The 144179-nt window shown below is 38.6% G+C and overlaps 6 protein-coding genes across 10 annotated transcripts in view; 4 read left to right on the forward strand and 2 right to left on the reverse strand.

Annotated features, from left to right (window-relative positions):
- The first annotated feature begins 12567 nt into the window (after positions 1-12567).
- Positions 12568-37751, forward strand: LOC127636742 (calsenilin). Of its 2 annotated transcripts, XM_052117437.1 has the most exons (9): positions 12568-12647; positions 20162-20342; positions 31209-31333; positions 36075-36144; positions 36599-36669; positions 36836-36943; positions 37032-37136; positions 37236-37298; positions 37704-37751. In XM_052117437.1, exons 1-9 carry the CDS (start codon positions 12642-12644, stop codon positions 37749-37751), a joined length of 777 nt encoding a protein of 258 aa, XP_051973397.1. In that variant the 5' UTR covers positions 12568-12641. The 2 variants fall into 2 exon arrangements, with proteins under 2 accessions (XP_051973397.1, XP_051973398.1); XM_052117438.1 differs by lacking the exons at positions 12568-12647; positions 20162-20342 and adding an exon at positions 30263-30272.
- A 3962-nt stretch (positions 37752-41713) lies between these two features.
- On the forward strand, positions 41714-51216 carry LOC127636740 (ras association domain-containing protein 2-like). 3 transcript variants are annotated; one of them, XM_052117435.1, is made up of 10 exons: positions 41714-41926; positions 42457-42597; positions 42684-42759; positions 42850-43001; positions 44856-44950; positions 45076-45224; positions 45319-45472; positions 45611-45732; positions 45818-45915; positions 50689-51216. In XM_052117435.1, exons 2-10 carry the CDS (start codon positions 42542-42544, stop codon positions 50750-50752), a joined length of 966 nt encoding a protein of 321 aa, XP_051973395.1. In that variant the 5' UTR covers positions 41714-41926; positions 42457-42541; the 3' UTR covers positions 50753-51216. The 3 variants fall into 3 exon arrangements, with proteins under 3 accessions (XP_051973395.1, XP_051973394.1, XP_051973396.1); XM_052117434.1 differs by having other exon boundaries at positions 42487-42597; XM_052117436.1 differs by having other exon boundaries at positions 42505-42597.
- A 1777-nt stretch (positions 51217-52993) lies between these two features.
- On the reverse strand, positions 52994-81370 carry LOC127636800 (serine/threonine-protein kinase 10-like). Of its 2 annotated transcripts, XM_052117541.1 has the most exons (17): positions 81082-81370; positions 75206-75370; positions 75070-75118; positions 74775-74924; positions 74603-74675; positions 70699-70893; positions 69708-69882; positions 67613-69490; positions 67091-67221; positions 61227-61350; positions 60430-60609; positions 59870-59999; positions 56952-57076; positions 56656-56841; positions 54275-54400; positions 53683-53796; positions 52994-53602 (listed from the first exon to the last, which is right to left on the reverse strand). In XM_052117541.1, the coding sequence occupies exons 1-17, from the start codon at positions 81229-81231 to the stop codon at positions 53477-53479; spliced, it is 4077 nt and encodes a 1358-aa protein (XP_051973501.1). In that variant the 5' UTR covers positions 81232-81370; the 3' UTR covers positions 52994-53476. The 2 variants fall into 2 exon arrangements, 1 of the variants encoding a protein (XP_051973501.1); XR_007969639.1 differs by lacking the exons at positions 52994-53602; positions 53683-53796; positions 54275-54400; positions 56656-56841 and adding an exon at positions 57595-57721 and having other exon boundaries at positions 56961-57076.
- An 11698-nt stretch (positions 81371-93068) lies between these two features.
- On the reverse strand, positions 93069-102098 carry LOC127637058 (LETM1 domain-containing protein LETM2, mitochondrial-like). The gene is made up of 11 exons (XM_052117914.1): positions 101806-102098; positions 100810-100879; positions 99109-99547; positions 98466-98609; positions 97940-98077; positions 97636-97839; positions 97302-97421; positions 96329-96448; positions 95678-95782; positions 95444-95509; positions 93069-95361 (listed from the first exon to the last, which is right to left on the reverse strand). The coding sequence occupies exons 2-11, from the start codon at positions 100854-100856 to the stop codon at positions 95308-95310; spliced, it is 1437 nt and encodes a 478-aa protein (XP_051973874.1). The 5' UTR covers positions 100857-100879; positions 101806-102098; the 3' UTR covers positions 93069-95307.
- Positions 102099-108492: 6394 nt separating this feature from the next.
- On the forward strand, positions 108493-135465 carry LOC127636659 (histone-lysine N-methyltransferase NSD3-like). Its single transcript, XM_052117317.1, is given in 24 exon segments — positions 108493-108801; positions 110139-111157; positions 111357-111516; positions 111601-111755; positions 111861-112380; positions 112383-112591; positions 114468-114588; positions 115405-115505; positions 116076-116121; positions 116287-116417; positions 116575-116700; positions 118627-118753; positions 119024-119221; positions 120748-120927; positions 123579-123728; positions 125696-125852; positions 126306-126508; positions 126750-126862; positions 127324-127593; positions 128076-128192; positions 128291-128432; positions 128853-128959; positions 131574-131778; positions 132092-135465. Coding segments are annotated over 23 exon segments (4818 nt in total). The 5' UTR covers positions 108493-108801; positions 110139-110185; the 3' UTR covers positions 132400-135465.
- Positions 135466-137311: 1846 nt separating this feature from the next.
- Positions 137312-144179, forward strand: part of LOC127636890 (phospholipid phosphatase 5-like) — an 8096-nt gene continuing 1228 nt past the window's right edge. The window contains exons 1-7 of the mRNA XM_052117679.1: positions 137312-137479; positions 137978-138090; positions 138347-138455; positions 138587-138677; positions 140102-140165; positions 140670-140794; positions 140884-141054. Of these exons, the coding sequence (XP_051973639.1) occupies positions 138020-138090; positions 138347-138455; positions 138587-138677; positions 140102-140165; positions 140670-140794; positions 140884-141054 (631 nt within the window). The 5' untranslated portion in view covers positions 137312-137479; positions 137978-138019. The remainder of the gene's footprint in view (positions 137480-137977; positions 138091-138346; positions 138456-138586; positions 138678-140101; positions 140166-140669; positions 140795-140883; positions 141055-144179) is intronic.

The following is a 144179-nucleotide window of genomic DNA, read 5'->3' on the forward strand; positions in this document are numbered from 1 at the left end:
CCTTGTGTTCAGATATGAAGATACCTGTTAAATAAGATTAACTGTTTTTATTAGATCAGCTAGTTTTCTTTTCCCACTAAGCACAACTATTATATACATACTGTAATAGGATGTATCCACTGCAATACATCACTGATATTTATAAGGTTTAGTAACATGCAGTAACTCGTGTAATGCTAATGACTAGTTCAATCCTTTAATGTGAAAGGTACACCATCATTTATTCACCCTCAGGTCCCTCAAAACCCATATGAATTTCTTTCTTATGTTTAACCAAAAAATTAGATGTTAGGCAGAATATTATCCTCAGTCACCATTCACTTTCATTGCAACTTTTTTCCATATAATAAAAGAGAATGAAGGCTGTCAGTCCTGAACATTCTGCCGAAAATCTTCTTTTGTGTTCCACAGAAGAAAAAAGTAATATGAGTTTGAAGTGAGTAAATACATTTTCAGTTTTGGGTGAACTGTTCTTTTAAAGCCAAGAATCTCTTTTTATTGCATTGTAAACTGCAACAGCACAGGATACACTTTTCATTGAACAGTCACACCCTCCTTGTACTGCCATCAAGTGCTTTATGATGGAACTGCAATCAAAAATATAAATAAATAAAAGCCTGTCTAGCATCCTAAATCATATATATATATGTACAGTTAAGAACCACAAAATAGTGTGCAGTTTCTTATTTTAGAATAATCTGTTTTGCATAAAAGATTATTAAGAATATTCTTCAAAAAAGGTTAATTTCGAAAAGCCTTGTGTGTGCAGACAGATTATGGGTTAATGACAGACATCGATTTAATTAGGGAGGTCATGGCAGTGTATTAAAGCCTTTAATGGTCCCTGTCCTCATATTCATCTGTCAAAGATCAAGGCTCTCTCATTCTCTGTTTAAATATCACAAAGGCCTCTGTTGGAATAAGACAGCATGCGTGCCTTCTTTCTCTCGAACACTGGAAATGTCAGAATGGGGTATTAGTGAAAGGGGGAAAGGTCAGCTACAGTAGTCTGCAGCTGGCATGATATTTGGAGACGAGTAGAAGCAGTTGCAGTCGTGACAGCAGACAGACTGGTTTGAAATAACTAATGAGGCTGTAGTAATTTTACATTCCCAAATTCTTATGATCAAAATGGTCTGAAGACCATTATCATAGAATATTTTCAAGGATTTTAATGCAGCAGTGATGATTCATTTAAAATATATAATGTTAAAGTTTGATGTACAGTGCCTTGTCAAATGTAAATCAAGTCAATCACACATCAGCGCTGCCTTGAGTAAGAAATTGCATGTAAAATATGTTTCCACAGCATGTAAATGGAAAACTGATAATTCACCCGTGTCAAACAGAAAACCATCGTGATAGAGTAATTATTTGTATATGTGGCAGCGGGGGCGTGGTCAAGCGCCCGTCTGGGGGAGAAAGTGGTAAGGGCACTTGCACCTGTGCCAAATTATGTCTAACACCTGTCTCTAATTTCTGTGAGCATGGGGAGAGCGGCATAAAAACGGCCACAGAACCTCCAGACGGGGCAGAAAAAGAGCAGACACGTCAGTCTAGTGTTGGCGTGTACAGAGGTCCTGCATGTTGATGAGTTGCTCGATCGGTTAGGTACTGCTCGATTTTATTCGACGTTGGATTTAGCAAAGAGTTATTGGCAGATCCCCTTGACACCAGTTTCCTGCGAAAAAACAGCCTTCTCCACGCCGTTCGAATTGCACCAATTTGTGACTCTTCCGTTCGGTTTGTTTGGGGCCCCAGCCACGTTTCAACGCCTCATGGATCGGATCCTCAGACCACATTATGCCTATTTAGATGACATAATCATCTACAGTAATGATTGGCAGCGGCACAAACAACATCTGAGGGTGGTCCTGAGGTCGTTGCAGCGGGTAGCAAACCCCAAGAAGTGCTCGATTGGGCGTGTGGAGGTATGGTATCTGGGGTTCCACTTAGGTCATGGCCAGGTTCGTCCCCAAATTAACAAGACCACGGCGATTGCGACTTGCCCAAGACCCAAGACCAAATAAGTGGGTGAGGCAGTTCCTGGGGCTGGCTGGCTATTATAGGAGGTTCGTGCCTAATTTTTCGGACGTCACCAGCCCACTGACTGACATCACTAAAAAGGGGGCTCCAGACCCGGTCCAATGGTCGGAGCAGTGCCAACAGGCGTTCACACAGGTTAAAGCTGCACTTTGTGGGGGGCTGCTTTTATGTGCACCTGACTTCTCTCTCCCTTTTGTATTGCAGACGGACGCTTCAGACATAGGGCTGGGGGCCGTGCTCTCGCAGGTGGTAGAGGGGGAGGAGCGCCTGGTGCTGTACATCAGCCGGAAGCTCTCCTTAAGGGAGACCAAGTAAAGCACGGTAGAGAAGGAGTGTCTAGCCATCAAGTGGGCGGTCCTCACGCTTCGATATTACCTGCTGGGGTGGGCCTTCACTCTCTGCTCAGATCACGCCCCACTCCAATGGCTCCACCGCATGAAGGATACTAACGCCCGGATCACCCGTTGGTATCTGGCCCTCCAACTTTTCTGTTGGGCAAAGATGTTGGGGCAGTGGTGGCTCAGTGGTTGAGGCTCAGGGTTACTGACCAGTAGGTCGGGGGTTCAAGCCCCAGCACCACAAAGATTCCACTGTTGGGCCCTTGAGCAAGACACTTAACTCCAGGTTGCTCCGGGGGGATTGTCCCTGTAATAAGTGCACTGTAAGTCGCTTTGGATAAAAACGTCTGCCAAATGCATAAATATAAAATAAATATAAATATAAAATATGTGAATTTGGCTGTCAAAGTTAAACAAACTTAAACTCCTCGTGAAATCCACAAGGGGAAATTATTCGCCACCGGAAGTCCAATTAATGATCGTGCGGATTCCCACTGAGGTGACCGTATTTCGCCTGCAGAAATTCACCATGCAAAGGTAAATGAACACCTTAGAAACCACCAAGTAATGCTCTAACAACAACCAACAACATCCTAGCATCATGGCCACCACTTTTGCAAGGACAAGCACCACTTTTATTTATTTTTTCATAAAATGTCACAACAGTCATTACAGGTGTTATTTTGTAGGGCCTTGTAGGGTACTATCTTTGTAACCAAATCAAGTGTCACTTTGGCCCATTGTTCCAGGCAGATATGCTCAAGCTTTTTCAGGTTAGCCAGACAACAATTGTGCATCTTTCAAATAGTGCCTCATATTCTCAGTTGGGAACAGATCTTTCATTTGGCCCTTGTTGGACTTTCAGCTTTTTGTTCATGGGCCTCTTAAATGTTAATTCAGCCTTGTGCTTGGGATCACTGGCCTGCTGAAATATTACTTTTCCCCAAGCTTATGTTGTTTCTGAAACTGAAACTTACAGTTGCCCTGCATTTTTATACCATTCATTCGCCATTCTAGTCTAACATTAGAAGCATCATTTAACAACCCACGGTGTGATGCTAGGCTATTTATAAAATCTCACTTTTTTTATAAATAGCCTATTTTTCAGCACTTTTTGGTTACAGTCAGAATAGGGGGGTAATGAAATACATGTAATGGTGTTGCGTATTTAAAATATAAAATCACTGTTTCCTGTTATCATTGGTAATCACAGCGGCAATCAAAACTATGAAGATTAGCATACTGAAGGAATTACTTTGAATTTTAGGCTACTGTAATTTGCTTAATTTACTATTTAGTCTTATTCAACAACCCTGAGGTAAGTTTTTCTCTGAATGAAAAAGTTCATACTAAAATGAAAATAATATTTACTCACCCCTCAAGTCTTTTGATTCCAGGTGATACCTTTGTGTCAGGAATGCATCTAAGTTGTTATTTACTTCATGCACGTTCAAAGATGTCCGTAAACAAATCATGTTTTTGAATCAGATATTTTACATGAATCGATTTAGCCTGTTCACAGAACCTGTCTTAATGATTCGTACATGAATCAATCTTATCTGGTTCTCGAGTTCAATCCAAAGTCATTTTTTCCTAGCTAGAATGAAATCAAGAGAGGAGATTGTGTGAGAGAGGATTTTGTTCAATTCGTTTGGTTTAATTTGCCTCTTTACTGTTTCCAACATCATATTTCTCCCCCAGTGGTATGTTAGAATAATGACATTTTTGCAAAATGATTTTTATGTGGCCTGTTGTCCATAACGCGGTAATTTCATGGTGGAATATACACTAGAGACGCTAAAGCAACAATTACTTTTACCATTAAAATCACGAGTAAAACAGCAAATTGAGTTCATAAACAATTTTCACTCAGTTCCTCACACAATACTATCTTATGGCATATAAACACTTTTACTATAGCACATGTCACATTTTAACATTTGCATTACTTAAACAATACATTTACAGGCTTGAGTGATCAATTTGCAGGGTAGCTCAACTGATAGAGTGTTGCATAAGCTATACAAAGGACTGTGGTACGAGTCCTGAAGAGCACGTGAGTCGACGCATGAACCAAAAGTGTCATTGAAGCACCACAAAATGGTTGCTCAGAAATTGTGTTTGTCGTGTGACTCTGCAATGTTCGTTGTATGGGAGAAAGCACTCACAAAATGTGATGTCACAGCAGCCAGCCCCTTGAGACATAGAGGAACATACAAAATTCAAAATAAGTTTTGAAGAACGTTAGTAATGTTTTGGTTTTGTAAATTGTTTTCTGAGGTTTGCAACCAAACTTTGCTGTTGAGCAGATGGATGAATTCAATATCATTATCATTGCTGGTTTTATAGTTATTATTAGAATTAATAGTTGGTTAACAACATCAATAATAATTCAGCAAACAGGGAGTAGAAATTCATAGATACAGTATGATTTAAATATGAAAGCAAGTGTAGGAATAATACACATTTAATTACAAAAGCATTTTGTTTTTATACTGTATATTTGTGTGAATGGCCATTTTTTACTTCATAACTGTCCTATCTGTAGATGTTTAGAATAAAGTTTAGGACAAAATCTTCATCCTCATAGTTTTGAATGAATACATCATATTCAGTTAGACAGTCACATACGGTCTAGCCACACAAATATTTCAACAAATCCAAACTCAAATCAGATCCGAAATTCCACCTCTGCAGATGGTCGGAACTCCGCACAGCCGCAGTGTGACACTTTGAAATGACTGACCTCTGTTCTGTCATCTTTTATTTGTCAGATACAGTGGAAAGGCAGCTTCAGTCCAATGAGATGAAAGAAAATTATCTGTAAAAATCTAGTACGTTTTTAAGTTTAAATAAAATTGTAAGGAGTTAAAAGTAAAAATAATTCTGTGGAAATGTAATTAAGTAAAAGTACAGGTATACCATTTAAACTGCACTTGAGTAAAGTACAAATCCCCCCAAATAAATACTTAAGTATAATACTTATCTACTAATCTACGATTATACTTGGGTGTTCAGTGAAGGTTATTTTGGTAGCAGCTTCAAAAACTAAGTTGAGTTAAATTTTACAATTATTTTTGGCTGATTTGATGCTGTTTCTTCCTGCTAATTGAATGAAGAGTTCCCATTAGGACGTCCTTGCAAAACACTGTGTTTTATTCATGCATTTGTTTTGTTTTAACTTGTTTTGGAATACATTTTAGTCTTCATAAGCTCTCCTTTATATCTGAAACATGATTAATGAACCATTTGTGGGATGTTTATCCAGGAAATGTAGTAGTTATTTAATGATTCAGAGTCACATTGTGAGACAAATGTGTACTTCTAGGGAAATTGTTTTCCATCTGTGTAAAAATAAAGTACTGAATATGTAGGCAACATTTAGCCTATGTCTATTAAAAATGTCTTTGGAAATAAAATATGCAAGAAATAAAATTATGATTTGTAAAGAGAAAGGATATGTGTGATTCTGCAAGTTATTGGCTATATAAATGTTTATCTTAGTTTAAAGCTGTCAAATGCTCAGACACCCCTTAAGACATTTATAAATTACTACTGCTTGCATCAGAGTAAATTGTCTCTATTTAAACCAATGGTAATTCATTATCTTAGTCTTAATCTTGTAAAAGACTTATCAAGCTAGTATTGTTTTGTCTGTTATCATCTGGGCTAAATCATTATGGGATGGGATTTTGTTACTGACAGCGGGTCAGCAGCCCTGACTGGACTGATAAGAGATGAGCACAGTGATTGTGGTTGTCATCTCAACACTGCTGTATATCTCTAGATGGCATTTATCAACCATTTGTTTAATCGACACCCCGTGGGTGTGATGTCCTCTCCCTGACCCAAGAACAAATGTCACTAGGCTTGCTTCCAGCCAAGACAGACAGAAGCCCAGTTTAACCAGTGAACTTGCCTGGTCTTCACATCAAAACCCAAGAGCACAAGCTAAGCAAAGACGGAGCAGCACCCACATCTGAAGATGTTAAATGATAATAATTTTTATGTTCTGATGCTAGTATTGCCTGTGTTCATTTTTGCTACTGAAATAGAAGCTTAATTACTTAATTTATAATCCTAATTACTACTTAATGAGCAACAATATGTCAACTGATTCTTACAACATTTAAAAATGAATCGCAGAGATAATTTTAGTGTGAGATTTCTTGTATCTCAAATTCACCTTCATCTTGTTTTTTAAAGGTAATTATAGTTTATGATAACATTTTATTTTTTAGCCAGTTGTATGTTGCTGCTGATCTTGCCAAATGCATTAAATTTTAAGCCAATAAAGTTGATGAATTTAGCTAAAGATGTTGCTCATAGCCTGTTTCTTGTTCACAGGGTAATTCTTACATTTTAGTTATGTATTATAGTGCATATACCCTGTTGCCAATTAATTGTTACTTTTTATATAATTTTTGTTTTATTGTTGGTATAATCATTCTCATTTTCAAATTAATAACATTCATGATTTATTGCTAAAGTCCAGCAGAGGGCACACTCACATAAAGTATTTGAAGTGTATGTAATATCCTGGGCATATACTGTATATACCAAATATCCCCACGAACTCGCCTATGAGAAAACGGCTTAATAAACTTACTAAACAATGTCTAAATGGAAATATAAAGATACAAATGCTTTCTTTTGGGGGTTTAGGGGACATAAAATATAATTTGCTCAGTAACCTATATATAAAAACAAGTTAATGACAAGTTCCCACCATGACAGAAAAATAAACATTACTTAAAGTCTTACTGTTGATCAAATAATTTTTTTATGTCCACAGGGAAACCTTTGCCAACAAAGGATTAATTCAGTTCCATATATTTTAATTAAAGGTTAACATAGTGGCTTTATCATTACTGCTCATGCATACTATGCTCTCTAACTGACACTGACGCAACGTCTTTCAACATTATCTACAGCCTAGTATAAACACAGTGAAACAAGAGTGTCTCTTGGTTATTAGAATCCTATTTTCAGAATAATTGACTTCAGTTGAGAATTGTTCATTGCTTTTATAATTAATCCTTAAAGGGAAAAATTCTCTCATCATTTACTCACCCTCATGCCATCCTAGATGTGTATGGCTTTTTTTCTGCTGCTGAACACAAACAAGGATTTTCAGAAGAATATTTAAGCTCTGTAGGTCCAAACATTGCAAGTGAATGGTACCAACATTTTGAAGCTCAAAAATTTTAATAAACACAGCATAAAGTAATCCATAAGCCCCCAGTTGTGAATACTACAGTATATCTTCAGAAGCGATATGATAGGTTTGGTTGAGAAACAGGTAAATATGTAAGTCAATAAATTCTTCTACCTGACCAGTAGGTGGCAATATACATGAAGAATGCAAATCACCAAAAACAAAAGAAGAAGATTGTGAAAATGGATATTGATATTAAAAAAGGACTTCAATATTGATCTGTTTCTCATTGGCTGTTTCTCAATGTGCGTTCTTTTGTGTTCTTTCTTACATTCTCGTGGACTCGTTCAACATCATCATCCACTGCCAAAGTTTAATTCTAATCCTCAAGAATCCAAGTACAGAGGATGCAGGAAATTACCCGAATGTGTCCTTGAAATCGAGGATATATAGGATGGTGAATTGTGGGCAAGAACTTGATACTACGGTGGCAGACGACAGACATTTATAGTTTTGTTTTGTTTTTCCCTCAAGAGTTGTGAGCTTGCAAATGTCTGACGGGTGTCGTTATACTCCGTCAACATTTGTTGCTTTTTGGGGCATAATTTTACTACAGTAAAAAACCTGGAGAAAATGAGTGTTATCAGATTTTATTCTTTTAACGTGTCACTAGTCCCGCACAACCTCACTGGTGTGATGATATAGAGTGGTGGTGGTGTAGTGGGTTAAAGCACATAACTGTTGATCAGAAGGCACCACCCCACAGCCACCACCATTGTGTCCTTGAGCAAGGCACTTAACTCCAGGTTGCTCCGGGGGGATTGTCCCTGTAATAATTGCACTGTAAGTCGCTTTGGATAAAAGCATCTGCCAAATGCATAAATGTAAATGTAAATTATATTAATGCTGTCACTGGTGTAATATACCAGTAGTTCTTCCACTGGATTCAAATGTGCTGTGACGGTAGACTGCGTAACAGGAAGTTTGCAGCACATCTCAAAGCTCGCAATAGATGTGTTCTGCATCCTCCTGTCCATCCGAGTTCGTTCTTCCAAGGTAGCTTGGCAAGACCGCTCTTGCATTCTTAGAATTGAGAAACACCCACTGACTATTGACTCTGTTCTTTAAGGCAGATTTCTGTTGATTTTTTTTAATGTATTTGTAAGGCTGTTTAAGATTATTTTCCATAATCAGCAAATAATGGTTCAACAAATATCATTTTGACTGATTGTGCAATAAGGTCTCAAATAAACCAAAAACCCTGTTCTTCAGAACCATTTATTTACTCCTGCTCATTTCCTTGTACAATTATAATAAACTTGTATTCTAATTCCTGACTGCTGTAAGTATTAAGTGGAGGGAAAAGCAAATTGTTAGGTCTGTTTTAAGTTTTCCAAGAGTCTTCAATGTGCATTATCAACTGGTAAATATTGTAAAGATCTAATTTTGTTGTGATAGTTCACTTTATTATATAATATGGAAAAAGTCATTTATGAATTTGCATCATTCCATTCTCCATTTTCTAAACACAATACGTTTAGGTATCAGCCATTGGTTCTCTTGAGTTGCTTTTGACAATTTCACCAGTGAGGAGAAAAAGTGCTTGAAAACATGGTGGATCTTTTATGCATGATACATGATGGTTCTCAAGCAAAGGACTATATATGCATCATCATATTACTTTGTCTTTCATAAAAATTCAAGATCTGAACAAAAACCGACTTCATCTCATCTGGTCATAAACCATCAAACTTGTTACAAACTACCAATAACATTAAAGGAGACACTCACAGTAACATGGTTTGTGATATATGATCTAAAAAATAAATATTGGTTTTCAGATTATTACTGATTTTTACATTAACTAAACTTAAAATCTGGAATCTTGTACACCAGAAAAGCAACAGACCAAAACAGAGGTTCTGAAATGCATTAAGATGTCAGCATTTACTGTAGATATCCTCACATTCTCCTATTTGGGCCCAAATTTGGGTGTTGATGCAGCATCCCATCCACATATCCCCTTACCTCCCTCTAAAGATAGTGAAAGACTAGAAGAAAGGCAGTCAGGTCCAATTAAGCAGTCCATCGATCACACGAAGTAGAAATCCATCTAATGCCTTGAAACATGATCACACATTGAACCAACATAAGATATATGAACCATTGCCAAAATAAGTTTTAAAGAGTGAACACTGAGAACTAATGTCCCTTAAAAGGTATGAAAGTCTGATTAATGGTGTGAATGGCTCAGATCTGTGGGGACTCAAGTCTTCAACCACATTACTTACCAATGTAAGGCTAACACACTGTACCAAATATTAAAACTGATAGTAATTTGTCTGGTCTGAGAAAGATATTCACCTCCAAGCAAGCCAACCACAAATAAACTAAAAACCTAACTTATCTTCTAATGCTTTCACAAAGAAGAGTGCAGCAAGACTTATGAGTGTTGCTCACCCTTCTCCTCCAGTCAAGTTAACGAGCAGGGTGGTGAACTCATCTGGAAATTATTAATTACATTTTTAAAGCACCAGGGAAATAGTATAGATAAAAGCTATTTTGCACAATCAGAAACCGAATTAGTTTAATGAGGAGCCTTGCACAGATTGGACCTTTCTTCTCCACTGAGTTAATTACACAATCAAATGAAGACTCCATCTACCACTTCTTTAAACTCTTTTAGCTTTTTTTACATGCATTGAAATGGCATAAAATTACTGAGCACCTGGTTGCCACAAATTGAATAGACTGTTGTTAAAATCAAATTTACCAAAATGTGCAGCAAGTGAAATGAAATCAATTCAAGCACTTGGTAAATTTTGTGCATTCTTAAAGGGATAATACTCCTGAAAATGAAAATTCTGAAATTTACTCATTCTCATCATGAATGTTGTTGATGTATGACTTTGTTTTTTCTATGGAACGAAATGAGATGCTAGGCAGAAAGTTATGTACGGATAGTCTCAGTCCATATTTACTTTTATTGCATCTTTTTCATCTTTTTCCTTACTCTGAATGTAAATAGTGACTGAGCTGTTACTGTACTTTCTCCCTAACATCTCCTATACATTCATATGGTTTTGGAACTCATTGAATGTGAGGAAATGATGAGAGAATTTTCCTTTTTGTGTGAACCATTCCTTTAATAGCAAACGTTATTCATAGCCCTCTGGACCTCATAATGGCTTTGCAAAAAACTGGACACTTTTATGATCAAACAAATTACACAAGATCAGTGAGGTTCTGTTTTTCTAAATGGACATGGCCAACTGAATTGTAAGGTAATTTAGATGACTTTGTGAGGTGAAAATTATGGATCTGAGCAAATCACTTGCATATATACACTCACTAAGCACTTTATTAGGAACACTATGTTCCTACTAAAGTACACGACTAGTTCTTCTGCTGTTGTAGCCCACCCGCCTTAAGGTTGTGCAACACGTTGTGCATTCTGAGATGCTATTCTGCTCACTACAATTACACAATTGTCTGCCATAGTTTCTGTCAGCTTATTTTTGGCAACATTTTGAGTAAACTCCATATCCAAACCAGCTCGTCTGGCACCAACAATAATGCCATGGCGAAATCACTGAGATCACATTTTTTCCCCATTCTGATGATTGATGTGAACATTAGCTTAAGCTCCTGACCCATATCTGCATGATTTTATGCATTGCACTGCTGCCACATGATTGGCTGATTAGATAATCGCATGAATAACTAGGCGTACAGGTGTTCAGTGAATGTATTTCTAATGTTCAAACAATGGACATTTCAATGTCAATATCGATATCTAGAGTGCAAAAGGACAGATGGTCATAATACTGATATAATACAAAAACACTTATTTTAGACTATATATACTATATTTAAGAAAAACAACAAGCGAGAACTACTACATCTGTTATTCAAGCTAATCAGGCAGGGATAGATGCCAATTATTCCAAAATGGTCAAATCAGCAGATTAATCAGCATGGCCGATATATATTTTGTCATTTGACCTAATAAACTTGACTTTCCTCTAAATCAACTAAATTACTCATCTATATTTAAATTAATAAAAATATTATTAAATACAAATTATAACACTTTACAATAATGTTCCATTTGTAATATTAGTTTACAACATTAGTGTTAACTAACAATGAACAATACTTTTACGCCATTTATTAATCTTGGTTAATGTTTATTTCAACATATTGTATAGTAATAAATATTTTAAAGGTGCACTCAGTAACTTTTGTCTTTGTGTCATCTTGGACTTACACTGAAACCTAGCAGCATGGATGCAGCATGATTTGAAATCATCAGTTTTCAGTTTCAGATGCCATTGTAGAAATGTAATATTCACAGTCAGCCATGATTACTTTAATCAGTAAGTGAAAGTGTCAAATAACAGGACGGTTACTGAGATTAAGCGAGTTGTATTCGGCTGGTCATGTGATTCTAACATGGCAGCCCCCATGTGTGGACACTCTCCATGTAGAATAAAACGTTACTGATGTGACTGGATTTTAATGTGAGTGGTCATGATTTCCTACACATATTGCTAAATTACAATTCATGCATTTAGGAGTGAAACCTTTCTATTGAGGATAAATTACTGAGTGCATCTTTAAGTCAAATGCTGAATGTGTTCATATTAGTTAATGCACTATGAATAAAAAATGAACAATTCTATTTTTGTAAACTAACATAAACAAAGATTAATAAATGCTTTAAAAAATATAGTGTTCAGTGTTAGTTCATGATACCTAATGCATTAACTTATGTTCAGTCAAATAAACATATGCGGTCGTTAGGTTTGGACATGTGTTATAACTGACACTTAATTACAGAATGACTGAAAATCACAATATGCAATGGGGCTGTTACACATGCATCTCTCTCTCTCTCTCTCTCTCTCTCTCTCTCTCTCTCTCTCTCTCTCTCTCTCTCTCTCTCTCTCTCTCTCTCTCTCTCTCTCTCACTGTAGATCGAGCAGGGATATTCTTCTGTATTCACATCTGTCTATAGGACCACCAAGAAAGACACGGGTGAACACCTCCAGTAAGGACACATTTAGTTATCGACAGAGACAAAACCAGCAGATATCATGCAGGTAAGTTGCTGTTTACCTGTAACTATTGTAAATAAAATTATTTGATATAAGGTAATAATCCATTATTTGGTCTCCAACCAAAATGTAGTCATTTTGTAACACAACGAAAGTAAACCTGACTCTGCCGCCAATATCTGTGCCTTTTACTTTTCAAGCCACCACAAAACTGGAATATCCATACGATGTGGAACAGTTCCTAAATTTGTTTGTAGGGTGTTTTAAAACTTGAAAAATGTTATTCTTCCTTTTCGATATTGTCAATGAATTGTTCTAAACTCCATTACATATAATCATTTCTTTCAGGGCATCTTTCCATTGTTTATCAGGGTCTACCAGTCAAATGTATGGTTTCAATTAACAACATTGTTATTAAATTAGTTGATGGTTGATTCCTATAACGTTTTTATTGTAGAGCCCAAGGTCAAACTCGTTTATATCATTGCCTGCTTTCTTACACAGTTTGAATCATATTGGGTTCCTTAGACTATTTGAAGGCTCATCGTTCACATCAAATAATGTGGGTTTGCTTTACATGAAGACACTGTATGTGTGTGTGATTGTATTGGGAAGAGCCCCAAGCCGTTTTCATCTAACAAGTCTGTTGGTTAGTGACTTCTTATAACCTTTAATCTAATTTTTATGTAACACTATGCCTTTCTTTAGACTACTTTAGAGCAGACTGTGTCAAGAATTTGATATCATGCCCTTCCTGTCCCTTGACTAACGTAACTTAAGAGCTTTTGGAGGAAACAGGGAAAAGAGCCCTATTACATTTCAATATCTCTTCCAAATTTCTACCAAATAACTTGTAATTATTGAAGTCCTGATAGGCAAGATGAGGATCTAAGTGCAGCTTTTAACTGAAATCAAATGCCAAAAACACAGGAAACCAGAACACAACAAACACTACAGCCTTACAAGAAAAATAATTGACAAATACACAGATGATTTATACAAAAGGACTAACAAGGTAAACAAGAATAATAAACAAGACAACCTAGGACTAAATACAAGGGAAGTAAGAAACAAGAACAATATTTTAAAACAAGTCATTCAACATCATAACTTTTCATATTCCTACCATGATGGTGTTATTTATGCCATACACAAATTCTCCCTCATCCACTCTTTCATAGACAAAAAAGAACTTAAACACACACAAAAGCAGGTGTACACTGATGACCTAGAACAACAACAATGGTGGCACAGCTTAATACTGTATTTGCAAAGGCACAGTGCGTTCAAATGTCTGTTGCCTGATACTGTCCTTTTTATCTGACACTTCGTGTCACTTTAAAAATTGCCTTTCACTGAATTATTTTTGCTCCTGGAACATCCAGTAACCAATAATTGGTGTGGAGTTCTCCTAATGTGCAAGAAGATGCAGAAACGTGAAACCAGAGGCACAGGTATATTTAAGGCTTGAAATCCCTTTGTACTTTGTTATTTTTTTTAAATCCAGCTGCAATACATGAAATGTATTGTGGAAATAAAATTCATTTTAAAAATGAGCCATATTTGTATTCCAATATTATGACCATTAACACATTTATTTAAAGCAAGTAGTTATTACTAGAAAATCACAATGTGTAGAAAGTATACTTTTTGATACAGTTTTAGACTATAGGGGGTCTTCAATTTAATGTTGGCCCTGCATGCTGGCAGAGGGAAGAAACTGTGATGAGATTCAAACAAAACATAACTGTGAATGGTATTTAATGAATCAGTGAAAATTTTGCCCAACCCTAAATAAGAACATTTCTTTCTATAACATTTTTTATTGGAATCTGAGAAGCACCCAAAGTACAGCACTGAGGCAAGATAATTGGACAGAGAGCATTTCAACCAAAACCTTGTAACAGTGTAGGGATTAATAGCATACATGCACACATTTTGTAAATGTAAGAATAAAGTTTCTTGAGGACTGATCATTTTTGACACTGTACAAACCAGAGAGTTTTTAAACTAACATTCATCTATGATGTTCCGCACATCCAGGTATAAATGGATTTCATTGGCTTTCCTCTGTATTCATGATAACCAAATGTTTGGAGACATTTGGTTATCAGCAGTCATAACTCTGTTTATAATATTTATATTTCCTTTAATATACTATTTGGTATTCTGCCCTTTTAATTTTGTTCTTGCAAGCCTACTTTAGCTAAAGAATTTGCTCAGCTACATGTGCTCAACAATCTGTTCAGATAGAGCTGGTCTAGAATTTGCTTAGCTGGTGTTGCTTTTGTGTATGATCAGTAGCTCTAAAACAGTTCAGAAAGTGCTGCTCAAGAGTCTGTTTAGAAAGCGCTGCTCTAGTATCTGCTCACATAGTGCTACTCTAGATTCTGCTCAGCAACAGCTACTCTATAATCAGTTCAGAATGTGCTGTTCAAGAATCAAACAGTGCTGCTAAAGAATCTAATCAGCTAGTGCTACTCTAGATTCTGCTTGGCAACAGCTGCTGATGAATCCATTCAGAATGTGGCACACAAGAATCTGTTCAGATAGTGCTGCTCTATTTTCTGCTCAGCAACAACTGCTCTAGAAATGGTTCAGAAAATGCTGCTCTAGTATCTGCTCACATAGTGCTGCTCTAGATTCTGCTCAGTAACAAATGCTCAATAATCTGTTCAGATAGTGCTGTTCAAGAATCTTTTCAAATAGTGCTGCTAAAGAATGTACTCAGCCAGTGCTGATCTAGATTATGCTCAACAATAGCTGATCTAGAAATGGTTCAGAAAGTGCTGCTCTGTGGTGTTCAAGAATCAGTTCAGATAGTGGTGCTCTATATTCTACTCAGCAACAGATGCTCTAGAAATGGTTCAGAATGGGCTGCTCTAGAATCTGTTCACTTTGTGTAACTTTAGTACAGGGGTCAGCAACCTATGGCATGCGTGCCAGTACTGGCACGCAGAGGGATAATCACTGGCACGAGAAATCTTTAAATATAAAAATCGTGTGATCAGTAATCAAATAAGTAAACTTTAAGCTGTTTCCATCTTCTAGTTTTACTACACCTCTGGTCATGGTGGTTTTTAGACCATCACGTCTAGCCAAAAAAGGCTTCACTTTTGCTATTAATCTCAGGTAATAAAAACGTGATTTAATCACAGAATAAATCTGCATATCTAATTTGTGATCACTGTCATTGAAAACCCCCAATTTCCACACTACTGGTTTTCAGAAAGGGGGTAAAATGCCCAGATCAAAAAAGTGGTTTACGTATGGTACTCCAATCCATACAACTTCAGTTTTATCTTTGTTTAAATAAAAATAAATCAACAACATCCATAGATTGATTTCATGCAAACAATTCAACGGTGACTCTATTTGCTTCTTATCATGCTTCTGCAAATGGAGAGACACCTGCATATCGTCTGCATAAAAATGAAAGGAGATTTCATGCTTACAAAAAATTGACCCTAGGGGCAGCATGTACAAAGAAAACAAGATTGGGCCAAGAATGGACCCCTGTGGAACCCCATTAAACAGTGAAACTGAGGAGGTTCTATTTGAAAGAAAAGACTTAAACCATGTAAGCGCTGTACCATGGATTCCCACCACCTTTTCAAGTCATGATAATAGAATCTCATTATCAACAGTATTGAATGCTGTGCTAAGGTCCAACAACACAAGTTCTGCTGAGGACCCTGATCAATAAGTCATTTAAATTGGTTAATAGTTAGATACAGTATCTGGATCCTAATTTGTTTTTGTTTAGTTTTTTCAAAAGATGCTGTATAATGGCATGCTTAAAAGTTTTAGGGCCAACCCCTGTTAAGAGGCTATTATTAATTATGGCCAAAATGCTGGGTTCAAGAATGTCAAAAGCTTGCTTTACTACCCTTGCTGGAAGAATATCCAAAGAACAGTCAGTTGGTAATGAAAAATAAATAAATGATTTAAATAGAACAATGCAAAATAAGACTCAAACCTTGGAAAATCACATACATGCATATACTGTATATATATACAGTTCTGTAAAAAATTAACCACTCCAAATGTTTCTTAAATAAGCTACATGCATGGCAGCCATTCCATTCCAGTGTCTGAATTTTTGCACCAGGAGTGGCATAAAGTCACAACCGCAATGTGAAAGACGCATGAAAGCTTTGATTGAAAATCAGGGTTATTCCACCAAATATTAATTTCTGAGTTCTAACCCTAAAATAAAACATTAGTATTGTGTGGTTTAAAAATGAATATTAACTTTGCATTATTCTAGGTCTGGAAACACTGCATCTTTTTTGTTATTTTGACCAGTTGTAATTTTCTGCAAATAAATGCTCTAAATGTCAATATTTTTATTTGGAATTTGGGAGAAATGTTGTCAGTAGATTATAGAATAAAACAAAAAAAAATTATTTTACTCAAATACATACCTATACATAGTAAAACTAGGAACAGCCATTCACCAGTCAAATAAAACTGCCACTCCATGTCAAAAAGGTTACAGACTCCTTCTCTAGTATCTTCTTAGCTAGTGCTGCTCTAGAGCCTTCTAGGCTACAGGTGCTCTATAATCTGCTCTGATGGTACTCTTAACGAATATGCTCAGCTAGTGCTACTCCAGAGCCTGCTAGGCTACAGGTGTTCTTTAATCTGTTCTGATGGTGCACTTAAAACATCTGCTCAGCTAGTACTGCTCTAGAGCCTGCTCTGCAACAGCTGCTCTAGATTCTGTCCAGATAGTGCTGCTGTAGATTCTGCTCAGCAAGGACTGCTCTAGAATATGCTTAGCTAATGCGGCTCTAGAGCCTGCTAGGCTACATATGCTCTATAATATGTTCTGATAGTGATCTTAAAGACTCTGCTCAGCTAGTGTTTCTTTAGATCTGCTAAGCTACTAGTGCTGCTCTAGATTGTGTTCAACTAGTGTCACTCTAGATCTTGTTCAGCTACTGTCTCTCTAGATTCTGCCACTCTAGATCCTGCTTCGCTAGTGCCACTCCAGATTGTGTCCATGTAGTGTCACTCTAGATTCTGCTCAGCAAGTGCTGCTCTATATTCTGCTCAGCTAGTGCCACTCTAGATCAGGCTCAGCTAGTGCCACTTTGGATCCTGTTTAGCTAGTGCCTCTCTAGATCCTGATAAAATAGTGCTGCTCTTGAATCTGCTTGTTAGTGTTGCTCCAGATCATGCTCAAACAGTGCCACTCTAGATCCTGCTCAGCTGGTGCTGCTCTAGCTTCTGCTCAGCTAGCGCTGCTCTGAATCTTACTTAGCTAGTGGCACTCTAGATCCGGATAAGATAGTTCTGCTCTGGAATCTGCTCAGCTAGTGCTGTTCTTGAGTCTGCTAATCTAGTCTTGCTCTCAGATTGTGCCACTCTAGAATCTGCTCAGATAAAGCTGCTAAGGGATATGCTCCGCCAGTGCTGCTCTAGAGTCTGCACAGCTAGTTGTGCTCTGGAACCTGCTCCTAGATCCTATTGTACCAAATTATGTACCAATCTATTTTCAAATCGCATTTGGCATAACAGGAGATGCCATAACCATCGTGTTTTAATATGCGTTTTATGTTTAAGTTCAGTTTAGAAGACGCTGCATTCTGTTCCATTTCGCTGAACTCTGTCTAGCTGTTTGAAACACTTGTCTATGCGTTGAGTCCACAGCCACATGCCTGTTGTGTGTGTGTGTGTCTCCCCAAGTGTTCTCTCCTGTGGGGAAAGCCATGATGCTCTATATTGCTGTTTCTGTGTTGATTCACGAAGCATTCCATTCAACTCGCAGTGTCAGAATTTCCACCTTTCAACTGGGGAAAGTGAAACGGAATGATACTTTAGGTTGGACTTCTAACTTCTAACTGCGGAAATCTTCAACTCCGATTCCGTCGAGATGCAGGTGTGCGTTACCTGTTGGCACCCAGGGCAGGGAGGTTTACAGTCAGTGATATTCTTATATTAAATGATAATAAAATGTGTTTAACAAATGTTTTGCATAGACAGGTGTTCAAAACACAGTTAATTTCACTGTTTTGATTATCGTAACGATAGCATTGCAGCATCGTATATCAGTTTAGTTGCTATGACGTCTCTGAAAATCAATGTACCCCTCAAAATCACAACGTAATCAATCTCAAAATTAAAAAGCTCCCTTTTTGACACATTTGTGTTTAGTTGTCAGGTAATTGTCACTGAATTTCAAATTAATTGAAAAGTCGCATCATAGATGATCACTATCGATCATCGTTTTCATGACCGATCATTGCAGCCATGCTGAGTACCCGAGTACTCGATCCCATCCCTATTACCAACCAAATCACAGTGAAACACACAAATAACAGCTGTCAGGAAAGATGCAATAGAGCCTTGCCCTTTGCGATTAATTTGCTCCTGATGTGGTTAGGTAATATTTCCCTTTGGCTGTCAGAGCAAATGTGTAGCCAAGCAAATAAATGTCATGCTCTTAATCATTTTACTCATACGACCTTACTCACAAACTCTTAAAAGGTTTGTTCACCTAAAAAGGAAAATTCTCTCATCATTTAGTCACCCTCGTGTTGTTCCAAACCATCTTCCATGGGAGAAAGAAATTCATAAGGGTTCAGAAAAACATGAGGGTGAATAAATGTTGACAGAATTTGTATGGAGCAAACTATCTCTTTAAGTGCTAAAACTGTTTGTGTTTGAAGGAGAGTTAAGGAATAGTGAAGTTGTTCATGTTCTGTATGGTTCTTGCTTTTTTTTTTTTTTTTAATGAGTTATCAGATTCTCTCTCATGGCAATCTTTGCCTTTGACACATGTTAGCCCTCAAAAACGATGTCCCCAGATGCTGGACTTTGATATTTTATTAATGCTGTTTTTAGGGAGTTTGAATTATTTAGTGATGTTCTGAATGTTCAGAGCAAAGCTAACTGGCCCCCCACGATGCCTTGCGCCGTTCAAGATGAATAATAGCTTATTTTAGGATGCACACACAAGCAAACGCTAATAGATACTGGATGTGTATTTAAATAAGGATTTCAGGACAAGTACATTTCCTTGAGGAAAGATCTTTTTAACTTTTTTATTCTCTCTTTTTCATGTACTGTATTCAGCTACTAAATCTTAGATACTTTTCTCACTCTGACTTTAACCTTTATCACACATTTTCTTCTCAGCATGCCTTTTATAATGTGTGTCTCACCTCACACAACTGTATGTGTTGCTTCTGGGTGAATAATACACAATACTAGATTTATACTACGCTTTTGGAAGAATAACTTGTTTTGTGTGGTCTGAACCTACAATGAATTAGGAGTAGGTATTTCGCCAGTTGCTGCTACTGCCTGTTTTTGCTTTAACTGTAATTTTAATGTAATGTTGCCATCTTACAATGCCTGTGGTAAAATAAAAATTGCACACAAGCACTACCAAGCAATCAACCTGACCATACAGCTGAATTTTGAAATCTGTCATAGTTTATAGTCTAAAAGATAGTCTTTCTATTGCTTTCCTCTATGCTTAACCTCTTTGAATTGCTTTTAAGATCTATGCTCCTGTAATGTGTTTTCTCATTGTCTCTCTGCTCCAGGCAGATGGACTGAAGGGTGTAGATGGAGGTCTGCTGGCTGATGCTAACGGGCAGGACGGGGACCCCAGTGGGCAGAAGGAGAGCGGTATAAAGTGGCAGAAGCCAAGCATCTCCCGCAAATCCCTCATGAAATGCTGTCTGGTCAAATGGATCATCGCTAGTGCGGCGCCCCAGGGCTCAAGTACGGATCTGAAAAACTATGAAAATGTTATGATCGCTGTATGCTATGGTCCAGATGGAGGAGTGAAGGGAGAAAATTAGAGAGGAGAGGAGATCATGATGTACAAACATTGGGCCTGCAGCATAATGTCATATATTCCTTTTCTTACTACATCACTTTCTCACTCCTTTTTTCTCTCGATCTTTGCTTTCATCATCCTTCACTGATCCTCCTCCTGGCTGCTCTTGGTTTTCTACTTTTCTCACTCATATGGTGTTGTTTTAGTTCATTATCTTTCTAAAGACTGAGATGTTTTAGTCATAGCTGTTGTAAGCCAGGTTTGTATCATCTTAACTATGTTACTTGTGCCAGATGCAGTCTGCCCAAGGACGCAAAAGGGGACAGTGTGTGTCTGTGCTGCAACATTCAGTGTAAATAATTGACAGAGAACCCTTGTGTATAAAGACAGTGAGTAATATAACGTGTTTCCGTCTACATCTGCAGGGCTGAGATCCAGTTCTCTTAAATCCCTCTATCCACTCAGCATTTTTCTCAGCCTTTAGTGTCATCTCATGTAGAATATGTTCCTTTATTCAGTCAACCCATTAGTCCGTAATATAACATGATTATTTACTCCTCAATTGTATTTGCTTGATCCAGTGTAATTACTGAAATCCGTTTTGTGTGCATTTTAAAAGAAAGAGGCAAAATAACATTTCTTACAAACTTGTATTCTAAAGATTTAAAGCTGTTTCCTTTTTAGAGGCTCCCTCTGTCACAAACAATAAAATAATCTGGGACTCAAAACTTTGACAAAACACACTGCATTATCAACACATATAAGTATTTTTTTATTTATTTGCGCCGTATCTGCCTAAGAATGGAGACTGGCAATTGCTTTAAACTTTTTAAATGCTATTATTACTTAAGCCTCTTAAGAAGAGTATTATAAGTAATAAATGCTTTTGTTGTGAGCCAAGCATTTGGGAAGGTTTCCTTCCAAAAGGGAATTTGGAGGATTATAACAAAGCTGTACATTTCTGATTTGCCTTAATCCGCAGAAACCAATATATTAAATTAGCACAATCATTTTCCATTTAAATGCTGTAACATTGATCGTACACTGCCAGAAAATGGACCCCCACCCCACAGGAACTGGATCAACATTCTACAACTACAAGCATACATTTTACATACTGTAGTTCTAATGGCACTGGTCGAGAGAAGTTACAGATTCCTTTAAGTAGATGTTGGTTGCAATGGGCGGATTTCAAATGTCAGAGTGTTTGGTGGATGCTCACTGCAGGATGCCCCAGAGAATCAACATCCAACATCCCTAACCCTGCAACACTTCCAACCTCTGACCAGCTGGCTCCTTATTGCACTGTGGCAGAAGAGGAATTTCCCTTGAAGGAGTACCTCATGAAGCCATATTCAAACCGCAGGCTATCTGTAGAGCAACGCATCTTCAATAACAGGCTGTCACGAGCTTGGAGGGTGGTGTAAAAAGCTTTTGGCATCCTAGCGAACTGTTTTTGAGTCTTTCTAACCACCATTAACATTCAAGACACTGCCCTACATTTCGGGAATCGACTGTCCCTGGTGACAAGACGCTGACCTACAGAAGTAAATTATCAGTCAGAGGTTTCTCATGCCAGACCCTGGCCCACTGAATACTTGAAGATGTAGTTGTCCACCTCATTCTGGAAATGTGGCAGTAAATGTGGGGGAAACTTTTTTGGTGGATTCTGCTAGGAGAGTACTGGACCTTGGCTCAGCCTCAAAGAAGCTGGGCTCTTCAGGGGTGCTGGTCCGTGTGTCACTGTTGGTGCCATCTGAGGGTGAATAGGAATCATTCTCAGCCGACGGTTCCTTAAAATAAAAATAAATTCTCAATGAGAGGGATTTTAATACCTAATATAAAATGTAATACCATAGATTCTTACACATGTTTGCCAAGCGTTCATAACAATAACAGGGCATTGTTAAAACAATATCCAGAAAATTGGGCTCCATTTGGTTGGGGTGTGGTCAGGCGTTAAATGCCTGGTGTGAATAAGCTTCTCTCACAGTGTAGACAAATTGATTTTTTTTTTTGGTTTTAGAATGATGCACTTCATGGCACAGTGTGGAACATAATGGGAGAGTGAAACCAAGTTAACGTATGGAAGGCTACATGTGAATAGTGGGGTAGAAATCCCCACCTGGACAATAAGTGGCCACTTCTTGCAAATTTGTATTTACATTTTTGTCATGTAGCAGATGTTTTTATCCAAAGCGAATTACAATAAGTAAATGAAAGAAGCTGGAAAGTCTCCTTCCTTTTTGTGTGGGGCTCTAAAAACTGCAGCAGTGTCAGGATCCATTGCTGCCTGCCAGTCTTCTGTACTTCAAAACTTCCTGAGGGTGCAAGTTTCTTGTAACGTATATACCAACTTGATCTCATGAGAAGTCATACATAATTTACGAGTTGGTTCTTTTTTAAGGTCTCGCACGATGTTGATCGCATAAACTCGTACGACTTCATCATGTGCAACTTCCCGGATGTCTAATGCGGAAGTAGGCACGAGTTACATGCATAAAGACATACTTATTAAAACTATGCCCTAACCCAAACCCCTTATCTAAACTTAACCAATCAGTAGAGTTTGTAAACATGTTAGGAAGCTGTTGTGTGTGATAGAAGCAAGTAATTGTCATGTATTGAAAACGATGTTCAGCGAAGTCATTGGCTGTAGTGAAAGTCGTAGGAATTCAAACGAGTGCAGTCGCACGATATCATACAAATTAGCCAAATTTAGAAAAGTTTAATAAGCCTGGCTTATTTTGGTAAACAGAAAAAAATTATTATATTTACAATAACACAAACAATTATGAACAGTTTCTGTTAAAGAGCTCAATGGCCAAAAATAAAATCTTCCATGATACAACAAGTTTGTTTTCGACCTCACGCCAAAGTTCTGCTTTCACCACTAGGTTGGCATAAAGTTTTTCTGTAATGTACAGAGCTGGCCTCTCCTGAATCATGTTGGTCAGTTGGTCTTCAGTTTCTTCATTCCAGACGACAATATCGTTCTGAAAATATTCATGTATTGTAATGCTCAGATGAGATGAAGATGAAAATTGAGGAGAGCCTTCTGTGCGTGTGCCCTCTAGACTTCGTCGTTTGCTTGATTTCGTCACCGTTTTTCTAGTTGTGAACAGGGAAGGGTTGCACCAGCTGTGCATAAGATCTCACATAAATTGAGACGTGAAGTTCACACTAAGGGCTTAGTACTAACGACTAGTTAGTTTGTAACTAAGTCAGTGCTTAATTTGGTTGCACCACCTGTTCTAAAGGCATGACTTAACTAGTAGGTTGTAAACTCTCTGTAAAGTGATGCATAGTCATATAATATGACATTTACTTGTATTGATCCAAAAAGCAACCTTCAAATTTGTACACAGAAGTGTTGATAAGCTGTACATTTCAGTTTGATTTGTTATGGTTGATGTACAAACCATGTTTGCTCACGTACATGTCAGCTGTAATAAATTATTTCCCCACTGAAATGTGATACGTTATAACAGTAGATTTGATAAATAGTATATTTGCTCTGTGTAAATAACAATATATAGGAATTGTATCTAAAATAAATAAGGGGTGATAAATACTAATACAACAGGTTGGAAAAATAGACATATATTTATTTATTCATATACCCTGAAAACAGCACCGTTAGAATGGTTTCATGCTGAAGAGCCACATAAAAGTATGTTTTTTCTCTCTCTCGTAAATGTAAATGAGTGTAAATGTCAACATCTTATGTATGTCAAAAGGATTTAATCCTGTCACGCATAACATGACCTCATTGATCTCTTAAAATATCAGTCTGCTTTTTTATTCCAACCGTTATTCCTGGTCAAAGGCTTCCGTAAATATTTAGTTTATACGTAGGGTTACATACTGCCTGAGTTTAATGGTGCAACGCTCAAACATTTAGTAGTGCGTTAATTGTGGCTTAATGCCCATTTCACAACAACTAGGCTAAGTTTTAACATACAAATGGCTGCTACAACCGGCCCCTGGCTTGCTAAGCTGAACAGCCAATCAGACTGATTTGTCTTACCGACGGGCTCCGCTGGCAATTCAACATGCTCAATCGGCCGAAAACTGCGGGGTCCCACTTGTGCATGAGCATGTGTTCCTGAGAATCAAACCCATAACCTTAGTAACAGTCAAGAAAACTTATTACAAACACTAAACTTTTTGCAAAAGATTTATTACACAGTAATATATAATGCATACATGCCATGATATAATGATGATATTGTTAGCTAATATACAGGAAGAAAACTATGTGTGTTTGAATGGACAAAGAAGAAACAATAGTTCAGGAGAGAAATAGAAATAGAGATATGCCAGAGGTGGCTAAATTCATCTAGAATGGATCAGAGCAAGAAACCCGGACAGAATCCCAAGCAGCCAAAGGTCAACTGAACTCTCCTGACTTCATTTGTTCCCATTGTACTTTGCACTGTGAGCCCACAGATGGCAGTGTGTCTTTAGATATGGGAAATGCTACACACTTTTTGAATACAAATATAGCTTGGGGTTTAAGTGCATTGAAATGCCACACAAACTGTTATAACATTTAGCAACTAGTGAAAAGTCAACTTCATATGTTCAGTTTAAAAATTTAAAAGTTTAAAAGCACAAGAAAATATATGCAGGTTAATTATTGCACACGTTTGCTCGCAGAATAAATTAATCACAGCTAACTGCGAATAGCAAATTGCTATGATTTTCTATGGTGGTAACCAAAAACTATGGATTTTACATGATGCTGCATCCACACTTCTTACATGTCATTATAATTCCAAGATGCTGCCTTTAACAGTGTGTGCACCTTTAACAACCTTATCTTGTATCTTCTTCTTTGACGCAAGTTTTTGATTAGACTTCCAAGAGAAAAGATAATTTAAGTTTATATACAAAACTGGATTAAAAATGCAAAATACCTGTTTATGTTTCCGAGGTGAAAACTGGAAAACACTCATTTAATTAACCATACAACATAATAAGGTCTTGTGACAACAAAGTACCTTAACATAAACATACTAGTTTTTGAAACATTTATCATTGCGTAATTGTTGTGTTTTCGAATGGCATACTACCATACTACACTTACTGTTCTACCATAGCTATATGCAGCAGAAATGGAAAAAAGTAAGAGCAGTATGGTAGTGTGCCATTCTGAACTCAGCTGTTCTATTTCACATACTAATATTTCAAAAATAGACTGTGCCGGCTGTGTAGTAAGTACTCTATTACTAACTATCCTGAACTAAAATGTTGAATTTAGATAAATGTATTTATTAAATAAATTAATACTCCCACATTGAGCAGTCAATGTATTTTATTTTTCTAAAAGATTTATATAATTTGGAGTATTCTGTTTATCCCTCAGCAGAGAAGCATGCGTAGGTGAGAGATTTCATGATATGGTGGCACTTCTTATTGAATGTGGGATATATGGTTTATTAATGTAGTATTAAAACTGCAGAAAAATGTTGTATTATCATATCATATATAGTATACCAGTTAGGATCAACATGAGGGTGAATAAATGTTGACAGAATTAAAACTTTCCCTTTAATTGTAAAATTAAGTTGATGAGATCTTTCAAGTAAAAAAAAAAAATGACTTCCATTTATTTCAAAAATTCTTTAGAGAATGTTATGCTATGCCAATCTGTACAATTATGTTCATGATTCACACTTTTACATATGACTTACTGAACCTGAGACTGTACCGGCCCGGGTACTTTAGTTTGTTATAATTACAGATACAAAATATCTCCCATATTTCCCCTTAAAGACAGTATAACAATTTAGACACATCTATAAATATACCCCATGGCTGATGTACTGTATTTTACTCAGACTATAATGCTGTTTCAGCAACAAGGCCATTAAATTAAGAGCTACGCTGAGTTTGAATCACTTATATAGAGGCAGTCCTATGGAGATGGAATTGTTTCATATTAACATACAAATGGAAAGAGATTCACAAATTGCTCCATGTCGGTGAATGACACCGTCCAGCTGGCCGAAGCCCACATGGCGGCCTACCCGGAAGCTGGCGAGCCGCTGTCCAGTCTCTCTCTCTCTCTCTCTCTCTCTCTCTCTCTCTCCCTCTTGCCACTCCCTCTTCTCCCTTTCGCCCTATACCCGCTCCCCGGAAATGGGGAGTGGTGCCACCCAAACCAGCACCCTGCCTTCGAGGGCCACAAAACACAAGGTGACGGTGAGGTGTGTGCATGGGTATATTCAAAAATATCTGATAGTGACTACCGTTATTCAATTTCGGGGAGTAAAATATAGAGTAGAGGGCACGGTTAATTCCCACCTCACCTATCCACTGATTCTGGGAGCCAATTGGCCAGGGTTTAATAGATTATTCAAAGCATTGTGTGTGGTTGGGTCCTGCAAACCAAAATCTTGGTGTGTGATGTGTGACACGATGGCTGGACCCTTCATTTTACAGACAGATGCATCAGAGAGGGGTTGGGGGCCGTAATCTCGCATGAGGTGGAGGGGGTGGAACGCTCTGTGCTGTACATTAGTCATAAGCTCTCTTTGAGAGAGACTAAGTACAGCACAATTGAAAACGAGTGTCTTGCCATCAATTGGATGGTCCTAACCCTCTGCTATTACCTGCTGGGGTGGGCAGGCAATAGCAGAGGATCAAGTGGCTCCACCGCTTGAAGGATGCCAACGCGTGGATCACTCGTTGGTACCTGGCACTTCAGCTATTCAAATTTAAGGTGGTCCAAAGCCGGGCTGCAGATGGTTGTGGCTGATTTCCCTCTCCAGGCGCGTTGGAGGGCTTGATGTTGCCCGGGCCTGAGTCGGGTGGTTGGGGTAGGTGGACCATAGTCATATTTCATTGGGGAGAGAGGAAGCGTTAAGGGTCATCACCTGGTGATTATTGATACGTAACACCTCATTACAGTGACGACGGTGATGGGCTTGAAAAGGCTGCCGGGAATGCTAGAGAGGCAGAGAGAGTCCGAGACACACACACCCCAAAGCTGGAAAGCTATTTATTAATGTCTACGTGATACTGTTTATTGTTAGTGTGAAGCTGTGTGTGTAAAACCATAAAGACTAGAGAAACGTTGTTGTGAAGTTGAAAAGCCAAAGACTATGTTTGTGAAACTGAAAAGCCTTTAAAGGTTGACCTACCTGGACTGCCACTGTGCTTTCCACTCCCTTCCTTATTGTTGGAACCTTTACAGTGTCATAAAAAGCAAATGTGAGATGGAAAACAGATTAGGTTTTTAAGGTTAAAGCAACAAAACCTACCTCCTTACCCTGAACCTTAAACCTAAAACCTAACCTTACAAGAGCACTAGTCAAGTCATTTTTATTTGTATAGCGCCTTTCACAACACACATTGTTTCAAAGCAGCTTTAATGTTTAAACTCAAATGTTTATCATCGATATAAAGGACATCTCTCTCTTCTTTTTTTTTTCAGATAAACATCAAGATTGTTTTAATGCCCAGCCCTATTGATAACATTGCCTTAATCTCTCACATCAGCCCAATAATCTTAGTGATAGATAGTTAAATTACAGGCTACTTTATAGACACACAGAATCTAGTAAGAAGAAATATAAAATTCACCTCTATATGTTACTTCAAATTAGAGACAGGATTAATGCTGATATCTGGCTTAAGCAAGTTAAACTCACATGACACGATCAAGCAATTGGCCTTTTTCACTGCGAAAAGCCCTTTTAGGTGCAGCCGATATGTTTAGCAGTAAACTGAGCTTTAGGCATCCTCGACATCCATTACAGTTGGTGCCAGATCTGCAGCTGCCATTCAAGTTTTTTACATGTGATATGATTTGACGGGAGTCACAAAACTCTCCCTAGCCAATCATGTTGATAGATAAAAATTAAATCAGGGAAGTAGCGAACACAGACAGTGGGAAAATAGCGCAGTAAAAGTAGTTACAGCACTTAAGTAAAAGTAAAAAAAATTGTAACTTCTTAAAAAAGTTAAATTCCTGGGAAAAACTACTTAATTACAGTACTGTGAGTATTTGTGATTCGTTACTTTACACCCCTGGTCTTTGGAGGCCAAAGCTGCAAGAGGTTTCTGTACAAGTGGTGCTGTTATGGATTTACATGGATGAGGACATTATATAACTCAAACATAATACTTTTTTTTTACTTTTTAAGACAGTTGATATGTTAATCAATGGTGCAGGCATTACTTATCTGTACGTACCAATGCGTTCAAATAGATTATTTGTTGCTAACTTAACCAAACCAAACAAGATAAGGAGAACATTGAGAAAGAAATAGTTCCCCTTCTGTCGCTCTCTCTCCACGTTGTGTCAGAGAAGCGACACTAGGGGTCTCTCTTGAGCGCCGATATTCACCTCTAGACTATGAAAAAAGGCCAATGAGAGTTGGCAACCAGTATTTGCATGTCCCGCCCCCGGACATACGGGTATTTACGGGATTTCAAATACGGGAGTTCATTCAGAAAATTTCTTCGGAGCCGATGGTCGTGTCTGCAACTGCTGCGTGTACACACCGAGTTCCTGTTATCCCTCTGCTGCATGCTGTTGGATTCTACGGCGCACAACAGCGGCTTTCTCCTGTTTGCACGGCTGTGCATTCCTGCCCCTGGGCGCATCGACAGTGCAGATTTAAAAACTCTCACGAGTTTTTTCCCTAAAAGAGTGATTTTATTTAAAAGAGTAATTTCCTCTAAAAGAGCAAAACACAGCGGCGTTGAACTTCCTTTTAAGGACGCGTCTTTATAAAGATGCCCTTCCGCCCCTGTGAAACCTCCCACTGCCCGCTCTGGTATGCCCGGACAGAGGCTCCCCTCGGGGCAGACGCGTTGGCATACAGCTGGCCTGCGGGGCTGCGCAAGTACGCATTCCCCCCAGTGAGCCTTCTTGCACAGGTGCTATGCAAGGTCAGGGAGGACGAGGAGCAAGTCATTCTGGTAGCCCCTTACTGGCCTACCCGGACTTGGTTTTCAGACCTCACGCTCCTCACGACATCCCCTCCCTGGCGAATTCCCCTGAGGAAGGACCTTCTTTCTCAGGGACGGGGCACGCTCTGGCACCCGCATCCAGACCTCTGGAACCTCCACGTCTGGCCCTTGGACGGGATGCGGAAGATCTAGCCGGCCTACCACCGACCATCATAGATACAATCAATCAAGACAGAGCCCACTCTACCAGGCATCTCTACGCTCTAAAGTGGTTTCTGTTCGCGGACTGGTGTTCTTCCCGAGCCAAAGACCCACAGAAGTGCGCAGTTAGGTCAGTGCTCGTGTTTCTTCAGGAGAGGCTGGAGAGGAGGCTGTCCCCCTCCACCCTCAAGGTGTATGTCGCCGCTATCGCGGCCCACCACGACACGGTAGACGGCAAGTCTCTTGGTAAGCACGACTTAATCGTCAGGTTCCTAAAAGGTGCCCAGAGGATAACTCCCTCCCGGCCTAACCTGTTCCCCTTCTGGGATCTCTCGGTTGTCCTTACGGGCCTCCAGAGACCCCCCCTTCGAGCCGCTTGACTCAGCTGGACTCAGGGCCCTCTCTCTCAAGACTGCCCTGCTGATCGCGCTCGCTTCCATCAAGAGGGTCAGGGACCTGCATGCGTTCTCTGTTAGCGACGCTTGCCTGGAGTTCGGTCCGACAGATACTTTTGTGATCCTAAGACCGCGACCGGGCTATGTGCCCAAGGTTCCTACCACGCCCTTCAGGGATCAGGTGGTGAACCTGCAAGCGCTGCCCCGGGAGGAGGCAGACCCAGCCCTTTCACTGCTGTGTCCAGTACGTGCTTTACGTATTTATCTGGACCGCACACAGAGCACCAGACGCTCTGCACAGCTCTTCGTCTGCTTTGGGGGACAGCAGAAAGGGAACGCTGTCTCCAAGCAGAGACTCGCCCACTGGGTTGTCGACGCCATTTCCCTGGCTTATCACACCCAGGCCGTGCCCCCCCCCCCCCTTGCGGGTCCGAGCTCACTCCACCAGGAGTGTTGCGTCCTCATGGGCACTGGCTAGGGGCACTGCCCTAGCAGACATTTGTAGAGCAGCGGGCTGGGCAACACCTAACACTTTTGCGAGATTCTACAATCTCCGAGTTGAGTCAGTATCGTCTCAACTCCGTTGCCCGGGCCTATGTAATTTCTTCAGCCACACTGTAAAAATGTTTTGTCATGCAACCTTAAATTTAAGCATTAGAAATGTGTTGTTGCATAAAAAATGCTGTTTAAGGGACAGTTCACCCAAAAATTTCTACAAAAGGAGATGTTAAGTGTAATGGCAGCCTCAGTCACCATTCACTTTGGTTTGGAACAACATGAGGGTGAGTAGATGATAACAAACTTTTTCTTTTTGGGTGAACTATACCTTTAAGTTAACAGCTGGATATTTCACATTTTTCAGAGAAATAAAATATAGTCATATTACGAGGTAATACATTCATCTAATGTCATGCAATCTTGGTGCAATCCAGCTAATGTATTTTTCTCCATTTCTCCATCCTTTTTATATCCTCTCTAAATTTCCTCCCTTCCCTTTGTATGTTATCTCATGCCACATAGATGGTGAGTGGATGTCTTATTGAGCCCTTCTACCATGTCTGTTTCCCAAGCAGCTCCTCTTCCTTTGTTTACAATGTCCTCTTTTATCTTCCTCATTTCAACTCCAGTTCTCCTGCACACCTTCCACCACTGCTTCATGTTTCTCTCCTTAGAACGTCCTCTTCTTCCCCAACTGATATCAGTTACTTACCACCTTCACACCCCCTCCTCTCCCCTCTCTTTTGGTTTCCACCCCTGTTTTCCCCTTCTTGCTCTTTCTAACAGACAGCATTGTTGGTGATTTGGAGTTGTCCATGGTGCGACATCAGCCAGAGGGTCTGGAGCAGCTTCAGGCTCAGACCAAGTTCACAAGGAAGGAGCTGCAGTCACTCTACAGAGGCTTCAAAAATGTGAGACTTCTGTCATTCAAGAGCCAAGAATTTTTATGAAGATTCTTAAAGGGATAGTTCACCCAAAAAATGGCAAATCTGTCATTATTTACATGTCGTTCAAAACCTGTATGACTTTCTTTCCTATGTGGAATGCTAAACATACCGTAATTTCCGGACTATAAGCCGCAACTTTTTTCCCACGCATTGAACCTCGCGGCTTATACAATGACGCGGCTAATATATGGATTTTTCCCGCTTTCAAATTTTATACAAAAAAAAATAAATAAATAAATATTCTGTGACGTGCTCAGTTTTTCGGCAGCATGAAGCTTTCATTAGACCAATGAAACTGCCGAACGGGTTAAGGTCAAAACAACTTTTTTTGTTTACTGTTTAGATTAAATCGAGCGCGCTCAAACTTCCCATCATTCTGATTACGGTAGTAATTTTGTCACCCTCACCATGGCAAAGACATGGAAAAACGCATATGATGCTGCTTTCAAGTTGAAGGCGATTGATCTGGCTGTTGAAAAGGAAATAGATCTGCTGCACGGGAGCTTGGTCTTAATGAGTCGATGATAAGACATTGGAAACAGCAGCTTGAGGAATTGACTCAGTGCAAAAAGACAAAATCTGAGGCTATTCAACTCCAACACCGAAGGAGATGACTTCAGTGGTTTCAGTGCACAGGACGAGGAAGATAGTGACCAATTACTTTCTTGGTAGGCTACTATTTACTGCAAATGTTTTATTGCAAGCCGTGTGTGGCAGCGGGGGCGTGGTCAAGCGCCCGTCCGGGAGAGAAAAGCTGTAAGGGCGCTTACACCTGCGCTAAATTATGTCTAACACCGGTGTCTAATTTCAAGTGCCCTGCTTCACGTGTCCTTGGGAAAACTGTCACACGGGCACCAGTGTGACAGTTTTCAGCAGGGCTCTTGACGTTCCAGGTAAGGCTTTTAATGGCCACAGCAATGTTTACAATCAATTTTATAAAGTTTCTCAATTCTTCTATGCGCCAACACTAGACTGACGTGTGTCACTCTCTCAGCTCTGTGGCTGCTGCTTTTTAAGCCGCTCTCCCCATGCTTACTGAAATTAGACACCGGTGTTAGACATAATTTAGCTAAGGTGTAAGCGCCTTACCGCTTTTCTCTCCGGACGGGCGCTTGACCACGCCCCGCTGCCACACCGTGTTTCGTTAAAGCCTATTTATTTTTGTTACAAGCCGTGTTTCGTTAAAGCCTGAGTAAAGTTCATTTGTTTCAATGTACCGGTAGGCACCTGCGGCTTATAGACAGGTGCGGCTTATTTATGTTTAAAATGATATTTTATTTAAAAATCAGTGGGTGCGGCTTATATTCAGGTGCGCTCAATAGTCCGGAAATTACGGTACATTTTTTAAAAGACTTCACAGGGTTTATTTCTGCCCTGCAAAAGCAAAAGACCTTAACTCACTAGAGTGTGAAACTGAGAAAAATGACTTTAAAGTTTCTGTTTTGTCCAGACAAAAGTATTATAGGTAGGACTCCCAAAATTTCACAACTAGTTGCTATACTGAAGAAATGTTTGTATGCAAAAAATCTTGAGCTCAAAATTGACCTTTGACCCTTGTTTGGCAGTTACTGTACTCTGCCTTTGTATCATGTGCCAAAAATCAGGAGTCATGCAAAGGCAAAAGGCCGTAACTGACATATAATCAATATTTACTTGCTGTTCACCATACTTACATCCATTATAAGAACACCTAACCAAGGTCTAGTCATCATGGTATTTGTTTTAAATTATATAGAAGACCTTTGGTTGTTTCTATTTAGTGCTATAATGATCAGGATAGTGCGGCAACACTAACACAGTTAAACAGTATAACAGATAAGTTACTTTGCAGTACAGTATGTACAGTATGAATAAATACAATAAATATTTTCACAATAAAGATAATTTAATTATAATTGAATACAAAGGTATATGTATTTAAATGCAAGATATAGAGTAATAATTAATTAAACATTGGACCAATACATTAGAGATTAGAGACTGCTCATTCCAAGTTTTTTACTGCGCCCAAATAAAATCTTACTGAAAGCTAATTTTTGAGATATCAACCTAAAATTTGGAACACAACTTGTCCATAGGTATATATGACAAAGCATTCTTGAAATACAACCATGTAAGTTTGGATAGTGATTTTCATGTCTATGCGAAAAAAGGGGAGGGGTGACAGTTAAAGGGTTAAGGTTAAGGCCACCAAACTGCTCAAGATCCTCAGTCAACGAACTCGACTTGGATTACTACTTTTTAATTCTGAGATAATATAGACAGAGTATACTGAAAAAAAGTTGGAATTACTTTTACTATTTAGGTTAGCCTACTTTGTACGGACGTTAGCGATAACCAGCTGTAAAATCTGACGTGAACACCTGCAAGAAGGAAATATGGCTCAAACACGTATGGATTGTTGTGGATACAGCAGATGACGTGCATTGCTATGGATTATATCTTCTATGGATTATATCGGATTGCATGGAAAGGTAGGATGCCTCTGTATTTAATATTTGGTTTTCAGCATCTGATGTGAGGTGAGTGTCAGCGTCAACGTTAGCGCTAATTTAAGTGACACAGATTAAATTTAGCAAGCTCCGGGCTGTCACTGACATTGACAGATCTGAACCATCGCCCTATCACATTGCTATCACAGAGTAATAATACAAACAATCAGTCGGCAGTCTACACTTTATTTCAAAGATGTGTCGTGTGTATGTTACGCGGTTTGGTGACAATAAAAGAGCGGTAATCTTTGACAGTATGACAAAGCCAGAGTACAGTAACATCACAGCGGCACCGTAACATCTCTCTTGATGCCAGGCAAAACAAAGTCAGAACACCTTAACTCAAATTCAGAGTGCCGGAACAATGGCTAAGAGCCGTAATAACTGTTACGGCGTTCTGCTGTGGTTTCTCGTATGGTTTTGGATGTTACGGTTGTCATAGCCCTTTAATTTCACGTTAAAACAATCAAATTGACTCACGATATTTATTCACATGATAAAGGAGGTCTTGAATACCCCAAAAATGACATTAACTCATTTTTGACCAAACATGATATTACGGTGTTTTGCCTTTGTAGGGCAGATTTGCTACGATGACCATAAAAAAACACCATAAAAGTAATTGATGAAGGAATCGATACTCGTTGGTCTGTTCACAATATGTTTGTCAGACCTGTTTTGAGTGCTTGATGCAGTTGCATTCACACACAGAATGGTTATTCATGAGGGGTTTTGTTCACTCACAGAGACAGAGATATGAGCTGCATGTCATCAGAAGTTCCAGCGGCTTTCTTTCACAGAGCCGCTCGACAATCATTGTGCTCTGCATGCGGTTAAAAAGCATTTGAAGCCGCTGTCGGTCTATTATGATCTGATGAATGAACTTGTGACTCATTTGGACTTGTTTATTTAATAATGCAGCATTATGGTGAATAGACATGCATGTGTTATGAACGTCGCCATCTTTAATATTTACTTCAGTTAATGTCACTATGGTTACAGCTGTTAGAATACAGTTGTGACTTTGGTTGTTCGTTCATATAGACAGTATTCAAGCCACTACTAAAAAAGATGAATGAACAGGATAATTTAAGACACACACGTGTAAGTAAATGCAGTTGTCAGCCTAAACATTGACTGTGTGAATGTAGCCATTGGTTCTCATTGCATCTCATGACAAAATGCGTGACATGACAAACGCAACGAAAACCAATGAGGTTTGATTCTATCAATGTTCCCACCATTATTGATTTTAGCACTTTATTTGATTCTATTGGTTTTATTTGAGAGTGAATATCAACTTTCGATTTTCAGTTCATGCTTAACGAATTTTGAAATGTCATTATCGTATAGCTTCAGAAGACTTGGAACATTGTAGGGATGAATCAGATCCGATACCGTGCTCATGCACTCGTAAAAATGCTCCAATACAAAAATCTTTCCTCAACTTTTCAATGCAGTACTCACCCCTGAAAGAGTTGAGAAAACCTTCCCCTTTTCTCATAATTTCTTCCTCCTATATTCTCTTCCTTTACCCAGGCTACCCATTCTCAGTTTGAACCTCTTATTTGTCTTGTTCTTCCTCTTCTTCTTTCTCATTGTTTGTTTAAACAGAATTTTCATATAGTACCCCTTTTATACATTAGATAGCAAAGTCATGACAGGTGTATGAAATATTTAGTAAATTGCATTTTCTTTGCTGTGTGCATCACATGGCGACCTACTTTTCCAGAGGTGAGAAGTTATCTTCAAAAACACAATTGAAACAGAAAGGGCTTTCCTGCTAAATGGAAAAAGTATATCAGTGATTTACCTTTGATTTATTATAATTATAATTATTATATTATTATTATTAATAATATATTTATAAATATCAACAAGTACCAAAAAGGAAATCTCGTGCTCATACTTTTTCTCAAAAAAGAAAATGGTATCGGGACATCACTAGAATAAAGTGCATCCAATCTGTCTTTTTGTGGCTTGACAGACCACTGTCACTATTCATTGTCATTATATGGTAGATAAAACCTGTGTAGACTTTTTAACAATCACCTTCCATGGAAGTCGTATGTATTTGGAGCGACATTAGGGTGAGTAAATGATGACAGAATTTGCATTTATGGTTGAATTATTAATATACGTTTGTCATGTTTTTTATTTGTTGTTCTTTTGAGTGAAAGTTTCTTCTTTTTATCTGTCATGTTTCGGAATAGGAGTGTCCTAGTGGATTGGTGGATGAGGAAACATTTAAAACTATATATTCCCAGTTCTTCCCCCAAGGAGGTAGTGTGATGTTGCATTTTCCACTTTCATTTGGTGATAATTGGTGTTTTATTATTATTATTATTAATTACATTTATAATAATTAAGTACATTATGGTAATAAAATGCTTCTAGCAAATGCTAATGGACAAATTGACTCAATATGAATATGTCATAAGGATGAATGTTTAAAAATATAAATAATATTTTTATAATATTATTTGTATGATGAATTTAATATAAGCACATTGTAATAATTTTTAAATATAGTATATTGATCACGATTGCATGCTTTTTTTCATTTTAAAATTACACTACCATTCAAAAAATTGGACACATGGCTAAATTTGTTTCTAATGTTCACATAAAAAAAAAATATATATATATTTTATTGTCCAAACTTTTTGTCTGGTATAAGTTATTGAATCTAAATATTTTTTAAAGGAATATAGAGTTAATGATTTATCTTCTCCAGATGCATCCAAGTATGCACACTTCCTTTTCAATGCATTTGACCTGGACCGAAACGGCTCTATACGCTTTGAAGTAAGGAACATTGTTAAATAGTAAGAGCTATTTTAAAAACTTGTATTTGTCTTTTGTACTTGTCCCCCATTAACTCAATTGTTCATATTCATATAAATCGTAAGATTAATTAACCAAACCATCACAACTTGGAAAATTAAGCATTTGAATACATGTGTTTTGACAGGACTTTGTAATTGGCCTCTCTGTTCTGCTTCGAGGTTCTGTGACAGAGAAACTGAGGTGGGCCTTTAACCTGTATGACATAAATAAAGATGGCTACATCACAAAAGAGGTATTAAGAATCAGAGCTAACCGAATGGACATAGCTTCATTAGTTTGAGCCATTATTAATGCAATTAAAATGGAGTCACTTTCTGCAGGAAATGTTGGAAATCATGAAGTCCATCTATGACATGATGGGCAGGTACACTTATCCTAGTGTTAAAGAGGATGATCCATTTGAACATGTGGAGAAATTCTTCCAGGTACTGATCTTTCAGCAATCCAATGTCAACCTTTATCATAAAGCCATGACCACCTGCTTGCAGAACCTGCAAAGTTCTGAAATCACATTTGTTTCACAGAAAATGGACCGAAACAGAGATGGTGTGGTCACCATTGATGAGTTCATAGAGACCTGTCAGAAGGTAGGCCAGGCATACATTTAAAGAGGTAAAATTATTAAAGATAAACATGAGATAAAAGAGTTAATTGTATGAAAGTATATTGTAACTTTCAAAACTTCCTCCCCAGTCCAAGAAGACTGTATATCGAAACCAAGCTACAAACAGCTCACTTTAAAAAAAAAAAATGTCTGATATGAGCTCTTTAAATCATGTTGCTTTCATACCCTTTCCAGAAATATTTAAGGTTCCAAACCATGCAAAGGCATAATGATCAGAGTTGGATGTCAGATATAATATGTCAACATTCAGTTGATTTATGTTGATATGGATGCTTGTACTGTCAGTGTGTGACAGCTAAAATTTCTTACTGAAACTGTCAGAAACAATCTGACTGACACATATTTTCTCCCTCTGCTGTTTCATTAGGACGAGAACATCATGAGCTCCATGCAGCTGTTCGAGAATGTCATTTAGATCCCAGCACAAAGTCCACAATTATGCCTGCTCATTTCCCACTCTGCTCTCCGCATTGTTCCACAGGGACTCGAACACATACATTTTGCACCTAGGCCTAGCACATCATCTGTAGCATGTGAATGAATAGTTGATTGATCGTACTGAATGTTATAACAACACGGAGTGTGAGGCGACTGTGAGCATGTTGTTACTAAATGTCTCTGCTTTCCATATACTGTAAGTTCAAAATGTTCATTTGTATATATGTATATAGCTGTGTTCTTAAACTGGATGACTGCTACCTTGATCAAATGGAGCTTTTGCATGTTTGCCTGCTATTTGACTGATCTGTGGTCCTTTTATACACAGAAATAAAGGCATCTGTGAATGTACAGAGCATACTAATGGAGGATATTTGAGCTTTTTTCTCGTTATTTCTTTGAAAATGTTATTATTGGTATTTTTTCACATTGTTAAAATAAAAATTATGCCAAATTCATTTACAAAACCTATGGGTTTTTACTTAAAAGGAATACTGTATGTTGAATATTAAAGAGAGAAAAAAACATTATCAAAGTTTTCCATTATTTGCTATAATAACTGTAACTTTAATTTAAAACAAGAGGTAAGACATTAGAGCCAATTGGAATAGCTTTATTAGATATGCAGCTTACAAGTATTTATACTACGGCACTATTGGACAGACGAAAATCCTTTTCAAGGCAAGTCAGTCCACTCGGTGATCATCTTGGGAATGTTCCCATTTACAAGTGGCATAAAAGTACTGCTCAAATCTACTTAAATGGTAAAGTTTGAATCTCAAAAATGGTTGGTCTAGATTATGATCAAAGAACATATTAAAAGTCAGCAGTAAAATCTGACAACAATGGTATTTAAGTTGTGCTTCTTTAGCTCAGCTCACACAAAAATAAAAAAAAAGGCTAATGTATCTAAAAGGTGATTGTGAATTTTACCTGTAATGAGGGACTTCCTTTTCGATTCCCTCCATATTGGGTGTTCCAATTTCTCCCATTAAACTTAATGCAAGTGCTCTATGTCGGGCAAAACAGTCTCTGTTACACAGTGGCGGGCCGGGCATTTAAAGTCTAGGTCTTCAGTCTGATTCATGTCATTAAGAAAACACAGTTTCACAATGAATAAGACCCCCTATGCCTTTGGGCAACATACATTATGTCGCAGCTAAGTAGTAATACCAATTGAAACGGACTGGAAACGGCACTTAATGCTCAAGCAAGCCTAATTTTAACTGCAGCATGTCAGATTTGTGAAATGAACGTCTCCTGAACAGACATTCAAAAATAATAATTTTTCAAATGAATCTACCAAGGAGGTCTATAATACCTGGAAAAATCGATCTAATAATTTTTGCGATTTAAACTTTGCTTGCAATAAATGTCTTATTGTCAGGGTACACGGTTATGCTGTGTTCCATTCAAGTTGGATGTGGGATATTCCTACTTGATATCTCGATATTGTTCATAAATGCATTCCATTCCCTGATATTCGGAACTGCAACGCTCATGTTACCTTAGCAGGGGTTTGACTCTCATTAGAGATGTCTCCTAGCAACCAAACTGATAAACAATGCTGCAGCGCTAGCATTTGTGCTTCAGGTGTATGATTATCAAAATAGATTTTAATGTTTAATACACCTGATTTAAACTTAATAAAGTTAATGTTTATCACTGTGTGACATCATGCACCTGCATCTCGGCGAAATCAGATTTGAACATTTCTGCACAAGACTACAAGTTGTAATTATGACTTCAAGATGCATTTCCTTTGCACTTTTCCTAGAAGGAAGATTTAATATCCAACTTTCTGAGTTGAATTGAATGCAGCTACTTTTCAAAACTAGATCCGACACTGAATGCTCAAATAGCCTAATTTACAGTACATTTTGAAAACTCCTGATGCTGCTATAACAATGCAAAAAGCACTTATCAATTTACTTGAAGTGAAAATTGGTCCTCCTTTCCTGTTTATTCAATTAAGAAATCACACAGTCATGCAGAACATCTCGTAATTCATCTCTTCTCAAAGGCAATACCAGCAGTGATGACAGCCAACTTGTCAGCAAGATCTTTCGCTTTTCGCTCTTGATTTACGTACATCATTTAAAGCGTGATTGCGTCACTCAAGGCCAGCTAGAAGGCCTCAGCTGGGACATATCCTAAAGATCACACCCACCAAGAACAAATCAATCAATCTGATTGGATCATATTAGGGCAGCAGGGAAGGCTTTACTGGCCCTGAGAAATTGCCACTGCTGTTACAGTTCCATACTTATACTTCCATACTCACAATTATTATGCTATGCAAAAAGGATTAAAGTGATAATTTCTATATTATTCATAATTTATTTTAATATCTGCAGAAGGAACCCTCACTCACACTGACACACTACAAACATACAAATGCACACACATACAGTAGACACTAGCGAGCAACACACAGTAGAAATTGCAAACTAGATAGCACATGTCCATCTCAGAGATGTCTGTTTTAGATCTTTTCATCTGGAAATCATCACAATCTAATTAACATCTGCTAAACTTATCAGATTGACAACAATTCTAAATCATAACCACCTGCTGAATGTCTTATTGACATCTGAGATATACTTATTGACATAAGTCAATAGACATATCGCAGATGATCAAAAATACATCTTCCAGATGTAAACACACACATAATAGATGTCTGGGTGATTTATGTGTGCTTTCAGGCCAGGGAATGCTTGAAATTGCACTTAGTTAAACTTGTAGCTGCCAGAATGTGGCAATGCAGTGCTCAAACATGCTGTTGTTACCATAAATGAAGCAAGTTGAGTTATAGCATACTAGCAAAACGTATTGAGCAGTAATAGGCACAGTAAAAATAACCATTTCCATCAATTTACTGTTCCCTCCAGGTAGGCTTACTGGAGCAAAAGTCCTATTAATTATTTTTATAAATACATTATGCTGAACAAATGGCTTTAGTCATAATTGACACTGTTTAGTGTTTACAACTCTGGTGACTGCTACATTTTCTTTCATGGTAAAATTACAGTGCCATGTCATTCACAAGCTGTTATAAATGTTCCTCTTTTTCTCCATCACCTCACTTCCTCAAACACAGACAATCAATTAAATTCAGTATTTTAAACACTGTGTCCTTAGAACTTGAATTGTTGTGCCTCTTCAAAATGAAAGCATTGTATTCTGAGAAACAGAATGGAAACACAAAGAAATGTGGAGAAATTATGACTGATATAACACCCATCACTCTAATGATATCCCAGCTTATAAATGTATGCTTAAAACATATTTCATATGTTACATGAACATGAAAATGTTCCTTGTTAGGTGGGAAGATTTAAAAGATATAAAGATATTTATAGTGGAGTGGTGGTGTAGTGGTCTATAGCACATCTTCTGGTAAACTGGTAATCAGAAGGTTGCTGGTTCAATCCCCACAGCCACCACCATTGTGTCCTTGAGCAAGACACTTAACTCCAGGTTGCTCCGGGGGTTTGTCCCTGTAATAAGTGCACTGTAAGTCGCTTTGGATAAAAACGTCTGCCAAATGCATAAAAGAATTTAAAAAAAAACATTTACGCATCATTTGTTTATTTATTTGGACAATACTCACTTGCACACTTTCTTATATAATTTAAGCAGATCAGCCCAGAGTAATCCAGGTGAAATTTCTCAACTGTGCATGTTATTGGTATTTATTCATAGGAGAGTATGTTAACCTCTGACCCCTTAGACATTCTATTGAAGCATACTTCCTGTCTGGACCAGTAAACTGCCTGAGCTTTGGGTGCCTGTTTTAGAAATGATCTTGGTTTGCAGGCTGAATTGTGGTTGGGGGCAGTACATGTGTACTGTATATCTGTTGCATGTGGGAGGAAGTCTAAATTCGAACGAGATAGCCCTGACTTCCTGTGTAAGTGTTTGCAATGAGGAAGAGTCTGACAGGGAGCGGCAAAGGATCCTTTCGCTTGTCAAATACACACGTTCAACCTCGACACAGCTGTTTCCATGATGACCAGCTGATCCAGCTTGAAGACTTCCACATTTCGTGGCTGGTACCATCCCATTTTCTAGATCCCACTTCTCTCATAGGGCAACTGGATTTTGACTTTGTTTCACTGACGGGCTCTCACGCGTTCAGCTTTTTCAGTAAGTCACCTGCCTCATCAGCATCTACTTGTCTTTTACTCATTGCACATGTTTTTTTCCAAAGCTCTCAGAATAGAAAGTTCAGATATCTCAGGACCGACACGAAAATAAATATATATTGTGGTTAATCTAATCAAATATTTATAGTTTAGATAATAGCTAATAAGTTAAAATGTTGATTTAAAACTTCCTACTTGCTGTTGTAAGAGAAGTTAGAAAGCTGTTGCTTGGTTGTGATGTAAAAGTCTTTCTCTGTCATTACTTTTACATAAGTCACAAAAAAGATCCAAGATGTCACAGTACATCAAGCTGAGATTAAATTATCCCATTTTAACATATTATTCCATTTAACAGCCTGTTTTTAATAGTTCATTGTGTGGTGTCACCATTTAGCCCATCCCTTCTTAAGTTTGTGTGTGTGTGTGTGTGTGTGTGTGTGTGTGTGTGTGTTTGTTTGTTTGTTGAGCTTGTATGTGTGACGGTTCTGCGATTATGATGTAAAAAGTCATGAGATTCTTCTCTTAACACAGACAAAGGTCTCTTCTCTCCTTTTGAAACAGCCTGCTTTAACTTATTAGGCTACAGGCCTTCTTAAAATTTCTCCACTGGCCCAACATGGACAATGTGGATTCAGACAAGATGCAGATCGGAGAAAACAAATTTGTAAGCAAGTAAGTCACTACGACAAGGTTTTTAGCTCTTTTTTTAATTAGCTGCACTTTTCTTAAACCTGAACTCATTTCTATTTTTGTCATAGGAGGACTATTGTCTCGCACCTTAAAACCTACAATATTTACTATGAAGGACAAGCTCTCCAGCTGAGACACAGAGAGGTTGGTTTGTTATGTAACCAAATTCTTGTGTTGTTGATCTACAACTGAGTCAAAGTATTATGTTTTATGACTTCTGTATTGTTTATACAGGAGGAGGGTGAGCTGATCATTGAGGGTTTGCTCAATGTATTTTGGGGCGTGCGGCGGCCAATCAGACTGCAAATGCAAGACGAGAAGGAGCCAGAGAGCCCACGCTCCTTACTAACGTCACTGAGTGCAGAAACGGACATCAGCACAGACATGTCAGAAATTACATCATACTAAACCACATTGTAGAAGCTGTTAAATACAAAACAGTCTTGCACATGGGGTCATTTTAAATTCAAAGCAGTTTATACAACCAGTGATTTTAGTTTATTAGTGCTGGGTGGAGCTTCAAGGGTTAAGTTAAGCTCAATCGACAGTATTTGTGGCACAATGTTAATTAACGTTAATGTTGATTTTCACTTGCAATGGAAGTAAACGGCGACCATTTTTTGGAGAGTTTAAAGGCAGAAATGTGAAGTAAATCATTTTAAAAGTACTTACCCACCATAAATTCTTCAGTTAAAATGTGTATATTATTTGAGCTGTAAATTTGATTAAATCAATGTTTTTACTGTCCTTTTAGGGTTATGGGGTTTATGTCGTTACATCGTCATGGCAACGAAGTTGTAAATGTGATATAATTTTACACAGAAAATGTTCATTGGTTCATGTTTTAGTAATCTTGTTATTAGTTAAGTCTTGTCATTGGTTGTCTTTGCCATGTGTTTCAATGTATTTATGCCCTCATGTTTGCTATAGTCAATGGAGGACCTGAATTTGAGGCAGGGAAACAGATGGCATAGACAACCAATGACTTAACTAATAACTTAATTAAAAACTTAACTAATAACTTAATTAAAAAATTAACTGATAACAGGATTACTAAAACATGAGCCAATGAATATACAAGACTGATAACAAGTTAACAAGACAATAAACCAATGAGAACAAGACACATGAACATGAGGAAAACAGGATATCACAAGACCGGGAAGTAAACTAATTTAAAAATAAAAGACTTGAAAACAAAACATGAACAAAAACGTATTTAAATGTGACACACGCATATTGTTTCTGTCTTGCGGCTATATTTTTTAAAGAATAAGTATTTTAGTGTTTACGGATTGGACCATTCACTTCCTTTGTAAATACACAGATTATTGCTTCTTTTGTTTTTTAAGAAAATGAGGGGCAAGTCGAAATTATTTTTGTGTTAATCAACATTGTGCTGCAAATAATTAATAAATAAAAATAAATTAATAACATTACACTTTTAAAAAGAGATAACCTATGAGAGATAACCCTGTTTGATAACCTAACAATTTTTTATTTGATAACGACTAAATTAACTGGTTTTGTTCCATTCAAAATTTCATATAATCTGAAAACATTTACCAGAAATATTAGGTTTCACCAACAAAAGTCATTTTTATAGGTTAGATCAAGTAGAAATAGATCCTTGAGGAAACAAATGCACTTTGCAATGGAAGTTTGGCAACATTTATGTACTGGCATAAATGTAAAAAAATATATATAATAAATTGTATTTAGTATAATTTCTTCAAAGTATAGCCATAATACTATGTGTTAAAATGTGACTAATATGATATAATTGTTTACTAACCTTGTTCAAAGTATATCCAATCTTTCAATTCATGACAATGTAAATCTGGTAAACCTGGTAGAAACTGTCATGAAGTAATTAGCAGAAAAGTAGTGATTACACAAAGCAAACGCACCAACAGGAATTGTTGGTAACATTGGTAACACTAAACCAGAAGTTTATCCACCTAGAAAAGTAGTTCAACCTCAAATAGGACTTTCCAGATAAAATAATAAACTTTTTGCTCAAGAGTTTAACAAAGATATAAGCGTATTTCCTGTTTTAAACCCACTGGAACGCTGGCCCCATAGACTTCCATTATAAGTGCATTTCTGTATGTGTGGGGGTTGTTGATTTTTCTTCCAAAATGAGAGTCAAGATGTCACAAATGCTGTCAAACAAGGCTGAATTTGTATTTAACCAATAACATTCCATTTATTTAAGTTGTTACTTTCTTGCATTCCAGAAATAGTGAAACAAACCAGGCCTCTATATCCATTGAGGTCACTGCAGCAGACAACCAATCAAATGACAGCTCGGGTGAAGAAAAAGAAGAGGAAGGTGAATGCATTCTTTACTTTTTCAAAAACCTTAAACTCACTGAGTGTGTTCACTGTCATTTACTCTCTATTGGGTATATTTGTATGACTGTGTCTGTCTTGTTTTGGTAATATCTCATCTGACAGGTAATGGAGATCAGGAGGTGTCACAGTCCGAGCGTCTCCTCAGGACCAGAAGTGATGTCGGTGGGAGAAGAATTGGTGGTCGGAGACTTGGAATCAGGAGAGTCAACAGACACAGATGCTCCTTTAATGGCCACTTCTACAACCACAAGGCAGGAGATGAATCCATGTAATTTCATGTTTTGTCGAGGTACATTTTTAAAATGTCTCTCACAAGTTGATCGACAAATTTCTTCTCTCAAATAGACGGCAGTTTTCACCCCAGCCTTTGGTTCTGTGACCAATGTTCGTGTCAACAGTTGTATGACAACAGCACAGGTGTTGCGGGTGTTATTCAACAAGTTCAAGATTGAGAACAACCCAGACCAATTTAACCTCTATCTTGTCCACACTAGTGGAGGTATGTCAGAACTGGAGCAACCATGTTGAATTCAATTTTCTTAGGTTTGCAATGGATGGTGTATGATCAGTTCACTAATACATTCTGAATTCTGCACTATATTTGCTCATGTGTTCCTTTGCCTATTCCTGCTTCCAGAGAGACATCAACTAAAACCGAATGACCATCCATTGGCAGTCAGAATTTTGCAAGGCCCTTGTGAACAGGTCAGCAAAATCTTCCTAATGGAAACGAACCAGGTGGAAGAGGTTACCTATGATGTAAGAGACTAAATCACACATAAAAGCAAGTACACAACAGTGTGATATTGTATATTTTGTTGAAATACTCAATCTTATCCGGAAGGTGGCACAATACATCAAGTTTGAGCTTCCTGTGCTACAAAGCTTCATCACAAAACTGCATGAGGAAGAGGAAAGAGAGATGCAGAAACTGAAGAAGAGGTACCTCCCAAAACGTATCGGTTACCTAACGTAACCTCGGTTCTCTCTAGATGAGGGAACGAGTATTGCGTAAGCTAGCTTACGCTACGGGAAAGATTAATCTTTTCTGAGATATTGAAGCCAAAATATTATCCTTAATTTTTGTATCCATTGTCAACGCAGTGCGGCAGCTGCAGACCTTGAGCGGGCTAGCTAGCGAGCTCATAGGTTGCTCTGCGGCAACTGCTGCAGCCTATAGACGAGCTTGGGCGAACTCGCATCCAATGAGAGGCGTCCGCGCGCTCACTGCAACAAAGCCCGCCAAAATGGGCGTGACTTGAGTGCATATAAGCGTAGTTCGTAGGCTGGAACCCTGGTTTTCATTGACTGAAGCGAAAAGTCGCTCGTGGCGCGAGCACGGCCGGCTACGCAATACTCGTTCCCTCATCTAGAGAGAACCGAGGTTACGTTAGGTAACCGATACGTTCTCTTCACGAGAGGTTCTCTCGTATTGCGTAAGCTAGCTTACGCTCACGGGAACCCATTGTCAACGCCGTCGCGGCCAAGCATCCACTGTATGAGCCCCAGGGAATTAAGGGGGGACCTGGGGGAGCCCTTATGAGTGGGGAAATAATATTTGGCCAGCAAGAATGCGGGTCATTGATTGTGTAATACATAAGCACATAGTGGGAAGGGAACGACAGAGCGGCGGTGCCGGTCTGTGTGGAATGTGTCCCATCAGTGCAGCTCACCAGGGGAGCTGTAGCGTATTAAACCGCTAGTAGTTTTGCCTGCAGAGCGGCCGGATCACAAGGAGTACCGATCACCTTGGGAACATAGCCGTGTCTAGGCTTTAAAATGACCTTGGAGTCACTTGGTCCAAATTCAAGACACGCAGCGCTGACAGACAGCGTGTGAAGGTCTCCCACACATTTGACTGATGACAGGGCAGTCAGAAAAACGGTTTTGAGGCCAGTCCTGGGCCAGCGCGTCCTCGCTTTTCGAGAAAAATATTGGGCAGTGAGAGTTCTCTTTGGACGCAAAGAGGTCTATCTCTGCTCTGCCGAATAGGTGCCATAACGTCTGGACTGTTTGAGCATGCAGGGACCATTCCCCTGGGGGAATATTGTCTCTTGACAGTCTGTCCGGGCCGTCGTTCAGGTGGCCTGGAACGTACGTCGCCCTCAGCGAGCGCAGGTGGCACTGGGACCAACTCAGTATGCGTTTCGTCAGATGGAATAGGTTCCTGGATCTGACACCGCCCTGACGGTTCAGGTAGGATACCACAGATCTGTTGTCCGAACGGACCAGGACGTGGTGACCCTGAATGACCGGGAGAAAGCGCACGAGCGCGTACTCGACCGCTATCATTTCCAGACAATTTATGTGAAGGAGCTTTTCCTGAACTGACCATAGGCCGAAAACCGGAGAGCCCTCGCAGACCGCGCCCCAACCCGTGTTGGACGCGTCTGTCGAGATGACTTTTCGGCGAGATACAGCTCCCATTGTCACTCCCCGCTGATACCATTCGGCCACTGTCCAGGGCTGCAGAGCTGAAATACAGGTCTGAGTCACCTTGATGGGCTGGCGGCCTGTGGCCCAAGCCCGGCGAGACGCGCGGGCGTTTAGCCAATGCTGAAGCGGGCGCATGTGCCCAAAAACCCTGAGATCTAATATGGGTCTGAGGCCGCCGTCTTTCTTGGGAACAAGAAAATAACGGCTGTAAAGCCCCGACTCGCTCAGAGTGGGTGGCACTTTCTCTATGGCCCTTTTGCACAGAAGGCTTGCTATTTCTGAACGAAGCATGCACGCTGCTTCCGTGTTCACAGTGGTTTCGAGCCACGCTCTGAAGCGAGGAGGGCGGCGATCGAACTGTAGCAAATAGCCCTGTTGTATTGTGCTTAACACCCACTTGGATATCCCTGGAATAGCTTCCCACGCTTTGAAGCGTAATGCTAGAGGGTGAATGGCCAATTCGCTCTGATTGCCGCACACAGAGCGCTGAACAAAATGTGTGAGCGCGTTTAGTGTGTTTATGCATGATTGCTCGCAGACAGCATGAACAGGCTGTTTTGTGAGCGACTTCCCGATTGGAATGAATGGGGAAAGAGTCACATCTGTTACGTGATGCGCAAGCATAGTCATGGGCACGGGACTTACACACAGAGGAATGTTTGCTGGCTGTGTAACAGATCGGGCAGAGAATGGGCACGCGCACATATTCGTGGGCGCATTTATTGACTCTAGCGCTCGAGCGGTTCGTAACCGCTTTATGTGAGCATGCTCTGGTGGGGACACGAGACATGCAGTGCTTGTGTGTAGAGGTGAACACTGGATTGTGGGCACATTTTCTACACATAGGGCTGGTCGTGTGACAGAGCGGCCAGAGAATGGGCGCGCGCACGCATTTGTGGGCGCCTTCATTGACTCTGACGCTCGAGCGGTTCGTAACCGCTTTATGAGAGCGTGCTCTGATAGGGGCACGGGATGTGTTATGCTTGTGTGTAGGGGTGAACACTGGGTTGTGGGCACATTTTCTACACATAAGACATGTTTGCTCTTTACAAGATTTATTTGGGTCGCCGTGAAAGCGGCGTTTGAGTGCAGAGCAAGCGGGCAGTGTCACCGGCTTGTTGGCTGCTAAATTCACCACTGCAGTAGCCTGAGAGAAGGGGACTGACAGGGGCGAAGCTTTGACGGTGGTCCGGCCGGCGCGGACTGAGCCGTCGTTTGTTCAACACAGTTAGGAAGACTCGGCTGCTCGGGTTTCAGCGTTACCTTAGATTGAGGCCCGCGGGGCGGCGGTCTGCGGCGGCTGTCTGAGCGCTGATCGAGGGCGGCCGCCCTGTCGACGCTGAGAAGTCTGAGTTTGTTGAACTGGGCGCTGTGAAGAGGCTCGTGCAGGAGGCTGATCACGTGAGCGGCCTGCAGAGGAGCTTAGCGACGCGGCAGGAAGAGGTTCATGGCTTGGGTGGCTTTCTGGACTTCTGAGAAGCGGTCAACAATGCCACTCACCGCGGAGCCGAAGAGACCGGTCGGAGAGAGCATTGCGTTGAGGAACGTGGAGCGCTCTGCTTCTCCCATGTCGGCTAGTGTTAGCCACAAGTGTCTCTCGGTCACAGTCAGCGAGGCCATGCACTTCCCTAGAGCTTGGGCTGCAGCTTTGGTAGCGTGAAGGGCGAGGTCTGTCGCGCTTCGTAGATCAGTAACAGCCTCTGGGTGCCTGCCTTTCTCATCCCACTCCCGAAGAAGGTCTGCTTGTAGGATCTGTAAAGCGGCCATTGAGTGCAGAGCAGATGCGGCTTGGCCGGCGGCGGAATAGGCGCGGCCAACATAGGCGGAAGTCGCTCTGCAGGCCTTAGACGGGAGCACAGGCTTGGAACGCCATCTCGCGGAGGGCGGACAAAGGTGTGCTGCTACCGAGTCCTCGACCGGGGGGATGGAGGAGTAGCCTCTCTCAGTGGCGCCGTCCACCGACGCGAGAGAGGTGGAGACGTGGGAACGGGACCTGGCTGAAAAGGAGCGTTCCACGACTTTGCAAGCTCCGTGTGTAATTCTGGCAGGAAGGGAGCGGCCCGGGCCGCGGGTGTAGAGCGGCGATGGCTTTGAAGAAAGCAGCCGTCGAGTCTGTTGGGTGCCTGCTCAGGGGGCGGTGACCACTCGAGCCCGAGGCGGTCGACGGCCTGTGTGAGGAGGCGTGTTAACTCCCCTTCGACTCCGGCGCGGGTCCTGCTGGATTCCTGGGCTGAGGAGGTGGCTTGGGAGCCTGACCACTCCTCGCTGTCCGAAGCCATGATGGAACAGCGGCCCTTATCCTCCGCCTCGTCATCCGAGATGGCAGCAGTGTGGCCGCTCGGCGGCAACTGCGCGTCCCGGGGGGGCGGGGAGGGTGAAAGCAATGCTCGAGGGACAGGCTCCGGCGAGGCAGTCGCTTCAACCACAGTTTCCGGCAGCCTTTGTGAGCGGCGCTTCTTCCTGTGCGGCTGAAGGTAAGGCGGCGCGGCGGTTTCTGCTTTGAGCGCTTCGAGTCGAGCCCGCAGGGTCGACATCGGTAGCTCCTCGCAGAAATCGCATCCGCCCTCAGTGAGGGCGAGCTCTGCGTGCCCCAGTCCCAGGCAGAGAGCGCAGATGATGTGGCGGTCTCCTGTGCTGAGAAGGGCGCGACATGACAAATGGAGCGAGGCATCTTGAAAAAGACGCTCGTACTCTTTTGTGAATAGTTCGTGAGAATTAGCTTGCTGAATAAAAGGATACGTCGTCGGATGGCGTAGCTCGCAGGATGGCTGAAGGTGGCTGAGACGGCCGGCTTCTTCTAGCGCTATCCACGCTTGCTTGATGCCCCTCGAACGGCGACGCGGCTTCCAGGTCAGCGGTGCGAAGAGCTTCGCTGAAGAGATGAAAATCAGGGTTCCAGCCTACGAACTACGCTTATATGCACTCAAGTCACGCCCATTTTGGCGGGCTTTGTTGCAGTGAGCGCGCGGACGCCTCTCATTGGATGCGAGTTCGCCCAAGCTCGTCTATAGGCTGCAGCAGTTGCCGCAGAGCAACCTATGAGCTCGCTAGCTAGCCCGCTCAAGGTCTGCAGCTGCCGCACTGGGTTGACAATGGATACAAAAATTAAGGATAATTTTTTGGCTTCAATATCTCAGAAAAGATGAATCTTTCCCGTAGCGTAAGCTAGCTTACGCAATACGAGAGAACCTCTCGTAAGAGAACAGATTTACTGGCTTGAATTTATGATTATGTGCTCTCATTTCTTTCCTGTATGCCTAATATTTCCTGTTATTTCAGGTTCATTGATTTGCGTCAGATCATCAAGAGATACATGCAGTATTTAGCTGATAAGAGTTCATGAAGCTGATACTGTCCAAGCATGTCACTCCAAATTTGAAGCACCAACAGCAACTAAATGGTGCTCGCGCTCTTATTTTGTATTGTAACATGTTTTCAGTTTCTTAGTACCTCAGTATTCAAAGATGCCAATGGCTTCTTCTAGATAAGCTTCACTGGATAAAATTTAGAAAACCACAACAAACTGGGTCAAACAAAGAGCCTCCATAAGTGTGATTTTTTTTTTTTTTTTTTTTTTTTTAAACCTGGTTAAATGTAGAGCCCAAATTATGTGAATAAATATTTTAAATGAAGAGAAATACTTTGTAAATCTAGAATGTATTTGTCTTATTTTATTGCAGACTATTTGTAATGTTTATTGGTAATAAAATGTATTATTTCTCAAATTTGTTAAAGTATTTAACAGGTGTCTGTGCAAAGACGTTTGCCTTTGATAATAAAAACATTCTGAAACTTTTTTTGCACATTGTTTATCATTATGTTTTAACAAAACAACAAGTCTCTTAGTTTTTCCATAAGTTAAAAAACCTGTAATCTCTCATACATTAAAAAACTTTATTAGTTTTGTTTTCTCTCCTCAGCACTGATCTGTTACCATGACAACAGATATATGTGAACATAATGGTCAACAATATTGGCATGAGGGGGAAAACAGGCTGAAACAGGCTGCAGATGATCTATGTGTTTTAAATTGTAATAGAAATAGCTTTAAGATTAACTGTGACCACAACAACAGACTAGTACCAGGCTGTAAATCTCCCTCTGCTGTGCCATTGTTCTCAAAGGGGTGGGGCTAGTTAGCATCCCCTGGTCATTTGATCCTGTTGGGTGAGTAACAGTTCCACAAGGTGGTTGTTTACCACATAGAGCAGCTTCTCACAGCGATGTTAAGAAGTTCATCAAGCCAGGTGTAGCAACAAACACAAGCATGTTGGTATTTGCAAATTAAAGTAAAAGATAAATATGTTTCTATCACAAAATGTTGTGATAAAACATTTAATCTAATGTAGTATATAAATAATATTGTTTATATAAGGATGCATTTGGGTTACATGAAATTGTATCCTAAAGACATTTATTTATTTTTACTGAATTTTAATGCTTTATTTATTTTTGAATTTTTACTATAATGGCTGGTGAATTATTTGAAATTTCATCATCAATATAGACATTCTGATTATCTAATGGAATACATAGATAATAGATCATTACAACACAAGTGCTTCTTATCACTCAGTTTGCTTTTCAGCAGCCATTGCATATGGTCTGGGTTCTCTGGGCAGACCTAGGTATGGCTACGGCTGTGGTGACTCCTCTGAAGACAGCCGATATTGCTACCCCAATGAACCTGGATAAAACAATCACTCAGACTGGTGGTATTATAGAAACACAGCCAGCTCAGACCATGTGGCCAGCATCTTAATAATGCTTGGAGAAGTGGCACACATTTTCATGTGAATCTAAATTACAAGATTTGGGGCATGATTCTGAGGTTTTTGAGGTCATTGAGAGGTCATTAAGACACTTTAATAATTCAATAGATTTTCATTTTCAAAATACAGCAGAGGATGCAATAATTTTGATAGGTGAACCAGGAAAATACACATGTGTTTGATGAAGAGGAAAACAAAGACTTTCTTAAAAGTAATTATTTTATCAGCAATATGCCTTTGTTGATAAAAACTTTGTTGTAGTTCCCCATCTGTCGCTCACTTCGACGTTGTGTCGAAGAAGCGACACTAAGGGTCTCTCTTGAGCGCCGAATATGCCTCTGATCTATGAAAAAAGGCCAATGGGAATTAGGCAGACAGTATTTGCATACCCCGCCCCAAAACATACGGGAATAAAAGCGGGGAAATACGTTGAGTTCACTCAGAAATTTTCTTCGAAGCCGATGGTCGTGTATGCAGTCAGCTGCGAGTTACACACCCGTTCCTGTTCCTCTGACGCTTGCCTGCTGTCGCACTTCAGTGGCTTTCTCCTTCTCTGCACGGCAGTGCAGTTTGCCCCTGGGCGCTTCGACAGCGCAGTTAAAAGAGTTATTTTCTCTAAAAGAGTTATTTTCTCTAAAAGAGCAAATACACAGCTGGCGTTGAACAGCCAAGACTGTGACACCGTTTGTGACACCATTTTTTTCCGGGAACATGATGAATGGTAGCCCGATTTGAAGAGGGCACAAGGGTTAAAAGTTTCAAACAAGTCCACTAGAGGAGTTTTAATTCTTATGAACAGATCCTTTGTCTCCAATAGTTGTTTATTTACAAATACATTTTCATTTAAGGCCATAAAGCACACTTACAAAGCACTTAATTTCTAAACAAGTTTTAACACATTTACAGAAATAAAATCCACATAAAAAAGCAGCTTGTCCTATGTAGGGTCATAGTGCTGGAGCCTATCCCAACACCGTGGACAGGTGACCATTCCAAATGGACCCCTTAGTCTTTATATTTTTATTTAAAAAATTATATATGGTTTAATATATGGGTAGTAGCAGCAGTGTCCTGATGTTTGACTGCAAATCTAATCTCATCTAAAACTATTTTAAGTTTCTAATTGTTGTATTATGCAGTGTAATATGAATTCGAAAAAAAGAATTGAATTAATTGTTGTTCAGTTACCTGCACTTTTCCTTAGACACGTATGAATTATAACCTAAAATCCTGATGTTTAAAAACATTACACATAAAAACATCAGGGATTATGTGCAAAATATTTCCATTCTTGGTCAAGAGAAGCTTAGGCTTGGGAAGAACTTTGAACGACGAGCTGCATGTCGGTTTTCAGGTTCACTGCCTCGTCTTCTTGGTCCTTCTTTTTCTCTGCGCCTGCGAGCCAGATCTTCCTCTAGCACCTGAACAATCATGAACAAAAGCGGTCATGAATTTGCCAAATAATGAAGCTTTAAAACTGGCTAACTCAACCCACCAATACCTCTTTCCTGCACGCTAGCTTATCTCTCCATTCATTGAGCTCCAGGGTGTGCTCATCTTCCAGAGCATTGATCTTTTTCTTCTCCATGTCCACAAGAACTTGAAGCTTCTCATTCTGTGTCCAAACACACATAGACACTAAGTATAACCAAAATGAATGAACAATACTATTGACAATTGTTTGTAATTATGTAAGCTCACATGAGATGAAGACTACTATCATATTAATGTCCTAGAAAAGGGTATTTTATTCTATATAAGGTAGGTCTCCCTTTATGATTTATCATTATCATATCATTCATGATCATCATACGACCAGCTAAATTCCTCTCACTTTATCTTGGTAACTTTTCAATTATCGAACACTTTTGTTTCCAGAATTAATTAATAATGAGGAACAAATATGCCTGACAGATTCCAATGGCAATGCTAAAATGAAAATGTTTTTATTTGCTTGATGTGGCATCTATGCAAATAGGTGTCTATATAAAGTCCAAGACTACTGTCATATCAGCCATTGAAACGTAAAAAATAACTTAGTGCACCTTTATAATTAAGAGGCATTTGCAAGGCATTGCACGCAAGTGTCATACCTGATGTTGCTGCAGTTCAAAAGCACTGGCATCACATTGTTCCTGCACTGCTTTCAGCTGGTTCTCATGACTCTCTTGCAGACCCTGCCTGTCCTGCTTCTGTCTGGCCTCCTCTTCTGACAAAAACTAAGAGAGCCAACCAAGAGACAACAAGTCTTGTCAACTGCAACTGTTTTTTTTACATTCAAAATGTACGCTTAGTTTTACTATAAATTACCATTGAGGCACAATCTATATCAGTGTAACTCAACTGGTGGGTCGCAAATCAAAAATGGGTTGCAGGGCTCTTCTGATAGGGTCGTGAACAACAGGGGGGAAACAATGCTAAGTGCAAACAATAAAATGCAGCTAACCATATAATCATGCACAGTTACAACATTTGAAACGGGAGGAGAAATGCTTCCCATATTTTGTGTTGTTGACATCAAAGGCTAGGCGTACAATCAAAATCTGACATTTTAGGGGCAGTTCATTTGACTTGGTAGCTAAATTAGCTATATGTCAACATGCGTGACATGACCTCACTCAAAAATCCTGAACAAAACTACACCCAGACTACTCTAAATATGTCTTCAATTGCAGCGAGGATATACGGTATATGGTTTGTGCTGACCACATTGGGCTCTATTTTCACAAGCATGCAAAGAAAAGAGCTATGCGCAAAGATGTCTATACGTCTTAATTAATTCTAAGCACAATTTCCTTGCCAGAGCAAAGCGCAGGTGCTTGCAAGTGGGAGTATTTACGCTATCTGTGGGTGTATTTGCGCTAAATGTGGGTGTATGAAAACGAAGTTGCGCAAACTTTAAATTGCTATTCTCCTGAAAAATAGTTGTAATAGAAAAATTGTGCCAAGACATTTCAATATTTCTGTTCTCATTTCAGTTCCTACATTTGCAGTTTGGAGATACCACCAGCAGATGGTAATAAAGTTCATGTCCAAATTCTGAAATTATGTTCATGACAACTGTTGTAGCCGTTTTTTTTTTTTAAACAAAACTTTTTAAGATTTGTGTTAAACTTTCTATAGATCATGGTTTATCTTTCAATTATTAGTATTATTATGTTTATATTTCCAATTTAATTTAATATCTAATTTGTATTTATATATTTCCACCTGTTGTTGTAGATAGATTTTTAAGTCACTGCAAAAAGGGGCAGTGGAAGATGTTTGAAAGGGTAAAATGTTTGGATTTGGAATTATTTAATTTTTTTATCACTTCATTATATTTTTATTATATCTTAATTTGGTTTGAAGTGAAATTTATATTTATAAATATTGTGGTTTAATGGTTTTGTGTTTCTATAAACAAATTTAAATAAAACAATTTCAAAATCGACCAGTAGAAGTGCACGGCGATGCAATCACTGTTAATACTAGCCATGAATTGTGTGTCAGTAGATGAAAATGATTAATAATACATATTAATACCAAAAAAATGTCTCCCCTTTTTCTCTCCAAATTGGAATGCCCAATTCCCAATGCACTCTAAGTCCTTGTGGTGGCGTAGTGACACGCCTCAATCTGGGAGGCAGAGGACGAATCTCAGTTACCTCCACGTCTGAGACAGTCAATTTGTGCATCTTACCACGTGGCTCGTTGAGCACATTACCACGGAGACATAGCGCGTGTAGAGGCTTCATGCTATTCTACACAGCATCCATGCATAACTCACCACGTGCCCCACCGAGAACGAGAACCACATTATAGCGACCACAAGGAGGTTACCCAATGTCACTCTACCCTCCCTAGCAACCGGGCCAATTCAGTTGCTTAGGAGACCTGGCTGGAGTCACTCAGCACATCCTGGATTCGAACTCACGACTCGAGGGGTGGTAGTCAGTATTTTTACTCGGTCAGCTACCCAGGCCCCATTAATTAATTATTAATAATGCAGCCATATACCCCTGAAGCTCAAGACTATCTAATAGGATGCAGACACTGCAATACCAGAGAAGAACCTCAGAATTTTCACTTGACCCTGCCCATAGCGCCTTGCAAGCACAATTTCGCCAAGCCCACTTGTGCCAAAACATAGCGCATGCTTGCAGGAAAATACCAAAACTTCATAGGCAGGCGCACTGACTTTGCGCTTCTGACTTATGGCATAGTGCTGCACTTAGCTCTAGCATTCTTAAAATAGGGCCCATTGTGTTTTGTACTGTACATTTTTGTCTTCCTAGATTAATATTATTTTAATTGGTATTTTTATTTAATATTATATTAATATTATTAAAATGTTTATATTAATTCATTTTGGTACTGTGTTGCACCACTACATAATGTCCAATGTAAAACAAAACCAGTTGAGAACCACTGATCTGTATTACAATTTCAATGACATGTTTTCTCATTCTGAGGCTTCTGATAAAATCTAGACCTGCGTGAGACGTTGACGCTGTTCAGGACCGCTCAATCCCAGCTTCCTGAGTTCCACCTTGAACTGGTTTAAACAGGCTTTGGCTTCAGCTTTCTGGGCCTTCTGAAAGGAAGCTCTCTCCTGTGCCTGCAATGACTTCTGTTCCTCTAGAAGAACCTGCTGGAACCGAGATGCTCTGTCCTTATCCTGCCATAAGAGAGAAAGCTTAATTGACTGGTCAGAATGAGGTTCTGAAACGCAGATACTAAACCACTGCATGCTTTTTGAGATAATATTGAAATAACGACATCATTAACCTTGTTATGTCTCTTCGTCAGTTGCTGTCTTTGCAGGGAGTACTGTTCCTTCACCTGCTGTTTGAAAAGGTGGTACTTCTCCTGTAGATGGCGCTGTTCTAACTCCCAAATCACTGCCTCACGAGCTTTAAGGAGAGAAAAATTGGGTATATTCAGAATAACACACTACCATACCACTCTTCTGGATTATACAGTATAAACTGTATACAGTATTCACTGTGCACTGTTTAATTACTATGACTGTGCACAATACTTGCAACATTTCTGTATGCACTGAATACATACAGTTGAAGTCAGAAGTTTACATTCACTTAGGTTGATGTCATTAAAACTACTTTTTTAACCACTCCACATAATTAATATTAGTAAACTATAGTTTTGGCAAGTCATTTAGGACATCTACTTTGTGAAGGACACAAATAATGTTTCCAACAATTTTTTATAGACAGATTGTTTAACTTTTAATTGACTATATCACAATTCCAGTGGGTCAGACATTTACATACACTAAGTTAACTGTGCCTTTAAGCAGCTTGGAAAATTCCAGAAAATTATGTCAATCATTTAGACAATTAGCCAATTATCTTCTGATAGGAGGTGTACTGAATTGGAGGTGTACCTGTGGATGTACTTTAAGGCCTACCTTCAAACACAGTGGCTCTTTGCTTAACATCATGGGGAAATAAACAGAAATCAGCCAATTTTGGATCTCCACAAGTCTGGTTCATCATTAGGAGCAATTTCCAAAAGCCTGAAGATACCACATTCATCTGTACAAACAATAGTATGCAAGTATAAACACAGTGGGAAGACGCAGCAATCCTACCGCTCAGGAAAGAGACGCATTCTATCTTTGAGAGATGAACATAATGTTGGTGCAAAAAGTGCAAATCAATCCCAGAACAACAGCAAAGGACCTTGTGAAGGTGCTGGAGGAACCAGGTAGAAAAGTATATATATCCACAGTAAAACGAATCCTATATCACATAACCTGAAAGGCTGCTCAGCAAGGAAGAAGCCAGTGCTCCAAAACTGCCATAAAAAAGCCAGACACAGTTTGCAAGTGCACATGGAGACAAAGATCTTACTTTTTGGAGTAATGTCCTCTGGTCTAATGAATCTAAAATTGAAATGTTTGGCCATAATGACCATAGTTATGTTTGGAGGAAAAAGGGTGAGGCTTGCAGCTGAAGAACACCATCCCATCCGAAGCATGTGGGTGGTAGCATCATGTTGTGGGGGTGCTTTGTTGCCAGGGACTGGTGCACTTCACAAAATAGATGACATCATGAGGAAGGAAAATTATGTGGACATATTGAAGCAACATCTCAAGACATCAGCCAGGACGTTTAAGCTCAGTTGCAAATGGGTCTTCCAAATGGACAAATACCCCAAGCATACCTCCAAAGTTGTGGCAAAATGTCTTAAGGACAAAGTCAAGGTATTGGAGTGGCCATCACAAAGCCCTGACCTCAATCCGATAGAAAATTTGCGTGCAGAACTGAAAAAGTGTGTGCGAGCAAGGAGGTCTACAAACCTAACTCAGTTACACCAGTTCTGTCTGGAGGAATGGGCCAAAATTCTTATTGTGAGAAGCTTGTGGAAAACTACCCAAAATGTTTGACCCAAGTTAAACAATTTAAATGCAATACTACCAAGTACTAACAAAGTGTATGTAAACTTCTGACCCACTGAGAATTTGATGAAATAAATAATTATCTATATTATTACTGTCATCTCACATTCTTAAAATAAAATAGTGATCCTAACTTACCTAAGACAAGAAAAGTTTTCTACAATTAAATGTCAGGAATTGTTAAAAACTGAGTTTAAATGTATTTGGCTAAGGTGTAATTACATTTCTGACTTCAACTGTACATTTTCCAAAATGTGCAGTATTCAAAAGAGCTCACAGTGTGAAAACTCACTTTTTAATGTGTTTATCGTATTGCCAAATGTTTTTTTTTTTCTTTGTTTGTTTTCTGCTTTTTATTTATGTTTTTATTTTTTTATCATCTGATATATTTTATTCTAGGCCTATTTAAAGATATTTTCATACAAAATATGAGTTGATGGCGATTTATTTTTATAGGTAACAATCTAATCAGATTGACATTTTTTATTTATTTATTAAAAGTATTTTACATTAAAGGATGATAAACAGTGAGGTTTGTATATGGTTATACAAAATATGCCCTCATCAAGTTAAAAAAATCAATACCAGGGAGCAAATATTGCCCCTTAAAGGGACTGTTCACTCAAAAATTACAATTCTGTCATCATTTACTCACCCCCATGTCATCCAAGATGTGTCTGACTTTCTTCTGCTGAACACAAACGAAGATTTTTAGAAAAATAAATCAGCTCTGTAGGTCCATACAAAGTGAATTGTGGCCAGAACAATCTAAAATTCCATAAAGGCAGCATAAAAGTAATCCATAAGACTTCAGTGGTTAAATCCATGTCTTCAGAAGTTGTATCTGGAGTTCACTGGAGTTGTATGTATTACTTTTAGGCTGTCTTTTATGAGCTTTTTTACCTTTAAATTTCTGGCCAACTTTACACTTGCTTTATTTTATGGACCTACAGAGCTGAGATATTCTTCTAAAAACCTTTATTTGTGTTCAGCAGAAGAAAGAAATTCATACATATCTGACATGAGGGTGAGTATATGATGAGAGAGTTTTCATTTTTGGGTGAACTATCCCTGTAATCAGAAAGTTACTGTTACTGTCACTATTATTCCCTTTCAAACAAAGCCAGTGAGTCATCCCTTAATTATAGGTCTTCCTGTAAACATTTCCCAAAAACAAGGTCTACTATTGCCAGCTGAATTTTAAAGCATTACCAAAAGCAATCATAAATGTTTGTGATTTCTCTTGTTTATTATAAATAAATTATATTAGTAGCACACTTACCTCGCTTGAGCTGTTGAGATTTTACTGTAATCTCCCATTCCATGGATGCCACCTTCCTCTTATGTTCCTGAACACCTTTCTGCAGAGCTTCATTCAGTTCCTGCTGCTGCTTCTGCAGGAACCGTTGTTCCTGTTAAAAGTGACTTTTTAATTAAAAATGAAATGGGGGGGGGGGTTCATATTGGTTTGGAAGGTCATGAAGGTGAGCATGAACTATCCCTTTTAGTGGCAAACATTTTTAAGGGCATTTTGTACCTTTTTGAGTTCAGATTTTTCAAATGAGAGATAACATGTTGACCATTTATGTCATATGCTTCAACTGAATTAATACATTGAAATGGTCACTACGTTGTCTAAACCTATAACTACATAGGCCTTAAATAATATGATAAAATATATCAAATACAATATTATGAAATTTATGATATGTTAAATAAAGCCAGAGGAATTTACAAATGGGCTTTTTTCTCCTACATTTTAAATATCATGTGCAGTTTTGTCATTTTTCACTGGCATTTGACCCTGGTTTGGGCCTGGTGGGTGAATGTAGTGACATGTACCTCTTTCGGGTCAGCTTTCAAGGCGCTACTCTTGCGGCTAAGCTCTTTTTCCTGCTGTGCCTTGAGTCTCCTTGCATCCTCTCTGAGTCGGCCTGTGTGCTCTGCCTCCATTTGACTGCTTTGCTGTTGGTACTGTTTTTCAAGTCTCTCAAGCTCACTGTCATAGTATTGCTTCTTGCTCTGCAAAAGGGCCAACAATAAGCTGATGTCATTGTTCCTTGCATGTCTGGTTTAGTAGTACTCTGTATTGTATAGTTAAAGTATTAAACTTTGACAGAAATTTCAATTTAATGAGAAATATGCCACATTATGGAAGTTAAATTCACTGAGCATGCTATTTCTTGTTGTCTTTAAAGCTGAAGTATGTCCTGTAACTTTTTCAGTGTTAAAATACTTTCTATTATCCCAGTTTAATATGCAGAGACAACTATAAGTAAGCCATTCATAGGTTAATTCTCTTGAAAACAGTAAACACTGTGTCTTTGCGGTGCTATAAAAATTCCTGTGTTTGTTTTGAGAGACCTGCTTTGACCCGCCCAAACAACGTTACTTAACAAATGGCGTAAGTTGGGAATGGAGCTATCTCTTTGTTTGATCAATGACAGATGGGAGGCATATTCGGAATGCTGTTTTGAAAACATAATTTTATTTTTACGATTCCATTCGATGCCGCTAGTGTTGTAAAAATGATATACTTCAGCTTTAAGTAAAACTAATGATATGCCATTTCTGGTCAACTGGTCTTAAATTGCTAAATGAGACCAAAGGGTTTTGGTGCATGTGACATGATGACTCACAGTCATCTCTTGTTCTATGTGGCGGAACATCTGTTCTCGCTGATGCTGGAGTTTCTGCTCAAGCTGCGCATGCTCTCTCTGCTCCTCTCTCTGCAAAAGCTTCAACGCGTGCAGCTCTTGCCGTCTGCAAATACCCAAGTAGACGTAAATTCACTCACATAAGAATGCACAGATCTATTTTATTTAACTCATGTCATTCTAAACCTGTATAACTTTCTTTATTCTTTGTAACACAAAAGGAAATGTTTGGTAGAACGAGTTCAGTCACCATTCACTTTCATAGCATGGGGGAAAAAGACATACCGTAGCATGTAGGGCTGGGTATTGATACAGATTTCCCATTTCAATTCCATTTTACAAGCTCTCGATTCGGTTTCGATTCCCATGCTTACATATTAAATAAATTCTCTCCCAGCTAATGTGTTAATTATACAGGGGACCTTCTAACTAGATTAAGAAAATATCCATTTTACTAATGAATCACTTTGGTCACATTTTAGCTTTTTAAAAATTAACAAATCAATGTATTTAATCAATAAACGTGATATTATAATTTAGAGTTGGGGTAGTCCAGTCTGAGTCACGATACCAATTTTTATGGACTTGGACTTGTCACAGTTTACTAAAACAATATATCAAAATAAAAATTCTGAAAATATTATTAATATTGGGCTATTAAGTCTTTTTAGGTGTAATGTATCCAGAAAATCAATTTTGTTGCATTGCACGTTGATTTGGTGAAACATTCATTCTATTCATCATCAAATCAACTGAAATGTGTCTGGTTATCATGGCAATGACGTCATGCACTTCTATAGTCTTGTCAGTCAGCGCAAATACCCAAAATAATGCAAAAAAATACGTTTTCAACAATGACCTGAAAGAAGCCGATCTACACTCACCTAAAGGATTATTAGGAACACCATATTAATACTGTGTTTGACCCCCTTTCGCCTTCAGAACTGCCTTAATTCTACGTGGCATTGATTCAACAAGGTGCTGAAAGCATTCTTTAGAAATGTTGGCCCATATTGATAGGATAGCATCTTGCAGTTGATGGAGATTTGTGGGATGCACATCCAGGGCACGAAGCTCCCGTTCCACCACATCCCAAAGATGCTCTATTGGGTTGAGATCTGGTGACTGTGGGGGCCATTTTAGTACAGTGAACTCATTGTCATGTTCAAGAAACCAATTTGAAATGATTCGAGCTTTGTGACATGGTGCATTATCCTGCTGGAAGTAGCATCAGAGGATGGGTACATGGTGGCCATAAAGGGATGGACATGGTCAGAAACAATGCTCAGGTAGGCCGTGGCATTTAAACGATGCCCAATTGGCACTAAGGGGCCTAAAGTGTGCCAAGAAAACATCCCCCACACCATTACACCACCACCACCAGCCTGCACAGTGGTAACAAGGCATGATGGATCCATGTTCTCATTCTGTTTACGCCAAATTCTGACTCTACCATCTGAATGTCTCAACAGAAATCGAGACTCATCAGACCAGGCAACATTTTTCCAGTCTTCAGTTGTCCAATTTTGGTGAGCTCTTGCAAATTGTATCCTCTTTTTCCTATTTGTAGTGGAGATGAGTGGTACCCGGTGGGGTCTTCTGCTGTTGTAGCCCATCCGCCTCAAGGATGTGCGTGTTGTGGCTTCACAAATGCTTTGCTGCATACCTCAGTTGTAACGAGTGGTTATTTCAGGCAAAGTTGCTCTTCTATCAGCTTGAATCAGTCGGCCCATTCTCCTCTGACCTCTAGCATCAACAAGGCATTTTCGCCCACAGGACTGCCGCATACTGGATGTTTTTCCCTTTTCACACCATTCTTTGTAAACCCTAGAAATGGTTGTGCGTGAAAATCCCAGTAACTGAGCAGATTGTGATATACTCAGACCGGCCCGTCTGGCACCAACAACCATGCCACGCTCAAAATTGCTTAAATCACCTTTCTTTCCCATTCTGACATTCAGTTTGGAGTTCAGGAGATTGTCTTGACCAGGACCACACCCCTAAATGCATTGAAGCAACTGCCATGTGATTGGTTGATTAGATAATTGCATTAATGAGAAATTGAACAGGTGTTCCTAATAATCCTTTAGGTGAGTGTATGTCTTTACACCACACGTGAAAACGTAAGTGGGGTGTTTTCTGAATGTTCATTTTCCCCACGAGCACAGAGATAAATCAGACAAGGGTCACATTCAGACAGATACACTGCACTTTTTACATAGTACAAACACTTCAAGGAATATTCCGGGTTCAGTACATGTTCAGCCAATCGACAACATTTGTGGCATAATGTTGATTACCACAAAAATGCATTTTGACTCGTCCCTCATTTTCTTAAAAAAAAAGCAAAAATCTGTTACGTGAGGCTTTTGCAATGGAAGTGAATAAGGACATTTTTTTACATTAAAATAATGTTTCAAAAGTTTAGCCACAAGACATAAGCAATATGCATGTTAACCATATTTAAGTGTGATAAAATCACTTACTAACCGCATCTGTAAAGTTATAGCCAATTTTACAACTTCTTTGCCATGACGATGTAATGTCAAAAAACCCTAAAACAACTGTAAAAATTACAATTTAATCAACTTTATAGCTCAAATAATACTTAAGTTTTAACAGAAGAATTAATGTAAGTGCTTTTATAAAATTATAAGTTTCACATTTCTTTGTTTAAACAAAACAAAGAAAGTGCCTCACTGTAACTCAGATTTTTGCTTTTTTTAAGGAGTCAAAATTAATGTATGTGACAATCAATATTATGGCACAAATGCTGTTGATTGAGCTTAACTTGTATTGAACCCAGAACATTTCTTTAAATGTTGAGATGTGGGGACTGTTTTTTGAATTTTAGGTTCCAATGTTGTGAAATTTGTGTTAAAATATGTACCTGACAGGACAAGTCTACTCATAATTACACGTGCAATATGAAATTATATGGATAAAATAGGCTACATGGAATCTGTCAATTAAAAAAGCTAAAATGTGGTTAAATAGTGAAAAACTAAATATAAAATAAAAAGTACATTTTCACAAACTATATTGCAGAAGTTTGCATACCCCTTTTATTTTAGGCCTATGTGTTTTCACACCCCTTTCAGAATGTATGCAGATATAAGAGATAAAAGGATGTATATTTTATGTAGTTCTGCCTTTCAAAATCTACATTAATAAGAATGTACTGTAATTTACATAAATCATCCTGTTCAATAGTTTGCATCCCCTTGGTTCTTGGTTCTTGTGTTGCCATCAATTATCCAAAAGTGTCAAAAGCTGGATGTCTATATAATTTTGTCACTGTTGGGAAGAACTCAAATGTGCAGAAGATGCTGGGAAACCAAAGAATGTACAGTATTTTTATTAAGAAAAGTGGACAGCTTCACAGCTCAGGACAAAGCAGGGACTTGTGAACAATTCTTACACAAACAGTAATTAATCATAGAGAAAGCAACACACCATATTAAAGGGTTTACTCTCATGCCAGGAGCTCTAAAGCTCACGTGGAGTCTGTCTCATGAACACGCACAGGAGATCAACAGTCAGTCAAGAGTTTCACTTAATGGGGGCCTGGGTAGCTCGTTGAGTATTGACGCTGACTACCACCCCTGGAGTTGCGAGTTCAAATCCAGGATGTGACTCCAGCCAGGTCTCCTAAGCAACCAAATTTGCCCAGTTGCTCATGGTCACAATTAGGATTTCTCGCTCTCAATGGGGCACGTGGTAAGTTGTGCGTGGATCGTGGAGGGTAGCATGAGCCTCCATATGCTGCGAGTCTCCACGGTGTCATGCACAACAAGCCACATGATAAGATGCACGGATTGACGTCTCAGAAGTGGAGGCAACTGAGACTTGTCCTCCGTCACCTGGATTGAGGTGAGTAACCGCGCCACCACGAGGACATACTAAGTAGTGGGAATTGGGCATTCCAAATTGGGAGAAAAGGGGTTAAATACGCTTCACTTTATAATACATCTTACACGTTTGTTTCTCACCAAACCTTATCGTATTCCTTCAGAACAAGTTATAGGTCACATACAATAATTTTTTAGAGTTCTGAATTATACTTTTGTGCCATTTTGAAGTTTAAAGAAGTGGTCACCATAATCTGCCATTGTGTGACATCACTGAGCACAATTCATTTTTTTCACAATTTCTCCCTTTGGGTTAAGAATAAGAAAGAAAATCATATGGAGTTCTAACAACACAGGGGTGAGTAAACAATGACTGAATTTTCATTTTTGGGTGAACTAATCCTTTTAGACCAAGGGAATGTAAACGTTTCAACCGGATCATTTGTTTAAATTCAGTTACCATTTTGTCTTGTGGAATATATGTGAGTATCTGTCGTCAAATAGCTTCTTCAAATCAGGGTTTTAGGTGAACAATCAGTGTGCAGAACTGCCCAGTTTTCTGTGAATTCACAAACATGTCCGTGTTAAATGGCCCTAATATTATCAGTGAGCTTTTCCAGTGTTTTTGGATGTAGCATTTGTAGTCAAGTCATGTGATTGCTAATTACTATTGTGTTGATTCATTATTTACCCAAACCAGTCGGCAGATAGAGACAAAAAATAAATCTCAGTATATATTATTTCTTTAGAAAGGGATCATTTTAGATAAAACTAAACTAAATTGAAATGACAAATTGAAAATAAAGTAGAAATAAAAAACAAACTCTGGTAGTAAAGACTAACACAGCTTTCACTTTCTTCTTTGTTTGAGGGGAGGGGAAAAGCTACAAATAATTGAAATGCCAACAGAACACAATAAGAAGTGTGTTGAAGGTTTTATCTTCATACATCTAAAGCATATGCTTTCATTCTGAAACCACTTTGAAGTCTGTTCAACAGGAAATAGAAAACTAATCATATCGAGGTGTTTTTGCTGCATTTATATTGACAAATAGTTTTTCTTAGTTGTGAAGTTTAAAATAAGCTTAAAACATTGATGCTGAGTTTACGGTTACAATTTTAATTCAGATTCATGAACAGATTAATTCGGACTCAACCTATGGACTGTTATGGACTTGGTCTTGAGTCCGACTCGGCCCCTTTTGGACTCGGACTTGATTGTTTAAAGACTCGGACTTGACTCAGACTCGACTAAGGTGGATTTGAACCCAGCACTATTAAATTGCCTATATTATATTTTGTTACATGTCTATTGTTAAATTGCATAATTTGTACTATTTAGAAGTATTTATTGTTGAACGTGTGCTAAAAAACGGCACTATTTCTTTAAGAAAACTGCCATTTCCATAAAGAGCATTTGTAAATGAGACATTATTCAGTGACAGATGGGTTGCATAGATATCTTTGTACACACATTACACAGAACAACTTTTACTCTCAACAAGCAGTGAAAGGATCACGTGGCTGAATACTTTACCACTATACTACACAATCACTGGTGAGTGAAATCTGAACATTTACCAGCCAGTTTCTAAATATATACATTTTTAGTTGCATAGCACAAATTTAGTTGCAAATGCCAGTGATTTCCTCTCATTGTAGAGGGGTGTGCATTGAATAAAAGATTGATCTTGGGATTAAAGTATCCATATCGAGAGTCTTCAAATGAATATTGCGCTGCATCAGAAAATCCATATTTTTACCCACGCCTAGTAGCATGATGACTGAGGCTAACATTGTGCCAAACGTCTCCTTTTGTGTTCCACATATGAATAAGTGTCTTACAAGTTTGGAGCAACATGAGGATGGGTAAATGATGACAGAAGTTTTTGGGTGATCTATCCTTTTAAAACTAAGCTGAAAATTACACACAGCAGATTTAATCATTTTAAATGACCAGTCTCTCCATTATAATTTATAAAGACCACTTGTTACCTGGTGGAGCGCATTTGTTGTTCCTTGCCATCTCTCTCACTAACCACTTTGGAGGTGGTAACACTGACCTCATGACCGTCCACCATAAATTTTCGAGTTTTCTTTACTGTCCTCCTGCTTGGGTTTAAGTCCTAAATTGACAAACAGAGAAAAACATAAATTACATGTTCAATTTTTGTTTGCTAATTGACCTTTTTAAATTTCCATGTTTGGAACATGCCCATTTGCTCCAACAGTAAAATAACCAATCCACTATTACGTTTCCACGTCTTTCCAAAAAAGAATGAGAATTTCTTTTTTATTATTGTTTTTTTATTTATTTTATTAATGCCATTTATTTTATTAATGCCATTTATTATAGCCTATATCATAAGAATAATGTTATAAATGTACATTCAATACGTAAAAAATATAAATATTTTTATAGAGTTTGCTAGATTTACACTGCTTAATGCAGAAATGGTTCATCACAGTCTGTGAAAAGTGTACATTTTGTGGCTAGTTTGTTTGTTTCAGACTCACCCCTTCAAAGCCAGTGGACAGAGGAGGGGAAGTTGGCTCTGTAGTTGGAGAAAGAGGTGGAATTGTGTCATCATTAGATTCCTTAGTTGTGGTTCTATTAGATCCAACATGTGGTGGTATTAAGTCTGAATCTTCTATGCCATTTGCAAGTGGCCTTTCATTGGTTTTATCTTGCCTTTTTTTGTCCTCCTCAAGTGCAAACATCACTTGCTTTTTCAGCTTTGGTCCAGTCACATCTATTGTTTCATCACCTTTGCTTTTCGATTGGTCTCCTTTGGAGTTCTGTAAGCTTATAATATCATTCCATTGGTTACATTCTTGTTTAGGTTCCTCTGAATCAGTAACAACTTCTTTCTCTTCAGAACAGTTTACTTTCTCATCTCCATCGGTTTCTCCTTCATTGACACTGATACTCATTTCCCCCTCAGTACTGGTCTCTTCTGTAGTTACTTTAGTTGATAGCTCTATTTCTCTCCCTGAATTGTGTAAAACAATGATCTTTGTTTCCTTAATTTGGATGAGTGTTTCCATCTCATCAGATTGTCTTGTGGTTTTACCATTTTCATTTTTCAATTCCACCTCAGTTGGTGGCATACTTTCCTTGGTGGCTAAATGTTCTTCTTGCTCTGTCCCGGTATCTGTTGTCGCATTCAGTTCTTCACCTTTTTCACTGCTTTCCTCTTTCTCGTTTGAAGCTTTGTTGATGGATTCATTGACATTCTCATCCCCTACCTCCATGGTAATGTGCTTTTCCATGGTGGCTTCTTCTGTACTTGTATCTTTAGCTCCATTAAGGTCTTTGCCTTCTTGACAACTTTCCAATTTTGTTTCGTCCTCTGTTCCTCCATTTGTCTCCATTTCTGCAGGCCCTTCTATTTCTACCTCATTTTTTTCATCAACAAGCATGACTGTTTCCTCAACAGTGTCATTTTCTGTTGGTTCATTTGTCTGGTTTCCTTTCTGAAGATCAGGAATTTCTTCAGGTATGTTACTAGATAGCATCTCAACAGCTAAAAATGTGTTAATATCAACTGTGAGAAGAGAATTGTATGTTTTCAAAGGACAGGCCAAATCAAGGTACTCATTTTTTGATATTTCCTTGTCGCTTTTGCACTTTTTGGTTAGTGGTGTTTCCAAACTTAAAGCTTTAATCAGTGTGGTCTGTGGATGCGTTGCTCTAGGAAGGTTAATTTTGGCGACAATAGCAGGTTTTTGGAGGGATTTCCAGAATGTTTGGTCATTGTGGCCTGAATCCTCATCAGCGTCAGAGTCCAGCTTGGTAAGATTTAGTGTTTTCTTTTCAGAGATATCGGTTTGCAGGTGTGTTTGTGAGCTTGAATGATTTAAGTTCTTGGTTTCTTTCTTGTCAGTCTCTACTTTAGCTTTCTTGTCTTTGGCATCAGCAGCCTCATTACTTTTTACTTCAAATAAGTCAGATGTTTGCTCCTTGGGTTTGTCAGTCCGTTCACTCTCATGGCTATCTTCTCCCTGTGAAACCGAAAGACAATTTGCCACAGTTTTTGCTGCAATGGAATCTTCAGAGTCTTTAGTTCCCCGAACGGCTGAATTGTCACCCCAGAATCCAGATTTGCAATGACGAGAGCTCCCTGTCAGAAACGAAAGCAGGTTTCCAGGGACAGAGAGACGTCTTGCCCTCTTTTGTGTTTTATCTGTGGCCTGGGAGGCCCTGCGAGTTACTTTAGCCTCACTGTATGGCTCAGAGTTGGTGGGAAATTGAGGAACAGCATTTACGGTCTTCTGAGGACTCTTAGGTTCATGTGGTTTTTGTTCTTCAAATGTTTGTACTGGTTGTGGCTGTGTTTGCTCAGACTCTGTTGCTAGCATCTCATTCACAGAACACTGGAAGTCTAAAAGAGACTACAGAAGAACAGATGAAGAAAAATATGCAGTAACCTTGCCAAAAAGACCAGCCTAGTCCAGGAGGCTGGTCCAGCAAAAAAGAGACATCCTCCCCTCCCCCCCAAATACCGCCCTCCCAATAGTGGGACTAGGCTTGAGCGCTGGTCAAATAAAATGCCTTGTATATTCTTGCTAAGAATCATGTTTAATTTGCCACAGGAGCAGATGTAATTACCTCAGCCTCTATGACCTCAGTCACCTCTGCTTTTGCCTCAGCAGTGAGCTCTTTAAGGGCTCGCCCATCTCGCCCAGAGTAAGAGAAAGGGTGGGCCAGGAGCTGTTGGGCTCCCCAACGAGCCTCTGGGGTCTTATGTAATGCCCTCCTCAGAAAGTCTTGGAAATGAGATGACCTGGTTGTAGATTTCAAGATAAGGTAAGCTGTGTCCTAAACTAGGGATGCACAGATTACAAAATTTGTGTGCAAATACCGATATCCGATTATTTAGAACATCTGCTGATACTGATACAAATTGTTTGTTGAATGTGCTTTTTTTATGCTATCTTGTTTTAAATTACTGATAATAACACAATTTTGTAAGACATTTTTAATAACTGTATTCTCTATGTCTCTATATGTTTTCCATGTTTCAGAGTAACTGGCCTCAGTTCAAATCAAAACACTTATACAAAACACATTATTAACTCACATTAATTTAATTATGTATAGCCTCACATTAAATTGGTGAGATTTCTTCATTATTTTAATGTTCTGAACTCTTAATGATGAAGCATGTCTCTTTTTAGCTGAAGCAGCCTCTGCTTAGCTTCAACAAACTCCTCATATTCCTTGTTGTGTCTAGCTTTAAGGTCATTCAATTATTATATAAAAGTTTGGTAAAAATGGTAGTTTTTACCGTGAAATTCTAGCAGTGCAAAGCTTACAATTTGCAACTCTGCTGTCGTTGTCAACCAATTCAAAGCAATTCCACACAAGAGATGATTTCTTTCACACCACGAGTTGTAGGCTAATTGTCCACTACATTTTTTCTACCCTCTTTTGACAGGAAATAATTGGCCCTTATAATCTGCTTTTCTTAAACAATCAACCAATGTCCAATAGTGCAGATAATTGCTTTTATTTGCCGATACAGATTTTTGCCAGATACATCTGTGTATCTCTATCATAAACCTCAGCCAATCTAGGGTTTGATGGAGTGAACACCCACCATTGGCGAGGATTGGAAAGTGTGGGTGGTGGAGACTTGGTGATCTTCAGCAGGACCCTCATGGGATTGAGAGAATGATGAGGGGGCTCCATCTCTGCAGCCTCAATCAAAGTGATGCCCAGTGACCAGATATCAGCTTTCGAGCTGTAGGGATTGTCCTTTGATGTTTCACACATGATCACCTCCGGTGCCATCCTTGAAAGACAAGAGATTTTAAATATTTTTGGGGGCAGTTTGGTCATTTTAAATGTAAGGATCACATTTGCATAACTTTTGTTTAGTTGTTATACTGTTTATTATTTTTTATTGTTTAAGATTTTAAAGAAACAATTCAGCCCAAAATTTAAATCATCATTTACTCACCCCAAGTGACTTTCTTTATTCCACATACTTAAACTTGGTGTGTCATGGTTGGTTATGTGGCATGCAAGAACCAATTGAGTCCTTGATGTGAAACCAGGTCTGATGCATTTTGATTTACCAAGTTTGAAAATACATATATTCAAGATATATAATATTTGGGAGTTTTAATTTTGAAATACATTTTGGTCTATTCAACAAAGCTGAATGTAAGTCTTCAGAAGACTTGGAATGTAGTGCACAAGATAGAGATGGATGACCTATTATGATCACTGATATATTGGGGCACGAGACCAGATAGTGCCTTGTAGACAAAAATCTGAATTTTGAAATCCTGAATATTACCGGAAGCCAGTGTAGAGATGCTAAAACAGGGGAAATGTGATACCTCTTTCTTGACCCTGTTAAAAGCCTAGCTGCTGAGTTTTGAATAAGCTGTAGGCAGGATAACGCAGTTTTGGGCAGACCAATGTACAATGAGTACAATAACCTTGATTAAATAAGTGAGTCGGTCACAATTTCCAAGTCTTTATGGGAAATTTGTATTTTATTTTAGTGATAGTTCTAAGGTGGAAAAAGCTACCCTTGACCACAGCACTGATCTGCTCATTAAAAAGTAATGATTAGTCTAAAATCACTCCAAGACTCAAGGACCTAACTGGGCAACCAGGCCAAATAAGTAGGACGTAGAGGAACTAAAAATCAGAACTTTGGTTTTGCTTTCATTTAATTGTAAGAAATTGATTTCCAGCCAATGTTTAATATCTTTGAGGCAATTTAGGGCATTCTCAGATTAACAATTCTAATCTACACTCACTGGGAAATAAATTTGTGAATCATCAGCATAACAGTGATAAGATATGCTGTAAATAGAGGGTCCTAAGATTGACCCTTGAGGGAAACCACACTGTAATTGAGCCGAAGTAGAAGAAAAATTACCTAAATTCACAGAGAACATCCTTTCTTTTAGATAGGAGGAAAACCACTGGAGGGTCATCCCCTGGATGCCAACCATACATTCTATATGATTTAGGAGAATATTATGGTCGATTGTGTCGAACTCGGCATTGAGATCTAATAAAACTAAGATGACGGTTGAACCTGAATCCATGGATCCATATCATTAGTAACCTTCAACAATGCAGATTCAGTGATTTCTGAGTTTCTGAAACTAGACTGAAATGTATCTAAAATGTTAAATGTATTTAGATAGGTGTAGAGCTGCAAATAAACAACTCTCTCCAAAATCTTGGAACTAAAAGGCAGTTTAGAGATTGGTCTGTAATTTTTTGTGTATTGCAAGATCCAAAACATGATTTTTTTAACAAAGGATGTAGAATTGCATGTTTAAACTACTTGGAACAACTCCACTTGCTAATTAGCTGTTAATTATAGCTGTCATATTGGAACTGATAGTCATAAAAAAAATGTAAGAAGGTGTGGAGAAAAAATATCCAGCTTGTAACTGGAACACTTTATTTTGGAGACTACATCTGCTAACTGTTCTGATATAACTGGTTTAAAGTGAGTCAGGGACCTGGACAGGGAAGGAATTAATGGTTGATCAATTTGTGAAAGTACAATCACACCTAGAATCTGCTCAATTTTGTAAAGATTAAGTAGTAAAGAAGTTTAAAATGTTTCACAGTTCCCTTGGGTGGCGTCCAGAAATGCATTTTTAGTTGGGTTTTAAACAGAATCAATTATTTTGAACAAAACTTTTGGTCGATTTGCATTATCAGTGATTAATGTAGAGAAAAACTTGGCTTCAGCTTCCTTTACAGTTCTCTGATAGTTTGTTAAACACTCCTTTAAAATATTGCAAGAGACCTGAAGCTTTCAGTCAACTTGCGCTCAGCTTTTCTGCACTCTTGTCTGAGAGCTTGGGTGACGTCATTTAACCAAGGCTGTAAAACACACTTAGTTCTCCTTGGCTTGAGCGGGGAGACATTATCAAGTGCAAAAGTACAAGATTTATTAAAAGCTTCGACCAATGATTCTGTGTCGAGTCCAGCTAAGACATCATCTGTGAAATGCGTTAGATACAATTCTGAAAAAAGATTGGCAGTAGATGAGTGAATGTAGGACAGTAGGCAGAGGACAAGTAGAGACAGACTCAAACATTATTGAATAATGGTCAGAAATGGGAATATCTATAAGAGCTCTAAGTTGGACACAGAAAGACCATACAATAACACCAGATCTAATGTATGACCCATATTGTGAGTAGGACCAGATCAATTCATATACCAGCGGTTTCAATGGAAAGCATGCATGAATATTAAAATCCCCAAAAATCAGGAGTCTATCACCCATGACAACAGTCCAGAGAGAAAGTCAGAAAATGATTGGATGAAGTCCTTATTAAATTTGGGAGGTCTGTACATGAGTAGCAGAAAAGGACCCAAGATGTCAATCTTTAACAATTGGACCTCAAAACTGGAATACACGTCCAAAGAGTTTTCAAAAACAGTGGCAATGCCACCTCCTCGTCCTGAAGTCTGTGGGGAATTTAAAAAGTCACAGCCTGGTGGTGTTAGATCCCCCAGGGCCATTTGTTTGCCACGATTCAGACAGGCCTCAGTGATGAATAAAAAGTCCAATGATCATGACACCAAAAAGTAATTCAGAATAAAAGACTTGTTCTAAATGTGAACGTGCATTAAAGAGGGTCATCTTAATAGTGGTGACATCTGTGTTTTGTGGTGAAATAAAAGATGTGCATTTCAGCAAGCTGAGATAATCAAAATTGACACCCCACCCCACCCCAAAATAATTTTTGCTGCTTATTTACTCAATTAAAATGAGCTAATTTAATTTAATTTAACTATTTAAAGTACATTTTCTTAGTTTCTACTTAATTTAAAAGTTGGCTTTTTTCCATTTGTGTTGGGACTACATAAACACGTTTTGTTGACATAACTGAAACTGGCAAGGTAAACATTTTTAAATTAAGTGTTATGTATTTTTGAGCCAGATGAAGAAAGGAGGCGACTTAATGGTGCTTAATGTTGTTATTTTGGGATTTAGAACTGATTCTGATATGCTGTGTTACAATTGTGAAGAGTGGAGCTTTTGCTTAGGTTGAGGATAGATACACAAACAACATACTGTATCTTGCTTTATTTACTCAAGGAGCAATTACTACTTAGCATTTAGCATATGCTATTATAACATAATGTGACACAAAATAAAACGAAGTAAATTAATCATGTTAGGGAAACTTTGTTCCATTATATGAAACTTGCTTGTACAAATTATGTTTTCTGACAAAGAATTAATGAACTAAACCAAGATGAAAAAAATATGTATGTTGATGCAACTTAAATGATTCATGTGTAACCAATGTATATGATTAAATCATGTAAATTCAAAGCATTTTGTTTTTCAGGGTAGTTAGTAGTGCTTTCATGGAAGAAAGTCATATGGGGTTGGAACGGCATGAGGCAGAATAAATGCTGACAGAATTTTCACTGTATTTTCACAATTAAAGTAAGGTTGGTGAGCATTTGAGCAAATGTTAGGGTGTAACTCTGAGTCTTACCAGTATGGCGTTCCAATGAAAGTTGAGCGTTTTTGAAGGGTATTGTCCATTTTTGCAGACACACCAAAATCAGCTGAATAAGAAAGCACACATGTGTAAAGCAAACTGGCATATACAGCCTGTATCAAGGCCTATGAACTTCAGAGGGGAACACAGAACAGTATATCTGTACCTAGTTTGACATGTCCCTCCATCGTGAGCAGAATATTGCCAGCCTTCAGATCTCTGTGTATAATGTGATGTTGGTGCAGGTAAGACAGAGCTTGCAGAGTCTGACAGCACACCTCACTGATCTGTTGCTCTGAAAGGCCCCGCTCCAGCTCTGTAGCACACACAGATAATTCAAAATATGATAATACCACAAAGATGCAGAAGGGAAAAAAAGTCATACAGGTTTGGAACAACGTAAGGGTGAGTAAATGATGACAGAATTTTTATTTTGGGAATGTACTATGCCTTTAACCCACCCAACATTATATCATCCAGTGCTCCTCCAGGGCAGTACTCAATAAGGATCTGAAGGGAGATGACATACTGAATGTAAGTTTAAGACTCTAAGGAAATAAACACTACGATGCAACTCAATAAACAGATGTGGCTCACCCATAGCCAGCCCTCAAAGTAGATGGCATCCAGCAAAGAGATAATATTTGCATGGCGACATGCTGCAAGGATGTCTATCTCAGTGATGTAGTCATCCAGCTGCTCTTCACTGCATACTTCAATAACTTTAGCAGCTCCCAGGACCCCTGTCGTCGGATTCTGAGCCTGTGATTAATAAGACATAACACTTGCCTTCAGGGCCGTAGCAAGGAATTCTGGACCCCCTGACATATATTGCTCTGGGAGGGGCCTATTAAATAAATACAGTCTCCTCATGGCATGGACACTGGCCTACAAACATAACTTTTCACCTAGGAGATATTACATTTGGAACAACAAAGACATCCTTTACAAAAATAAATCTCTTTTTTTTGATTACTGGTTTGAAAACAATATTATATTAGTTAGCCAGCTTTTGAATAATGATGGAAATTTATTAACATATAGAGAATTTTTGAATAAATTTAAAATACCAGTTAGACCTAAAGACTTTGCAGTTGTAATGGATGCGATTCCCAGGAAAGTATTGATCCTTCTTAAAAATGCACCACAAGAGGAAGATCTAAATTTTACAGACATTATGGGTAAAATATTTCTGGGTAATACAGACATTTTACAAAATAAAGTCTCAAATAACTATGTTAGGAATATACTTAATAATATTGTTTACCCTCCAGCTCGTTTTTTCTGGTCATCTGTGTTTGGAGATGTAAATTGGTGTAATGCTTGGCGAACAGTGGATAAATTCTACATTAATAACAAAGTAAAAGAAGTCTCTTTTAAAATAATGCATAGAATATATCCAGTAAAACATGTATTGGAACGTTTTAAATTAGATATTGATTACTCTTGTAATTTCTGTAAAGGTGAAAAGGAAACAATTTTTCATTTATTTTTCCATTGTATACATACAAAAATATTTTGGATTGATGTGGAGCGTTTAATTAAGGAAAAATTGACCATTGACTTACAGCTGAGTGGATTTGACATTATGATACACTTTAGTGATCATGGGATTGAGAAAGATAAGGCATACTTTATACAATTGTTAATACTGATGGGGAAGTTTCACATTCATAAAATGAAATGGTCTGACTCCAAACCTAACTTTTCTTGCTTTAAAAATGATTTTAAGCTTTATTGTTCTCTTTTGTGTAAGTGCACAAGTAAAAAGGCAATTAGAGCTTATAGCATTGTAAGCAGGATATATAATGTAACACCCCTTTTCTGTTTGTAATACTTTTTTCTTGTCCTCTGGCACTGTTCTTTTTTTATTTTACTTTATTTACTTGGTTTTTTGTTTCATTTTGAAGGATTATGTCTCATTGTATTGTTCTGGTTCGTGGCATTAATAAAAAAAAAAAAATAAATAAATAAATAAATAAATAAATAAATAAATAAATAAATAAATACAGTCTCAAATTTGTTCTGGGCCCCCCTGTACTATTGGGCCCCTAGAATCGTTTACACCTTTCACCCCTCTTGCTATGGCCCTGCTTGCCTATTGTTACTTCTAATACAGTTTTTGTGTTAATTTTTCACAATTACAATGGGAATTTCAATGCTTTCCAAATGAAACACTCTTAAACAGACATCTTGGATATGTGTGTGTGTGCTATCTAGTTCGATGGATGGATAGAAAAAGCACAATAAGTCTGAGCAGTCTGAAGGTCTGGGCAAAGTTTGGTGAATGTAGCTTGAAAGTATATGAGTAAAGCCCAAATACTTCGGCCAGACGCGAACGCGAACAGGACGCAAATCGCGTCACCAGCAGAGTGCTCGAGCACCACGTGTCTTTGAACGCGCAGACTGCGCATGCGCCTACAATTATCTGCACGAATTAGTGGATCCACAAGGCGGCAAAACTCACATTTGAGTCGTTGCTGTCAGGAGGACATGCTAGAACATTAACAGGAGAGGAAGGTAAAAACAACAACTGTAGATATGCACGTCTAGTGTGTGTGTGTGTGTGTGTGTGTGTGTGTGTGTGTGTGTGTGTGTGTGTGTGTGTGTGTGTGTGTGTGTGTGTGAGGAGGTCAGGAGATGCCTGCATTTTGTAAAACTTGAGCCTGAAGGAATATAAAGACACCTTTATGGGTCTAAACTCCTGAAGAGAAATTGTCTAGCGTCTAATAGCAGTCGTATCGAGCATGCGCCAAATGCGCGCACTGTCAAATTGACTACACTCAAAGTCTTTCTATTAAGTCAGTCCACTGTCGGCGATCTTGGGAACGCTCTCGGGAGGCTATTTTCAGTCATGACAGTGCAGCTCCTATCTACTTGAATGGTAAAGACCAAAAACGATTTTCAAGATTACGGTAAAAAAAAAATTCAAATCAGCAATGAAATATAATAATATTGGAGTCTTAAAGTAGGCTTCCTAAGCTCATATAACGCTAAAACGCGCAATTTTCGAGACGCTTAACATGTTATGTCTGTTTCTAAAAGGTGATTGGCTCTGTAAGGCGGGACGGGTTTTTTCTACATTCGTTGACCGTTGACCGTTGACCAATACATTTCTCATTTTAATAGAAGTGGCCCATCTCTGCTAAGTAAAAGACGCTGAGCGTTCGCATCAAAATCTAAGTATACTTTGGGCTTAAGGAGTTTAAGTATGAAGGTAAAATTGTGCCTAAATGATTTGCATGCGCAGAGTAAGATTTGTGAAAGCGTAAAAATCAATTGCATGAGCATGGAACTTTTTGTAAAGTTGTAAATCAAGTTGCAAGCATAAGATAAAAAAATATTAGCATTTTAATGCTTTGCATAAATTTAATTCATGTGTTGTTAATCTGTAATTTCGTATTAATACAAAGTACATTCGATGTGTATTATTCTTAATTTTTCTGATCGCGCGCACACACACACACACATTCTTGTTTCTCCAATAACATGTTAGAAACAGCCCATGATACTAGAAGTTCTAAAGTTTTTATTTTATTTATTATTTACTTGTTCATTGAACTGTTGTATAGGCAATATCAAACTCGCAATCGTGCTGTATGGCCCTAAATCAGCACTGATGTAGGACCATATGACAATCTTGCTCCTGTGGTATTGCTTACATATTTCAATATTTCAGAGGAGAGATACCCAGTGAAAAAATACTGAGCCATATGAAGAAGAAACTGTCTGTCACGTAACTAAGCCAATCAGATCAGAGTAAACTGGTCAAGGACCTAATTTGATTGGTTACCAGAAGCAGGTAGACCCGCCTTCCCGCTGCTGCTTGCGAAACTCTTCTCAGTGAGAAATTTGTGATAAAAGTGTAGGCTAATTGTAACAAAAGGAAGATAGAACAGTGTATATCTGATTATTTCTGGAAAAATATTTATGCCACAAACACAAGTCATTTACATGTTTGCAGTAGTTTATTTTTACACATACAGAATGATTCTATGAGTCGAATCCGTTTTCATGACATCCTTTCTTTACTTGCATATCGCTGATTTCCGGTTTGCAATATTTTTGGTCATGTTTAGGTGAAAAACAGTGCCAAAAGTGTATGAAAAAAAGGAAGTTAGAAGACTACACACCAAATTTACTTTGTATTAATATGAAATTACAGACTCACACATGAATTAAACTTATGCAAACATTAAAATATTGCTAATATTTTTTATCTTATGCTTGCAGCTTGATTTACACCTTTACAAAACATTCTGTGCACATGCAATTTATTTTTATGCTTGCAGTTTTGATTTACGCTTTCACAAATCTTACTCTGCACATGCAAATCATTTAGACACAATTTTACCATCTACCTGATTTAGGGTATTTGGAGGGGGGAAAAAGATAAAACCTAAACCAAGTTGGTTGAATAACAACATTATGTGGGCTGTCAAGCCAACATAAGTGCAGGTCATGGTGCAAAAGACATGTTAATTGCAACAACAGTAATGTTGCATCACTTGGATTTGATGTAATAGGTTGAAAATTGCTAACAGAAATCCATTTTTCACATTTCGGTTTAACAGGAAGTCGCCAAACCGCAGTGTAGCTCTAAGCATAATCTTATCAGCTTGGAAACCTATAAATATTAAGTGGTCACAAATAAGTGTATTCATAGACAGAGGCTTAACAAACTGGAGGGTAATTAAGGCTATGTACCCGACCACCTTAGAGGTTATATATATAAAAATAAAAAAAATACATTTACAATAGCCTACATATCTTGCCTTCTTTAGCCATGCATTCAACACAAAATAGTTTTCAAATTGCAGGTACTACCTTGTGTACAATGTGTACACTTTATACACAGAAGTAAAATCACTTGAACCCTTCTGTTATGTTTAAATATTATGACAACTATGATGCTCGGGTCAAAAATTACCCGTACAGAGTTCAATAGATTGTCAGTAGATTTACAGCACACTAATCTATTAATTATGAACATGAAAATTGGCATAGGCTTACCTACATTTTTCACACTGAATACAGGCTTATTTTGTAGCATTTTAACTGGAAAGAGCGCTACCTATATGTCAGTGGTGGTACTACACAATTGTTCAATAGATCATTAACTTTACAGTGTAAGGCTTTACACAGTTTGTTTGTGTGTGTGTGCGGGCACACAACACAATTTAGTCAGTGTTGAGGATAACCCAGTGGCATTTTGACCGAATTTAAAATTAATATTAGTTTTTCACTGTTTTTAACTCTTAAACAGGTCAAAATTGACCCAAACAGAACAGGAGGGTTATGACATACAGTATATGCTGTCTTAAAGTGATTTTACTTCTGGATGGTTCAAGTTCCAACTTTTTATTACCAGACAGCCTTTTATGTAGTTTGTCGCTCTGACTAAATATATCTGAATTGTTTTCTAGAGCTCTATATTACAGCAAGTATTTATATGAAATACAATATTAAAATGAATCATTTTTATTCATCCAAACCACTTTTTAAGGGTAACTGCGATTTATAAATGTGATTAGTACATAAAGTAAAGGCTATAAGTGTCATCGAAACAAAAATGTTGATCCTCTGTTGACAAACTTGACCTTGTTTTGTCATCCACAAAACATGACAAGATTTTCTAGACTACATATGAACATCATGAAGCACCTTAAAGCATCTGAAGACGAAATACACAGCAATAAAAACATTGTCTTAATCAGTATTTTGGATTTGTTTTCCTGAACAAATATCTAAACATCCTTGAAACAAAATAAATAACTTTACTTGAGCAGATAAATTACACAATATATTAAGACTAGAGAATATACCTTGAATTAAAATTGTTTATTTATTACCCCATTGGTAATTAATGTTCCTAGTTTTAAACAGATCTTATACAATTTTAAAGGTTTAAATATGTTACACACACACACACAAACAACAACAATTTGGAGTATGAGCCATACCATATGACAAACAAGTCTACTATAAGAAAAATAAATTAAAGATTTATTCTCTATATCATGCACAATTTTGCTTCGAAAGTCAATTTAACTTGCATTAAAAAATACAAAAAATATTTTGGTACTGTAACATCTTTTTCCTTTCAATTTTAATCCTTTGGTTTTCAATGTTATTAAGCCTGAAAATGTAAAATGTGCGTAACATATTTTTTAAAAAGGTGGTAAAGGCAGTATATAATCACATGCTAAAAGGATGGATTTGTCTGTTCAGTTGTATCAATGCCAGTTTCTTGTGGGAGGGATTTCCTTGAAATGATATTTTAAGTCAGATAATATCTGTGCAAAGGCCCAGTTCTTTTTTTTTTAAAAAACATTTAGTGCTTTCATCGCCTGCAAATCCAAATAGTTAGCATTTATGAGGAAAATTTTACTTCTGGGTCTTGTTATTGTGTAATTCACTCAGACTTAAATCTCACCATTATCATCTAAACATTCTCTTTATTGATCCCTTACCTTATACACCTTACCAAAAGCTCCATCCCCCAGTTCACCCAAAGTCTCCCACATCTGATGTGGATCCACATCCCTCTTAAGGTTTTCATAGTGTCTAACCCGCTTTTTTTCCACACCCAGCCGAAAGATACGCATAAGGAGGGAGGCCATGGCTCCCTCCCTTTAAATCCACTCCTCCTCCTTAAGAAATGCCTTCAATCTACTGTTGGTCCTCAATGTCGTGTTCAAACTGGACTTAATCAAATCCACTGTTATAACTGTGCAACACAAACAGTCTCTACTAGACTAAGTCTCTGCAGGGCAAAGATGCTTTTGATTGTCTGAGCACCTCTGAGCAAGACAGGAAGCTGCGAGTAGCAACCACATCCTTCGAAAATATGGGCCACAATAATGTGCAGGATGCCTGCCTCGTATGCAGAAAAGTACATCACACCATCTTTTGTACTGTGTTTTTCTGATGCAGTAAGAGAGTCAGTTGTAGTGCCATATTTATTGTAAGAGAATATTTTATTTATTAAAATCAGCAGATAGAGATGATTGATATCAGAATAGGTATGTTGTGTTCAGTTACTCAAAGAGGCAGTATGTGCAGTAGGCCTATACAGGGCCGTAGATAGTGGGTTGAATGGTGGTAATGATTCTAGGGGTCCAAAGGGGCCCACGAGAAATTCTAAACTGTATTTCTTAATAGGAAAGGGTCCCACAGCATTATACTGTCAGTGGGCACAGAACACCTTGCCACGGCCCTTGGCCTGTATGCTTTGAATAAGGTCCCATATTCTCGCTAATGGTTTCAAAACCAAACCTTTCGCACTTTCAAGGCATCAAATATTGAAGCGTAGACAGCAAACCTATGTGTCACTCTGCAGACACAAACAGAAAATTTGCTGTTTACTGCAATATGTATAATGAAGTGACAGATGTAGTCTTATAATTTAATCACTAGATGTCACTTTTGTACCACTTTTATATCATTAGACCAGCACAACATGTAATCACAATTTTTTGAGAAAGCAGGTAATGTGTGATGATGTACTTTGTGTTCATTTGATTTAAATATGATCCATATGGTTCAGCCCCTCACATGTTGCTATTTTAAATAGCTAAAGATCTCCACTACGCTAATCAGTGGGAAAAAGCAAGATAGAAAAAATAGAATACCTTGAAAAGCTCCCTTAAACACATAGACCCAATTACAAACTTCCAGGCTTAAAAAAGGAATGGTTCACCCAAAAATTTAAATTATCTCATCATTTACCCACCCTCATGCCATCTCCGATCTGTATGACTTTCTTCTGCAGAACACAAAGATTTTTAGGAGACTATCTCAGCTCTGTAGGTTCATACAATGCAAGTTGATGGTGACCAAAACTTCAAAGCTGTGGTTTAATCCATGCCTTCTGAACCGATCCAACCGGTTTTGGGGAGAACAAACCAAAATGTAACTCCTTTTTCCTTGTACATCTTGCCATTGCAGTCTCTAAGCATGATCAGGATTTAAAGTTCGATAACACTCCCGAGTGCTTGACACATGTAAAGAGCGCTAGATGGTGCTATGAAGAGTAATCAAGCTTAAAATCATGATCGCCAAGGAGACTGCAGATCTCACAATATAATTAAAAATATATGTGAAAAGGGAGTTATATTTTGGTCTGTTCTCACCCAAAATCAAATGGATCGCTTCAGGAGATTAATTAAACCAATGGATTCATATCAGTTACTTTCTTGCTGTGTTTATGTGCTTTTTGGACCTTCAAAGTTTTGTTCATAATTTACTTGCATTGAATGGATCTACAGAGCTGAAATATTCTTCTAAAAATCTTAATTTGTGTTCAACAGAAAAAAGTCATACAGATCTGGGATAGCATGAGTGTCAGTAAAGAATTTTCATTTTTCAGAATCAGAATCAGCTTTATTGCCAAGTATGCTTACACATACAAGGAATTTGTCTAGGTGACAGGAGCTTCCAGTCAACAACAATACAAACAATACCAAAAACAGCAGCAAGACATAGGTAATTAAAAACCAAAAAGAACACAAAATAAATAATTATACATATACGTACATACACTCACCTTCATACATACCCACATACACACACGTAGTGCAAATCTAATACAATCTGTATATAAAGAACAAAAACCTGTATATTATGTACAGAGCAATGTAAGTAATTTTTAAAATAAACTGTGTATTGCACATAATTATTGCTCAATGGGGCAATTTAATTGTTCATTAGATGGATGGCCTGAGGGAAAAAACTGTTCCTGTGTCTGACGGTTCTGGTGTTCAGAGCTCTGAAGCGCCGGCCAGAAGGCAACAGTTCAAAAAGGTAGTGGGCAGGGTGAGTGGGGTCCAGAGTGATTTTACCAGCCTTTTTCCTCACTCTGGAAGTGTATAGTTCTTGAAGAGGGGGCAGGGGGCAACCAATAATCCTCTCAGCAGACCGAACTTTCCTTTGTAGTCTTCTGATGTCTGATTTCGTAGCCGCACCAAACCAGACAGTTATTGAAGTGCAGAGGACAGACTCAATGACTGCTGAGTAGAACTGTTTCAGCAGCACTGGTGGCAGGTTGAACCTCCTCAGCTGGCATAGGAAGTACAACCTCTGCTGGGCCTTTTTCACAGTGGAGTCGATGTGTATCTCCCACTTCAGGTCCTGTGAGATGGTAGTGCCCAGGAACCTGAATGACTCCACTGCTGCCACAGTGCTGTTTAGAATGGTGAGGGGGGACAATGTTGGGGTGTTCCTCCTAAAGTCCACAATCATCTCCACTGTTTTGAGCGTGTTCAGCTCCAGGTTGTTTTGACTGCACCAGAAAGCCAGCCGTTCAACCTCCTTTCTATATGCAGACTCATCATCATCTCGGATGAGGCGGATGACAGTGGTGTCGTCTGCAAACTTCAGGAGCCTGACAGAGGGGTCCTTGGTGGTGCAGTCATTGGTGTACAGGGAGAAGAGAAGTGGGAGAGCACACATCCCTGGGGGCACCAGTGCTGATGGTACAGGTGGTGGAAGTGAATTTTCCTGCCTCACAAGCTGCTGCCTGTCCGTCAGAAAGCTGGTAATCCACTGACAGGTAGAGGTGGGAACAGGGAGTTGGTTTAACTTAGTCCGGAGTATATCTGGTATGATTGTGTTGAAAGCCGAGCTGAAGTCCACAAAAAGGATCCTTACGTATGTCCCCGGTCTGTCCAGATGTTGCAGGATATGATGCAAACCCATGTTGACTGCATCGTCCACAGACCTGTTTGCTCGATAAGCAAATTGAAGGGGGTGCAGAAAGGGTCCAGTGATGTCCTTCAGGTGGGCCAACACCAGTCTCTCAAATGACTTCATGACCACAGATGTCAGGGCGACAGGTCTGTAGTCATTAAGTCCTGTGATTTTAGGTTTCTTAGGGACGGGGATAATAACTGAGCGTTGAAGCAGCATGGGACTTCACACTGCTCCAGTGATCTATTGAAGATCTGAGTGAAGATGGGGGCCAGTTGGTTAGCACAGGAACGAAGGCAAGCTGGTGAGATGCCATCTGGTTCTGGAGCCTTCCTTGTCCTTTGCTTCCGAAAGACACGGCACACATCGTCCTCACAGATCTTGAGTGCAGGTAGTGTAGCAGGAGGGGGGAGGAGGGGGGTTGCAGGAGGTGTTAATGGTTGTGTGAAATGAAGGTCCGAGTGCATGTGGGGTGTGAAATCGGGCCTTTCAAATCTGCAGTAAAACACATTCAGGTCGTCAGCCAGTCGTTGGTCTGCCACAGAGTTGGGGGTAGGAGTCCTGTAATTAGTAAGTTGTTTCAGGCCACTCCACACTGATGCAGGGTCGTTAGCTGAAAACTTGCTTTTCAGCTTCTCAGTATAGCTTCTTTTAGCCACTCTGATTTCCTTATTGAGTGTGTTCCTGGCCTTAAAAAAAAAAAAAGAATTTTCTGGAAGCAGGGATGCCAGAAAATGTCTGTTGAAAAACAGAAAAGTACTGTTGGATTAAAAACATAGATAAACTGTAAAATAATAATAAAAAAACAGATTATTAACGTTACCATAATTAACATCTGTAAATTTAATTCTACACAAAATCTCCCTATAATTCCATGAAATCTTTTACTTTTAACATATATTAATTGTTAGAATAGAGTCATACACCTCTAAAAAACAGAATAATTATCTGTATAAAAAATACTGTAAATCTAAGACCATTTATACACTGGTGACCAAAAGTTTGGAAGAATGTACAGATTCTTATGGACAGACTCTTATGGAAAGAAATTGGTACTTTTATTCACCAAAGTGGCATTCAACTGATCATAATGTATTGTCTGTGTGTGTGTGTGTGTGTATATATATATATATATATATATATATATATATATATATATATATATATATATATATATGATATGTATGTGTGTGAAAATGACTATTACAATTTGACTAACATTTTTTTTTTCAGAACTTCTTAAACTAATTCTCATCAAAAAATCCTCCACATGCAGTAATGACAGCTTTGCAGATCCTTGTCATTCTAGCTGTCAGTTTGTCCAGATACTCGGGTGACATTTCACCCCACACTTCCTGTAACACTTGCCATAGATGTGGCTGTCTTGTCGGGTACTTCTCACACTCCTTACATTATAGCTGATCCCACAAAAACTCAATGGGGTTAAGATCCATAACACTCTTTTCCAATTATCTGTTGTCCAATGTCTGTATCTCTAAACATTTCTTTGTGTTTTTCTGTTTCAAAAGTGGCTTTTTGTTTGTAATTGTTCCCATAAGGCCTGCAACCCTGAGTCTTCTCTTTACTGTTGTACATGAAACTGGTGTTGAGCGGTTAGAATTCAATGAAGCTGTCAGCTGAGGACATGTGAGGCATCTATTTCTCAAACTAGAGACTCTGATGTACTTATCCTCTTGTTTAATTGTACATCTGGGCCTTCCACATCTCTTTCTGTCATTGTTAGAGCCAGTTGTCCTTTGTCTTTGAAGACTGTTGTGTACACCTTGGTATAAAATCTTCAGTTTTTTGGCAATTTCAAGAATTGGATAACCTTCATTCCTCAAAACAATGATTGACTGATAAGTTTCTGAAGTATTTTCTTTTCTGGCATTTTTGACCTAATATTGACCTTAAGACAGTCCAGTCTATTGCATACTGTTGCAACTCAAAAACAATGATAAGCTTAATTTAATGAATTAATAGTTTTTGGCAGTGTTTGATATAATGACAAGTGATTTTCTAGTACCAAATTAGAAATTTAGCATGATTACTCAAGGATAAGGTGTTGGAATGATGGCTGCTGGAAATGGGGCCTGTCTAGATTTAATCAAAAATGACTTTTCAAATAGTGATGGTGCTTTTTTTTTTTTTACATCAGTAATGTCCTGACTGTGCTTTGTGATCAGTTGAATGCCACTTTGCCACCAAATTTCTTCAGAAACAGCAAAATCTGTACATTATTCAAACTTTTGTCTGCCAGTGTTTCTAAAACACACAAACACAAAAAAAAAACATGTAATTTAAATTTTCAGAATTGTTGCAAAAAATCAGTTAATAATCTTTTATAATCTGTTAAAAAAATTTTTCAAATACATTAATAAACTATCAAAATAAATGCATTTTCTTTCTCTAAATGTAGGTTAACTGTACTTTTGCATTCTATCATTCTTCATTAAAAAATATAAACGTCAAAAAACTAATTATCTTACTGAAGCAGGATAAGATCACAGAAAATCACTGAAATAGTGAATTTTTTGCAGCAGGTGTCCCCAAACAAATTCTTACATAAAGGTTATAGAATGAAAATTGTATGCCTGTAGCAACATTTTGGAAAATAGTTCACAATACTAATTAAAAAATACACCACCACTCATCGATTCTTTTTTTTTTTAAATTATTATTATTCGCAAAAACAACATGCAAATTATTTAGTTCAACATATTACAAGCAACTTTAGCAATGGCTTTAAATGCTTAAGCATATTTTTCACACTTTTGTAACTTTTTTCACTAGTTTTAAAGCTGAGAAAACCAGTAATCACATGGCGCCATGCAAGGGTTGGACGTGTGAATGGTTAGCACTGCACACTTTGCTAGTTTTTAATACTTTCTATGTCATAAACTGGTGAGATTCTTTGCACCCTGATCCATAACTGTTCTATGAAGATAATATGTCAAAGAATTCCAAATCCTCAGGCTCTGGAGACAGTAAAAGACACTTATGTGCTCAAGCTGATACCCCAGACAGGGCCGCAGACTCAGTTTGGACAGTGTGGCGGGAGAGATCCATGCTGGCGAAGGTTGTCGCTGACTTGGAGGATCTTGCTATAATTTGTTGATCGATCACTGAGATGAAATTCTCTGGAGGTGGTTACAAGAGAGTCGGACGTTGAGAAAAGGATCGATTATCTGGAGTCATTGGAGAGGGAATTAGCTGCTAACACGCTAGCGACCAGGATAGACTTGGAATGCATTTAGGAAAAGTTGGAAGACTTAGAGAATCATAGCCGACGAAACAACGTCCAAATTGTTGGAATTCCTGAGGACAAAGAAGGTCGAGATATGGTGAAATTCCTGGACGAGCTCTTCCCGAATCTGCTCGACATAACAGGTCATAAGCTGGAAACTGAGCGACCTCACAGGGTTCAACTCAGAGATCCGCTGAGGGAGACAGGCCCCAATCAATTCTGGACAAATTTCTGAGATCATCCGATAAAGATTTCTTGGAAGAACCACCATTTTTTTAGCGAATTTGACGAGAGAAATGTGATCGATTCAAGAAATGCTAGAAACTCTTACATCAACGGAAGGTTGCTTTTGCACTGATGTCCCCGGACAAATTGAGAATAGATACTAAGGATGGCCGCAAAATATTTACATGCCCACAGCAAGCAATGTAAGAGTTACCATCCAATTTCCCTGATCCAGTTAGAAATAAAAATGTTGTCAAAATGTTGTCCAACCGATTAAGTAAATTTATGACATCTCTTATACATACACATCAGGTGGGGTTTATTCGGGGCTGCAGCTCTTCTGATAACATGAGGCATTTCATCAATATTATGGGGTAAGTGGGAATGACCAGACTCCGGTCACCGCCATCTCACTTGATGCCGAAAAGGTGTTTGATGTGGTAGAATGGGATTGTCTTTTTAAGATTTTGGAAATATACAGGTTCGGGAATACCTTTATTGGATGGATTAAGTTACTTTATAGAGATCCGGAAGCAGTGGTACAAACAAATAGATTAATTTCAGATTATTTTACTCTGGATAGGGGCACCTGGCATTGTTGCCCTCTTTCTCCATTATTGTTCTGTCTTGCCCTGGAACCATTAGCAGCCGCGATAAGAAAGGAGGATGATTTTCCAGGGGTGATGGCAGGAGGTGTGGTGCATAAATTGTGCTTTATGCAGATTATATTTTATTATTCGTCCCTTCTAGATGTATGCGTTGCCTCCATAGAATTTTTCATTCCTTTTCTAATTTCTCAGGATACAGAGTTAATTTGTCTGAATCCAAAGCTTTGGCTCTGACAGCGTACTGCCCGATAACGGCTTTTCAGACGGGTGCCATTCAGTGGCCCAAACAGGGCATTTTATTCCCTGCAAATTTCTGTGATTTAGTTAGTTCATTTTTACCCTTTAATAAAAAGATTTTATGTGGCAGGTGGGCTTCATTACATTTATCGATGATTGGAAAGGTTAATGTTATTAAAATGAATTGTATTCCAAAATTCAACTACTTGCTACAGTCTCTCCCTATAGATGTCCCCATCCCTTATTTGAAGCAATTTGATAGCATAGCGAAGTCCTTCATTTGGAATGGGGAAACATCCCAGGTTACATTTCAGTAAGCTGCATAGGTCGATTGACAAAGGTGGGCTAGGCCTTCCCAAGATTGTTGAATTATTATTATTATGCGTTCGGTATCAGACTTTTGGCTCATTGGTCGCTTCCACCTGAGAGAGCCCTTCTCTGGTATTGAATTGAACAGGATGTCCTTGTCCTTATGTCACCATTGCAAAGCCTTTCTATCAAACTCACAGAAGTTAAATTACACCCCCTTATCTCGCATTTACACTCGGTATGGACAAAAGTGTCCAGAGTGCTTAATTTGGACATTTATTTAAATGTTGCCTCAAGCTTATGGCGAACCCCCAAATTATGTATTAATAAATCCCCTTTCTGCTGGTCAGAGTGGATTGTGAGGGAAGTTAATACACTCATTGACCATTTTTTTTTCCCCGTGGTCTACGTTCGTGAGCGCGCTGAGAGGGGCGCGTGCCAGGACTTAGATAGTTTGCTATGCACCTCAGGGAATAACGGGGCAGATCTGCTTGGCCAATTGACGCCGTCCGGACTGCAAGTACCACTCATCAAGGCGAGACTGTCCAGGTACCTTTGGGGGAGACCACTCGAGATTGAGTTCTTCGACCGCCCTTGCAACCGCCCTACGTCAGTGGTATGTACACGGTCCTCCCTGGGGGAGGGGTGGTAGTATTATCCACTGACCAGTCACCCGATGGGGCGAGAGACATGACATAGTCATTATCATCCTTATCATCTCCAGCGTCAGATCCAGCAAACGAGACGAGGCTGCACGCTCCTTCAGAGGGTCGGAGCTCATCTCGCACATAGCATATGGGGAAATATGCGCTTTGTGGGGCATGTGCCGGCACAAAATCCACCTAAAGTTCATCCTGCTCGACCTCGTTTTGTGAGCGAAGTCTGTCTCCATGAGAGCTGACTCTGCATGGGCTCAGCCTAGATAGAAAACGCAACTCTCATGCTTGTCTGATGGCAGGATGTGTCTCTCGCACAAGGAACACTTACGGAACGACATCTTGAAAAAAGACGCGAACATGTAAGTGGCACTTCTAGATATATAAAAATAGATTTATATTTATATAACTTCTATAACATATTTATAACACACAAGTACAATTTGCTTTAAAAGGATACTCTACACCAGCCGACTGGTGAATCTGATGCTGAGGTCTGTTCACCAGCATAGCGGCGAGGCAGAGTGATGTTCGCCGGAGAACTGCAGAGGAGCAGAGAGTCTTCTCGCTGCCGTGAAGATTCCGTCCGCTGACTGGTGTGTATCGATGGCAAAGGTAGAGGGCTTAGAGGCAAGAGGTAATCGCTGTCTTGAAGGAAGAAATTCTAAGGAAATGGTGTCTGTGCACCTGTTTTATAGTGTTCAGTTTCGCGCCAAAACAGGCGGGGTTCAAACACCATAGCCAATATTAGAATATTGGCGTTATTGTAGAGAGGGTTCAAATATGTTGTGTATAAAGGCACTCATACAGATATAGAAAACAAAATACATAATTAAAAACTGAATATAATAAATAGAACCAGAATGTTGGGGTGTACTTTCTTGACTCAATTCATTTTTTTTTTTTTTTTATGGACAGAAATTCACATCAAACAAATGATGGACGTACAGTAGTAAGGTATAAAATCCAACTCTCACAGATTTTCAAAAACTTTTCCTGTTGCAGTCTAATAGAAAATGTTATTCTTTCCATCCTAAATAAATCATAAATAATGTCAATCTAATTATCCATTGTAGGTATTTCTGGTTTTAGCCACTTTCTAGTGATGGCTTTTCTGCCAGCTGCACTAAGAATACAGAAAAGATATCTTGTATTAGAGGTAGTATTTCCTGAAGACAGGGCTCCCAGATACAAGGCCAATGGAAAGTCCATGGGTAACCTGGTCGTTCTGAAAAGGCATATATGGCTGACCCTCACGGAGATGAGTGAAAGAGAAGACCTCTCTATTGGCTGCCCCAGTGTCTCCAGCCGGCCTCTTTAGTGGCACAGTGAGTACGTTTGCTGAGCACTACGTCACGACTCAGCAGAAGTCACAAGCCATAAGTCACTTTATTCCCAAATGGAGCATAGCTTGCCCCCTCTCTGTCTCAAGCCAGCACCCAGCTAAAAGACCCATGCCCACTAACTCAGCACCTGCACCAGCCCCCACTGAGCCACCAGTGAGGCCACGCAAGCCTTGGCCCAGACGGAAGCATCCGCATCAGCGCCCACCTCGCGCAGATGGGAGGAACTCCCCCACGCAGCAGAAGCACTCCTGACGGGCGCAACGCTTTGAAGCGGAAAATGGAGCCTGTGGTTCCCTCCAGTGCTCCGAAGAAGGCTCAATTGGAGACACAGAACACTGTTCCCCACTTCCCCACTGCTGTTCATCGGGAGAGGAATATTGTTGTTCACAATGTTTTAAAAGATTTTGTTTCTGTGTCATATGCAATAAAAAATGCAATAAAGAATACAGCACTCTCAAAATTCTCAAAAAAAGAGCCCTTTTCTTATTCAAAGCATACATATTATGCACAACCTCTTCCCTGTGGTAAGGGACGCATTATATCATACGGTGAGCAAACCAAGTTGCCCTCCGTCCCATTATGCGTACGCGTGGCGAGCCCTAACGGGCATTTCAGAATGGGTGCCAAAAATCGAACATGGTTATACGATCCAATTTGCTCGCCGGCCACCCCGTTTCAATGCCGTTCTGTCTTCCACGGTTTCTTGCAGGTGGTCATTTACACAACCACCTGCATTCAGGCTGTTATAATTCCATAAGTCACAAGCACTTCATTATAAATAAACTCCCTTCCCGGCCAGGTTCATAAGGAGTAATTCATACTATATGGCTATAGCTCATATATTCATTATGAGTGCTTTCCTCCTGGCCATCATGAGGATCACTCACTGCAGCATACACATGTCGGTCGCCATCCCATAAGACTGCACCGCCATGTTTCCTCTCGGGGAAGTTATGTCATGTAGTGCAGCGTGATGGGATTCTGTTCCCCATATGCGTTAATAACCACAATGTCAAGTGGACTGAAGTCGTAAGGGAAAGTCTCGGTTATGTACATAACCTCGGTTCCCTGAGACGAAGGGAACGAGACACTGCGAACGCTAGCCGCACCACAAGACTCTGAGTTCTTGAGGCACATGCAATGCACTTCTTGTTCTCAGTCAGAAATTCTGAGGAAATTGTGTCTGTGCACCTGTTTTATAGCGGTCAGTAAACACCATAGCCAATATTAGAATATTGTCTCAGTGAACCGAGGTTACGTACGTAACCGAGACGTTTTCGTGCATGGTTCAATAAATAAGTAGATATGTCCAAGTTAATATGCACGACAATAAAGGTGTCCGTTCCAGTTAAATATTTTAAAGTTTTAAATGTACTTGCTTTAATTTGCACATCATAGAAAATGTTAATGGATTCTTTCAATACACAGTAAGTTAATTTAGTTAATTCAGGCCAAATCCTTTTTAATTGGTGTTATACACAGTATTTTGAATGATAGTGATAGGGTAATGTAGCGATGGGTAATTTATGCTTGATTTACATGTCATAGAAATGTAAGGAAGCATAAAACACAGTTAAAAACATTTTAAATTTAACTATGGTTTTACACAGGTTTTTAATAACATGAAATGCACTTATTTAACAATAAAATCTTTAAATTAATACAAATGTAGTGATAAAGTGAGTCAAAATCTGATACAATTTGTTTTTAACTGTCTCATAGGATAGTGAATACATGTGGGTTTTTTTCAGTTTATGTATGTAAAGTAGTGGTTAAGTTATGCAAAATGACCAAATCTTTCTTTAGTCATGTATTATCTTGCAATTATAAATTTATATGTATTTTTGACAGTGATATATTGCCGAAAGAAAAGCAATTTTTGTCAAATTAAGGGGGAACAAATGTAAAATTAATTGGTAATAAAATATATTTTTAGTTTTTTTGTGTTTAGTAGTAGTGGGGTTCATGTTTAAAATGTAATTTTGAGTACATAAGGTCCTTAAAGGCATGAAGAAAATTGCATATCTACTCTAACTGTACAGTACATGTACATTGCATATAACATGTTATGTCTTAGGCTAATAACAAAGGTTGCCCATTTATTCAGTCAAGAAAACAATACACACAATACTTATTTCCCACAGTTATATGCCATTTATTTATTTGTACTTCAGTACTGGTATGGTCAGTACATTTTTGTTTAGACTTCGTACATAATAAATGGCTATACTTGCGACCACCCAAAAGAGTTCACAATGTACAGAATGATCAAAGCTCAAAACTAGTGAGGTTGTTCCAAGGAAGACTCTAAAGAGGTTAAGAAGTCTTATGATCAATCTCATGTTCTGGATGTACTCTACCAGTATATGACCCCTTTAAGCCCTGCAACTGAACACAACTAATCTGAGGAATGGAGCACTTTGATGGCATTCCTGGTAATCAGCTGGTTAAAATGGTTAATTTGTAAAAATACAAAGGTCAGTTTAAATATTGTATGAGTTTGCAGCAAATTCAGAACACATCAATATTTTAGATATTTTAATCTTTTTAAAACAAAATAACCAATTAATAAAAAACTATAAATTTGACATCTTAAATTCTGTCAAATTTTGGAAACCAAAACCGTGGCATTCGTTTATAATGAGCTACATAAAAATGGGGAATTGTAACACTAACATTTAGGAGAGGTATTAGTTAAAGCAATGAGCACCTTTATTTCATGACTGTACCACAGAAAAAGACAGTACCCTTTTTTACCCTGATAAAAGGCAGTTTCAAATTCGATTTTACATATTTGATTGCCTTGACATTAGTGCACCATGATTGTTGGACAGGGTAGTTTGAAGAGGTAATAAATTTGGTTAAAATTTACAGTTCAGTCGGGGGCCTGGGTAGCTCAAGATGTTGACTACCACCCCTGGAGTCACGAGTTTGAATCCAAGGTGTGCTAAGTGACTCCAGCCAGGTCTCCTAAAAACCAAATTGGCCCATTTGCTAAGGAGGGTAGAGTCACATGGGGTAACCTCCTCCTTGTCACTATAATGTGTGGCTCTCGTGGGGAGCATGGCGAGTTGTGCATGGATACCGCGGAGAGTAGAGAGAAGCCTCCGCATGGGCTATGTCTCCGCGGTAACGTGCTCTACCAGCCACATGATAAGATGCGTGGATTAACGGTCTCAGACACAACTGAGATTTGTCCTCAGCCACCCGGATTGTGGGGAGTCACTACGCCACCACGAGGACTTAGAGAATATGTGAAAAAAAATTATATATTTTTTACTGTTGAGTCAAAGGAAGGCAAAGCATTAAGTGCATTAATTTGTTTTAAATAAAAACTTTACAATTTTGCCATTTTATGAATTCCCCTCCCGATGGTTTATCCAGTGCAATGAGAAATCCAATAACAATCCAAACAGTACATTAATCAAAAATAATCATTTGAATTCAGGGGAATTTTGCCACTGTATATTTAATCACAATAAAATGTCAAATTTACAACTCCAATGGTTTGTAATAATTAAAATGGGGGTGCACAGCATACCTTGAACACATAAAATAAACACTTTGATGAAACTATTGTATTTTTTTTTTAATTTGTGCTAAATTGCAGAGACTGCCACAGGCAGGCCTGGTGCAATTGTAACACCGCTAATCGCATCCCCTGAGGGAGTGTGCATAATATTCCCTAACCAAAGGGAAATCTGTACATTTCAAATAAAAAAAATGCCCACATAATTGGCAATTTAAATTTCATATGCCAAACTAAATCAAGAATGCTATCTTATTAAAATAATATGTCTTAATTCTTCTTTTGCACTTTAGCCTACACATATGGCACAGCCGACTGTACAATGCAGAACCACTTATATAATATGCAGGTATTTTACAATTTATTTACAAATTTACACAGTGCAGTTCTGCAAAAAGAGTTTGGCAAGTTCCTTAAGCAATTCTTAGTTGGACAATTGATCTTTTCATTGCTAATTTACTAAATCAGTCAAATTGATGTAACGAGGCAAATCTTTAGGGGATCAGAAAGCTGTAAACACATCAAGCAGGAGTGATGTTTGAGATGTCTTTACAAATATGAAGCCTTGCATGACAAACCATTTTCCCCTTTGTCTTTTAGGACCAAATAAGTGATGGATAACCTGATGTCAATGGAGGTGGTGATGTCGGCTTTGTAGTTAAACAGTTACAAGTCCGTCAGGTCCATATGAGAGGTGTTTGTATGGCTGAATATGAAACAGAAGGGCCGGCGAGGCCTTTAAAAATCCAGAGGTTTGATGTTTCATCAGAAAGAATTAGCAGTGGTGGAAGAGACCGAACTGTACTCTTCTTTTCAGACAAAACAAGGTATCTGTGTTAACAGTGGTCCATCTCAGATCCCATTGGCACTTATCTTGGATTTCTGTGACAACTCTGCCTCTTTAGCCTATGAAACAACAGATGGGGCGAGAGTTATTCTAACAACTGTCTAACAGAAGACAGCAATAGGGAGGGGTTAAAACACTTACATGTATTAACTGAGCTTCTGGTGATGGCATGTCCAAAACTCTTGGTTTTTCCAACAACTCTTCTGACTACAAATAAATTAGACATTTATCAGCAATATTCAATATTTTAGCTGGAATATCTTAAACTAAACTACTTGTTAACTGCTTGTATTCTTTTGCTTGGCCATTGTTATGCCATGCCTGAAGAGACCTTATAATATATCTTGATTGATTATGTAATGAAGCCATTCCTACTTTTCTGTCTTTGATGATGGGAGCAGAGTCCACCAGCACCTCCAGTGAGCACGACAGTGGGTTCTCTTTGGCTGAAGCTTCACTCTCCACAGGAGGAGTGGCTTTCTGTTAAACAGACAGAGAGAGGGTCTTATATATGAAACAGTGATAGCTTACAATACAGTGATAACTTATAAGCTGGCACTTATGTAATGATGTGCCAGTCTGTATTTCTGCATGATATCAGAGCTTGGCATCACCTAGTTTATGTTTAAAAGGTCAAAGGTAAGCAGAACAGCTGCCATTGCTAAGCATAGTAACCAATGTGTTGAGTATGTGTAAGAAAGACACATAGACGCAAGTGTAAGAGCCTATTCATCCTTTGGTATTAACAGTGTATGTATTGCTATTTGGACCTTCAACATTCTGGCCACCATTTACTTGCACTGTATGGACCAACAAAGCTGAGATATTCTTCTAAAAATCTTTGTGTTCAGCAGAAGAAAGAAAGTCATACACACCTGGGATGGCATGAAGTGAACTATAAAATAATATAAGTAAAATGTACAAAAAAATGTTGGGTGAACTATCCCTTTAAGCTTAAAGAACATATGAGGCAAGGGAAACAAAATAAGAACAGTTACAGTATTATATAGGATATTGAGGGTTTACCTCCAGTTTGGGCACAGGCGGGATGACTGGGGGTTTGGGAGTGAGGTCTGTCAGGTACATTGCACGAGAGAGCAGCAAGAGTGAAGGTGGTACATTCTCTTTAAGGTGTAGATCCACCCACTGAGAGACAAAGAAAGTGAAAGAACTGATTAACAATTCATCATTGATTTGAAAGCATAAAACCTTTTTAGGTATGTTGTCTTTTAGACTGAATAACTTTAAAGAACTGGCACATAAAGAGTAATTTGTTTGTGAACTGGACTACACTGGTCATGCTATATATTCATTGATGCATGCAACTCGAGAACAATGCAATGGAAAGATGTTTAATCTATTTACTGGAAACATTTACATGCAAACCAATACGCTGATAACTACCAACAAACAGTTTATTCAAAAATATCTGACAAAACAAGATGTGTTTCCATGAGACTTGAAATTTTCAGATTATTCTCTGCTTTTGACTTCAAACACGCACATTTGCGCACATTGGATAAACGGCTAAGAATACCAGTTAGTGTTTACATGCAACACAAAAATTGGGGTAAAAACCTACCTGTTGTGATTGGTGTATGCTTACACCATTTACAAGACCTTATGTGGTCACTTTATTTGAACATGTAAACAGGCTTTGTCACTATTACAGTATTTTATGGCATCCAGACTTTCTCATCACATTCAATTCAGACTGCAAGTTCACAATTCAGCTAAAATATGATTTCTTTTGCCTAGCCATTGTAGATTCAACAGCTCTGTAGTTGTGTAGGAAACAGAAATGTGATATGTTTTTCCAACTGCATTGGTGTGAAAAACATTTAGTTTCAGTCATTTTGTTTCTTATTCAGAACCGGTTCTAGATTGCCACCTCTACACATAATGGTATTCAGATTCTTCAGGTTTGGGGAGAAAACAAACATAAATATCCTCAAGTAAGTGTTGTAAAACCTAGTCAGGCTGGTCTGTGCTCACACACCTGCTGAAGCTGCTGTCGGAGCTGATCTGTGGTCAGACCCAGAGATCTCATGCCGCGACTCCTGCAAGCAGCCTGAAGCTCTGCTACAGTCATTGCAACCACACCCTCTGAGGCGATCATCTGCATAGAGACAGCAGAAAAAACATGGTGATTATCCAACAGCTAATCACAGGTAAATGGCCTCTGAGCTGACAATAAAACAAGCATTTAAAGGGATAGCTAATCCAAAAATGACATTTGTTTAGTCACCAACAAATCTACAAGTCACAGCAATGTGTAAAGTCATAAATGTAACATTAAAGAGGGTCAATGACAGCTTCAGGCCTTGTCCCACCTCATCGTCAGCTTTGATTGTGCGCAGTTGCATCATTAGTTGAAAACGCAGCAGGTTGTTGGTGCCGATGGGCTGCAGCTCCAGCAGTTTGCACAATGCCACAAGCTGTGGCCGCTCCAGGTGTTCAAGCGTCAGCTCATCCTCAAAGAGCTTGGAGAACTTTACAATGTCTTTAGTGCTGGGCTGTTCACCGGTGTGTCTAACCTGTAGTGGACAACGGGACCGCAACATAATTACATCAAGAACAATTTTGTATTACCATCTATGTCTGAAATGCAAAAACGGCTTCAGTTCAAGAGCTTACATGTTGCACATAAGTGGAGAACTTCTGAGTTTCATTTCCAACTGCTGCTTTATTCCTCCTGGCCATCTCAGCGATGGTCTCCTGCAAGAACTTGGCCAGCTCCAGTTTAGCAGCAAGCCCCTTCTTCTGTTTTTCCTCCTGTTAGGGCAAAATGAATTCAGCAGATTACCTAGTTGTTGCTCTTGAATTGATAATTTTTCATATGTATTTTGAATTTCAAAACAAACATTGGCACATAGATTTATAAAATAGTTATTAGGTCAATCTTTTAGTGGCAGCAGCAATCACTAAGAAATACAAAACTAGAGCAGATTCCGAAAACAAAGGAATTGGTGCAGTAATCCATTTATAAAACCATTATGTAAACTGTTGCATTCAATGCAACAATTAACGTAAGAATGGCTTTCTGAACAATTCATTCTCTTTCATGAATGGTGTCAATAAATTAAACCACAATAACCCCTTAATAACTTTGTGTCAGGGAAACAGGTCTCGTTTACATTTATATAACAAAAATAAGATGCACCTTCTTAAACTCTGTTTCAAAGGTGGAAGGCAACATTTCAGGGAAGAGCTTGAGGAAAACAGGGAGCAGAAACTCCATGAAGGGAACGATGACAAAGATCATGAAGGGCACCAGTCGAAACAAGACAGCACATGTTCTCATCAGCTGTGGAAATAAACGGGACAAGTCTTACTCAAAAGCCAGTTGGGTTAGTCTGAGGTCCACTTTTTGGCCTAATCAAGCTGTACCTCCAAGGGGTTAAGTCTCTTTGTTATGTAATCCAGTTTCTGTCACATTACATTATAAATACTTGACCAAGCACTGGTTTGTTCTCACAGGATTAGGAAACAAAATTACCTTGTCCTGAGACTCAAATCTCATATAGTCATTAATCTCATATGGCACTTTCTCCTCCGCTTATTAGCCTACTTTTAATTTCTTACTTGAATTGTTTTGGACATGGTTCAGTGACATTACATTTCTTAGACATGTACCATGGTAAACACCATTTTTCAGGAGGTAGTCATTCAGTACTATACTAAAATACCAAGGTATTACAGAACCATGGTAAAGCCACAGTACCTTTATGCATGGGTAACATCAAGTTAATCTCAAAAACATCCCAAATAGATCTAAAAGGTTGTTCCCTCTCAAGTAGACATACCCTCCGTCTCTCTCTCCTGGTAAGCTGCTGTCCATGCAATAACATCCATACCGTCCTGCCAGCGATTTGTGTATCGATTCCCATAAGACGGAACCCATGGTAGTAATGCTTGAGTTCATCCAGGACTTTCTGGCCCAGGGACTTCTTTGGCACTGCTGGCGGTGGTTGAGTGCCAGAGGCAGCTGAGTCAGAGTCACCCTTGGTAGGCTCAGATCCTGCAATAGTGTCCTTTACCTCTTGCAACCATGCACAAGAGCTGTGGAGTGGCCGAGCAGCTACGCAACCAGGGTGGATGTAGCTGGAAGTGTAGCAGGGGTAGAGCTGTCTGGGACACCTGGCTGTGAGAGTAGTCTGTCCGTTGAACTCAGAGTGGTAGCGTATGCATGGTGACAAGGGGAGGGAAGCACAACTGTGTCTTTTAGAAAGCAAGTGGGATCCCCTGTATAAAAAAAACGAGATGCGAGTTCCAAGGAGACATTTTACATTGTTAAAGGACAAATAAGGTACAACAATATTTAAGGAATGTTCCGAGTTCAGTAGGAGTTGCAATAATAGAGAGAGAGATGAAGAAAAAAAAAAAACACATTTGCAGTAATGCACTTACAATGGAGTTTATGGGGCAAGGCATTGCACCGAGATAGATGTTAAAACGCACACAATACCTAAACACTATTAGCATTACCATGAATGAAGCTGTCTACACAGTGATAAAATCGGTTGCTGCATTGTCTGTGCAAAGTTATATCCATTATTTTAGTCCTGTCATGACCACAAATAGCCGGTGAACCTTGTAACTTTAAGGGATGGGAATCGTAAGGAATTTAACAATTCCCATTTAGATTCCTCTTAACAATTCCAGTTGCTTAACAGTTCCTGCAACGATTCTTTTAGTACTTTTGAATTAGAATTTTATGGAAAGAAGAGATGCAGTTCTCAGCTATAGATTCAGTAGAGGGTCGCGTTGCCACTAAATTGCGCTGGAGCAAAAACGGTCAAAAGCATTTTAGTACAGTGTTCAGTCTGCATCGGTACAAAATTGCAAGTACAGGAACCGTTAATGGAACCTAAAATCATATGGTTTCATTATTTTTGGAAAAATGGAACCAATTCTGGACAAGAACAATTTCTGGGTACCCAATCATAGTAACTTTAGCATGATATGCTCAAAAATATATAAATAAAAGGAAATGTTAACATAATTATGGTAATAAAGGATAACCAGAAGTTAATCCACATAGAACAGTTCCACTACTAAATAGATGATTTTTATACCCAGTCTACATAAGCAAACAGATCCCATTATAATCAATTAAGCTCTCTACATACGTTGCACCACTTTAAGCAGATGTCCCTTTCCATTTTGTGCTGCATGTGTTGGCTCTACTCCTGCCAACAAGACAAATTATCGGTTTATAACATTCTCTTCGATGCATCCAGGGTAGACAAGATGTTAGACAAATTTAGGGCTCAATAACACATTTTTGAACTGAATAATTCTTAAATAAAAAAAAACTTCACATGTCCCTCTGGAACACCTTGCCCCAAATACTTCCATTGTAAGTGTATCTATGTGATTTTTGTTGGTAATACACAGAATGCTTTGATACAAACCCGGAACATTCATTTAATGAAGAGAAAACAATATTGGAATAGAATACAAAAGTTTATTTTGACAACAGCATCTTGGATGATGACCCCCACCTTGATCTTGTCACTGCCAGAAGCACCTGTGAGCCAAACACTGCCATTATGTGATAAAAAACTGGGCGTCCTGCAAGAACACATGAATGCAACTTTAATTAGGACAACACATCAGATAAAAACACAGAAACGTGACGTAACTCTCATTAACGTGACGTTACTGCTGTCGCATGACGATGTGGCCTGTCCCGGAACTGGACACAAATAGTGACTCAAGTAAAAGCAATGAAAACTTTACAGCTATTTAATAGGTATACGTTTTTACTGTAAAATGACTTTCTTTCTTTGTTTTTTTTTTCTTCACCCTTGACATGTATGTACATGTATATGTACTCTTGTTTGTAAATAATTTTTTGTTCTTGTTAAAATGCACACAAAAAAAATTAGTGACTCACGTGTTTACCTCAACGACATGTGTCGTGCTAAAACAAGAACACAAACACGGCAAAGGTTCAAACATGCCATGTTTCATAAAACAAATACAAGTTGCATCGAAACTGTAACCAAAAGTACCTTCTTAATACATCCGGAAGATTGTGTAATAGTTGCATCGCATTTACAACACTGTGACCGACTGCGAATCCACATGCGTAGGAATGAAAATTACATTATTTTATGCATAAACCAACAGAAACTACCGCGTACACCCTGAATCATAGTTTCTTAAATATCTTAATTGTTTTACACTAACCTATGTGTTGTAGAGAATGTTGTTTGAGTAGGTGAAGGACACATTAGAGGCAGCAGACTCAAGACACTGACTGTTATACGATAAACAACTACCAGTACAACTTTAACACCATTGATCCAGCAATACAGTCGTAACATAATCGATCATCCTCACAGAAAAGCGATCGGGCAGTTTTTGTGTTACGTTCGTTAATGTATAACTTAACAGTAAGCGGTGGTTAAACGGTGAAGCGACATGAGATTCAAGTGAAAGCGGAGAGATCTATGTGGTCTAAATTGGATATTGACGATGAAACAACAACCAACCTGTCGAAATATGTCCGTATTCTGCGGATGGCTGCAACCATTTGATATGGTGTCAGATCGGATGACGGTAGAGAAACGCTCGGCTCGACAGCGCTGCTCCTCCTGCAGCTGAGGGTCAAATTTCTTCGGATGCGACCGCACGGGAGAATAACAAACTTTTCGCGAGACGAGATAATCCATTCACGACGGTATGTCACTGCTTGAGATTCAATTTAAATATGTAGATTAATACATCAGTGTTAATGGGCTGTAATGTGGTCTTCGATACCCCAGTCCAGACCCACTGAACTACCGAGGAGTATCACGTGACGAGGGGAAGGGGGTGATTGACAACTCTAAACACCAATAGACGAGCGATACGGTAGCCAATCCGCTGAACGGGGTGGGCAGTGGAACTTCCCATGACCCCATACGTGATGACGACGGCAGAGAATGTGTGTCCACACTTGCTGATCTCAGTTCAGTCGGGGTTCGCAGATGCAATAGGAACAATTATGTTTTTTAAAAAAAAAAATTATTAACAGAACATAACATACAACAGTATACAGATATATACAGAAAATACCAGAAGTGTACAAAATGTTAATTCCTTAATCAAAAAGATAACCACGAAAAATACTACAAGTCTTTTTTGCTTTTTTGTTGACAATATTCTCCAAACAGGTGCTGTAGTTCTTGATCTCCTGGAGAAAATGAATGAAAGTTGGCTTGGACCCTGACCATTTCTTTTTATGTATGTGGAACTTCCCCAAAATAATACAAAGTTGGACAAGAAAAATAAAGTTATTATTATTATTTTCATTGGAATAATATATACATATATCAAAATTATTTAGTTTGAATATAGTTTTGGTTTTCCTTCTGATAAAATTTTCTTTAAAATGTTTAGAGTATACACAATTATAAAAAAGATGTACAATATATTATTTTTCATTTGAGCAAAAATCACAGGAATAATCAATATCTAAATTAAATCTTTCATAAATTAAAAACACCTTTAGCTGGATATATACCATGTAAAACTTTGAATGTAACCTCTTTTACTTTATTATTTAAACAATATTTTTCACAAATATTCCAAGCTTTAGTCCAGTTTATATTTCTAAATACATTGTTCCACAATTAACTTTTATGAGTAGCTGTTTCGCCTATTATAATATTCCTAATATGTTTATTGGTAAAATGGTGTTTAAGGATATCAATATCTCCTATAAACATGCTGTATTTAATATATATTGTCTCAGAAATATCACTTCCACAAGCTCATACAAAATGTGTAACCTGCTGAGGTATGGCGTCAAACACAACAGCATACACTTTTGGTGTAACTGGAAACCCAAATTTATCCAAGAATTCACTATAAGATAACAAATTACCGTTTGAATTTAAAAGTTGTCTAACTAACAAAATATTATTTTCATACCAGCTTTTATAGAAGAGAGATCTATTTTTATATTGAATACTTCTATTATTCCAAATAATATATTTATTTGGGGAAAAATTGTGCTTAAACACCAGCATCCAAGCTAATAAAGCTTGTTTGTGAAATTTAGCTAATTTCACAGGTAGTTTGTCAATTTTATAATCAGATTTCAACAAAAGATCTATGCCACCCAACATATCAAACACGTACTTTGGAAATGTGTACCACATGCTTTCCTTTTCTTTCATGAATTTAATTAACCAATTAACCTTAAATGTATTATTCAAGGTTTCAAAGGTAAGCACAGATAACCCACCTTTACTCTTTTGCTTACATAAAATGTCCTTTCTCAAATAATGTTGTCTGTTTCTCCATAATTTTTTTATAACATTTTGTCTAATTCCTTGTATACACTAGATGGCATATCTAAAGCTAAATATACATAAACAGATCTTGATATCCCTTCTGCTTTAGACAGTAAGACCCTTCCATTCAAGGATAAATCTCTTTGAAGCCATACATTAAATCTCTTTTAATGTTGTTAATGATAGGTCTGAAGTTAAGCACACTGCGTTCATTCTCATCTTTATCTATTATAACTCCTAAATATGTAACTGTATGCTTAATGGGAATACCATTTAATTCTGTTAAATCACATGTTTTAAGTGAAAACAGCACAGATTTATTCATATTAATTTTTAGACCTGATACTGAAGAAAACTCTTTAATACAATTAACCGCCTTTATTACTTCTAGGTCATTTTTAAGAGAAATAGTCGTATCTTCCGCCAATTGGCACAATTTAAATACTCTTCCTAATGCACTAATACCTTCAAATTCTGCTCTTTTATGTGAAGGGCCATAATTTGAGTAACTAATAAAAACAAGAATGGAGATAATGGGCTACCCTGCTGTATACCTCGATTAATCTCAAATCTACTAGTTGTACCTGTTGTTAATTTGACTGAGCTATTACATCCATTGTAAAGGAACAATGATGTTTACAGTGCCTGGAACAGTGCCGTATCAATGTTCAGATAAACAACGCTTCGGCCTTTTAAAGGAATAGTTCACCCCAAAAAATGAAAATTTGCTGATAATTTACTCACCATCAGGCCATCCAAGATGTATGAGTTTCTTTCTTCATCAAAACAGAATTTAAGATTTTTAGGATTTAATTTCAGGCCTCCTCCTTTAAAGAAACTCAGATACATCTTGGATGGCCTAAGGGTGTGTATATTATCAGCAAATACATTTTTTTGGGTGAACTATTCTTTTAATAGGCTCGTTTGGATGAGCAAGTTCTGTGCAAAACCAATCACTGGTGATCACTGGCAGGTGCATGCCGGATAGAAATCTGTCCGACTTGCCGTGGTGTCATGGTGACGCATGTCAAAATTTTTTCCATGAGAGCGAGGCGCACACAGTTGTAGCAGGCAGCTGGCGCAGTTGCTTTTTCCGAGCTGTGCAAACGGCAAGCACGATGGGAAATGACTTGCTGACGACACAGCTTAAAGGTGCACTCAACAATTCCTGAGAAACTCTGTGGTTTACTTTCATCATCTCATGTTTGAGATCCACCTATGGGAAGGGCATCCGTACCTGACCTCTGCAGAAGTTGAACCAAGTCTGGCTAGACAGACAGAAGCGTGTGACCTATGTTCGGTAAGGATCCACCCCCTTACCTAAGAGCATATAACGACCTGAACGCGCTGCTGCTCCTCAGTTGACATTCGCTTCTTGTGACCTCTGTTTTTTCATTCACCAATGAGCCGGCTGGTTCTGGTCATGAAGACGATGCAGGCCTTCTCAAAGATTCGGAGGATGAGGAGGCCATCCCGTCTTCCATGACTCCCCAGGCTAACGCCACCGCGGCCCTCCCCCAGTCCGTCCTCATTGAGGTTTGTGAGCGAGCGGCCGCTCGCCTCAATATCGAATGGCCAGCCCTAAAAAGTGCCACTGACAAAGAGAGGGACGTGTACGACGGGAAACTGCTGGGACCCCATCCCGGCCCGAGAAAATAACTTCTCCCTGTCCTCCCTGCAGGTGCTAAGCATATGAGGTATTTTTGGGGGGACCCGCTCGACCTCAATCATGGTCTCGCGTGCCTCGAAGTGAAGGATATGACGGCCATTGGCATGGGTGACCCCCCCCGCCATCGAGCCCTCTATTGCCAGTAACCTTAATCCCTCTCAAGGTGTCCTACTTGCCCCCCAAGCCTGTTCTCCCAAAAAAATGGATTTTCTGCCTCCATACACCAGGCCTCTTTCAAAGCCTTGGCTGTCAGGGCCCTCAACATCTCCTCCCTTCTCTTTGCATGCCAGGCTGAACTCCTGGTCGACATGGGGCAGCAACTAGAGAAAGGGACCCCCACACCCTCTCTGTGGAAGGAGATTGTCACAGTCAATGACCTTGTTCTCCGTAATGCCCATTAGGCCATCCAAGCCTGCGGGCTCTCTATGGCTTTCTCAGTGGCCGGAGAACGTGCGCTTTGGCTTAATCTGTTGGGCCTCCCTGACAGTGAGAAGCGGCGCATTGTGGGTGCCCCTGTAGAGCCTGGCCAGGCTCTCTTTGGCCCTGCCATCGCTTTAATGCAACAGCATTGCGACGATAAGAAAAAGGAGGACGGAGCGCTCAAATTATGCCTTCCTAGCAAAGCGGCACCGCGGCAGGTGCCTCCCGAGCCAACCCCCCTGCCTCGGGGTGTCCTTTCCAGCGCCCCGGTAAAGCAAAGCTATGCAATAAGTCACCTCCTCAGCAGAGTAACCCATCCTCCGCTAAGCCCTGGGGTAGATTGTCTTTCGCCGCAGCTGCGAATGTCTTTCGCCCAACTCTACCCCCTCCGATTCTAATAGTAAATGGCCGGCCTGATGCACACATTGTTCTGAACTGAACACACAACCAGTGGGTGCCCACCCTGTGTGTTCAGTTCAGAACAATGTGTGTTCCCTTGTCCAGCTCATGTCGGGGAACCTCCCCGTGCTGGAAGTGTTTACATTGGGAAAAATTATGAGAGCAGTGTCACCACACCGCCCCTATTAAACCTCTCCCGCGCATTCAATAAAGGCTTCGGCCCCAGTGTTTCACAAAAAATCGAATAAATCCATTACAGAGAGAGAACATCTCTCTGCAACCCCTTATGTCACCCCTAGGTTGTCCACTAGATGGCGCCATTGCATTTCAAATGAGCAAATAGGGCATAAACGCAGCAATAAGCGCTTCCCCGGCTCAGGTGGGGTCACTTGTGAGTCACACAACAGCTTGGCAGGCTGTGTCGGCTCCCGAGTGGGTGATTCGAACCACAATGAACGGGTACAGACTCCAGTTTGCCAGGAAATCCCCACCTTTCAGCAGCGTTATTTTTTCTCACACAGAGAAGAGCGCTGCTCACATTCTGAAAGAAGAAATCTCCTCCCTCCTCGCGAAGGGGGCGATTCACTTAGTACCCCTAGATCAATGCAATCAGGGGTTTTACGCCCGTTATTTCCTAGTTCCAAAGAAGGACGGCTCTCTCCATCCTATTATGGATCTCCGAGTGTTAAACAAACATTTGAGGAAATACAATTTCAGAATGTTAACACACGGCACACTCACGCGCTCAAATCAGTCGATCTGAAAGATGTTTTTTTCCACATAAGCATCTACCCCCCTCTCACTGAGTCTGAGGATGTTCTGTCTATGTGCGGAGGCGGGCTTAGCGCCGCTGAGAATAACGGGTCTAAGGATCCTAACATACATAGACGATTGGTTAATCATAGCCAATTCCAAGGAGAAAGTGATGCAAGACACTCGCTGACATCATACACAGGAACCCGACTCTCTTGTGAACGCACAGACAGCCGTTATTGGAAACCAGTGATTTTAGTTTATAAAGTTATAAATATGGATATTTTTCTTACAAAAATGCATCGCTTTGCTTCAGAAGGACTTTACTAACCCTCTGGAGCCGTATGGATTTTTTTTTTATGGATGGATGCGCATTTTTGGGCTTCAAAATCTAAGGTACTGATAATTCCGATTATAAAGCTTGGAAGAGCCCCGGAACAGACATTTCAAAGTATAATATACTGGCTGTAGCATTGTTTTTGGATAAGCCAATATTTCAACTTAGCATGTTTCCTAAATCTCTGATAACATATAATGATAATTGTATGCGTTAGTAGAGAAAATATATTACATATAGCACCTTTAAAAGTTTCTGTGAGGGATTTCACTGTTTTAATAATTTGTCTTTAACCACATACATAGTTATAGCCTAATAAAATGATGCGTGTAAAACCGTGTCAGCATTCAGAGTTAGTTTGATTCATATATTGATATTAACGTTCGTCTAGTTTAATGATATGTTGCATTAAGCACTAATGTTATCTAAAAAACTCTACTCGCATTGTTAGATGCAAAAGAACTGATTCCTTGTAAAGTTAGTATGTTATCTTCGTTTTACCTGCGGTCTCTGCAGTTTTATCATCTGTAAACAGTATTTCAAACGCTGCTATGACCAGTTGTGCAGTCCATTAGTAAAGTTAGAGCAGCGGCAGCAGGAACGCCCACCAGCGACACAGATCGCAATCTCTAGTGACATGCCGACCGAAGTGTGAACCTTGGCTTTACAAGCTCAAAGTTGCATTTCTCCAACATCCTGCACAGAGTTTGTTAACCAGTGCGTATTATTATTAAAGGACATCTTAAAACAAATAAATCGCACATCCTTAAACGTATGAAGGATGGTGCTGTGCCTAAATGCAATAATTACACATTCTAAAATATATAGTGTAATATTTATGTTTATTTATAATCCCTTTTTGTAAATATACCTATTTCTAGTTGTGTGTGTGTGTGTGTCAATTGCAATCACTCAAAAATTAAATAATTTCTGAGGAAATGAAATGTTGTGCATTTTGTGTACATGATTATTTCATTATTTGTAGACTATATTGTTGACTGTATTGATATACTGGTTCATCTAAAGAGCAATAACAATATACAAATAGATGTTTTAGAAGACCATTTACATCTAAATTACTTATTGTAAATACAATAAAATCACATTTTCAATTGTTTTATATTCAATTATACACCGTTTTAATTCCGTTTGATTGATTGAACCTTGTAACACAAACATGATATGTTTTGTTGTCTAGCAATTATATTTCTCTCACTGTTTTGATTCAATCAAGTTAAAATAAACAACAACTACGCGTCCCAACATGCCCCTGACATCATGCAGCACAGCCAATGGAGGAGATTTTTTTTGGCGCTGAGACACAGGCCTTAAGCAGAGGAGGCTTTTGTTACAGATAGAGGGAGGGAGACGGGGAAAATATATGGGAGCCAAATTTCCATAGGTCTGCAGGAGCATCCCGGAGAGAGAAAAAAAACGGGGTTTCTCCAGATTTTACAGCCACGAATCATATCATGGGGACCGATACACGACTGATATAGCCCCAGTTTTTCACACAACGGATGAGATCTAAGAAACGTGGATACATAAGTCTTTGTGTGTTCTTGTATTTATGATAACTGCACGAGGAATCTAATTTATTTGTATTTGTTTAGAATGGAACACGCTGAAGGTACAGCCGCTTTTATTTGATAATATTGCATTAAAACGAAACACCCGCTGCATGCATTTGTGGTTTTGATAATAATAATAAAGCATATGTTTTCATCACACCTTCCATCACCTATCCTCGAGATAGTGGCGGATGGTAATGTAATCTGGCCAATTTGATTTAAAGGGGCACGGGCAGCCATGTTGGCGTGTTCGCTTTCACGTCTTCGTTTTTTTTTTTTTTTTTTTTAAGATTCAGCTTATTTTGCTTTTTTTCTTGCTTTTTTTTTGTTACCAAGAAACACTAAATTTTTAGTCAAAATATGTGGTTTATAATTTCCATAATAACAATCTATGGAAGTACGTGTGTTAATGTTCCCTCATATTCCCACATTAGCACATCCGCTAACGCTGCCTTTCATATAATGCAGCGACATTACACGGTCCGCTCTACATTTTACAAAGCTTTTCGGAGAACAAGACCGTTTTGAAGTAAACTAATGATTCATTAAGTTGTTTTTTTGACCCGTGTAACAATTAGGTTAAGATGAATACAAACAATATGTTTATTTCGGGTCTGTTTTGCTATCCAGAAAAGGCTAGCATGCTAATCTTAGCCAGCTGCTGTCCATTGCAGGTTTGTGTTTCTTTGACATGAAACAATGTAACTGTCCAATTGATTTAGAAACTGTTTTTTGGCGTTGTGTGATGTAATTTTTTGGAGTGTTACATTACATTCAACAATATACCTTTGCGATATTTTTTTTATATACATTTTCTCACTAGGCAGATAAAATCAAATCCAAATAGACAATAAAACACTCGTTTGTATGGTAAACATTTTTGTGTTGGCCAGGTGGTTATCTTTGTAGTGCACTTTTTGTTTTAGGGGATAAGGGTGCACTCCTTATCAAATAAACGAGAAAGATGTTTTTTGTCATTTATATTCACGAATGTTGCAGTAATTTATGGACTGTTAACAAATGTGCATGGTTTAGCATGGTCCTTTACCAGTTTGATTGGGAAAACATTGCTATCTGGCAAGGCTTCGTTATTTCAATCTAAATTATTTTTGTCAGTGCGCTCTAATGATTCAGGAGAAGTCAGTGTAACTAAGAGTAAAGTGGAGTAAACTTTATATACTCCACATGGAAGGAAACTGCAGTGCAGAACCTGCCAAAAACAGTCACAGACTTGTTTATTTGTGCGTAACATTGTTCACCATTTTGTACCTGTTTTGTTATTAAACTAGTTTTATAAACATAATTGTGGCTTCAGCTACATTTTACAAGTGTTTAAAAACTAAAGCAAGGTTTTTATTTGTCATAAAATTATTTTTGTCTCTACTCAATATCTCAGCAGGCCCTGTAAGAAAAAGGGAAACTTAAGGATGCTGGAGCAGAACAATGGATTTCTCTTTCTCTTTCATGCAAGGGATCATGGGAAACACAATTCAGCAACCCCCTCAGCTTATTGACTCCGCCAACATCAGACAGGACGATGTCTATGAAGCCATCAGTGACCCAGGAGATGATGGAGGACAGCAAAACTATGACTCACCCTTGGAGTCAGGCTTTTCTTACCCTGCTGAAGACCTCCCAGTTATTACAAATGGTTATCCGGCAGGCTTAAGTACTTATGAGCAACAGGCTAAGTTTGCCTTGTACTCTCAGTTCCCCAATGGCTCCGCTAATGGATATGGGGCCATCCGAAACTATGGGGATCATGGTTTGCTGCTTGGTGAGGGCACAGTATTGAGACCACCGGTGGTCCAGGAGAAGCCTCCGACCCATATCCCACCTCCAACACATGCCCACCATCACCACCAGCCCCATCATCCTCACCATCACCACCCTCAGCAACACCATCTGCACAACCCACCACTGTTACCTCACCACAATCACCCACCTACTTCCCAAATTATGCCTCCAGTCTTACCACCACCTCCTCCCTTGCTACTGCCTTCCTCTCCTCCTCTCCTGTCACCTCAAGACAGCATCATCTCAAACCATATCACACAAGCCACCACCACTCCAAAAAAGACCAGCTCCCCTGAGATTAAGATAAAGATCATTAAGACTTACCAGAACGGCAGGGAGCTGTTCGAGTCCTCGCTCTGCGGGGACCTGCTGCAAGAGGTTCAGGCTGGTGAGGCTTCCAGAAAAAGACATGAGCAGAAAAAAGAGAAGAGGAAAAGGAGAAGCAGCAGACATAGTGTTATTCAAGAACAGGAGAGCCAGCATCCATTCAAATATGTGGAGGAAAGGTCAGGGATTGTCCACAGCTCTGCACAGCCCAGCGAAGGTCATGTCACATTCAGAGAAGAACAACCTACTACAACCGTCAAAAGCCCCAAAGCAGAACCCAAGGAACAGCGAGTGAGTTGATCTACTGTGTCATATTCTTGCCATATTTATGCTAATTTCTGCTTCTACAGAAGATCTTTTGGTCAATATTTCCAAAACGTATACAATATGCTGTTTCTTCTCAAGAGTTTACGAGATTCTGCTCTATTTTTCTGTTGAATTTACCCAAGACCATCATAACAATGTCTTGTATTATCAATTCTTTGTTTAGAATGAAAAGCACTGTCCTTCGGTCATCACTAGCACTGGCACTTGTCAAGTGTATGAGATTGGTGACCTGGTGTGGGCTAAGGTCGGAACTTATCCTTGGTGGCCTTGCATGGTATCATCGGACCCTCAGTCAAATGTTCACACACGCCTCAATACAAGAGGTAATCCATGTACTGAATACAAGTACAGATGCTTTAATTCTAGTGGTGCACTTTATTATACCTTGTTTCCATGGCTCCTGGTAGGTAACAGAGAATACCATGTGCAATTCTTTGGGAGTGTTCCTGAGAGGGCCTGGATCCATGAGAAAAGAACCAGGGTGTACCAGGGTGAGAGCCAGTTTGAGGAGTTGCAAGCTGAGACGCTCCGGAAGACAACCAACCCAACAGAGAAGCAAAAGGTATGTATCTCTTTAGAAGGTGCTCTCCACAAATTTTTTCAATTTGTTGGCCACTTTTATATGGTCATTTGTAAGTACTTATTCTGTGGTTTATTTATTTTATAGCTGCTTAAGCCTCAATCTCAAAAGGAGCGTGCCCAGTGGGAAGTCGGTGTGGGCCATGCAGAGGCGGCCTTGATGATGTCTCGAGAGGAACGCAATGAGAACTACACCTTCATCTATATCGATAAGGAACCCAGTTCTGCTTCTGCGGCTTCTGCTGTGGCTCCTGCCGCGGCTCCTGCTGGTGCTGCTGTGGCTTCTTCTGCTGGTGCTGCTGCAGCTTCTTCTGCTGGTGCTGGTGCTGCGGCTGCTGGTGCTTCTGGTGCTGGTGCTTCTGCTGCCGGTGCTGCTGCTGCTGCCACCGATACTTTGGTCTCACCAAGAGTGGCAGTCAAAAACCGCCCCGAACGCAAGCAGAGACGTTCCAAAGGCAGTGCCAGAGCAAAAGAGGTGCTTCCACCCCGTCGGCAACAGCCGCGGAGACAGTGCAGCATCAATAGTGGTGGAGAACCACCATCTCCAGATGAGGAAGATGATGATATTGAACATTGTCGCAAAAAACAACCCCAGAGCTCCCCAGAACCAGACCCCAACCCCAGCAACCCTCCCCACCTCCAATCAGGACACCCTGGAAGACCGCAGCAGCTCGCAAGCTCCTCCCACTTTCCATTACTATGAAGAAACTGAATGTGGAGATCATCAAGTGCGACTGGCAGCTCCCAAAGGAAAAGGTGGACCTGCCTAAGAAGGTAGAAATTGAGGAGAGACCTGGTGATCGGGTTCAGTCACCAGAGGTAAAAAAATTTTTATTTTATTTTTATTGAAAATTCTTTGTGAAGTTGAATTGTTTGTTTTGCCACAACACATAGATAATGGTTAAAAACTTATATTTAGTAGATCAGAAACAGAAACATCCCACTCCGGCTTTGATATAACAGTCAGAAGGTATTTAAATATAAATAACACTATTTATGATGAAAAAATCAAACACATGATATTTCCAAGTAAAATATTTTTATTTCAGACAGAGTTGATAATAAAGTGGCAGGAGTAGCTCTGGAAAATAGAAATGGGATGTCTGTCAACTTAAGGTGTATCATGCCTCTACATGTACTTCCAGTGTAGAAAAATTCATTGATTGTAATAGTAGCAATTTAGTTTTGACTCACTGTACTGTTCGCTTCTTGTGTAAACTGGGTGTTATCGTGAATAACATCAGCATGTAGATAATTTTTACAAGAGTATTGTAAAGTAAAAAAAGTTAAATGTTTTAGTAGCAACAATTTCTTCTCCAAAAGAGTAGTTTACATACAAGAGACTTCAGGGATGTAATTTTTCCAGATTGATCTGGAATTAATCCATACAAATAAAAAGAGGGGGAGGGGGAATGGTATATCAATGAGGGTTAAAATCTCATAGAGAATGCCCTGTCCTGTGCATTGTCGGTAAGCACTTGACACCCAATAGCCACCTTTCAACTATCGGGCCAGTGTGAGCCAGGGCTATCACCTGGCCTGCTGGGGCCAATAGCCCTGGGCCAATAGCCCCGGACCTTGTGCCACGACACCAAAATCAATCTGCATTTCCACCATCGAGCCAATAGCCCTGCAGTGTTGCCCTAAAACCCACCCATAACATGCCACCCTTGTGCCGATGTCACACACCTTGCTCATTTCACAAGCAAGTGGGAAGCTCAAGCTGAGGTATCATGTTATCTAGTTATCTAGAATATTAAGCTTATATTGTATGTAAACATTAGCCAACTAGCAAGATAAATTGGTGTTGACCACTCACCGACTGTAACTGCCATGGTATCCCGAGTGGTCTCTACATTAACAGCAGGATGATGTCCCAGCACATTGTCCATGATCTTTGGGCATTGCTTTGTTCATTGTGAATTTTAACGGAGTTGTACTCTGTCTGCAATTTTTCCCAAACCTATACTATTGTGCGCTGTAAACACCAACCCGCAAGTTCAGCGATCTTGGTGCTGAAACCACATACCTGACTCGGCGAATCTCCGCCTTTTGATTTTTACCCAGTCTCAAAACCCAGTTGGCCTTGTTTGGCCCAAGGGTAATTGGCAGGCCAAAGACTTTTGCAAAATTTGTAAAGGTAGTGTGTTTGGTGTAGAGGTTAGCCTTTGTCAATCACTTGGCTGAGACTTATCGCTATGTAATAAATAACTTTGCATTCTAATCAAATTGATTATGAGACCATTAGCATAAGTGGCAAATGCTATTCGCACCCAAGTTTAAAGATTAAAGTACTATTTGCATTCAGGCCAGGGTATGTTAACTAGTTATTAACTATGCTAGCTATGCTAACGTAAGCAAACTAACAGTTAGCTAGATAATAAACATCACCAAAAATGCCTTGAAATGATAGACTACATCTCCAGTATCACACATTTAGTTGCTTAATATACATGCAAAGCTCTTGTAGCCTACTATAATGTTTTGCTAAAAAATTACAACAGCGCTCTGTTGCTACTCTTTATACATAGATGAAATTGTGCCTTTTTTTGGCAGGCAGTTGTGTTCCCCCCCCACCCACACACACACACACACACACACACACACACACACACACACACACACTTTTTTTTTTGTTTGGCTCATCCAGACTATTGGTGGAGATATCTAGTGTTTCTTAATCTGTCCCACAAAGGGCTCCAGTGATAAGGCTGAGGCAGAAACATGCTCCAGTGAAGAGGAACGAGCTGTATCTCCCTCAGGCTGGAGTGACCAGGAGAGTGCCGAGTATGCATCATCAAAAGAGCAGTCCTCAGGTGCATGCACACACATAGATGAGTTATATCAACTCCCTCTTACAGTGAAAAATTAATGTTATGCATTCAAATATACAGATTTGATTGTGTCTTGGTTTGGTGGTATTAGTTTGATCAATTAGTCTACTCATTTCAGTCACAAATCACAGTTTATGACAGACTTGACCTGTGAATTAGCTGCTGAAGAAAACAGCATAGCTTTCTTTGCTAATTCAGACTGGGTCATTTTAGATGGCACTGGTTTGGCACTGACCTAGCTGGAAAACGTGCAAAGTAATCTTGTGAGGCTGGTCAACCAGCATGTTCTTTCTGGTGAAGCTTGTCAACCAGTGTTAGTTTTAACACCGTTATTTTATTTTAGTCTTATTTTTTTGTCTTTTATTTCTTCATTCATTAATTTACAAAATTTTACTGAAAAACACATTCTGACTAGCGCATTTTCCTGTTTATTTGTCCGAATCCTTTTTTTTCTTTTTATCATCATGATGCATCTTTTGTCTCGTCTCCATTGTCTTTGACAAAAGGTTTTTTGATTTTGTAGCAATAATGAAAAAAAATATATTTTTCATCTGTAAATTTGTTGATGAAATGAATAGTTGTTGACTAAAAATGACTGAGTGGTAACATTAGTTAATAAGCCTCATGGGCACATCAACACACCAATCATTTAAAACACAGTATATGCTGTTTTTTTTATGCAGTGATGTGGTTGCAAGCTAATTCCACACTTTAATATTGTTACTAGCAGGATTGAAATAAACCGAGTAAATTATAAAGTGTGTATGTGTGTATCCTAAATGTGTGCATGACATGTAGAGCCTCTAGAGAGAAAACAGCAGCGTAGATCTGTGCGAAGCCGTTCCGAGTCTGAGAAAAGTGTGGAACCAGTGCCAAAAAAGAAAGTGAAGAAAGAACAGGTACAGCATACAACCAAATATTTCCCAGTGTATGGTATTAAATTATGTATCCAACTACATTTTTTTGCCTTTTCTCAATGTCATGTCTGTTCTTTTTCCTCAATGACAAAAATAATAAAAATGACTTTAAAGCTGAAGTGTGTAGCGTTCTCTGTTAAAATACTTTATCCTGTCCCAGTTTAACATGCAGAAACAGCAGTAAGTAAGTCATTCGTAGGGTTGGAGAAAAAGAAAATACCATCTCTCTGGTGCTATACAATTTGCTGTAAACATGAACTCAACCAATGGGCTGAGTTTGGGGTGGGACTATAATTTTGTTCAATCAACTGCAGGAGGGAAAGCTGTTTGAAAACAATGTTTAATGTTGCAATTCTTTTCTTTTGTGCAGAAATTGCACACTTCAAGTTAAAAGGTGGGATTTTCTCTGGGATTCTTTTACTTGTATTGTTATCTGTATTTAAAGTTCTTTACACATGAAAAGTCTTTTTTTTAATGCATCAGTTGGATAAAATTAAGGGCTGAAGAAACATTTTTGACTGATGCAGCTAACCAGATTGTGCTTCTCTGCAGGCGGACATGGCACCTCAAATGGATTTCAAAACGGGGTCGCAAAAAGGTGCTTGAGACTTTGCAGGGAACATCAGATATTTTTTTAAATATAATTCTTAGATATAATGCATTTTAATAATTATTTTTGGTTATTATTTTAATCCGTTCAGATTAAATCAGTTAATCAATTTATGGATCTTCTCTCACTGCTGATGCTCTTTAAATCCTGCAGGAGCAAGTGAGATCTCAGATGCATGTAAACCACTAAAGAAACGCAGCAGAGCATCTACCGATGTTGAGATGGCCTGTTCCCTGTACAGAGACACATCTGACTCAGACTCCAGAGGCCTCAATGACCCACAGGTCAGATCACACTCTAAAAACACCTTTTCTGAGTTGCAACCCTTGAGGTTATGGAATTGTTGTAAACTTGTGCATTTTAATAGCAGTTTTTGGTAGCTAAATGATGTATGATGTACCATTAAAGTCAAGTTTTTACATCCATTTGCATCCCTCGTAGACCGGATTTGGGAAGCATTTGGACAGTCCTGCTACAGTAGATGCTGATGGATCTGATGCCCAGTCAGTGGACTCCAGCCTATCCCGTCACGGAGGAAGTTCCTCAAAGAAGGACACAGTCTGTAATGTGAGCTCTATAAACACAATAACATAAAATGTCCTGTACAATAATATTACTGAAATACATTACAGATGTTATTTACCGATGTGTTGCAGTGTCCCAATATATCGCAATTCAGTTATACACATTTAATCAACAATTTGATATATAGATGAACCCATATGACTGATAAACTGTGTTTATTGATAATAAATAGCACAAAAGATGCTCAGTTGGTTCCTGTTTGATGTTAGTATATGTTGCTAAGTAAAAACAATTATACTAATTTGATGTAATTACAATACAAAGTACACACAAATATTGTGTGAAATAGGCCATTTTAATTAATGTAACTGCTTTTTCTGCGTTGGCATATGTTGCTAAGCTAACAACGCGATACTCTATGAAGTGTAATGCATAGCACACTCTAATATTGGGTGAAATAGGCAATTTTAATTAAATGGAACAAATGTTTCTGCATTAGCATATGTTTCTAAGCTATCAGTGCGATACTCCTAAAAAGCTCAATACATGGCATGCGCAAATATTTGGTGAAAAAGTTCATTTTAATTGGATGGAACAATTTGTTTGACACTTTACCCTATTGTATTTCGACTTTAGGCATATCTCTCCACCCTTTTTTCATCTGCCAGGTGTTCGTTTTTTTTTCCCAAAATGCATACTGGTATTGCCTTATCCTTGAAATTATAAATGTGAAGTTGTCTTCGATTTAGGCCAAAACTATGTATTTTTGAAGCAGCATTATGTGTAGCAGCAGTACAGTGCAGTGGATAAAATCAAGCAGATGCAGGTCAGGAGCTTCAGTTAATGTTTACATCGACCATCAGAATGGGGAAAATAAATTTGATCGACTGTGGCATGATTGTTAGTGCCAGATGGGCTGGTTTAAGTATTTCTGTAACTGCTGACCTCCTGGGATTTTTCAGACACAACAGTCTCTAGAATTTTCTCAGAATGGTGCCAAAAACAATAAAACATCCAGGAAGCGGCAGTTCTGTGGACAGAAATGCCTTGTTGATGAGACAGGTCAACAGAGAATGCCTAGACTGGTTCAAGATGACAGAAAGGCTACAGTTACTCAAGATAACCCCTCTGTACAATTGTAGTGAGCAGAATTGCATCTCAGAATGCACAGTACCTCAAATTTTGAGGTGGATGTGCTACATCAGTTGAAGACCACATTGGGTTCCACTTCTGTCAGCCAAGAACAGAAAGGTGAGGATGCAGTGCGCACAGGCTCGCCAAAACTGGACAGTTGAAGACTGGAAAAATTTAGCCTGGTTTAATTCATCTCAATTTCTGCTGAGGGACACAGATGATGGGATCAGAATTTTGCACCAACAGCATGAAACCATGGACTCAACCTGCCTTTTGTCAACAGTCCAGGCTGGTGCTAGTGGTGTAATGGTGTGGGGAAACTTTTCTTGGCACACTTTGGGCCCGTTAATACCAATCAATTAACGCTTAAATGCTGACCATGCACATCTCTTCATGGCCACAATTTACCCATCATCTAATGGCTACTTCAAACATGATAATGCACAATGTAACAAAACAAATTCATCTCAAACTGGTTTCATGAACATGACAATGAGTTCACTGTTCTTCAGTGACCTTCCCAGTAACCTGATCTTACACCTTTGGGGAGTAGTAGAACGGGTGATTCACAGCATGACTGTGCAACTGACAAATCTGCTGAAATTGCATGGTGCAATCATGTCAACATGGACCAGAATCTCAAAGGAATTTTTCCTACATCTTCTGGAATCCATGCCACAAAGAATTGAGGCTGTTTTGAGAGCAAAGGGAGACCCTACCCAGTATTAGTATAGTGTTCCTAATAAGTTGTTCAGTGATTGTATATGTTTATGTGTTTGTCACCTCTGGAGTAAATAGAATCTGTTAGAGCTATTCTGTTCTATGATCTTTTAGGTCTGTGAAACCTTCGGGGATTCATTGGTGAGCTGCGAAGGGGAGTGTAACAGGCTTTTTCATCCAGAGTGTATGGGATCCAAGAGTGGGAAAGAGGGAGAACTTGTGTGTAAGGAGTGTAAGACAGGTGAGCTATGGTATAATATGGTTAGACATACTGAAATTTATTCTGAAACGTAATTAAGACCTGTTCACATGAAGTTATTGCGATTTTAAAGAAGTATAAAATACATGTCCAGTGCCAATTATTTTGAAGTTTGGATACCTGAATGTATTGTTTGACAATTGATAATTCATTTAGACAAAATTGAACAAATAACAGATTAAAAAAAGGTATAATTGCAGTGGAATATATATAATATATATATATACACCTCTTCTCTCACTCTTTTTCCAGGTTTCCACCCTTGCTTCTCCTGCAAGGTCACAGAAGGTGATGTGAAGCGCTGCTCTGTGAATGGTTGTGGCCGCTACTACCATGATACCTGTGCTCGCAAGCAGCCTGGAACCACTACAGATGCTGGAGACCTCCGCTGCCCCCAGCACATTTGTGCCACATGCTGTCTCGACAAAGACCTTGTCAAAGCTGCCAAAGGTACATCACAGATTGCATCAGTTGAAGCATCTTTTATAAAATTCACATTAGTTTGTAAGATTTAGGGATTCAAATAATATTGAGTTGAACTATTCTAGTTCCGATTCCCATTTTACTTAACTATTCTGGTATTTAAATTATTCTTTTAGTACTTTTGAGGAAGTTTACTACACTGGTCCAGTTGTTTGTTTGTTATGAGGACAACACAATTGAAAGCTGTGTGGTCTGCTTATTAACAATGTTTTTTCTTAAGCATTATTTTAGGGCAACAGCCTTTCCCCACTCGGTGTTAATTTTTTTCATTTTAGTCATAGTTTTAGTCTTTTGACAAAAAGTCTCATTTAAAATTTGTCAATATTTCATCATGTCATTAACGAAAATGATAATTTTAGTTAGCAAAAATTATATATTTGTTCATGATGACTTACAAAATTGACAAGTGTGTCAAACTTTAAAAGACTAAACTTTAATCAAATATTCAAACATTTAGAAAAATGTTTTGTATTTGTTTAGATTTTCTAATGTAAACGTGTATCAAACATATAAATATATATATTGTCCTTGTGAAAAACCTGAGCTCCTGAAATAATAATGAATAGACTGTATTAGCTACTTTTTAGAAGTTAGTCTACTGTATTCTGAATTCTTCATGCTTTAGAGACTTATTCATTTTCTGTGAAAAAATATTATATTGCTTGTAGCATGTTTCTTACGGAAACGGTGTATTCACAACACAATTTATGCAACGCATATTATGCATATCCTGACTAGCACATCATTTAGTTCAAGGTAACCTGTTTATTCACTTCACTGTGCAGATGTAAGTTGTTTTATTAAATATAAAGTATGTTGTGGCTATAGTGATAAAACATCCTATAATTAGGATGTCTTTGAATGAGGTATTTCCCCCATTTTTAAGCGGTTCATTATGCTGGTGTTCAGCGCATTCAACTCATGCAGCTCAAGCGGAGAAATCCCTAACACACTGGATTATTGTATTAAATGAATCCAAGTCTAATATTTTCTTCTATATACAAATTCTCAAGATGTTTCTTCTGTGTATATCTTGCACTGTTAATATCTTGTATTATTTTAATCTAGTCACATTTTTGTCAACAGTATGCTTCATTAAATTTTTTAATTATTGCCATGATGTGCCTTTTTCATCACGTCTTCGTAATCGTTGATGAAGTCTAAAAACCCTTTGTCAATGAACGTTTTCGTCAGTGAATTCATTAAAAAAATTAACACTGTTCTCAATTCATCACTATTAATTGATACTGCTTGCTCACAAACATGATATTCTTTGTCATTGCACTGTAGATAAGTAGCGGTGCATTGTCAGAATAAAGTATGGTTTTCCATCAGCATCCACAGAAGAATGCTGGTGTTCAAGAACCATCAACGGAACCAAGCGTCATGAAAATAATTCGGTTCCAGTGTTTTTTAAGAAATGGAACTGACACAAGAACCTGTTCTTGATTCCCATCCCTAGTTAGATGTCAAGTATATGTTTTCCCACATAGGTCGCATGATGCGTTGTATTCGGTGTCCGGTGGCGTTTCACACAGGAGACGGCTGTGTGGCGGCTGGCAGTGTGTTGATAACACCTCACTTCATCATATGTAGCAACCACTCCAGTTCCAGGAAGAACGGACACTTCTCCTCACCTGTGAATGTAGGCTGGTGTTTCATCTGCGCTCGAGGTACGTTTGGCCTGACATTTTTGATACCTAGCATAACAGTAAATGTAATAATTATTCAGATAATTAGTTTGATATGTTCATGTGCACCTAATTTAATGGCATCTACTTGTGTAAACTCTTGCTGAGTTCTTGTCTAAATGTACATGTAACTCTTTAATGGCTTTCATACAACATCAGTTTTTTAATGTTCTCTGGTCAGTGTTGTCCTTGCCAATGTCAATGTTCCTTCTAAGAGTAGGACACTTTTTGAATGTGACCTCTTAACTTCTTTTCTTTTAGATGTACTATGTGTTTGTACACCATCAGATCATGTTTGTTTTCTACTAATTAATTACTAATTTACTGTCTCTGATTCTTCTGGGGAGAGACCAAGATCTGATTTATTTGAATGTAGATTTCAGACAGAATTTTGTACCCATTCAATTTTGTTAGACACTTAACAGAACAATTAGTGATACACTTATTTGTATAGATTAAGAAAACATGTTTTGTTTATTTATGCCAGAGTTTTAATTCTCAGTTGGTATGCACCACTTTTATCATTATTTTTAAGTTTTGTCTGAGAACTGATATGATGAACAGTATTATACATTTGTACTTTTACATGCTTCAAGTGAAATCGTGTAGTAAATCATAAATTAATCCATAGAGAAATTGTATAATATTTGAATGGGAATAAAAAAAGAAAAGAAAAAATATTTTCTTCCCATATCTGAAAATGACCATATGTAATCTGACTTATAATGATGATAAAAATCCACTAATTATAATTAACTATTGGCCAATGCCAATATATTTAGTTCATCCCTAATTCAGTCGTTGTTGGTTACTTTTTTCATAATGTTGACATCCGTGTTTGAAATTATTAGAAACCTTCTTACTCTTTTAGAAATGATCTCTTCCCCCACTAATTCCTTCATGAATTAATTATATGAAGTATGGTAATTTCTTTAACCATCTCTATTGTCTGCAGTAATTTGGATAATCCGTGTTGGCATGGGAGCAGCTTCAAATCACGTTGTTTATGACCAATGTTTGTCATAATGACCTTTGTCTTAAACATTTGGCTACCATAAAATACAGAAAACATTTGGCAATTAGATGTGACACAGTTGTTGTTTTTTTGTGTTTTAAGTTTTGCATGTAAGACTCAACAGTAAGGATTTTTTCTGCTGGCCCAATTAGGACAGTAGTTCAGATTGTTACTTGCCCTGCCAGCATTTTCACTGGCCCCAGCACGAAAAATGATACATTTTATTTTAGCAGTGTATTTTGTATTGCTAACTTTAAAAAAAAAAAAAAAATCAATTTTAATAATGGCTGGAAATATTTGATCTAAAACTGTTATGTATCTTATTGACTGCTAAAAATCATAATTACACCTTTTGTGGAAAATTATGCCATAAGGTGCAAAACATTACTGATTGATTAATCATTTTCAGCTCCTTTTAAGACTTTCATAAATCATTCTAAAAATGTATACAAAACCTCATCTACACTGCCTGGCCATTGTAGATTGTTTCAACAACCTTATGCAACGTCACAACATTTATTTCCATCCAGAGTTGCATTAATATTTGGCAGAGATCTTGTAGTGATGATGAGAGAGTTGAACCACTCCATAAAGTTTTATCCTGCACATCCCAAAGACTTTCAATGGGGTTAAGGTTAGGACTCTGTGGTGGCCAATTTATGGTTTAATGATTCCTCATGCTCCCTGAACCACTCTTTCACAGTTTGAGCCCGATGAATCTTGACATTGTTGTCCTGAAATATGCCCGTGCCATCAGGGAAGAAAAAACATCCATTGATGGGATAACCTTGTCATTCAGTACATTCAGGTAGTCAGTTGACTTCATTTTATTTCTGCATAACATTGCTGAACCTAGACCTGTCCAATTGAAGCAACCTCCGATAATAACACAGCCTCCAGTGGCTTGTACAGTGGGCACTATTCATGACGGGTGCATCGCTTCATGAGCTTCCCTTCTTACGCTTACTCGCCCATCGCTTTGGGATAAGGTAAATCTGGACTCATCAGACCACATTAATTTTTCCATTGCTCCACAGTCCAATCTTTTTGCTCCCTAGAAAATATAAGTAATCTTTTCCGATTAGCCTCACTAACCAGTGGCTGAATCCTGTAAGTTCTTGTCAACTTGTGCATGTGGAAATGCTCTTACTTTCACTATAAAAACATAGCCGTGAGTTCTACTGTCCATTTTTTTATGTGACTTCAAGCGTTTTAGTGATCTCCTATCACGATCATTCAAGAAGCAGTGTATGTTGGCCATTTAGATAATATTACCTTGGTGACAAATTTAAATCAGCAGAATTTGCAATGACGCAAACTTAACCAAGACCAACTAATGTCAGATTTAATGATAACACAGCACTGGTACAATGGTGCAAGGGACAGTTCTGTTAACTGGCCTGAAACACTTATATCCTTAAAGTTGAGTCTTGCATTTTATCCACTAAACCGTTTAAGCTCCCACTCCAACACTGGAGTATTCCTCTTAAGAGTTTCGTTTTTGTGTTCTCTTTTCAGGCCTTCTTATTAAATTGTGTGTCATTTTTTCCTGATGTGTGTTTTTCTGGAATCATGGGTAGTTTCATTGCTCATGACTTTTCCTGTTTGTCTCGTGTAGGGCTTTTAGTGCACGACCGTACTGACACCATATTAAGTTCATATACCTTTAAGTCGCACTACCTTCTGACTGAGTCAAATCGTGCTGAGTTGATGAAATTACCTATGATTCCTTCTTCTTCGTCAGCTACCAAAAAGAATATTGGGAAAGGTAAAATCATGTTTTCTTGGTTTATGTAGTTTGCCATCTGTATGCTTTCACAGCTGTCTTATTGCAACGTGTGTGTATATATTTATCTTTTTTTTTTTTGGTCAATCAACCGCTTGCTGTTTTATGCAATCATGATGCTTCTAATACAAATAGTGGGCTTGAAATAACATGCAAGTTTCACTGACAGATTTGTAGTTTAAGATCAGATAATGACATTTGGTATTAGTTCAGATTCACCAACACATTTTGGGGATATGGTTTGAGTTAGAGCACAAGGGTAAAGATCAGTGGTTCTAAACTGGTTATGCTTCAGGACCAAGATATTACATTGGACATCAAATGGCGTCCCAACACAGAAACAAAATAGTTTATTGTACAAAAGTAACAAAAATATTCTTAAATAAAACTTTTAAATTTATTAAACTTATTAAGCCACTAATTCACTAAACAAAACAATGTGAATGGACAGGTAGGCTTTCACGTCAACACCAAAAGATAAGAGAAGGGTTTTCTCTTTTAAAAGTTGACATGCCTATTTATTTAGCTATTCCAAGTACAATTTATATGGTTAGTTTGTGCAGTTTATAATTTGCATTTAGCTTTATTTTTCCCTGCTGTCTGGCTCACAAGCCAGTTGAGAACCACGTATAGATTGCAACATAAAAGCTTACAAAGCAACTGGTATTACATTTTCTTAAATATCATTACATTCACTAGGTTATTTGCACATGGTTTTCTGAGTCTGTAACCCGCTTTGGCTCAGCATTAATTGCTTGGCTTTTTTCCAAATTGCTTTCATTTACGTTTCGGTGTTTGCTTGTGCACAATTATTCCCACCTACCCTCCTAACAAGAAAATATTTTGGATGGCATTGTTATTGTAATTTGTTTTATTGGCCATCAGTGCTTATTTGCCCTGCTTGCCTTTAGTGTTTTAAATTACACCATCCAAAATACTTGCTCTGTGTGTCTGCTAGTGTACAGGAGGTGATGGACAATCATTCAGTGTGCATCACTGCATGCTTCCCATAGTACCCCCTTCTGATCACTCGCTATTGGCTGCTTAAATCACATGGCACAAAAAGCACATATTAAAGGGATAGTTCACCCGAAAATGGAAGTTGTCATCATTTACTAATTCTCATGTTTGTTCCACAACAGTCTTTCAAATGCGAATCACTAAAGGGAAGATTTGCATGTGTATTTTGGTCTGTCTTTTCAATAAAATGGTAGTTGATAGTGATTCACTTTAAAGCTTAAAAGGACCTAAAAGTATCATAAAAGTAGATCATGCAACTCCTGCGTCATATTCCAAGTCTTCTGTAGGCACATGATAGGTTTTAGTGAAAGTATGTTATTTTTCAGTGAAAATCATGTCTTTTGCACATTCATGGGCACTATGAGAGAAGCTTGTTTACTGCGGCTTGTGTATTGGTGTTGTTTGGCATGTTGCATTTCTCTTGTGAACACATATATTGACTGAAAAATAACTTGCATTTTGTGGGTTTTCTTACCAAAATATATTGTATGCTTACAGAAAACTTGAAATATGATGCACTTTTTTGAAGCTATAAACTGTTTCCTTATCAACTGCCATGGTATTGAAAAGATGGGCCAGAATATTTGCTAAATGTTTGCCTTTTGTGCCCAAAATAAGAAAGATTGTCATCAAGTTTGTAATTAAATTACGACAGTTTTCACTTTTGGGTTAACTCTTCATTTACGGCGAAAGGTGTTACTCATCAAACCATGTCCTTAAGCCAAATTGATCTCCAAATTGCTGTGTTAAATCTAAACTTAAAGTATAAAAGATTACAGAACATCTCTGAGACATATTAAACTTCGACAACACATTCATGGACAAGGTTTGGGGAATATCACTTTTAATGGGAATGGACAAGCATGTGGTAATGCTGTGAACCTATGTGTATTCGAATGTGCGTTTATGTGTGTGTGCTTGTCAAAAAGGAGGAAGACTGTTGTGTTGCGAGGCCTGCCCCGCCTCGTTCCACCCCGAGTGTTTGAACATGGAGATGCCGGAGGGGACGTGGCTGTGTGGGGAATGCAGATCAGGCAAGAAACCCCATTATAAGCAGATAGTCTGGGTCAAGCTGGGCAACTACAGGTACGTCTGTTGAAAAATCTATCTGTGCTATATGCATATCTTCTCTGACTAACCATTTCTGAATACATATAATGTAATATGGTATCTGTGTCCTAGGACTTATACTAAACTGTTCACACCATGTCTTGTGTGACTAAACAGCATGACCTAAAATGTTCACACCAAGTCTGATACAGAATATTTTTCATTTTCTGATAAGCTTGGATGCTTGAATGAATCAGAACAATGTAAAAATCGACACAGCCTTGGAATTAAAAAAAAATTAAATAATCATCATACTCGTATCATCGTAGTATGAAATTATTTACTTTCACAGATGCATTGTATTATTTTGAATCTTATGTTTTTGTGATAGAAATTTGGATTTGATACAAATAAGCCTTAAGAAGGGGTTCAGTCTGTGAAAATAGACCAAGAATAATATGTAGTATTAATGCTGATATTGACCCATAGATGGTGGCCCGCTGAGATATGCAACCCTCGCCTGGTTCCCTCCAACATCCAGAGCCTAAAGCATGACATTGGCGATTTTCCAGTCTTTTTCTTTGGATCCCACGACTATTACTGGATTAACCAGGGAAGAGTTTTCCCATATGTTGAGAGTGATAAGAACTTTGCAGAGGGGCAAGTTGGCATCAATAAGACCTTCAAGAAAGGTGAGATACCAAACCATGCATTTTTCGTTTTAAAAGGTGATCAGTCTTAACAGTGACCCATATTAAATGCGACTGCATTGTTTGACCTGTAAAAATATTGCCCAGGCTTATTGCTTAGATTATTTCTGAACTAAAGTGTGTGTGTGTGTGTGTGTGTGTGTGTGTGTGTGTGTGTGTGTGTGTGTGTGTGTGTGTGTGTGTGTGTGTGTGTGTGTGTGTGTGTGTGTGTGTTGAAATAAAGCACTTGAGGAGGCTGCAAAACGGTTCCAGGAGCTAAAAGCGCAGCGAGAAACCAAGGAGGCCCTCGAACAGGAACGCAACTCTCGCAGACCCCCACCATACAAACTTATCAAGGTGTGGTACAATCAGTTTAAAGTTCAGTAGAAGCTCAAACTATCTACACTGAAATTTCCCCTTCAGTAGAAGCTCAAACTATCTACACTGAAATTTCCCGTTCATAGACCTTAGTCAGGGTAGACATATTTAATTTATCGCAGTTGAAAACGAGGCTCTCAGGAATAGGTTCATTCAAGCGATTGTACTGCTTAATATCTTCGTGTCGATCATTCAGCTGCCGAAACTTTCAAAATATGTCAAGCCAGAAGAAATACAGTTAACGAAAAATCCAGAAAACATTGGTTTCCCATTGAATGAGCTCTACATTTATCCCTCGCAGCCACGTTTTTCAAATTGGCAAAATTCAACCCTTACTAAGGTTGGTTTGAACCACTTGCAGTTCCTTTCATGACAATAGATTTATTTCCCATGCCACTGTTTACTATAGCTCTGAAATTTCTCCATGTTCCTTATCTCAGTCCAATAAGCCAGTTGGAAAGGTGCAGGTGCATGTCGCTGACCTCTCCGAGATCCCACGCTGCAACTGCAAACCCACAGATGAGCGTCCATGCAGCCAGGACTCTCAGTGCTTGAACCGCATGCTGCAGTATGAGTGCCACCCGCAGGTCTGTCCTGCTGGTGACCGCTGCCACAACCAATGCTTCTCCAAACGCCTCTATCCTGACATTGAAGTCATAAAGACCAATGGTCGAGGATGGGGTCTAAAGACAAAGCAGGACCTCAAGAAGGTGAGTTAACTATCTGAGCTCAGACTCTAATAGCACAGAGATTTTGTTTGAATCGGTTTTAAAAAAGTAACTTTTTAATTGATTAAAATGTTTGTATGTTTGTACATTTTAATGAGTATAATGACTTCATATCGGTTTCCTTAAGCACTCGATGAAATGTAAGGCCTACTATGCACACCTTGAGCACCAAAAGATGCACATAAATTTAAAAAGGACAAACAAAATATACAGTCATGATCCTTTTTTCAGAAGCTACATAACTGTTTGTAATGTCAAACAATTAATTTAGTTCTACAAACTTTTTTGGAATAAATGATAAATTCAGCATCCAACATTTTTCTTTTCAATTTTACACTTTTATTGTTTAGTTGGATCAGAATTGGTGCAATATTAATTTATCTTCATTCATTCCATGCAGATTGTGTGTAGTTGAAGTTTTTTACATTTTTACTAATCTTGGTGCTTCATTTGTTTTTACAAAGGGTGATTTTGTCATGGAGTATGTTGGCGAACTGATTGATTCTGAGGAATGCAAGCAACGAATAAGACATGCCAATGAGAACCATGTGACCAACTTTTACATGCTGACCCTCACTAAGGTACCACCATTTTCATATTCACTCTGTGAATGTCCATTTCAATTGGACAATGTATGTCATCTCAGCTGTATTAAAGTTAACCCACCTGTGTTCCTCAGGATCGTGTGATAGATGCAGGACCCAAAGGGAACTTGTCACGTTTTATGAACCACAGCTGCAGTCCAAACTGTGAGACTCAGAAGTGGACCGTGAACGGGGACGTGCGAATCGGGCTTTTCACATTATGTGATAACACTGCTGGTGAGAATAACTATTTACTTATACCTATAGTTAGGAATTTTTTTAAAACCCCTAACTTTAATAAATGGACCAGAGCCATATCTAGGAACCAGAAAATCATAGACTTGGGACAGTAACTAACCACCTTGAACACCATAGTAACTGTTAAAACTGCATAGTAACATACTACAAACCTCTCAAAATGCCGTAGCATCCTCATAGCAGTGTGCTTGCAACCACACAAAACACCCTAGCACCATGGCAGTAGCTTCTGCACAAGGAAGCACCACTCACAGTTTCTTCAGTGAATCTAAAAATCTGGTATAATTTGATGGTGCAATCATTAATAGCCCATGTTGTGTTTTGTTTTTTATGAAAATGTAAGCAGTGTTTGTTTAGAAGCTAATTGGGGTAATCATGAAAAACTCTTGTTTTCTTCAGGCACAGAACTGACCTTTAATTATAACTTGGACTGTCTGGGTAATGGGAGGACATCGTGCCACTGTGGAGCAGAAAACTGCAGTGGTTTTCTTGGAGTTAAGCCCAAGGTAAAGCTTAATTAAATTAGACAGCAGCAAATAGTAGTTACACACAATTTCCTTCAACACCATTGACAATTCTCTGGAGATACCATTAGCTAAGGTGTACTTCAGTTTTATTTGCTAGGTTGTTGTTTTGTTTCTGTTTCTCTTTATTCTTGCACATTTAGTTAATGTATTTATTTACATTTTTTTACATTTTTAAATAATTAGTATCAAAACATAATATCTGTGTCTTAAATTTGACACTTAATAATTAAATTATTAATTGTCTGATTGGCCTACTATTATTCACACAAGTCTGACTTGAACACGTGTTACAAAAAGTAAAAATGTAAACAATGCATCTCCAAGAACTCACACACACAAATCAAAAATATAATTCTCTCATGATCCATTGTTTTATTATTTAACAATTTTTTTTTTGTTTACTTGCAACTTGATGTGAAATTTATTCTAAAACCCATAATACAATTTTAACATGGGTTCCTATGGGATTTAAGAAAAGCTTTTTAAGTTAAAAAAGGTCTGTGGTTAACATTAAGTACAATGTGCACAGCACATAATGTGCTATCTGGCAAAAAACATGTTAGCTTTCCTGATTCAGATGACTTAGTTGGAAATGTAGTACATAGTCCAGTGTCATGGAGTATGAAACCAATCATCGGATCGAATTCATATTGCTGCAACCAGAGATGGATGTCATCCAAATATGGGCAGAGAGGATCGTTCACTCCAATTACATATGGCCAGCAGGAGATGACGCCAAGCAGAGCATGTGAGCGGAGCGTTGCGATCATAATTACACTGGAGCGAGGAGCGCGTTTCATGAGACAGCCCGCTCTGGCCGCTCACGAGGCACTCACTTTTCGCTCTTACCAGAATGTGCTACATTTCTCATGCGGCTGCATTAATGTGTACGCTTCTACACTGACAAATATGTGGTGTTAGCTGCTGTATTAGGTCCAAGATTTTAAACTTTATAGAAGAACTTATTAGAAGAAATTGACTTGAATATCTGGCAAAACACAACAAAACTGGTTACATGAGCAAACCAGAAATCTTACAGTACATTCTTGAATTAAAAATATAGACAATCTTTTCACATTGTAATTTTATTTGTCCCTCTGGAACAAGTGAATGGGCTTAACACAATTTTTCCCATTCACTCAAATCCTTCTTTTCCTAATCAAAAGAAATCATGCTTGTTTGTTTCTCATGCATCAGTTCAAACAAAACAGCCACCGTTAGATAGTTTTGTAGCGCATCTTAGATTTTTCTGGTGCCTTCTCAATGACCAATATCCACTTTAGAAACAATTAGTAATTAGGGTTCACAGGCTGTAAAGTACAGATTTAAAGTTTTTTTTTTTGGTTGTTTTTTTAAGTAGCCTACATCAAGGCATTGTTTGTGCTGTTGTTATTTGCATCATGAAATATTAGGTTGAATGCCAATATGATGAGGATTTTTTTTTTTATATGATGCAAAATGAAATAATCAAGAATACTGTCTCATTTCTTTCTCATTTCATGCTGCTCTGCTCCAACATTGCTCTCACTCATGAGCGCTCGTGAGTGAAAAGTGGAGTGATGACTTTTGAACTGTAGCGTTGGAGTTGAGCGATCACACTTGAGCAAATAATTAAGCGGAGCGACATCTCGCTCCACTCCGCTTACATGCTCTGGCACCAAGTACATGATACAGACTCAACAATGGCTCAGATGACACAGAATGAAACTGAATGAGATCTTGTTACTCATGCCTGCATGCTTTGGAGAGAGGGCATATCTTTATTCATTGTTGTATCTACATGTGCAATAAGTTCTTATGTACAGTTATTATGTTTTATTTGTTTGGAGAGGCTTTTGGACACTAGGGTAAATCTTTTTTGTAGTGCTATAACATTTGATTGCTTTTTCGTTTCAACACTGAATTATATTCAGTTGCAGGTTATTGGGAACAAAACAAAAGCAGCTTTTCTGAGCTACCATATTTAAACATTGAGATATATAAAGTCAAGGTACAAAGATGTTTGGCTCAATTTCTGGTTTTGTTTTTTTCCCTCAACAGTTTCTTAGGCTGAGAGTCTCATAATTTATCAATCTATATCATTAAAAAATAATTGTTAAAAAAAGGTTTTCTTTACAATTATACCAAACAATTGACCCTTTTTTGTAGAGTTATAAGCCTTTAATTTTAGGCATGCCACCGAAACAGGAAATCTTTAAAACGCCTTCAGAGCTTAAAAGGTTAAATGGAAAGAAACCGCAGTAGTGTAGTAATATTTTAAGAAAATATATATTTTTTTAATTTAAGATGATTAGGCATATCAGTGTTAGAGAAAAGCTGCATTATTCTACATATGGTGCTGGTTGCACAATTATTGATGATTTGCTACATCACTGCTTGTAATTAATGCTGTAGTACAAAATATGAAGTTTGAAGTAATGCTTACTACAGACCTTATTTTACTAATAAATCAAATCTAAAAACCCATAGAAAATCCCTTCTGGAAGCTGTAGCGAATTAGCCTTCTGAGTTAAACTAAATGGCTTCATTGTATTTTTAATCACTGGTCACCCATGTCCCTTGCTTTGTTTAAACCTCATTCGTCTTCATGTAGAGTGCTGTGGTTATGGAGAGAGAGGAGAAGGTGCGCAATGCTAAACTTAAGCCTAAGAAGCGCAAACTGAAGACGGAGAGCAAACAGATCCATGAATATTTCTGCTACTGCTGTGGAGAGGGAGGAGAGATGGTTATGTGTGACAGAAAGGATTGCCCAAAGGCCTACCATCTCCTTTGCCTCAACCTGACTAAACCTCCATCCGGTACGTGCCATTTGGCACTCAAGTTTTACCTGTTGAACGTAAGAATTTCTGTAGTAATGCTACCCAGAGAGACTAGTTCTTCCAAACGCTCTGAATATAATGTTTATTTGTCTTTGAGCAATTTGGATTTTCATACAGTAAATGCTGCTGTTGTGTATTTATTTTTTTTACCCATGTCCCTACTACCTGACAGATATCACCAAAAAAGGTGTCCTTACAAATCACATTTGTCTCTTTGACAGCCGTAGGCGCCGAAAGAGAAACAACTTGCATGTTTTGAAATTCTTGACTTGATTGTTTTTATGCTTCTCAGGGCGATGGGAATGCCCCTGGCACCAGTGCAGCATATGCCAGCGTTCCGCCATCTCGTTCTGCCACTTCTGCCCTGCCTCGTTCTGCCGAGAGCACGAAAGAGGACAGCTGGCAGTGTCTGCCCTAGACAACCGGCCCTGTTGCTCAAACCATGACCCCCAGAAACCCTTAGGGCCCCAGGTTAACCTTAGACAAGTCACTATAAAGAAGGAACCACTCGAACTGAAGGAAGCTGCAAAGGAAGGACATAGTGATGGGGAGGATGAAGATGAGGAGGGGGGAGAAAGAGGGACTGGGCCAAAGCGCTGAGGGAAATGAGGGGCTTCAACAAAACAAAGCTCAAATGACAACAAACAAGAGTGAACCTTAGAGTAGCCACTCACAGCTAGCTGGTTCTCTTTTCAGTTAAATCGAAGCAAACTTGATAAATTGGGGTTGTTTTCAATTCCAAATATACAGCAGTTGGTATGATTTAAAAAAAAATTTTTAACATCAATTAACAGCCTCATATCAAATACATAAGGATTGCTTATATAACAATGTAAGCAATTCATCTCTGTTTTTTTTAAACAAAACTTTCACAACTAATTGTCACTTTAATATTTTTCAGACGTGCTCCGTTTCGCCAAAAACCTCTGCTAAAACAATGCCTTTCAATGGCAAACTCAGTTTCCATATCTTTGGTACTTCAACACTCTATAAACACTTTAAACCAAGAACTTTATTTATGTACCTCATGTAAATAGCAAAGACTGTTGTAAAACATGTAGGGTGAAATTGTTTGCCCCTCACCGGTAGGATTTCACTACATGAGCCTGTCGTGATAACATCTATAAAAACGAGGCTCATTCAAGTAAGGCTTGTTCAACTGCCGCCCCATTCCAGTGAGTTTGTGATTTGTAAGATTATATAATCATTAATATATTTATGTCGATGTTTACATCCATTCACAATGTACAGTATTATTCATCTGTATTAGACAATTTGATATCACTAATCGTAATGTTGTTTATGTGCCCTTTTTGTCAGCAAAATTACATTATTGCTTGGCCGGTACTGTATCGCAATCATCTTTTGGTCCACTCAGTTCACAGTCATTTCAGAGTAACAACTTAGTCTAGTCACCGGCAAAGATCAGTACTGATATCTACAATTGGTAACGTTTGATGGTGTAGTGTTAAGCAGCTGTTGTCTCATTCAGCCACACATACTCCAACACTGCCATGTCTCTCTTAAATCAAATATTTACCATTGTGAGTATTGAACAGATGCCAGTGTGTCAATTACAAAGAACCCATATCATGTTTCAAAGCTATGCTAGTTGTAAGACTGTGAGATTTTTTTTTTTTTTCTCTTTTGCCGTTTACATTTGTGTTTCCAGCATACAAGTGTAAATATAATCAAACTTAGTTATTTGATACGCGATAAAGTTGCAATTGTATTCATGCCTTTCAAATCATCGTGTTTCATGCATAGGATGTAATGCTGTACAATAGAGTCGAATTTGAAGGGTATCAAACTGTATTGTAACGCTCATTTATCATTTTCAACATGCTTGATGTTAAGCATCTTGTATTTTGTTTTGTTGTAATGACATATGCTATTGTGCTAAATGATAACTGTCATTGTAGCTGGACGTAGGGAGGGCTGTATGATTTACGACAGAGTGTAGCATAATCCTCTATGACTTCTACTTGATGTGAATCTACTTAATAGCTTTGATCTTGGAGAAACTACCATGTCTTTATGTTAAGGTGTCTTGGGATCTCCTAAAGGGGGGGTAGTTACCATGCTGTTAAGTTACTAAACTGTTACTCTCTTGTTACTGGTGTCTGTGCAGTCATTCTGGCGTTGCTGTGCCACAGTTTGAACGAAAGGAAGAATTGATCGTGACTGCTTTAACACGTGGGTTCTGGACTTGCCCATTAGTCATAATATACATTTCCCATATAGATCACAGACAAGTATTATACGTAATGGCACCACCAAGTATGTTTGTCACTTTATGGAAAGTAGGGAAAGTGCTGCAAGTTTCAGTTTACTTGAATTGCTCCCATTTTGCCTTTATGTTAATTTTCTGTATTTATTTTTCTTAGTCTCAAAATGGAGTGTTATTGGTGGATATGTCAAACGCTTTGTATTTGTACTGGATACTTACACCTGACAGTAAATTTAAGGAATTCTGACATTTGAAGATGCCACTGCCAAACTGAGATTTGTATATTTCTGGAAATATGGTTTGCTCTTACTTGCATCTGCATTTTTTGTGTTTGTGTGTTCTGAAACATGGAAGGCAATACAGGTATCCATTTCTTTGTTTCTCACATTGTGATATTTTTATAGTGTACATTTATTTTTATATAGGTTTACTTTAGATACCATAGGCACTTTTTTGTTCTTAATATACCAATATCTTCCCTTACGTTTATAATGAAAAATATCAAGGAATTGCAGTATGGCAAGATGCAAAGCACACTTTTTATTTTTTGCCTGATATTCAGTTGGTACTAGTAGTTACTACTTTGTCTTGTTTAATCTGATACAGAAATGTCCAGTGACATTTTGGAATGACAAACAAATGTCTGGTTTGAACCCTCAGAACATGGCTATCATAGAAATTGCATTTACTTCATTTGTTTATGCAGTGGCTCAATCACTGATTTGTTGCTGTATCTATTTTGCTGCATCAAATGTTAAAAGTGTATAACCTCCATTGATTCCAGTGTTTGGTGTCTGTGCACTGTACTTTGTACATTTTCATGTGTATTTGAAAGTGTCATTATCATTTTGAGCTCTCCAAGCATGTTCTTTGTGTTGCTTAACTACATTTACTAAAGGTGGTGTCCTACCAGCTTACACTATTTGATTTTATGTACTGTTTTCACATTCTTTTTAAATAGACTGTTTACTAATTCTTGCTACTGAGTTTATGTAAAGATTAATGTGTTAATGTAATATTTTCACCATGCACACTGAATCAAAATACACACTCCAACTGAATAAAACGTATCCTAAACGATTTGGCTTGGGTAGAATGTATGTCCTCTCTTAGTTTTACAACGATGTGCTCATGAAAAGAGTTTTATTCGGTTATGTCATGTAGCCTATTGCATTGTGTAAGAGAATGATGCTTGATCAATTGTACATAGCTGCAAAAGAAAAAGCTCAATTGTCATATTGTGGTGTCATATGAATGCCTGTAATATTGCTTCTGAATGTTTGTGAAAGTAGAAACATTTTGTACATTTATTGTATTTTATTTGACCAGCTTTTAGAACGTATTTCTTTAGAATTCACAATTAATTCTGAGAGTAAGCGACATTCCACAGAGTTAAACGTTTTCAGACTTGCCTGGTTTGACTTCAATAAACTGAAATGAATGTTCAAGTGTGAACGTTTCCTTTGAATTCGAAATGAGCTCGTCGTATTTGGCTTGGTCACACATTTGTCGAGCTATTTACGTAGACAACTGTTCAAATGATCTGGAGAACTTGAATCTTCGCTGGTTGAGGAAATTAACGTGCAAAAATAGGGATGGGACTTGTAATACGTGTGATAGCCACTAGAGAGCGCATGTTTACAGGATTGGAGTATGGAGAGGTCCGATTCATTTGAGCGAATCGGTTCGCTCGGACAGTTCATTTTAATAGTAGATTCAAAAATGATTCACAGATTCATTGAAGTCCCACATGTAACGGCATATTTTACTTAAGTCTCTTCAATGGCATGCAATTGAATCACAACTGATGTTTTCTGGAGTTTTTTCTTTACTGAATCTCCTTGAAAAGGTGTTTTTATTTTTTTTTTTTTTAGATGTCATCAGCAGAACCAGGGATGTGCACAGACATAGGGGCAGGGGCTCTAAATAATTTAGAGGAGTTTGGGGGTGCACATGCACCTCAATTTCTTTGGTAGGTTACTTTAGTGATTTTTTTTTTCTTATTATTTTGCCTTTTGTTACTTTTAAAGCTTAACTAAATGTATCAAAATATTATGCTTAAAAGCCTAATTAGACATAAAACCCGATTAAATTATTTTGTATCCATAATTATTTTCCAAAATATGCTAAAGATGAAAATATAAATGTTGGGATCAGTTGACTATACAAAAAAAAAAACACCTTGGGTTTAGGTTACATTCACCGGTTCAAAAATGTATGCATTGTGTTGAACAGAAAAATGCACAACCGTAAGAATATTCAAAATCTTTTACAAACATTATTTTTATTTATTGACTACAGGGAGATTTGGTTATATATAATATATATATATAATAAAATACTGTTGTTACGAATGATTTAGCCAGTATGAATAAAAGATTATAATGCCTGACTTTATGCGAACAAACACAAAAAGAAGACAGTAAGTAGACTGCTGATTATGCCTTATAATTGATTATTATACCCTGTAATCGATACATCAAAGTTTCAGCATAATGTTGATGCAGGTTTACACCCCTACATACTTTTATAAAGCTTAAAAAATTTAGTGTAGCATTTAAACACCCCAGAACACTGCTCTGTCAGAGGGGCACCTCAGCAAAAGGGCAGGGGCTGAAGCCCTAGAGCCACCCCTTCTGCACCGTGCCTGAGCAGAACGATCCAAAACGATTTTTTTTTAACAACAATATTACACATTAAAGAGACTGTCTATCCCTCACAGCTTCAATGTCATACCTGTCCAAAATAAAGATAGCGCTACTGTAAATAATAGCGTGTTCAAGCACTCCTGGTCCTGGGAAGTTCGTACTTACGAGGTCAGAAATCATAAATACAACGTAATGTGCATTCAAGTGATTTTAGTCAGAAGGAACCAACATTTTGCAATTTCAAATTAATTTATAATCTCTTTTTCACAACCTAGCATAGACCAATTCAACAAAATTAAGAGAAAATTCACACGTGTGTATTTAATGCTTTGTCTACCCATTTAATCATTCTTGTGCCACCAAATGATGGGAAATGTAGTTTTGTTGCAAATGCTGTCGATTGAGCTTAACTTGTATTAAACTGAATATTCCTTTAAGTGATAGTTCTGTTAAGAGTCGTTTATGATTAAATTTCCAACAAGCTCCTCACATTTTTACACCCCAACAACAATAATAATAATAATAATAAAACTTTTCGAGACTCGTTCGACCGAATCATTTAAAAAGAACCGAACAAAAAGATCGATTCGCTCGCGAGTCGGACACTCCCGATAGAACTACATGACGTGTTAATGCAAGCATTCACTGCCACGGCAGGTCTCTTCATCTCTGATCTGTACTGCGGTCAGTTGCTGCTGGACATGTCAATTATATATGATAGGAATCACGGAATTCTGCACCGGTGACTGTTTTCAACAGCAGGCGAGGCGTCGGTTTAGACGAAAAAAGAAAGAACCCGAAGGTCTGTATTCAACTTGGCGCTGCAGACAAAAGACGGAGGATGAGCGATGTCGTGTTTGCGGAAATGTTCGTAAGCAAATGTATCATAGATGCGCCGCTGAGGGTCGTGCGGCTGGTGGCAGAAGCTCAGACTAATAACAGATTCATAATAATTATCTCACCTGATACGTTTTCTTGTGGTGCTCTTGTTTTCTCACTTTAATATATCAGTATTTACTTCAATGCAGCAGGCGTGATGAGTGTAATGTTCAGTCCTCGTTTTGAATAACACCAGTGAATGGTTTCTATTCTTGTGATATTTACATATTAACGTGTCCAGCCGAACTGACAGTCACATTTACCATTTTATCTTCCTGCTGGTGTACAAATCGAACTGATGGTGAACATAACATTTAATGGATGATCTTGGAAGTTCTTGGTTGGATTATAAAATATATCTAATTCAGAGAATTTAAATGTATTATTCTTATTGCAAATCCATTCATAATATTTTTTCCAGGTTTTAGGTGGAACTGTCTCCAATGACAAACTTGGACCAAAGATGAAGAAGAGTTTTGATCATGGTTTCATTGCTGAACTTATTGTGCGTCTGCTACTTCTAGGTCTGTTTCTGTAAGTACACTTTCTGATTGTATTTTTTTATCAAAAATAAGACACAGATTTCCAATTATTCAGAACTACTTTTGGGGGTTTGCTGCTGCTTTTAACCGGCACAATCTCCTTGTTCATCACCAGTTATGTCAGGCTTTTGTTCTGTTGATGAACAATTGTCAAGTTCTCACAACTATGTGGGAAGATTTTCCATGTCTCTTGAATTGCACCTGTTTGTCATGGATTGTCCTCACAGGCTGTTGTTATGTTCTTGCAGCGTAACGGAGGAGCTGCCTCCTTTCAGACGTGAGATCCAACCTGAGGAACTCTGGCTCTATAGGTTCCATCCGGTCACAAAGGACCGTGTTTCCACTCACCTCATGTTTGTGCGTTATCTCAACTTTTTGTTCTGGATACTAGGGCATGAAATAACATTTAACTATACCATGAAGGGGTGTGAAATGATGTGTACGGTGCATCTCATTTGCATTTTTCTCTGATTCATTTTCTTATGCAGACTATCACCCTTTGTACTCCATTGGTGGTTATCTTCTTCTTTGCCATCTTTAAACAAGCTGAAAAGGGAGAGGTCAAAGAGGCATCCTTGGGTGAGCTCTGAAAAAGTTTACCTACTTTTTCCTCCTCTTTTTTTATATCTCCTTTTATTTCTCAATTTGGAATGCCCAGTTCCCACTACTTAGTAGGTCCTCGTGGTGGCACGATTACTCACCTTAAAACGGGCGGTGGAGGACAAGTCTCAGTTTCCTCCGCTCCGTGCATCTTATCACGTGGCTTGTTGTGCATGACACTCGGAGACTCACAGCATGTGGAGGCTCATGCTGCTCTCTGCGATCCACGCACAACTTACCAAGCAACCCATTGAGAGCGAGAACCCCTAATCACGACCACGAGAAGGTTAGCCCATGTAAATCTACCCTCCCTAGCAACCGGGCCAATTTGGCTGCTTAGGATACCTGGCTGGAGTCACTCAGCACACCCTGGATTCAAACTTGCGACTCTAGGGGTGGTAGTCTACTCTTTCCTCTTTGAGAAAAATATCTGCATGATAGTTAATATTCAGAATTATATTTATATGATTTAATATTTACTAATTCTACTAATCACTGTTGAAATTAGTGTTTTATTTTGCTATCACAGCAGTTAAACTATTCAAGCAAGGCATCAACAAATTCCCTTCTTAAAGGAATAGTTCATCCAAAAAGGAAAAGTCTCTCATTTACTCACCCTCATACCATCCCAGATGTGTATGACTTTCTTCTGCTTCTACACAAATAAAGATTTTTAAAAGCATTTCTCAGCTTTGAAGGTCCATTCTAAGCAAGTCAATTTTAAACAACCATCTGAAGGTTCAAAAAACAGATAAAAGTAGCATAAAAGTTATCCATAAAACTCCAGTGGTTAAATCCATCTCTAAAGAAGCAATGTGATATGTGTGGGTAAGAAACAGATACATTTTTTTAAGTCCGTTTTTACTCTAAATCTCCACTATCACTTTCAGATGTGAAATTGAAACTAAACGGGCACCAAACAGGCACCAAATGTGGCTGTTAATCAGAAGGTCACAGGTTCTAACCCCACAGCCACCACCATTGTGCCCTTGAGCAAGGCACTTAACTCCAGGGGGATTGTCCCTGTAATAATTGCACTGTAAGTCGCTTTGGATAAAAGCGTCTGCCAAATGCATAAATGTAAATGTAAATATCTCATCTCAAGACATTTATTTAACAACTGGACCTTCTAGCCACAATTCACATTCATTGAAAGTACCAACAGGGCTGATATATTCTTCAGAAATCTCTCTTTGTGTTCATCAGAATGAGGAAAGTCAAACACATCTAGGATGGCATGAGGGTTTAATAAGCTTCAAACCTCCCAGTATTGTTTTAGTTACAGTGATATCAAGTATCAAAAGTGATTCTGTAAAGAGATTATGTACAGTGATGTCAGAAGATGTGTTATTGTGTCATTTGCTAGCTAACGGAAGTCTCTATATGTCTTTTAAATGACACAGCTGTGACTTTGACCCTGGTGTTAAATGGAGTTTTCACTAATGCAATCAAGCTAGCTGTGGGCAGGTGAGTGATGAGACCATATTTGTCACTATGTGCACCAAATAAGTGGTTTTGCGGGCAGTTTTGTCCACTAAAATATGCTGCATCAGTAATAACACAATGGTAGGATATGTGATTGTTTGCTTTTGTTTGTACCCATAATATGAATTTGAAAAATACAATTTAACCTTCAGGTTTGATTTATCATATTGTGAAGCCTTAGTCTTATGGTAGTAGATTTCAGGATCAATTATCAATGCTCATGCATATAATCACTTTTCAATAATTTATCATTTGTTCATTTAATATTTATGTATGTTTTATGTATTAAGTTCTTGATATGAGCTTTCATGCTGGTAATACATTCTCTATTAAAAAGACAGTTTTGCTAACCAAGCTCATACATTCTCACTGATGATCCCATCATTTCACTTTATTTCTTTAAGGGCTAGAACAGACTAAACAGAGAACTAAACACCCTCAGGCCCAGTCCCTTTCCATAAAACTTAATTTCTTCCTCCCTGCCAGGCCACGACCTGATTTCTTCTATCGTTGTTTTCCGGATGGCCAAATGAACCCAGAGCTTCACTGTAGCGGTGACCCAGATGTTGTGATGGAAGGCAGGAAGAGCTTCCCTAGTGGACACTCTTCCTGTAAGTGTTGCTTTTCATATTTAGCCATAAATTTGCCAGAAGAAAGTGCAGCCATCTAAGATTGTAACCAAATGTTTCTCTTTTCATAGTTGCGTTTGCTGGTCTGGGCTTCACTGCCCTGTACGTGGCAGGGAAGCTGCACTGTTTTAGCCCAGTAGGCAGAGGCAAATCCTGGAGGTTGTGTGCCTTCCTCACCCCCCTTCTTTTTGCCATTTTGATTGCCCTTTCTAGAACATGTGACTACAAACATCACTGGCAAGGTGAGAAACTTTACCTTGCTTTTATTCTCCAGGAATAATATTACACTGGTGCAAAGTATCCAGGATGATATATAATTAAAGTAATATAGCTAGATTAATAACATCTCATTTTATATTTTACATTGGACCAAATCAGGGCTATACACTTTACTGTTGCTAGTGAACTAAAAGATTAATTAGCACAAATTAACACAGAAGAGTGCAGACAAAATAGCTTTGTTGTTATCTTTTAAGCTATTTAGTACCATTTTTTATTATTTACTACTACAGTTTACTAGAGCTACTACTATTTTGATACAATATCATATCTGATATAATTAGATATTTGTATTATTATAAATATACAATGCATCCGGAAAGTATTCACAGCGCTTCACTTTTTCTTGAGAGGTCTGCCCAAAAATAGGTGTGCCAAGCTTGTAGCATCATACTCAAAAAGACTTGAGGCTGTAATTGGTGCCAAAGGTGCTTCAACAAAGTATTGAGCAAAGGCTGTGAATACTTTGCTGATGCACTGCACATCACAAGATACATCATGCTGCTACAACACCCTCTTGGGAACGCATCCCACTATGATGTTTCTCTGAATCTTAGAAACATGCTAAATCCAGGGTTTCTGAGTGAAAAGCTCCACTGTTTGCGCTTGTCCCCTGGAAATCGAGCAAGCACATGGTCACCGACTTTGAGGGCAAACCGTAATAATCTTTGAAGGCAAAAAATATTATCTCCTGTTTTAATTGATCACATGAGTTTCAGCTCTATTTGTGCTCCGACTGTTGCACGGTCGAGCCACCTGCACCCAGCATAGAAAGAACATTATCGTGACCCTGACAATGTGTCCATGGCAGCCCGCTTAAGTTTGAGCACTCAAGAACTTTTTAATAGTAAAGCAGACATCAGACAAAGCAGGCTTGACAAAGAGTTGTCTTAAAGCTTGAAGTTTGTACAGGCCTTACAATCAGTTGCTAGGCAGTTGCTATGGTTTTCTGGGTGGTTGCTAAGGCATTGCAATGTGGATGATTGATTGATAGGTTTGTTGACAGATTAATTCCAGACAGACTCTGAACATTTAGTCAGTAGATGTCTGTGGGACTTTTGGGATACATGTATTTTATTATCGTCTGCAGGTCCAATCAGTTTGAAAAGATATAGCAACCCGCATCAGAAACATTTAATGGTCTGTGCCGAGTTTGGTTGATGTTGCTTGAAAGCTTTAGTAGAAGCTTATGCTAGAAATTTCAGTGGAAGTCTATGGGATTGTTGATTGTCCACCAAGGTAAAACCTTAAAGGGATAGTTCACTCAAAAATGAATATTCTCTCATCATTTACTCACCCTCATGCCATCTCAGATGTGTATGACTCTTTTACTTCTGCTGAACACAAACAAAGGTTTTTAGAAAAATATTTCAGCTCTGTAGGTCCATACAGTGCAAGTGAATGGTGACCAGACCTTTCAAGCTCCAAAAACCACATAAAGGAAACAAAAGTAATCCATAAGGATCCAGTGGTTTAATATATGTCTGCAATCACTTTGGGTGAAGAACAGATCAATATTTCAATTCTTTTTTACTATAAATCTCCACTTTTACTTTCAGAATTTGACTTAAATATTGATCTGTTTCTCACCCACACCTACAGTGCCCGCCACAATTATTGGCACCCCTGTTTAAGATGTGGTCGAGGACTTCTAAAAATTCTCCTTTTTTTTTAAACAACATAGAACCCAAATGCAAAAAAAGAGAAAAATCCAACCTTTTATTTAAGTACATTACTTTGGTGGTAAAAAGAAAAAAAAAAAAAAACACATTTAGAAAAAAAAAAAAAAATTGAAATCATGTGTCCCACAATTATTGGCACCCCTAACAATTTCGCTGAAAAATTTAATTGATTTTTTTTTAAATATATTTTTCTGTAGTTGCTAAAGTTGGTCAGGGTATCTAGGAACTTTTAATTAGTAATTCATGACTTCCTGTTTCCCTGGGGTATAAATATGACGTGACACAGAGACCTAATTCTCTTACCCATTTGTCAACATGGCAAAGACAAGAGAACACACCATTCAAGTAAGGCAGATGTGTGTCGACCTTCATAAGTCAGACAATGGCTACAAGAAAATAGCCACTCGCCTTAACTTGCCCGTATCTACAGTCAGAGGAATCATTAAAAAGTTTAAAACAACTGGAACAGTGACAAACAAGGCTGGAAGAGGTCCCAAGTTTATCTTGCCACAACGCACAGTGAGGAGGATGGTAAGAGAAGTAAAAAAAAGTCCTAAGCTCACTGTCACAGAATTGCATCAAAGAGTGGCATCTTGGGGTCACAAAGTCTCCAAAACAACCATCAGACGCTCTCTACATGCCAACAAGCGGTTTGGGAGGCATGCAAGGAAAAAGCCTTTTCTCACTGACACTCACAAACGTAAACGTCTGGAATTTGCTAAGCGGCACTGGGACTTCAACTGGGATCGTGTGCTTTGGTCAGATGAGACTAAGATTGAGCTCCTCATGCCCACCGTGAAGTATGGTGGAGGATGTGTGATGCTGTGGGCCTGTTTCTCTTCCAAAGGCCCTGGGAACCTTGTTAGGGTGCATGGCATTATGAACGCTTTGAACTAACAGGACATTTTAAATAAAAACCTGATGGCCTCTGCCAGAAAGCTGAAGATGGGTCGTCATTGGGCCTTTCAGCAGGATAATGATCCAAAACATGTGGCAAAATCTACACAAAAATGGTTCAACAGTCACAAACTCAAGGTCCTCCCATGGCCATCTCAGTCCCCAGACCTCAACCCAATCGAAAACCTGTGGGGCGAGCTAAAGAGGAGAGTGCATAAGAGAGGACCCAGGACACTGGATGATCTAGAAAGATTGTGCAAAGAAGAATGGTCAAAGATCCCTCTCTCTGTGTTCTCCAATCTTGTGAAATGTTATAGGAGGAGATTAAGTGCTGTCTTGTTGGCAAAAGGGGGTTGTACAAAGTATTAACATCAGGGGTGCCAATAATTGTGGGACACATTAATTCAAGTTTTTTTTTTTTTTTTCTAAATGTGTGATTTTTTTTTTTTTTTTACCACCAAAGTAATGTACTTAAATTAGAGGTTGGATTTTTCTCTTTTTTTGCATTT

Source organism: Xyrauchen texanus, chromosome 44 (assembly GCF_025860055.1).
Source record: "Xyrauchen texanus isolate HMW12.3.18 chromosome 44, RBS_HiC_50CHRs, whole genome shotgun sequence".
NCBI classification, from domain to species: Eukaryota; Metazoa; Chordata; class Actinopteri; order Cypriniformes; family Catostomidae; genus Xyrauchen; species Xyrauchen texanus.

What these genes read in the sequence shown, in the direction of transcription:
- LOC127636800 (XM_052117541.1), bottom strand. Translation starts at nt 81,231, where the DNA reads ATGGCCTCCCTCCTTATGCGTATCTTTCGGCTGGGTGTGGAAAAAAAG. An exon ending in CTGAGGTCATAGAGGCTGAG is followed by an intron (nt 69,491 to 69,707) that starts GTAATTACATCT and finishes GTTCTTCTGTAG; the next exon opens with TCTCTTTTAGACTTCCAGTG. An exon ending in TGAAAGCTGACCCGAAAGAG is followed by an intron (nt 60,000 to 60,429) that starts GTACATGTCACT and finishes CACTTTTAACAG; the next exon opens with GAACAACGGTTCCTGCAGAA.
- LOC127636742 (XM_052117437.1), top strand. An exon ending in TGCGGCGCCCCAGGGCTCAA is followed by an intron (nt 20,343 to 31,208) that starts GTACGGATCTGA and finishes TCTTTCTAACAG; the next exon opens with ACAGCATTGTTGGTGATTTG. An exon ending in TCATAGAGACCTGTCAGAAG is followed by an intron (nt 37,299 to 37,703) that starts GTAGGCCAGGCA and finishes CTGTTTCATTAG; the next exon opens with GACGAGAACATCATGAGCTC.
- LOC127636740 (XM_052117435.1), top strand. Translation starts at nt 42,542, where the DNA reads ATGGACAATGTGGATTCAGACAAGATGCAGATCGGAGAAAACAAATTT. An exon ending in GCCACTTCTACAACCACAAG is followed by an intron (nt 45,225 to 45,318) that starts GCAGGAGATGAA and finishes TCTCTCAAATAG; the next exon opens with ACGGCAGTTTTCACCCCAGC. An exon ending in ATGCAGAAACTGAAGAAGAG is followed by an intron (nt 45,916 to 50,688) that starts GTACCTCCCAAA and finishes CTGTTATTTCAG; the next exon opens with GTTCATTGATTTGCGTCAGA.
- LOC127637058 (XM_052117914.1), bottom strand. Translation starts at nt 100,856, where the DNA reads ATGGCAGTGTTTGGCTCACAGGTGCTTCTGGCAGTGACAAGATCAAG. An exon ending in TCTCCACTTATGTGCAACAT is followed by an intron (nt 97,840 to 97,939) that starts GTAAGCTCTTGA and finishes TGTCCACTACAG; the next exon opens with GTTAGACACACCGGTGAACA. An exon ending in CAATCAAAGCTGACGATGAG is followed by an intron (nt 97,422 to 97,635) that starts GTGGGACAAGGC and finishes GTCTCTATGCAG; the next exon opens with ATGATCGCCTCAGAGGGTGT.